The sequence below is a fragment of the Phalangium opilio genome, unplaced genomic scaffold (assembly GCF_054372755.1).
Source record: "Phalangium opilio isolate 3A_F unplaced genomic scaffold, DU_Popi_V2 ptg000070l_1, whole genome shotgun sequence".
In the NCBI taxonomy this organism is placed as follows: Eukaryota; Metazoa; Arthropoda; class Arachnida; order Opiliones; family Phalangiidae; genus Phalangium; species Phalangium opilio.
In genome coordinates this window covers 1,073,558-1,190,752 of record NW_028324182.1, presented here as the reverse complement: position 1 = coordinate 1,190,752, position 117,195 = coordinate 1,073,558, and the positions used below count along the sequence as shown (strand labels likewise).

The window sequence follows — 117,195 nt, the reverse complement described above, 5'->3', positions numbered from 1 at the left end:
GGCAGCAGAATACATCTTGTTATTTTTCGGGTTTCCCATACTTTTAATTCAACCGAAACCCAGCATCTTGGGCCGTTTACGAAAATGCGGGCTTCATCAGTACTGACCGATAATTTAACATTACATGATTGATTGCATTGATAAATTGATTTAAAAAAATAGAACCCGAGTGGAAATGGTGGAGTCATACAATCAAAATTATTTATTATTATATAATTTTATGGGTAATGTAAAATAAACTGTACTTCGAATCAGTTCATTAGATATTAAGCTTTAATGATAATTGAAACGAATTTTTGTAAAATAATTCCCATCTACGAAAATCATTGAAGAAAAACGTTGATCTATTCCTCAATTTGCATTCAAAATCTAAATTATTATAACAATTAAGGGAATCACTTCTAATTCTAGAGGGCCGGTAGGCCCTTCTAGATAAGAACCCACACCCTCCCGTAATGTTAAAGAAATAATTCACAGATTTTAGGCTTAGCGTCCCATAGAAAGAGCATGGGATTTTTGGTGTTCCACTCCATCGAATAACTCAGAAACTACTGCGAAGTTAAGGTTAGGAACACTTTTGAAATATCAAGCAACTATGGAATGTTGAACTTCTGAAGTTTGATTAAGAACAATTGAGTCTAAGTATTTTATTTTAATTAATTTATAAATCATGGTAAAACCGTTACATATATTACACTGTTTGCATAGTATTATGTTCTGCCTCCAACGGGTTTGTGGCGAATAGGATAACGCTTCTGCCTACGGAGCAGAAGATTGCAGGTTCGAGTCCTGGCAAGCTCGGTGTTTATTTTTACAGATCTTTTAGACATCATAAAAGAAATAATCCTATAAATACAATGTTTGGATAATTTTTTTTGTTGTTACAAATACGGGCATGTGGCGTTATGGATAACGCGTTTGCATTCGAGGCAAAACATTGCAGGTTCGAGTCTTGGAATGCTCGTTGTCAATGTTTGATGAAGATTCTTAGTATATAGAAGGGAAAATTCTTAAATAACAAACTTTCAATGAAATGTGAGCGTGCTGGCGCATGATTTTGAAATAACGTTTTTTGAAACCTATACAAAATGGTTAACTAAACTTTACACTGAGAGATGTGCCTTTGCTAATCTATTGCTGTAAAGTTTTGTTGTGAAAAAAGTGCACACCCTTGGTTGCGAAACCTTGGGTCTAACTCTGAAAATTCTTTTCACGTGGTTATGTTAAGCTCCGTAGAAATTAACATTAAGTGTTAGGATTGAGTGTAAATAGAAAATCCCTGACGCGATTTTCTAAATTATGGGTCAGTTAAACATTTTATTGGACAAAGTTTAGTGTGCTGTTTTTATTTCCGGCCCAGGTCAGGATACGTGAAACTATCTCGGGCCGTAAATAAGCACAGGACACTGGACATTGTCCAATAAATATTGAAAATGTTCCATAATTTTATTTAAAATTAATGGGGTCACCGGACGGTTGACCAGTAAATTTTTCCGAAGTTGTGATGGCTTGACCATTGATAAAGGATGCGCGTGAAAAACATTCGTCGCTCTATAGGATTGTCAACTCCCTATACTAAAAAGTAGACAAGTAGATACTAGCGCCACCTGGCAACCAGTGCTGGAAAGCATCGCGTGAAAAATAAAATTTAATTAATACAAATTAAGGCTGAAGGAACAGATATTATATAAAAAGGCTTCGTTTGCCCAAGCCTTAAAAACAAAACGATAAGAGTTTTTCCAGTTGACTGAAGCGTGGATATTATTTCTTTTCTATTGAGTTTTAAAGACCATGTCTATTTTATATTTGATAAAGGGGTCCGTTTCTTTAAGCACAGTGACAATTATTGAACTGTGTATATCAGTACTTGTGGGGAAGATTTTAGAAGTGTTGGTTGAGTTGCTGTTTAGTTGACAACATTATGAAAACTTTATGTGTTTAAAACCCTTTGAAATTAAAATTCCCGGTAATTAAAAAAGAGTGTCAATTTGATTAAATTTGCACGTTTTCCCTCAAAATAATAGCTGCACGATAAAATGTTTCCGGAAAATGGAATTGATGTTGAAAAATCTGAGATAAGTAATTTTTTATTTCAATTAATTTATAGGAAACTAATCCATTAGCAGTAAAATCAGGTGATTGAATTAAATTCTTAAGAGTAGTAAAATAGAGATGGTCTTTAAAACTCAATAGAAAAGAAATAATATCCACGCTTCAGTCAACTGGAAAAACTCTTATCGTTTTGTTTTTAAGGCTTGGGCAAACGAAGCCTTTTTATATAATCTATCAAGCAATGTCAATACCGATTACATTGTATTTTTATGTTGATTCTCTAAATATAGTACAGACGAACACAACCCAGGCGTCAAATTATATAAGCAACAATATTGGGGAAAAAAGCGTCAAATTATTGGTGAACTAATTGTAAGCAACAATATTTAGGAAAAGGCATCAAATTATTTTGAACGTAACTAATCTACGTGAACCCTACGGGACTTTTCTCAACCTAACCTTAAATAGCCTAGATTAACACAAGAGAAAATAATAAAATTATCCTAGTGTGATATTAAATGCCGATAATGAATATCAATGTCACTACTTATTTGAAATTCCAATACAAAAGTTGCTTTGCATTTGTGAATAACTTCATTTTTTTCGCTAAATATAGATTATTTAAATTGAAGTTGTACATAAATCCAAGAGGCTCGGAAACCCGCCGTTCCGCTAATTTCGTACTGTACCTAATTTGGCGCATTTCGATTCAATGGGTAGATTGGGGGATCTGCTAAACGCCTTAAAGTAGCCAAGGAAATTGGAAAGAATTAGGCTAGGAAAATTTCGTATGAACCCAGCAATCACTCCATGTTTTCATAAATTGGTCGAGGTTTTAAAGTATGATCAGTGTTTAAAAACGTTTCTGTCTATATAATCAGCTTGCTTTGTTTCGAGTATCATATTTTAATAGACATTGTAAGCAAAATCAAGGCCCTTGGCTACTTACGTTTCGCTAATAGTATCTTTATACTTGAAAGACTTTGAGTAAGCCGCGGCCATGTTCATTGAAAGTAGTGGCTCTTTTGGGAAATGTATGTTTTTAAGCGACATCTCTTCACCATTTGCATACATTTGGTTGTACAAATAATCCGGTATCGTTAAGTAAGCGTAATTCGTCTTGTGAATCGCTTCCGAAGCTTCCTTTTCGGAATATCCACTCTTATTTCCATTTATTTTCAAAATGTGGGCCAAATACCGTAGGTCAGCTCTAGTCGAGCTCTTCAATGAAAAATTTTGAATGATCTATATTTCGCATATACACATTTTTACGTTAATTTAGAACACTATTATACTCTTCGTAAATATGGGCGTATATTATCGAACTTGTCCTTGCCAGACTAGATTAAACAGACTCCAGCGCCATCTTCATTTAAAAGTGATTTTCCTTTCATCATCGAGTCGGATTATACGGGCGGGGATCTCGATGAAGGTCACAGTAGACAATTGCTTTGGTTTTCAGCAAATCAGCCACCAGAAGACGCACCCATACTGTTGCGCATTGGGGCATATGTGCATTTAGCCCATACATATGAAGAGTATTATAGTATTATGCTTAAAGTTTCTACCTCCAAAGTTTTAATTATTATACTCAGAAAGGGCTTGTAAATTCCAATAGTTAGATTTCGATACTGAATTCCTTCAATTAACTCTTTAGCTGTGTTTATGGGTTTATTTGATTCCTGCGTGTTAACACTGGCCGATAATGTGGATCCGTAAATTTTAAGTGTACATCCAATAAAAAGAATGAAGACTATAATAGTAGAGCCGATAAATTCCTTCTTCAGTTTATCTGTAAAAGTAGAAGTACACGTGTATTAGACTCGTGTATTTATGTCTGAATGACTTCATTAGAAGACACTTCTAAGCGCCTGCAGCCTATTATCTGTCTCATCTAAACCTGGTATAAAATTACACGTGATCAATGAGACGCAACCGCCGTGGAAGTCTTTATTTTAATGTACTCTTAGTATGACCATATTCACATAAATATTCCATAAGTTTGTCACTGGTTACTGAGGTCAATTCTCGCTTGTCGTTCTCGAACTAGCTCTCAGTAAGTCTCTAGCATTACGAAGTTTAGGTAGTGTCATACTTATGTAACATATCTTATAAACTTATGGTATGAAATACAACAATTGAAAATGATCATCTCCTCGATTGCCGGAGCGAGGTTCGTTCTGTATTTTTCCCCGAAATCGCGAATTCAAGAGCTCGTTTTTAATTTGATCACCCTTGACACGTGATATGATGTCACAGTTACTGGATGTTCGCTTACAACCCCATGGTTAAAAACCTGTTCATCGTACGCCTTGTTTTTCTTTCGAAACGTGACAACATCAGTAATGTAATGAGTGGAAAACTTTAGCGTGATCCAATTATACAGGTCGGAGCTAGCGGGAGATATACCCCACGAAGCCACGATTAAATGATTGACACTAAACAAATATTTTCAAATTAAAGAAACAAGCCATGTCCAAGTATGCTTAAACCAAGAGCGGAGCCACCAGGGGAATAAATATATCTCGTGAAAATTTGGCGCCCGATATCTTGAAAGTGCTGACGTTAAAAAGGAGAAAGAGACCTTCCACAAATAGATCACAAATGGTTACTTAGAAAGGATGATAAAAATAAAAGCTCTGCTAAAGGGTTGTCAAATACTGGTGTTTCCATCTTATCAGTACGTAACTTTTGTTCTGTAGTGGTCTGTACAAAACATAGTTCCTATCTTTCGTAGAAGAAGAGCTACGTATTACTAGATTGAACTCGGTAGTGGTGACACCTAATTAAACTGACTTTGGTCACTAAGTTCTACAAAATATGTTTAAATACGTCACATTTTTGCCAGAATATCTGGTACTTTCCAAAAATTCAGGGTTGTGAGAAATTTCTTTGATATTCATTTTTAGTGCCCTCATAGCCCTATAATTCCTTCCATAAACATGAGTATGCCTTAGGGGTCTATTATCCATGAGATACAAAGAGAGTGCAGCGATATGTTCGTTTAAATATTTCTACTCTAAACTGGAAAACATATCAGGCACGGCAAACTACGAGAGTCCTTGGTCGATTCGGGTTATGAAAAAAGTCACAATAGAGATGGTTTCTCGTTCTGACAAGTCCACTATCGAATTTATATCACGGATTCATATTTATGTTGAGTGTTATAAGGTTATGCTGTTCGCTAATTACCGATTTGAATAAAGCACATTACAAACGCCATGAAGTTCCAATACGAAAGATCAAGGCTACCCAATTTACGTTTCATTAGACGTACAATTATTGGGAAAGTCAAGATGTATAATCCCAAAAATATGTACAACTGGAAGAATTGTAAAATATATTATTGAAATTGTTGAGTGAACTACGAATAATTAAGGACGCTAAGAAAAGTTACATCGTAACAACGGCAGCTTACTAAAAATTTTCATAACGTCCTCATTATTGTAAAAATAAACAAACCGATTTTTGAAAAAGATCGTATAAAAAGCAGCCAACTTTCTCTGTGGTCGGACACTTTTCTTGTAAGGTACGTTAGTTCTATTTGTTGGCAAACAGGTGAAAATTGAAGTAATTCGAATAGAATGTATTGCACTCCAATAAAACATACAGAGAAGTCTGCTTCCTGTAATTGGTAGTAAAAATATTAAAGGGTTAGTAGGTAATAGAAAGACCGTATAAAATAAAGATTACATTCTATTGAATTATGTTTCTTATTACAAATTTAATTTTTTAATGAAGATACGAGAAATTAAGTTTCCGTAATGGCCCTTACTTGTAAGACCAGTGAAATATTCGCCAGGCCAGTCCGCAAGGAGGTACTAGTCGTCTAATTGTGTAGTCTACAGTGCTTGACGGAGAAGTTAACGCTTAAGGTCTATTAAGGAAACCAAAAGTGGATGAGAGGAAAAGTATGAAAATGGTCAAAAGTCGCGAGTCATCAGAGTTTCGCCGTAGTTGACCGTTTTATTGGCGTAGCTATACTGGGCCTGTCCACTCCCTTAAAATAGGTCTTGTGTTAATTCGCGGTTACGCGGTTACCGTAGTCTACTATTGTGTATGCTAGAACTTACTCGATTTGTGTTTGTAGTCAGGGCAGAGTAGCTGGTTATGTTATAAAAGGTATTTGAAGGTATAATATTGATTTAAGTAAGGTTATCGAAGCAATAGAAAAGCACATAAAACTAGATACGTTTAAAACAAATCTCGGAAATTTAGCTATAGCGCGAGCAGCTTGCGTCGTGATGCGCATGATCGAGTGGGCTATGGCTAAACCAAGGAGCATAAATGTCTGAACTACTTTCAGTTGCGAGTTTGCAAGTCCATCAGTCACTAGTAAACTATATAGTTCTTGGCGAAACTTTGATGTCCGCATTTTTTAACACAGACTCTATGGCCATTGTCATACTTTCCCTCTCATCCACATTTGAGGAAACTTAATTGCTTGTGTCTTCTTTATTAATGCAGACAAGTGGTTGCTACCCGGAATTCCCGGTATTTTAAGCAGTGAAAACCGGGAAGAGTTACCTATCTATGTTGACACTAAAAATCAATAGTCTTTGGACCCTTTCATATCAAATATCTGCTTCTTAAATAAACTTATAAACAACCATTTTTTCAAGTGCACAAGAAATTTTTTTTAAAAAAACTCGACAAGATTCGGTCCTTCATCCCAAGTGTAACCCGTTACGCAAGAAGCTCGACTTCATAACCTCGTTATCTCAGGTGTACATTTAAAAAAAACCTAGAACAGTAGTTTTAAACAATTATTGAGTTTATCAATTCCCGGGCCAAGATTGCGATTAAGACATTTGTTGTTTTCCATAGCTATTTTAATATAATATGATTCAGATAAATCGAAGTCGTTTCTATTAACACATTGTTTTTTAAGTTTCACAGAACCAAAGTTAATGGTATGTTTAGTTTTAATTACGTGCGTGGCTAAAGCGGATTTTTCAAGTCGATTGTTTTATATGTCAGCTTAGTGTTCTTTTAATCGAACTTTTAAATTACGTTGTTTGACCTATATATTCCATGTTGCACTCGCATGGGATCGAGTAAATTCCAGATTTTTGTTACAATTTTATAGTCTTTTAAAGATTTAAACTGATTGGCTATTTTTTAATTAGTTTGAACGCAATATTACAATTGAGGTTACATTTAAATTTGTTAGCTAACGTAGATGATATAATAGGGTAAAACGGGAGGCAGACTATCGGGAGGTCTTTGTCAAAGGGTTTTAGGGTGGAACGTTGAGTTACGTAGTTGGACGATTTAAATTTTTTTTAGGCTTTATCAATTACTTCGGTGTTGTCTATGTCAATTACCTTTAAGAAATCTAGTTCTGATTGTAGATTAGTTTCGTTAGAGCGAATATTAAGCGCTCTATATATTAAAGTATAAAACGAACATGTTGGATGGGCTGATCTACTATGGGGAATTGTGGTAACTGAAAAAGGTTTCCTATACACTAGGGTTTCGATGTGAGTATCCTTCTCTTTGACACGTATGTCAAGATATGGTAATTCGTTACCTGTCATTAGTTCTAAAGTAAATTTGATATTTCGATGAATAGTGTTCAGATGATCATGAAAGTCTTTGAGGGTTTCGAGGCTGTGTGGCCAAATAAGGAAAATGTCGTCGACGTACCGGACCCAAGTTCGCGGTTGCAGTTTGTAGTTACTTAGTAAATTGGTTTCCAATGCATTTAGAAACAGGTCTGCCAGTAGTGGGCTTAAGGGAGGAGAACCAATCGGTAAGCCTTCTGGTCGTTGATAGTATTGACCATCAAAGATGAAAAAAGGGTTTTCTACACATAGTTCTGTTAAAATTATTATGTCAATAATCTCTACTGGCAAAAGTTTTTCTTGCATTAGTCTTTCTTCGAAGCATGACCGGAACTTTTGTGAAAAGCGATACAACGTCATTTTTAAAAAATGTATAACTGAGATAACGAGGTTATAAAGTCGAGCTTCTTGTGTAACGGGTCACACTCCTAATGAAGGTCCAAAAGCGTTAACGGATCTAGTCGAGTTTTTTAAAATAAATTTCCTTGTGCACTTGAAAAAATCGTTGTTTTTAAATTTATTTAAGTTATCTTGCGCAAGGAGCTTCTCATTTTTTCACTCTAAAATATCTGCTTGAAGTTGTTTTATAGAAACTATTTTTTAAAAATTTTCAAATTCAATAATGCGATGCTTTTAAAGTTACAGCCACAAAGCTAAAGTGTTACGGGTCTATAATACCTTAGACCACCTAACCCATGGATAGGCAACTGAAAAGGGAGCTAGGTGTGCTTAAAGCAACGACTGACACTAGCTCTGTGGCGGCAGATGTTGGAAGTTTGTCACCAAACCCTCGTAAAATTCGCGGCATTTTTTGAGGAATAATAGAGGTCTACAGTAAATGATATGGGGAGAAAATCTGACTGTAAAAGTGAGTTGAATTTCATTATTTATTTATTTTAGCCTCTCTCATTAAAGATTCATAACCGATCTATCAAGTTAGTTTTTTTAAATATCACTCTGGTATTGTATATAAAGTCTGTTCAACATTAAACCTTGGTTATAAAATATCCCGAAACATTAGAGACTAATTTTACGGTTTGGCGATAAATTGGGGTCGGTAGACGCGCGAGGACGCGTGCTACGCATTGCCATTTGTTAACGCGGGTTTAAAGCATAGCGCGGCTCCAGTGGATCCTCTACAAATTCACTTTCCTTACAAACTCCAGTTTTGGCTTGGCAAAGGCAAGTGGCATTTGTGGGCGAGATTTATACGTGCATGTATACGGGACAAAAATACCAACATTAATATTCACTTTTATATATAGATAGAAGTATGACTCAAAATGGCATATTTATAATTTATACACTTTTACGAATCCATATGAGAAAAAAAAATTTGCTTGGAGTTGTCCTTCAACAAAATCATTGAAACATAATTTACAAAATAGTAATTCACCATATGTTTCCATAAAAAATAAAGCAATGGATGGCCTATTGCAAAGATCAAGTCAAGGTTTATGGTAGTCGGAGACAGTACCAAAATTACTACAGTACTCTCCCACTTCGCGAATATTACCAATGTAATTAGCAATGTGAGAAGGTTTTGGAAATTCATATCAGAGTAATAGAAATGGAATTACTTCGTTCGTAAGTAGTCCAGTCCGACCATTCCAAGTTTGGTTGGCATCGGGTGAACCAGGAATATTTTTTTCTGGCATTATTAGACGATATCTAAATAAGTTAACCACAGTCGATAGCTGTCAGATTCTTACTATACATAACTGTTGTTATATGCAATAACCCTTACAAATTAATCTTTTTCACTTATATTACTAACGACTATGCTTATTGAATTTTGCGATGCGTCCAAATAAAATATTCAGTTTCATTTAAAAAACATTTTTAACTTTTCTGATTTTTTTTAATTATTTTTTCTTAAAAATTTTAAGTTTTGCTTTATAATATTTAGTTTTCTTTAAATATATATTTTTTTAATATTTAGTTTTCTTCATAAATATATAAAATATTTAAATTTGTTTAAAAAAATCAGTTTTGTTTAAAATGTTGATTTTTATTTTAAAATATTCAGACTCGTTTAAAAATAATGAGTTTTTCTTACTTAAAACCAAGAACGGACGCTAATATTTTAAGAATAACTGTTTGTTGACCCGAACGTTCAACCAAAGTTCCATCATCTAGTCTATCCACAGTGAAATAAGAATTCTGTAAAATGAGTTTTTTATTGTTATTACAAATTGTAGTTTGTCTAAAATTCAAACCACATCGAAATTAATACGAACGTTTTGAATTGCCACTTTGAAGGTAAAATTTTCCAGAGAACCCATTTTCTCTGAACTTAAAATCCTCAAAATTTCTTATAGATTTCACGTAAGCATGCAAACGGGGGCTATTATTTCCCAAGAGAATGGACAATATATTCGATAGAATTCAATTAAAATTAGTTTGACAAATAATATTTTAAGAGCTCTACTTGACGCAGCGGCTTCTAGTTAGAGCAAGAAATAATATCTAGTTCACTAGGGAGAAGGTATAAGATGCCCAAGTATTCGCGCGCCAAAGTCCCAGTCCCCCTTTCAAAATACAAGGGAGGCCCGGCTATTTCGCCTCTCCTCAGTCGGAAAATATGAAATTTTCATCATTCCCGTCGCGGTGACGTGAGTTTTCAAGACTAAATGAGAAGCTGGTTGTAATTTAGAGGCGAGGATTCACTCCACACCTACCTTTGGACTTAAGATAAAGCTAGAAATGTGGCGAATTTATACCTTCTCCCTAGCAAATTTGAGATCGCTTCTTAGATAGAGCTCGGCATTATCTATCCCTTATCAAAGTCATTTTATCTTTATCCGTACTCATAAATTATCCACAGAACTTGCATGTGAAATCGTATTAAATCCACAACTTAGTTTATAAATATTCGGTTATTTACCAGTTTGTGGATAATGGATAGAAAATACCGAGCTCTACCTTTGGTAATATCCCTACAAAGATCCATTTCAAAAGGAAGGGACTCACCTGCTCGACATGCTCAATCTCTCTAAGAAATATTAATAATAACCTAAGACCCTATCTTCATTTAAAGTATAATATTTATATTGTATTGTTGATGTTTTATAAAATTATACACAAAATCCTGAAAAAAATTATGAATCGGTTGCAAATCATGCCAAGTTAACAAAACATCACCAACTAAACGTCAACTGGTGAAATTCCACGAATCCATTAGGAAAATAGACGCTAATTTTCATACAGCATAGCAGAAAATCATTATATTTGCGTAACCTACTTAGTGTGCAAACAAAATGCAAAGCAAATAGAAACCACTTCGTTTCTCGAAACACATCCAATAGAATGAGAGAATCAATTAAACTAGGAATATATGGATAGTCCCAGTAACACTTAGGAGTACACTTCTTTTCATAGATCCTGGCTTATGAATGGCTACCATATTTAAGAGAAAATGGGTTGCACATGCGAATGGACCCTTTGGGTTATGATGATACAATTTAATCATTCCTGATTCAACCCCGATATAAATTGCTTAAGACTCATAATAATGCATAGTTAAATTTCACGCGGGGAAATTGTTATTTGACTTCAATTAAATTTACTTGTGTTGAAAAACTATCTTTGCTACAACTTTATTTACTTCCGCGTGAAGAACAACTATGATATTTTGGTCTGAAAAAACTTGTTGAATTCGGTGTGCCACCAAGAGATGTCAATTGATTAATTCTATGAGAGCAGTTGCTCTCTTAGATAAGACTTCATACTGACTTTAATGTATAAGGAAGGTTTTTTGTTTGGATGTAACTTTTTCGTATTATGTTTACTGTTTTGAAAACATTCCACGGATCTACAATCCAGGCCCTAATATGTGGTTAAAATTTCAAAGAGATCCATTAATTAGTTTATTTTATAAAAAATAAATTTGCTACGGGTGGTTTTCATTTCCATAAAATGATTCAGTCATTTTGGCAAAAAAAAAGGGAAATTTTCCCATAGGAATAACATGGGAAATGTTTGTTGTGATAGCCAAAGTGACTCGACCATTTTTTGAAGACTATCTATTCGATAGGTCTGAAAACGGTTTTAAATGAAAGGTCGAACATTAAACTGATGCCTTTTGAAGTTTCATTAAAAATAATTAAGTTGAAGTATTGTTTTTCTTTATTTTAATTACATACTCTAAATTGCGTTGTTTACCCTGTAACTGTAGACTTTTTAGTGGTATGGGTTAGGTAGTCGTTTCACCCCAATTATAGCGCCTTTATACTAGGTTAGCGATCGAGGGTGATTAATCTAGGTTAGCGATCAAGGGTGATTGAACTAGGTTAGCGATCAAGGTTAATTGGACTAGGTTTGCGATCAAGGTTAATTGAACTAGGTTTGCCATCAAGGTTAATTGAACTAGGTTAGCGATCAAGGGTGATTGAACTAGGTTAGCGATCAAGGGTGATTGAACTAGGTTAGCGATCAAGGTTAATTGAACTAGGTTAGCGATCAAGGTTAAATGAACTAGGTTAGCGATCATGGGTAATTGAACTAGGTTAGCGATCAAGGTTAATTGAACTAGGTTAGCGATCAAGGGTGATTGAACTAGGTTAGCGATCAAGGGTGATTGAACTAGGTTAGCGATCAAGGGTGATTGAACTAGGTCAGCGATCAAGGTTAATTGAACTAGGTTAGCGATCAAGGGTGATTGAACTAGGTTAGCGATCAAGGGTGATTGAACTAGGTTAGCGATCAAGGGTGATTGAACTAGGTTAGCGATCAAGGGTGATTGAACTAGGTTAGCGATCAAGGGTGATTGAACTAGGTTAGCGATCAAGATTAATTGAACTAGGTTAGCGATCAAGGTTAAATGAACTAGGTTAGCGATCAAGGGTAATTGAACTAGGTTTGCCATCAAGGTTAATTGAACTAGGTTAGCGATCAAGGGTGATTGAACTAGGTTAGCGATCAAGGGTGATTGAACTAGGTTAGCGATCAAGGTTAATTGAACTAGGTTAGCGATCAAGGTTAAATGAACTAGGTTAGCGATCATGGGTAATTGAACTAGGTTAGCGATCAAGGTTAATTGAACTAGGTTAGCGATCAAGGGTGATTGAACTAGGTTAGCGATCAAGGGTGATTGAACTAGGTTAGCGATCAAGGGTGATTGAACTAGGTCAGCGATCAAGGTTAATTGAACTAGGTTAGCGATCAAGGGTGATTGAACTAGGTTAGCGATCAAGGGTGATTGAACTAGGTTAGCGATCAAGGGTGATTGAACTAGGTTAGCGATCAAGGGTGATTGAACTAGGTTAGCGATCAAGGGTGATTGAACTAGGTTAGCGATCAAGATTAATTGAACTAGGTTAGCGATCAAGGTTAAATGAACTAGGTTAGCGATCAAGGGTAATTGAACTAGGTTAGCGATCAAGGTTAAATGAACTAGGTTAGCGATCAAGGGTAATTTTCCACTGTGGAAACGAAGGGAAAGCTATTTGAGTTGTACTGGGCGTTGATTGTCATGTCAACCAGTCAGGATGAAATTTTAAACAATGGACACGCAAAACCCTTAAAAGGAGCGCCTGCTTTTCTCTAAGGTTTAAAACGTTAGTTTCTAAACAACTTTATTTGATATTAAGACTGAAGTTCCAGATATTAATAAAAACTGTCTTTGCAGACAAAGACTTGAAAAAGTAAGAGATAAGTTTATAAATTAATTGCCTGAAGTACAGATATTAAAATTTTGACTTTTGAAGACATGATTATTAAACATTTAATATTTTAAAAAAATTCTTATCTTAGTTTTTTTCACCAAAATATTATTTGCCGAAAATATTTTTCAACATTATTTATACAAGTATTTTGCTCTTAATAATAGTTCTAGAAAAAATGGCATTTCCAAGAACATTTTAAGGGATTATGGATGCTAGCTTTATACCAGTGTTTTATTTATTTATTAATAACTGCTTTTAAGAAGTTCAAATACTCGGATTTAACTTGATGAATTTAATTTTTGATATTTTAATACTGAAAATAATGCGAAGCGGAATATAACATAGGCCGTTTGACTGTGATATATATAGTTATTAAATTCGAAAATATCTGTACTTTGATCGTGATCTTTTGAGAGCTATGCAACACGTTCATGTTTGGTACATCGAAATCTTAAAATTAACGAACACGTTTTGTTAGGTCTTAATACTAAATTTATTTTATCAGCTATCAACGATTTTTAGTGCATTTTATTCTCCTTTTAGAGAAGTAAAATGTACATGTGTTTTTAAAACGAGCAGATATTTCATAATGAAATATTTTTAGTAAAGGTATTTTGGCGAAAAAAACTAAGATAAGAATTTTTTCAAATATTAAATGATTGATAATCATGTCTTCAAAAGTCAAAATTTTAATATCTGTACTTCAGGCAATTATTTTATAAACTTATCTCTTAGTATTTCAAGTCTTTTTCTGCAAAGACAGTTTTTATTAATTCATATGGGATATGATACCACAAATTCGTTTAAATCAACTAAAGGATGATATAATGCGGGCCCCAGTTCTCGCGTTTTATGATCCGACTAAACCAAATGTCGTTTCTGTTGATGCCAGCCAATACGGAATTGGCGCCGTCCTATTGCAAGATAGACAACATATACAATACGCTTCTACCTCTTTGACTGAAGCCCAACAACGATATGCGCAAATCGAAAAAGAACTCTTAGCAGTAGTTTACGTGGTGGAACACTTTCATTACTATCTCGTTGGAACCAAGTCAATAGTTGAAACTGATCATAAACCATCGATCGCCATCGTTGACATACCGCTTAATCTACTCCGCGTCTACAGAGGCATGTTTTGCGTCGCTAGATACGATTTAACTTCAACATATGTCTCAGGGCCCCAGATATATATAGCGGATGCACTGTCGCGCTCACCATCCTCAACCAATGACGTACACATGGAAGGTCCGACCGCCACCCTCCACTCACTGACGGAGCTGAACGAGTTTAAACTCGCCACAATCACGGATGAAGAGACGAAAGACATTTTGCAATATGTCAAGGAAGGATGGCCAAAGCACCAAGCAACTCTTAGACCGGAACTACGGCAATTTTGGCCGATAAAAGACGAAATTCACTTGTAAGGAGACCTACTCTACAGGGGTGATAAATTTCCAATACCAAGAATCTTAGGAAAGAGATCATGACGCAACTCCACGGAGCACATCAGGGCATCAACTCGTGTCTTAGAAAAGCCAGAATTCCCGTTTACTGGCCCGGAATGACCTCTGATCTAAAAAAGTACGTCCAATCACGTCAAGTTTGTCGCACCCAGGATAGAGCGAACATTAAGACTACCAGTACACCACATCCAGTACCAAGAAGACCATGGGAATGGATCTCTTTCAGCAAGATCAAAAATCAATGTTGTTATGCGTGATGTATAATTCGAAGTAAATCGAGGTCGATTAATTGCGCACAACAGACACCAAATCCGTGATAAAAGCATTGAAACCACATTTTGCACGATATGGAACGCCTCAAAGAGTTATTTCGGACAATGGTCCACCATTCAATTCTTTCGAGTTTGCCCAATTTCTTATGCAGTGTGTAACGCTTTTTCTACTACCATTGCTGCCAAGCGTTAACAAATATACTACTACTATTGTTCGGTAAATGCTTCAGGGTATGAATAAGAATTAAACGAAAGTTTGCCATACGTAGAGTCAGTTTTATTCATTCAATTGTATAGAAATATGTTTGTTTCAGGATAAAAATATAGCCATAATAATATTAACATTATAATTAAACATATAGCACTCTATCGGCTATTTTAACTATGCTGGCTTTTGCCCTTATTACGACATAATCCCCTACAATATTATTTAATAATGGTTATCCCCCAAAATAGTTGTTTAACATGATAAAGCTATATCTTAACTCATGCAGCATGCATTTTTGACCGATGCCAGGTCAAATTACTATGACGTCTCATATTAATATATTAATACCGATGGCATTTAATTGCCTTTAGTTTAACCCAAAAGTACTCATCACTTTGCAACGGTGCGGTGAACGACGAACGTTGACGAACGTCTATTAGATGAAGTAGAGCGACGTACGATGATTACGCGGGAACTAGTGGTGACGATCTGATGGGCCGTGGCCCGGAACTATGTTTAAACTTGCCATTAAAAATTGGCGGCCAGAGCTAGGACTTTCAATGAATTGTCCATAGTCTCGGTTCGGGACGGACGAGCTAGTGGAATCCTCTGAAATCCCTCAGTCGACTTGAGTTGGCTCCAAATTCCCGATCTCCATCAGCATTGAAAAAGATAATCGTAATGATCCCTTTGTACCAGTGTTCCCGGCTTTTATATGTTTGAGAGTGCTTGAAATTGCATCCAATCATGTACGGTATTTTTCGAGGTCCATCGTCTATTGGTTATTGGTTATTTATTTTGGCGCGAAAATATCGCGCACTGTACCGTGGTGTATCCCATGGGTCTTAACCCTACCTTAACTTAACTTATCAGATACTGGCATCGGTTATTGAGAGAGCATGCAAAGATTTTTTATTTACGGCTTCTATAGCCTTTTGACACTTTGACGACCAAGCGGCGCCCGAAAGGGGCTTTACCATTTACAAACAAACCGACTTTGTTCATAGAAAATACTTGGCGACTAAGTGGCGCCCAGAAGGGGCTAAGACTTCCAGGTATGGCATTTTATACGAAAGAAAGTGAAGGTATACTTTTAAGCTACTGCATGGGGGACAATAACGAGTGGCAGCTCGCAAGGACAACGGTGGAGATTCCATCGATAAACAATCATAGGTCCTCAATATAATTCATCCCCAAGAGTAGGCCTACAGGCCACTGGAAACATTGAGAGGGGTGATTCTAGTTCTATTATGAATAAGGAAAATTTGGCTACTCACGAATCTAAAACTTAAAGCAGCAAATATTCCTACTGTAGGGGATCTAGTAAAATCTATCCGCTACACTCCCCACCCCTTAGAGCCGAACGACCTCGGAGGCAAAGTAACTAAAAGTTGATAAAAAAATGGAAGAAAAATAAAAATACTTACAAAAACAACTAACTGAGCTATTTACACAAATTTCACAAATTTACAAAAAAAATCTACAGGAAGGCTTAGGGTCAGTGCAACTGGAGAGGTACCAAGGTCCAGTTTTACACTAAACTAAACCTCAAACTACTTGCGCTTACGCAATACCATGTGAAAGCTATTGTCTACTGGAGGGCGAACAATATTAGGCTTTTTTCTGGATTTTGTTTCTACTGGACGTTGTTCCTCCTTTTCTTGGTCGCGCTCATGAAAGAGCTTAAGCTCCCGAAGGTGGAACGTCCCTTTCAACTGACGGTTATTGCTATCCCTCGTCCTTAACTTGTAAGTATAAGGGGACAATTTTTCGTCGACTACAAATGGACCCTCCCAAGTATTAGCCAACTTAGCGGAGAATCTTTTACCAGCGTCTGACTGGTGATGGGTTTTCTTTAAAACTAAATCATCTTTCTCGAATTCAAACTCCCGCTTCTTAACGTTATAAACGGCTGCGTTTCTGTCTTGGGCTTTAACTAAATTGTCTTGAGCCTTTTTAATTGCGTCACGAATAATATCGGCTCTGCGCAAGGGATCAATGGCTTCGCAGGCCTTGGAAAGTTGGTTGTCTACGTTCATAATGGGTACCTCTCTAATTTCACGACCAAAATTAAGAAATGATGGCGAGTAGCCGGTTGATTCGTTCTTTGCTGAACGGAGGGCCATTGCGAACTGCTGCAAACCAACGTCCCAATACAGGTGACTTTCAGTGACGTAACACTTTATCATGTTACCTAGGTTTTTATTTGCCCTTTCTGTCTGATTACTTTGCGGTGAATAGAAGGATGTAAAGCGTTGCTTAATTTCAAATAAATTACAGACTTCCTTCATCAGGTTCGAAACGAATTGAGGTCCTGAATCGGAAACTATTCTCTTTGGGACACCGAAACGTGTAAAAACGTGGTCTATGAGAATGGTAGCTATTGTTTTTGTGGTAGCCTTCTTCAAGGCGTGGGCCTCGACCCATTTTGTGGAGTAATCTAATACTGTTAATATTTGAGTGTTACCCCTTTTACTTCGTGGAAATTCCCCTTTAAGGTCTATTCCTATAACCTCCCACGGTTGCGAAGGCTCTGCTGACTTCATAAGACCCGCTTGTTTAATTGGCGGAGACTAATGCTCTTGGCAGACTATACATGACTTGACATAACTAGTGATGTCCTTAGTCATTCCTTCCCAGGTATAGTACTTCCTAGTTCTTTCTAAAGTTTTGGCTTTGCCTTGGTGACCCGATGATGGTATATCGTGGCATGCCGTTATAACTACTTTAATTAAGGCTTTGCGTATAACTATTTTATAAGAGTCTAATGACGAACTATTATCGCTACAATGGGTGATACTATTATCACCACGTGGGGTTCTACTATTTCCCTCGTGAACAATGCCATTGTTACCCCCTGCTTGATCTAGTGGTACGTTCCTATAAATGATACAGTCAATTAATTTGCAAGAAGGTGCTACTCTTTCTACCCATTTCGCTATTCTATCACTATCGCCAATTTTACCTTCCTCCAGAAAGGTTAAAAGTCGGCCTACTTGTGGATCTAGACGCTGTTCGGCTAGGATTATCTCCCTATCTAGAGTTATAGCTTTGGATTCGCCTAATTCCTGGTCTATAAGGGCTATTAAGGCTTATTCTGTTTCGCTTGCCTCGGGGATGCGTGAAAGCGCATCAGCTACTACATTATTTTTTCCTGGGATATATACTATTTTAAAATCGAAGGATTGTAGTTTGGTGCTCCACCTGGTAAATTTTCCCGTTGGATCTTTAACGTTTTTCAACCATTCTAATGATTTATGGTCTGTGATGACAGTGAAGAAGTTTCCTTCAAGATAAACTCGAAACCTTTCTGATATGGCCCAAACTATTGCCATACATTCCCTTTCCGTAACTGAAAGCTTCCTTTCTGTTGCGCTAAGGGTTCTACTGGCGTACTGGACGACTTTAATTTTTCCCTCTATTGTTTGTGTGAGCACCGCACCTAATCCCACATTCGAAGCGTCAGTATATAGCGTGAATGGTAACTTAAAGTTAGGAGAAACTATGATAGGGGCGGTGGTCAAGCTAGTTTTAAGAGAATCAAAAGCATTTTGTTGTTCCCTTCCCCAATTCCACGTAACGTTATCGTGAGTGAGATGATGGAGTGGGGTAGCTACATCCGCGAATTTCGGAATAAAACGTCGGTAAAACCCGGCCATTCCTAAAAATCTGCGAAGTTGTCTAACTGTGCGCGGTTCTGGGTACTCTTTTATGACACTAACCTTGTCCGGATCTACTTCTATACCATGTTTTGAAACAAGATGGCCTAAAATATGAGCTTTCTTCCGGCAGAACTGGGCCTTTGAAGACTTAACTGTCAAACCATCGTTTTTAAGAATGGTTAATACCTTTTCTAAACTATTTAAATGTTCCTCGAAGGTATCAGAAACGATGTATAAGTCATCGAAGTAATCAGAAACGATGTATAAGTCATCGAAGTAATCAGAAACGATGTATAAGTCATCGAAGTAATCAGAAACGATGTATAAGTCATCGAAGTAATCAGAAACGATGTATAAGTCATCGAAGTAATCAAATACTCCTTCTTTAGCTAAATGACCAAACAAATTGTTGACAAGTCTTTGAAAGGTGGCCGGAGCGTTCGTGAGGCCAAACATCATAACCTTTGGGCGATATATACCACTGTGGGTTACGAATGCACAGGTGTCACGACTACTCTCATTCAGCGGCACTTGCCAGTAACCAGATCTCATATCTAGTACCGTAATATAATCGGGGGTTCTAACTGATTCTAATATATCCTCGATTCTTGGTAAGGGGTACTAGTCCTTTCTAGTCACACTATTTACTTTCCTATAGTCTATAACTAGGCGGAATTTTCCATCGGGTTTGCCAACTAGTAGGGTCGGAGCGTTCCATGGGCTATGACATGGTTCAATGAGATTTAAATCTAGCATCTCTTTGACTATTTCGTCTATTATCTCCTTTTTGCGAGGAGAGTTACGATATGGTGGACACGCTATCGGTTTACTATCACCCGTGTCGACATAATGCTCCGCCGATATGGTCAATCCAGCAGTGGTGGAAAACACACACTTAAATCCTGTGACTAGTGCTCGTAACTTATTTCTTTTTTCTTCATCTATGGGAGCTTCTGCTAACGCCTTCTCTATAGCCTCTACGTCGAAATCCTCATCTTCAAATAAATTGCATTCCTCTAAATTAAAATTTATTCCACTATTATAGAAGTCATACGCGACCGAAGGATTCGACTCCCAACTCCAGCTTAAATTACCATAGTTAATCATCATACCGCTATGTTTAAGGCAATCTATTCCTATAATACAAGGGTAAGCTAAATTATCCATGACGACTGCATCATGTTCAATTTTTTTCCAGGGAACTCAAACGGTACTGTTATTAATTGATCAGCCATAATAAATCTTTGATCAACCACCTTAAGCTTATAATTAATTGAAGAAGTCTTAAATTAAAATTTTTCGAAATTTTGGGAAAATTCTCTATCTATAAGGGTAACTGAGCTACCAGAATCCAATAATGCAAGAGTAGGAACACTCGCTATGCTAATTTCTATAAGACATTTACTTTTGGTAGTATCGTTTGAAACCTGAAAGCAGTCAGCTGCTAGGGGGCTATTTTGTAAGGTTTTTATTACTTTTGTTTCGGGGCAGGGCCGTCCCCTTTCGGTCCTCCCCGACTCCCGTTTCCCAAATTTTTTGTCGGGCAGTACCTCTGAATGTGACCTTTTTCGTTACAAATGGTACACGTGACAGTAGGACAGTTTGGAGTTTTGTGTCCTTCCACTCCACATACATTACATATGATTATTCTCTCCCCACTACGGCTACTCAATTTCGACTTAGACTTTTTAGAAGACTTATGCTGGGGTCTACTTTCGGGCGTCCCATTCTTAACGTAGCTAGTTTCAGGAGGAACCGCTCTAGCTTGATCTCCCCCCTGGGGTGCCACTCCCTGCGCCATTTCGAGGCGGGTAGCATGGGCTAGAAGTTCACTAACGGAAGTATATGTAAACAGTGATAACAGAGGTTTCATGGTCTTATTAAGGTTTCGGAAAATATATTGCACCTGGTGTTGACCAGCTAACGGGGTTTCTAATTGCAAAAAAATTTCGCGCATACTATTAATATAATCGCGAACTGGTTCCCCATTCTTTTGTTTTCGATTTAATAATCTATCCAGTAATACCGTGTCGTTTACTTGAAAATCAAACTCCTTTTTTACTAGAAGCTGGAATTCATCAAAAGTTATGGGTTTTATTGCCAACGATTGCCATCAGTCTAATGCGGGTCCAATAAACATTTGAGGAATCCCTGCCTGTATAAAATTAATATCCGGCATCCCCAAAGTTTCCCTTATTTGACGTACTTTTACCAAGAAATCCTTTGTCCCTAGATCGAACGGTCTACCCGTAAAAACGGGGGTGCTTATTTTGGGCATTCTATACTGCTGTTGATAAGGCGGAACCGTGACTAAAGGATTTAGCGGGCTACTAACACTTTGCGCCGAGCTAATGTTAGTGTTGTGTGTGGCTGTACTTTGAACAACACTGCTATTATTGGGACTATTTCCAGGCTGTACTGTTAACATTGAAGGACTAACCCCTACTAATGGCGGGCTAATTACCCCCGAGGTCTGTTGATTGCTACTATTTAATTGTACAGAACTCGAGCTAGCCTGAGTTAGCTAAAGAATTTAAGCTTGTAAAGCTGCTATTTGTTGCTGCATTAAAGCTAAAGCAGGTGTAGATATTAAAGTCATGCCTGTGGGTGCGGTACTAATTGCTTGCGTGGTCAAGGTAGACGTACTACTATTGCTACTAGATTGAGTCACTATGGAAGGAGGGTTTAATATCAGGTTGCTATTACTAACTGTGGAAGGGACTACTTGTTGCGGTTGAGTGTTTCCTATCGCACTCCCGACGTTTTCAGCTACCTGTGAACCTTGATTGTTGGGACTATTTGCCGTAACCCCCACGTTACTTCCCGTACTACCATTAGAAGCTCCCCCTAGTTGTCCAGTTATTGGATTCATATTGTTACTATGTCTGTTCCTCGCCCTCTTCGCTCTATCTATAGCTTGGGACTCTTTGTAAGCGATAATACAATCGGAACAGCTCGAATATACGCCAAAAACTGGTTTGCAACTAGAATGATCAATCCGTGACTGCATACGACCTCAATTACCACATGAATATTTTAGTTCTCTCCACACCTATCATTCCTACTAAGTATGACTAATAATAAGTTCGGACTGCCTCCGGTACTAGTTTACTAGCATAGAGAAACAATCCCGGCTGGGCCCCCAAATTGTAACGCTTTTTCTACTACCATGGCTGCCAAGCATTAACAAATCTACTACTACTATTGTTCGGTTAATGCTTCAGGGTATGAATAAGAATTAAACGAAGGTTTGCCATACGTAGAGTCAGTTTCATTCATTCAATTGTATAGAAATATGTTTGTTTCAGGATAAAAATATAGCCATAATAATATTAACATTATAATTAAACATAGAGCACTCTATCGGCTATTTTAACTATGCTGGCTTTTGCCTAGAGCTCGGAATCGGATATCCATTATAGTTTGTTATTCACGTTTATGTCTACAAATTATTCGCGGTTAATTTACCCAGATATAAAAAATAGTAGCTTCTATTTTGTAACTTGGCCTATGCGGTTGTAGGTTGAAAAATGTACGGTTTGCAAGCCCATATCAATCAACTGTATCCATTCAGATTAACGTTGAGTAAGTTACATTACCCATAGATAAGCTTACATATTACGTAATGTGGTAATTTTTCTTAACTGAACATCAAAACTAGTTAATGTATAGCGTTCGTTTAAACTAAAACACTGCCAAGCATTAATATAATTGAGATAAGTCTGTTTGCCTATTAAACAATTATGAACCTGGTTTCAACATCTTATGTTAAAATAAGCATACAGTACAGTCATAACTTTATGATATTTGAACTTTGTGTCCTTCTTCATCGTTGTTCATGGTTAGAATCTGAAGTTATAAAGGACGAGTAAAGTACTATTCTCAATTACAGACGTACTTAAAAGTCATTTAAAGATACATGAACATGTCCCTCGAAGTCACTGTTGTGCAGACAATGCCTCGTTAGTTCCTTTTCTGGTTGCTCTTCATTGCTAATTAACAATGTAATTGCGCAAACATCCAGTGAATTAATACATATTTATTTCGAAAAAACATTGTTGGTTGTTCACATTAGTAATGAATTAAAAAAATACTCGTTTCCACCACTATTATACACAAGTGAAATATAAAATTCTATCTGGTGTCATAGTAAAACGCTTCATTGGAATTCGATAAGTGTCACCAGAAAAATGTCCCTCAAAAGCAACTGACGACCCTTTAGTGAAAAAATTCGCTTGCCATTTTGCTAACCGTTTGGTAAACTTCTTTATTGACCTGTAATGGTACAGCTTGTTATGATATTATTCCACGACAATACTACCCTTAACCAGGTCTATTCGTTCCACCATTCGAGTAAGTCGGTGTGAGGAGGAAGCTGTTCATGCTTGTAGTACTTGAGAAGCACTGAGCCTTTGATTATCCTTCGACTTTCGGATGGACGCTGTACAAGTCGTCAATGCCAGCGAAACTCCGTGAATATCCATTGTCGACTCTTCTTTGCAATCATAGTATTCGTTAAAATCGTTCAGAGTATGAAATTTTGAATTTCTTAACTTAAAGACAGGTGGCCAGCCTAATATCCCATTTGCTGATCACAATAAGGTTTCTAGCCCGAGACCCACAGGGACCATTAGCGAACTGTTTCGTCTGTCTCTGGCCCCCCATATTATGCCAGAGCTGATTATTAATGACGGTCAACCTGTCATGCAGACTCCGTCTAGCGTACCCGTACGGGATGTGGACGAACTGCACCTGTCCCAAGAACTTGGCCTCCGCCCCCCTTTTAGCAAACCTATCGGCTTGCTCATGGCCATGATAACCGTTGTGACCGGCACCAAGTAAAGCTGAACCCTGTTGCGGGCTGCCAGTCGCGCAAGCAGATCAAGGCAACTGCACACCAGTTGAGAAGTGATCTGACACTGGTTCAGCGCTTCCAAGGCGGCCTGACTGTCAGAATAAATTCTTACAGTCCGTCCGGTATAACCTTTATTGACGAAATAGTCCGCGCAATAACGGATCATGGCAATCTCCGCCGAAACTCACTTGCATAGGTGCCCAGACTTTCAGAAAAACCGACCTTTGTGGTTTGGCAGTAGTAACTGGCACCAGCGCCGGAATCAGTCTTAGAACCCCGGTACCACAAGGCAGCAGGTAAGTCCACTCGGCCCGACTGGGAAAGTGGGTGCTGAATGGCTTTGTAAAATCAAAACTGGTAACGGTTTTGTCTGAGCGCATCGTCAGCGACGGCTCTAGAGCTTGGTATAGCTGTGATCCCTAAGTCTGGGTACCCAACAGCCATTATTGTAGAGCCTGTAGGACCCCATGACGGCCTCCTCCTCAACGAAGAGATGAAGAGGAAGCTTATCAAGGAGTATCTCCAGGGTCGATCTCATGGCCCCGTGCCCCAATGCAGGCCAGCCGGCACCGTTTAAGACGTGTATAACAAATATATTAAAAAGAGACTGAGTAGATTATACCTCTATATGTAATCTTTAAATATTTTAATCCCAGCACTAGCTCAACTTTTTTAACTAAAGACGACAACCTAGAATAACTTGAATAACCGAACTTTAAGAGGTTGTGTCCTTCTACAATCGATTCGCGGAGATAAAGGTTAGTCTCTTAATATGCTAGGTAGATGGGGTACAGCAACCGACAGAGAATATGATATGCTACATTGGTAAATCAAAGATACAAAGGAACTTAAAGCTCAACTCATGTGCACGTCACTATAGTCAAATGTCAAAAAACCAGTTCTATTGGTACAGAGTGGACACCCAGAAGATTATAGTTGCATTTTACTTTAGCTACAGTATTGCCAATGCTTGACTCCAAGTTTGAAATCACAATGTCTTCAGGACCACACTCTTCTTCACTATTGCAAGAAGGCTGGGATTTAGGGTGGTCATGTGAGCAAGGCAACTAGTTCGATTTCCAGTTCGGAATCTAAGTCCTAAGTGTGGCCTTCTCTGGTCAAGCTTCTTCTTAAACCTTTTGTTATCAGAGGCATTGTCCACTGTAATTGCTAACACTTGTAAAACATACTATTACTGTAGTGTGAACTAAGAGTGTTGAATAGTCTAGTTTCTAATGAATGGGACCTATACATGTTGTTTCTGATTAGTCTGCTATAAAAAGGACATTTTTCTGGATAAAACTAAGTGGAATTGTTAAAACATTTTTGCTCCCAAACAATGACCCTTAAAATAAGGAAATAGTCCCACACGTGAAGCAAGACATCATCCTGGCCTTCTGATTTAGAACAAATACAGCACTTCGATATTATCTTTTGCGCTACAGCGGGCCACTGCAAACTAGTCTTTGTTACAACCGCGCCTTTGCTAGTAATTATAAAGACCAGCGTCACGTTTTTCCCCTCTCGCTACAATGTTATTGAACCTTTATCTTGTAGAAATAAATGGATTACAGTGTGCTTAAGTAGGTAAAATGAAGCTAAATGAAAGTGTTGCAGTGTTTTAACATCTTCCAAAGACTTCCATCTCTTCTAAACAAGATGGGCTGGCTAGTACGTATTACTGCAAGTTTGAAACTTTTTCCTTGTTTTAGGGGCCTATGTCTGGATGCCCGTATATTTGTAATTATATATTGTAGGCGCCAGATTCTAGGACATTTTGCTCTCAGTTTGACCGAACCCAGTAGAAAACTAGTCGGGCCGACACCAAACCTGATCAATCGGCCCGAAAGAATTATCGGACTGTCAGTCTACAATACTTCATGTCCGAGCCATTTAGTAGGCAAGGTGCATTCCACATCGTGTTTTGAGTCGTGTATCCGACTTAAGGTGGTTTGAAGACATTTACCGACAATTAACCGATTCGGACAACTAACCGCCTGTACCGACAATAAACCGACTACAAAACGGATTGAAAATGCTACTAGGGAAAGAACACACCTTAAAATTAGCTCAAGAAGCATGATCAAGAGATATGAGATCCTGATAAACAGCGACATTGAAGGCGCTTTTGCAGAAACGCGGTTGGGTACAAACAAAACAACCCTCAAAATGGATACCACCGAAACCGAAAAACAGGTGATGATAATATGCGAGCTGTTGAAAAACTTGCCATATTTGAAGTCTGACGTCTTTTTTTAAACCTGTTATGCACATGGACATGGACTTCTCCTGTATATAAAAGTATGATTTCTATACATCTATAGGTATTAGCTACTGCAAATCACTATTGATAATCGCGATCAGTACTATATTTAGGATGTCTCTTCTCAACGTGGTATTTTAAGTTCCCTGTGCTTAAGTTGGTCTTGGATCCTTGTGTATACGACGCATTTTCGTAAGAAATAGTAACTATTTTGGAAAATAATATATAACAAATAAGATGTTGGTACTTACTTATTACAGTACAGTCATTTTGCAAATTGTTTTCCCATGGTAAGACTCACGATATGAGATGTTAAAATGCCGCCAACAGTCACTTCACATTGTACAACGTCAGGTTGCGACGATTCGGGTTCTGAAGAACAACCTGTAGCCATTAACCAAGGTCTACATGCACTAATATTCCGAAACACTTGTACCACCGTCCACGACCACCCGAGTGACCCGCCAGATCATTATAAACTGACAGTTGAAAATCCGAGTTAATGCATCAGCTTGCAGATAACGGATTAAGAAACGGTTAAAAATGGATAACTGCAAAGCATTAACTTAACTCTGAATAAAAAATAGTATTGCACAATCGGATTAGATAAGGTTGTTGGTTTTTTATGGAATTATATACACCTACTTTAATTGCAGATTAAACTATCCGGTAACAATATTATTTGTAAATAAAAAACGTCTTTAATTGACGTTAAAAATTATTATTCAATTATTTTATCTGTTAATTAGTGTTCTTAATCGTACGCACAAGATTATGTCAACTCCTTTACGAATCCAAAATTACGCTTCGCAATCATGAACGGATAAAATTACACATTCATGGTTTTGGTTTCGAATAAGGTTTTTGGAAAGTATAGATAGGCTTAAATTTTTTGAATGGATAGATCCGATTGATATTCAAGAGATCGTACTTAAGCAACAAAAGTTATACAAATTCCGAGCTCTACTTTTGCCCTTATTACGACATAATCCCCTACAATATTATTTAATAATGGTTATCCCCCAAAATAGTTGTTTAACATGATAAAGCTATATCTTAACTCATGCAGCATGCATTTTTGACCGATGCCAGGTCAAATTACTATGACGTCTCATATTAATATATTAATACCGATGGCATTTAATTGCCTTTAGTTTAACCCAAAAGTACTCATCACTTTGCAACGGTGCGGTGAACGACGAACGTTGACGAAAGTCTATTAGATGAAGTAGAGCGACGTACGATGATTACGCGGGAACTAGTGGTGACGATCTGATGGGCCATGGCCCGGAACTATGTTTAAACTTGCCATTAAAAATTGGCGGCCAGCGCTAGGACATTCAATGACTTGTCCATAGTCTCGGTTCGGGACGGACGAGCTAGTGGCATCCTCTGGAATCCCTCAGTCGACTTGATTTGGCTCCAAATTCCCGATCTCCATCAGCATTGAAAAAGATAATCGTAATGATCCCTTTGTACCAGTGTTCCCGGCTTTTATATGTTTGAGAGTGCTTGAAATTGCATCCAATCATGTACGGTATTTTTCGAGGTCCATCGTCTATTGGTTATTTATTTTGGCGCGAAAATATCGCGCACTGTACCGTGGTGTATCCCATGGGTCTTAACCCTACCTTAACTTAACTTATCAGATACTGGCTTCGGTTATTGAGATAGCATGCAAAGATTTTTTATTTACGGCTTCTATAGCCTTTTGACACTTTGACGACCAAGCGGCGCTCGAAAGGGGCTTTACCATTTACAAACAAACCGACTTTGTTCATAGAAAATACTTGGCGACTAAGTGGCGCCCAGAAGGGGCTAAGACTTCCAGGTATGGCATTTTATACGAAAGAAAGTGAAGGTATACTTTTAAACTACTGCATGGGGGACAATAACGAGTGGCAGCTCGCAAGGACAACGGTGGAGATTCCATCGATAACCAATCATAGGTCCTCAATATAATTTTAATATCGGGTTTTCGTTGAGTGCAGTCGCAACATTTTTCTCTCTCTATGATTATCGTTATCTAACTTATCTTATCAATATGACGAAACGCGGTACCGGTCTCTTCGGAGTGTGTATTGCGTTAGTGTTTATTTTACCGTTTTTTTGCCTCAAAGGCTCAGTTAATTCTCTTGCGTGTAAACGTGCTATTCCTGCGTTTCGCATTTCGGCTACGTCGCATTGTTTTGATGTCGTTACTTTCAATGGCCATCAATTTGTTAAGAGTAAACCTTTGACTATTAAGCCTCTATGCAGCCAGTGCAGTAAGTTAACTTTTGTCTCCATTATTCTGATTTTATCGGGCGATATTGAGGTGAATCCGGGACCTACTCTTAAGAGTCGTTGTAAAGTCTGCCTCAAGTCTTTTCGTAAGCCTCAGAAACGTTTTCGCTGCAGTGTGTGTGATCTCGACTTTCACGTCAAGTGTGTTTATTCGAATGTTTTAAAAAAATCTCTTCATCTTGAGGACTCTGGCTTCGTGTGTTTAAATTGTGGTTTACCTAGTTTCAATGACTCTTTTTTCACTGAATTTACCTCTGGCGATAAAGATAAGAGGTCTCTCAATATTAACGCTGACAGAAGTACAAAGAGATCAAGATCGCTGATCTCTTTTCATGTGGCGAATGTAAGAAGTTTAAAAAATAAATTTCTCGACTTATCAGTTTTTGTGGAACGGAACTTACCCGATGTTATTGGACTTACTGAGACATGGCTTAGTGCGGATATTTCTAGTACTGAGTTCTTTACTGAAGACTATGTAGTGTTTCGTAATGATCGTGAAACTAGGGGTGGTGGAGTTCTTTTGGCTATTAGCCAAAATCTCTCGCCTGTCGAGACTGTCATTGATAATGAACTATATAAGACTGCCTCTGGCAAACGTCTTGAAGTCGTTTTTTCGTCCGCTAAATGCGACTCAAGATCAATTCTCTTTGGTTGCGTTTATGTCCCCCCTCCGGTTACCCAAGACTACATATTGAGTTTATGTTCTCTACTCAGTGAGATAACAGATATTATTAACAGTCATAATATCTTTGTCTTGTTCGGTGACTTCAACATGGCATGCCTTGGTGTTAATAGACCTGTCCCAGATAGTCTACCTTCGTTGGACTTATGAATGCGTATCCAATCTCGGTCTAACCCAAGTTGTCTCTGATAGCACTAGACTTGGCAATACTCTTGACTTGGTTTACATTAATGAGCGTCGCTTCATTAAGGAAGTTAAAACAATCGATAATCTTCCTGGTTGCGATCATGATGCGGTGACTGGTCTAATCGCATGTGAACGTGCAACGCCAAGAAGCTCATCCACGGAAGTTCTACAGTTGAGTCACGCTGATGTGAAGGGATTGAATGGCCTGATAGAGCATGCTCCGTGGCATTTAGCGTTTAGCGAGGACATTAATCAAACATGGGACTTTTGGTTACAATTGTTTTGGTCTTGTTTTAAGGACAGTGTTCCTTCAAGGACGGTATACTCAAAGAGATCTCGGCAGCCATGGATTTCTGGTGATATTGTTCACCTTGCTAATGTGAAAAGAACTTTATACAAACTTTTTAAGTCTAAGCCAACTGAGGCTAACAGAGCTAAATACAGACGGTCCTGTAATTTGATAAAAGCTAAAACTCGCTCTAAATTTAATGATTACGTGAATGACTTGTCCTCTAAGATTAAGGACAAACCGGATAAGTTTTGGAAGTTTGTCGCTCGCAAAACTAGAATACCTATACCGAACTTTATGAATATTGATAATACCCCTGTCACTGACGCTTCTTCGATTGCGACAATGTTTAACTCTTTTTTTCAATCTTGCTTCAATAAGTCTGACTCAATCCCTCTTAATGTTGCTTCATTGCCTAATCCGACTAGGAACCCAGATCTCGTTTTTACTCCCGGTTCCGTTGCTGCTGCTATAGCACGCTTAAAGTCCAGTTCTTCGTCTGGGCCTGAAGGGGTTTCTACTAAAATGATTAAACTGTGCGCTACGAGCATATCTAAACCCTTGTCAGAATTTTTTAACTACTCTTATAGATTAGGTAAACTACCTGATGCCTGGAAGAAGGTCAATGTAGTACCCCTTTATAAAGGTGGTTCTTTGAGTCGTTCAGAGCTGGAATCTTATCGACCAATATCACTTTCTTCCGTCTTTTGTAAAGTAATGGAATCTATTATTTGTGAGAATCTCCTCGAGTTTTGCTCAAAAAATAATGTTCTTCCCGAGCGTCAGTTTGGTTTCCGTAAAGGATTTAGCTGTACAACTCAGCTTGTACAAGCTTTCCACTCTTGGGCTCTCACCCTTGACACCATTAATCCTCCTGACGTACACGTAGTAATTTTTGATTGGAAGAAAGCCTTTGACTCTGTACCCCATGATCGTCTCGTCTCTAAGTTACAGGCTCTAGGTATCGGTGGTAATTCCTTGCTCTGGGTCTCGGATTTTTTGAGGGATAGAATGCAGAGGGTTGTCTATCAGGGTCAATCCTCGAGTTTTCTTCCTGTTACTTCTGGGGTACCTCAGGGCTCTATTTTGGGACCACTACTTTTCAACTTATACGCTCATGATATTCCGATGAGCATATCTGCACAAAGCACTCTCTGGCAATATGCAGATGATTCCTTTTTATCTCGTGCTATTAGGACACTGCAGGATTCCGTAACTCTTCAGAGTGACATTGACGCAATCTTTGAATGGGGTTTGCTTAATTTGCTTAATTTAAATATTAAAAAGTGTTCTTTCATAATTTTTACGAGGCGTCGCAATGTACTAAATTATGATTATAAGATTAATGATTTTTCTTTGCCTCGTGTTTTCAAGTGTAAATTGCTTGGTATAATATTCTCAAGTGACCTTAAGTGGTCTAACCATGTTATTTATATAACCGCTAAGGCCCGTCGCATAGCTGGTTTGATTCGTAGAACGTTTGGACGTTCGAAAGCGTCGCTTATATCTTTTAATGCTCTGGTTATTCCATTGCTACAATATGGTGTAGAGGTCTGGTCACCTTATTTAAAGAAAGATATAGATTCTATCGAGAGGGTTTTGCGTTATTTTACATCCTTTTACCTTGGTCAACCTTATATAAATTTTTCCATGAATCGCAATCGTGTAAGATTGGATTATAGTACTCGTTTGAAACAATTGAATTTTTTGCCAATGTATTTGTTAAGTCAAAAAGCTGGTTTAATTTTTTTGTTTAGAATCATTAACGGATGCTATTATTTTCCCCTTTTAGACTATATTAGTATTAACGAGAGGCATGAATGCTTAACTTTTTTACCTCTCCGTGTGACGTAGTCCAGGAGAGGTTCTGTAACGGCCGTGTCTGTGTGTGTGTGTGTCTGTGTGTCTGTCCGTTGTTACACCCACGTGACCGCGTTCGCAGTTTGCGTATCGGAGCAAACGTGTTCCCAATTTCCGGACCGCATTGACAGGTCACAGAAATTTAGAAAATTGTATTTCTCTCCGTTGGCTACTCTAGATTTGAGTTCTCACACCACCATGTTTGGTCTTCGTCCACCCCACATGGACACCAGTCTGTACATACTGGCTTCTAATCACCACCATCTTCTGGTCTTCGTCCATTCCACTTGGACACCAGTCTGTACATATTGGCTTCTAATCACCACCATCTTCTGGTCTTCGTCCATTCCACTTGGACACCAGTCTGTACATACTGGCTTCTAATCACCACCATCTTCTGGTCTTTGTCCATCCCACTTGGACACCAGTCTGTACATACTGGCTCCTAAACACCACAATCCACTGGTCTTCCGTCTACTCCACATAGACACCAATCTGTATCATTAGCTTCCAACACCACCATCCACTGGTCTTCCGTCTATTCCACATTAACACCAATCTGTATCATTGGCTTCTACTCCATTATCATCGTTTGGTTTTAGGATATACGCGGCGATCAGCTAGGGTTACGAGAAACGTCTAGCCTCCCTAAGGTGGGATCGCCACCAAAGGTTTTCGCAATTGCGCTTTTTCCTTACTATTATAATGGAAACGAATCGTATATATACCCCAAAATTTGAAGAAAGTGGGCATGAGGGGTACCCTTCACTTTAAACGTCAATATTAGCAAAGTTGAGATGATAATAGGTATAACTTTATATTAAACGATTTAACTATTATTAATGTTAATTATTGAAGATTAAAATAATTAAAAATAATTATATTTATTTAAATATTAAAGATAAACCTCTCGTGCAAAGAGAGAGATTATCATCGCCTCCTATATCTGCCAAGGCCCGTGCATGCGATATATTTCATTCATTGCCTCCTATCTATCAAGGCCCGTGCATTGCGATATATTTTTCAAAACAACAACCAAAATGGGAAGCTCCTCTCAGAAACATAATAATTTCTTTTCTCTGTATATGAAATGAAAATATGGATAATATTGCGCTCCTTCTTTAATGGTATCAATCCTTGCCTGTCTATTAATATTTTACGTAGTAGTAATACGTTTTTAGCGAAGTCTAGAGAGGATAAACATAAGCGAGATTGTTTCGGAAAAAAAATTCTGCTTCCACTAATGGATTTACACTCCTTGTTACTCTTGTTGTCTGTGTGTGTCCGTCCATTGTTACACTAGTGCGACGCGTTAGCAGTTAGCCTTGTGTTGATGTGTTAAGAAATCATACAGAACCTTAATATTCCCTTTTTCCATAATATAAAGTGAATATGTGGAAGTATTTTTCGTAATTATGATGCATTTAGTACTTTTGTAGCTTTAAAGCTCTGTTTCATTTTGATATTCCAAAGATTTTTTTAATATTGTTATTTGAAATGGCTGTTTATATATTGCTTAAGCTATACTACATCTGTATATAGAATAATCCTTGGTTTAGTGATTTCATGAAGAAAACTAAGACCTAGACTCCGGCGCGTATAACAAGTATTATCCGCAAAAGGCTTAGTGAAACAAAGAGTAAATAATTGAGGCCTGAGGTGAAGTAAACTCTTGGCTTTGATTTTCGTGTCTGGAATGAACAGACATCAACGGTTCAGAGTGAGCCGAAAGTTAAATACACTCTTAAATATTAATTATAAGGTTAGTAAAAGGGCTAATGGTAAACGGGTAGTAACTACAGACTTATTATTCTCTTTATGGTGCGCATTGACTATTAGTGCGTCTAGCTACAATTTAGCTTTGGTGTTATTTAACGTTAACATTCATGTTGGCAAACTAAGAATATTGTTGAGGTGAGACGAGACGATAGTGTTTACACTGCAAACCAGTTGTGAATGTAGCTTTCAGAATATAGGGTAAACAGCTGAAGCGTAGACTTCATTTCCTGTTCTTTTCCCCATTGACTGATTTCCATGTGTCCAAGATTTATCCTTATTGGATGTAAAATGTCGTCTGCTTTACTGTACATTCACTATGTTTGGAATACTGCTTCAATATTTCGTAAATGTTTACTTCAAAAAAGTGAAATAATTCCATATCTAGGTAAATACGTTTGTAGTCGTAGACCTCTTGACACGGAGAGGTAATATTTTGGTTTTCCCAACTTGTATATTTCTAAATGTAGATGTGATGCTTTTTTACACTCTTTTTTTAATCGTGTTATTAGACAATGGAATGCGCTTCCTTTTAACATTAGATGTTCTATGACAATTTATACTTTTAAAAATGACCTTGATTGTTATCTCAAACAAAAGCGATACCATGTTTAAAAATTGTTCTTTTTGTTTTAATTTAATTTATTCTAATTTAATTTTTGTATGTCTGTCTTGGCAACCAGTGCGATAATGGGACTTGTCCTTAATCTGGTTGCCTTCAGTGGAATTTATTTTTTTTACTGAAAAATAAACATTATTATTATTATTATTATTATTATTATTAATTCATCCCCAAAAGTAGGCCTACAGGCCACTGGAAACATTGAGAGGGGTGATTCTAGTTCTATTATGAATAAGGAAAATATGGCTACTCATGAATCTAAAACTTAAAGCAGCAAATATTCCTACTGTAGAGGATCTAGTAAAATTTATCCGCTACAAGTGGGATTTAGAGCACGGCACATCATGTCCTCACTTCCCACAATCAAACGGCATGGCGGAAAGACATCCAAGCACTAAAGAACTTACTGAATAAAGTCAAGCAAGCTGGCGTTGATCCCCATTACGTCCTTCTTGAGTACCGAGCGATGCCTCTTCTGAATCTCCTCGGCCGTCGGAAATGCTCATGGATCGTCTGATCCAAACACCAAATGTTACTACAAATAAACATTTACAACGAAAATATCCAACCAATTTAATTCGCAACAACTTGGAGACCCGACGTCATCACAGTCATCACATGATCAATAACGAGAAACATCGCGAAGAACATGACTACCAAATTGGGACCTCTGTGCGGTATTATGTTGCACCTAGAAGATGGCTACCAGCCAAAATAACAGATCTTGCCGGAGAACCAAATACTTACATAATTACTACACCGACTGGTGCAATCTATCGCAGAAATAAGTTTCGGATTATGCTTCACACATAAAGTACGTAAGTCCCACTTTTCTATAGCTTTGGCCATGGATTTCATGACATTCCCAAAGAAAAAACTAACGAAAAAAACATAAAAGCTTCTAACCAATTATAAGCTCCCATACCGTAAATAACCTCTTTAATGCCAGACCAATCAGCGACGGCTATTACTATTTTCTTGCATCCGACCTCGACTCGACCTCGCCGTCGACCTAACCGGGAAGCTCGGAAGACAAATTTGCGCTATCATTCGGTAGTCGTTATAATATATTCAACGTTTTATAGCTCAAGTTTCGAAAATTTTCGAGTCATTTAATAGATCTTCAACTAAATATTATTAAATCTTTTTAATTTAAACAGAAAAAAGCTCTGCAAATAATAGTAGACTCGAAAACTACACTAAGCCTTGGCTAGGTATCAGCGGTATCCCGATTTTCGAGCCGCGGGCGGCTGGGCTCGCCGTAACCGCGAGAATAGAAAACATTCCTCGTAAAAAAAAAGATACACTTTGTCTCAAATAGTCCTTGCAAAAGCTGCCCTGATAGATAAGATCTTCCTACCTTACTCGCAAATAATCTTTGGTATTGTGAATATTTTTATATAAAGATTATTTTAGACACCCTTCTCAGTTTTTAAAGTAGTTCGCGAATTTATGTACCTGGTAAATCGGTTCCTTAGGTGGAAGGATCGCAAGGATCCGAAGGAGCCGCGTTACTGAACTATTTTCCTCCGCGTAAGGGGAGGTTCTTTCCCAGGAGCTATAAGCCTTTTATTCGCCTTTCTTCATATGTTGTTTATGGGGGTGGGTTGGGTGTTCGACGTCTTACGAGAGGGGTGAAGATGCAAGACAAACACCTACCTCTTTTCACTTATGATTGAACCTCGCTAACGTTAGACAAGATGTTAGAATGCAGTCAGTTGTGGAGAGTTAAGGCCTTTTAACGGGAACGAGGGGCTCATAAAATTTCTGAATCAAAAGTGACCGCGTTTTTGATGGTATGTGCCAATTGAGAGTCAAAATAGATTCTAATCCAAATTTTTAATATTCAACATAATATTCAATCTTATTCATAAATTTCACACACTTTTATAGGGGTCAAAATTAAAAATAAAAAAATTAAACAAAAATCAAAAGGGAGGTTTGCAATTTATAACCTCTATGGAATGTCTCCTTTAAGTTTCAAATTTAAATTTAGTGGTGTTTGGGTTAAAATCGTGCAGCTATGCACTAAAACCAATAATGTTCAAAAATAGAAAGTTAGGATTTAAAAAAAAATGAATCAATCCGTCAACCATAATCTAAGTTCTTTAACCATAGTTTCAAGTCAGTTTTTCAAAATAGTTTCAGGTTTAATTTCTTACGACAAGTTGCTACTCTTCCATATTCTTCTTAAGAGTTAAGGGTTTTTTTTCTTCTTTCTCGAGTTAAGAGATAATTATGAATTTTTCTTTTCTCGCGATTTAAGGGTTAATTATTTTCTTTTTTCTTTTAATATCTCGCGCACTCGCGCTCCTTCTCTTCTTCAACTTAGGGGTTTAAATAAATGTCTCCGATTCTCTTCCGAAAAATTAGGGATTCAAATTGATGAAAAATAAAGGTATCAAAATGAATAAAATAAAACTTTCGATATAAAATAATACTCCGGACTTCTAAGGGTTTCTTAAGGGTGAGCCGACAGGGTTTCGTAAAGCAGTTCAGGAATCGACTGAGGGTGGGACAGGAGGGACTTCGTATATATAACTTCTAGTTTCTCGCAAGAATCTCTGGGACAATGACGTGTGTTGATTGACTTCGGTTTGGCGAATAGTGGACCACATTTATTACGTAGCCGGGCGGATTCATGTTATCAGCGAATAGGCAAAACTTTTAAATCTGGGACCAAATTGAGATTGGTCAGTTTAAAGGTTAAATAAAAAATGTTCTAGAAGTTTCTCGGGCCAGGCACCATGATAGTGACTCAAGGTCTTGTTGCTTGGGGTCTAAATCAGCGTGACATTACTCTGGGTTCTTGGAAAAAGTTTTCGTTGCTAGGTATTTCATTTTGCACTGTGGACACAGGGGTATAGGATAGTTCTAGAAAGTTTTGTGTCAACATTGAGGGGCTAGTTCCTCATCTATTGTACGAAAGAATTTCTTTTCAGTTTATTTTAAAGGGAGAGGTTTAAGTTTAAAGGGTTAGTAATATCTTTATAATGTTAATTTAAGGTATTTCGTTATTATTTACTGATTAATAGTAAATTTCATTCGATTTTTGAGTTAAGATGGTTACAAAGTACTTGAGGCATCGTGGTTTGCAAGTAGAAGCTGTTATCTTCAGTCAAACTCAAATGACGTTCGTGGCAAGGAGCTAAACTTTACTTTAGCTCGCGCATTTTAAATACAGTTTTTTTCAATAAATATCTTTTCTGGTAGGTTAGTTATATGATAATTAATTAAATTTAAGGTGCGGAAACTAACTTACATCAATATTTTCCATGTTTTTTGTAATTTATTCCCTCTTATTCCCTTATCCATGAGCGGCTAAATGTGCGCCGGTTTTTGTTATTATCAAGTTTTGTCAACTGAATAAATTTCCCTTTTTCCAAAATTTTACTAAATAGAATATGTTTTACCCCTTATTAATGATAACTTTCCAAATTATGGCTAATTAGCTTGTTTATTGCCACCTTTTCCAAAAAATTATTATTTTTAGTTCCTCTCTACCCTAAAAAGAGGCGCACTTTTAGCCATTCGTTTTTTTGTTATTGTCAAGGCTTATCAACTGCATAAATATCCTCTTTTCCAAAATATTACTAAATATTGTATGCTTTTTTACCTCAAAATATTGGTCCTTCTCCAAATCATTAGACCCAAACATAACTTTTTTTAAAATGGCTGGGGAACTTCATAATCCTTCCGATAAACTGTTGATATGGATGATGAAAGCCATGATTAAAATAGTTTCCGCACCTCAAATGTATTTAATTATCATATGATTAACCTCCAAGAAATGATATTTGTTGAAAAAACTGTATTTAAAATGCGCGAGCTAAAGTAAAGTTTTTCCGCTGTACAGCTTTCTCCGCTGAAAGAAAACTTTGTGTGGGCTCAAACAGTTTGAAGAAACTCAAGAAACACTTTGCTTGATGCCTGGTAAGTACCTCTTTAATTAATTATGGTGTCCAATTATTATAGCATTAAAATGAAAAGAACTCTTAAGGTACAGGCTCCAAATGGTTTACGTCAGGCTTTGGTTTTATGGCTCGTAACTCTTGTTCTACAAAGGATACGGGGATGTCCTTTGAGTATGTTATAGTTCTATTTGTCCCCTTTCCAACGATACTTAAAACTTAAGGTTCCACCAATCAGGGGCCGAAGAATTAAGCAAAATGTTCATAAACATTCGCTCCATTGAATTAAGACGTACTTATTTTACAAAACACCTATTAACTCTGTTTCTGCTAGAGATACGGGAATGTCCTTTGATTATGTTATAGTCCTAATTGCCCCCCATCCAACCATACTAAGAACTTAGGGTTAGGACAAACAGGGGCTTAGGCGACAGTAGGTCCTTCTTAGAAACTTATATAGGAAATTATTAACCTATGCTAAAGTGGGAGTAAAAGTGTAATATTGGCGTGTTGAGGAAACTAAAAAGATAAGGTATAAATTGCCTTCGTTATGGAGCTTGGTTTCCTCTCAAAGAAAAGTAAGAAAAAAGATGGGCGTACTATTTTATCTTGTATCCTTGGCCCCCCAACCTTTTTCCTTTTCCTTCTGATTATAAACAGACTTCCTGAAAACCAGGGGAAAATATATCCCAGTAATATAAATTATACTTTATGGAATTCGTGGATTTTCTTTGCCTTATGTATTTGGCTCGTGTTTGTGTCTTTACTTTGTTTGTCCGCATCGAACATGTCGTTCGTTTATGACTGTGGTCAGTTCTTTTTCCCTGATTGGGTCAAAACTTCTCCTCCTCTGGTAAGTATGCTAATTATTAATTAAAAAGTTTAAATTTATTTGATTACTTAAATTACTAAGAGTGAATTAAGAGCGAAAATATTTCTCTGATATATTCTATTTTATTTTACTTTTTTGTGAAAATTCACTTAGTTTAAAATTAAGTCCCGTGACAATATTATTATTATTAAAGGGGATTGTTTTCCCCATTAATGATTTTATTTACTTATTTTATTTATTGACTAATTTATTCATTTATTTACTTATTTACTTATTTATTTATTTATTTACTTGTTAATTTATTTATTTACATACTTATTTATTTATTTACTTATTTATTTACTTATTTATTTATTTACTTATTCACTTACTTACTTATTTATTTACTTATTTATTTATTTATATATTAACTTACTCATTAACTTATTCATTAACTTATTTATTAACTTATGTATTAACTTATTTATTAACTTATTTATTTATTTCTTTATTTATTTCTTTATTTATTTATTTCTTTATTTTATTTATTAACTTATTTATTTACTTATTTATCTATTTATTTATTTATTTATTTACTTATCTATTTATTTATTCATTCATTTATATATATATTTACTTTAGACTCCGGACTCTGGGCACGGACACATAGTTTGCAAAAAAGATTCTTGGTGGCCTGGGATGTTAATCAACAGGCCGGACACTGGTCACCCTGAATCAAAACCAAACGGTGTGTGGATCCACCGGTTTGGTGATAACACCGTCAGTCAGGTAAAATTATATGATCTTTGAACTGTTTTTCACTGAAATAAGCATGCGCCACTTCTAAAATCGCATCTATCCCCGATTGAGCTATGAAAGTCTATAAAATACCTCGTTTGGGTAAAAACAAGATGATCTAGCCCATAATTAAGCAACATTCAATAGAGCTTCACTCTGTTGCCAATTAATTTAGAATAAATTATAAAAACATAGTCTTAAAAATGGCGAAATTGCAGGTACTGTCTTGGTGACCAAAAACCCTTGCATGCATCCTGGTGATCTAAGAAAATTTGAAGCTGTAGATGTCAAGGAACTTCACCATATCAAAGATTGACTCGTTTTCCCAGCGCAAGGTCCTAGACCACATCCTGACGAAATGGCTGGTAAATATTAATTTTTGGGATCCCTTAATGGAAACTAAACGAAAGAGGTAAAATTTTAGACTTCTGATGAAAGTTTTGCATTTTACTTTTTAAGTAGTCTGACCCAAGCTTTGTGCCTATTCGTTTAGTGAAAGATATGTCTACAACTTGTTGAGGCTGAGAGTAAGCGTGGTACGACTTACCGTAGTTGTCTGTACTCATCAAAATGTTGTTTCATTAACCTGTTGTGGGACATGGTTGGGAATAAAATAAAAAATAAAAAACGGAAACGAGTAGGGCTCAGTCAGAGCATCCACATGAGGAAAATGTGTAAATGTTTGATATATTTTCCATGGTTGACATTTGGTCCGACATGCGATTTTGAATGAAGGCTTGAATAACCTGTTATTTGCATATTGTTAAGTTAATGGTCTTTTTCAGGTTCTGATTTGGATGGTGATGAATATGTGGTAATTTGGTATGAAAATATGTTCTTTGAGAGGATCAATGCAGAACCCATGGATTATTCCAGTGACGTTAAGCCTATTGTGAATAATAATATCAAGGTAAGATTATTGTGGTAAACTCCATTCGAGATTAAGTTCGGACCGGTCACTGTGTTCTAATTTGATAGCCCCAAACTATTAACAGGTAGAAGATATGACCAAATTCATGCGCCAGTACATTCTATACGATTGCGTTGGTCTGATTGCTAGCGCTCACTTAGCTCTCGCTGACTCTGAGAGCATATTTGGTGATAGATTAATCCGAATTGCTAAGAAATACTCCGTCACCCTTGACTTTGCAAAAAGTGTTAAACCAGAAGAGCTGGCCTTTAATGAAAGACCCCTGATGTACAGGGCCGGATTAAGGGGGGGGCAGAGGGGGCACCTGCCCCCGGGCGCCAGCCAAATAGGGGCGCCCAAGAAGTCTGGTGATACACAAATCTGAGCGATTGTTTTATTAAATTTTCGAAAAACTCAAAAACATGACGTTAGTTTTGAATGATTACGGGACTGTTTTCCGTTTTTAAATAGCGTGAGCGTATGAAAAGTTTTGAATTTCAATGGTTGTCTATCGTGATTCGTATTACGTGTATAGGCTACATTCTTGCTTAGAGAAAGAAAGAGTTTAGAAGTAGTTTTTGACTTTTATTCCCACGCTTTTAACCCATTTGCTTAGGATCCACTTTTAGTCTATTTTCGCCTACTTTCCCACAGTTTCCATTTCCCAACTTTCCATGCTGTTCCCACGCGACCCATTCGGGGGTTTTTTCAGGTCTGAGACTGACGGTTAGCAGTACATTCTACGAAATCTCGTATTTTTTAAATTATACTAATATTTTAAGCTAATGTTTTTAAAGGTACATGTGATTTTTTATATTTTAGATGTTCTAATTTTTTATGTTATTTTTTATTTAGATTTAGTTCTATTATTGGTTAATTACTCAGAATTTATCAACTCAATAGACCAAGCCATACAATTCACATTAGAACTAGAAAAAAATAGATCAATTCCATTCTTAGACATTCTAAACAAAAAAGAACTGAATAACACGTTGAGCACCCAAGTATACAGAAAACCTTATTCAGTAGCCATGCCACCACATGCAAACTCTCAGCACCCCCTTAGCCAAAAACTAACCTCCTTCTATTTTTTTATTGACCGGGCAACAAAAATTTGCTCCAAACAAGCAAATTTTAACCAAGAAATTAATTTTATCAAAGAAATAGCAAAAAATGGGGGTTTTGACAATTCTATATTAAATAGAGGCATCGACCGAATAACCCACAGGAACTTATTTGATAAAACACCACTTTTAAAAACGAATTTAAAACCTCTGAATACATTATACTCCCTTACTTGGACAACATCTCAAAATCGGCAATGAGTTCAGTAAAATGAAGTTAAAACCCATTTTTAAACCCATTAATAAATTAAATAACAATCTCGTACCACTTAAAGAAAAAGTCAACCCTTTAGACAATTACGGTATTTATAAAATTAATTGTAGCTGCGATAGATTTAATATTGGCCAGACAAAACGTTAACTAATTAAAATATAGACTCAATGAACATAAGGCCGATGTCCGAAACAGAAGGACAACCACATCTGCCTTAGCTGAACACATTGCCGACACCAACCATAAACCCGGTTTTGAAACTACAAAAATTATCAGCAAAACAGACAATTACCTAAAATTAAACATGAGGGAATCCATTGAAATATTAAAAAGTAAAAAACTAAACACAAACTGTATACTTAATACAGACGACGGCCCAGGTAGCATTATAGCACAAATATGGCTTGACAGCCCGATATTCTGAGTAATTAACCAATAATAGAACTAAATCTAAATAAAAAAATAACATAAAAAATCAGAACCACTAAAATCTAAAATATAAAAAATCACATGTACCTTTAGAAACATTAGCTTAAAATATTAATATAATTTAAAAAATTCGAGATTTCGTAGAATGTACTGCTAACCGTCAGTCTCAGACCTGAAGAAGCCCCCGAATTGGTCGGCGAAACTAGTCGTCATTTTAAAATAAAGTGAATTTTATTATACATTTAGTGGAATTTCAATCCTTTACCTAGTTTGCTTACCTTGTTCAAACTGTTCTAGAGAGAGGTCTTTTTCGACTCTTAAAAGAGTTTAAAACTACCTACGCTCGACAATTTCTCAGGAAACACTCAATTCCTTAGGTATATTAGCTATCGAGACCGATTTATTAAACCAAAACCATAGGGATACTCTTCTCTTTTACAAAATTACAATATTTTTAATAAAAATAAAATTGTTTAACTTTCTGGCTGATTTTTATAAATTATGGGGCTAAGAAAGGGGGCGCCCATCGAGCCACTGCCCCCGGGCGAAAATCTTCTTAATCCGGCCCTGCTGATGTACCCGGATTTCATGGAAAAATACCAATCTAAGAAAATTTATCTCTCAAAGAAGTGCCTGGGAAAACTTTACCGTAATTGCAGAAGAATCGAAAGGTTTTCGGAAATTTTAGACGATGAAGTTGAAGTTACCCTGGATGAAGATCTGATATACGAAGGATGGGATGAATACAAAGCGAACGCTGAAATATTATTACAGGAATATATTCATTTACTCTTGGCTCCTGCTAAAATGTTCAATATAACTAAAGAAGGGGAAATTATGTCAGGCGCCGTTAAAAAAATCGAGAAAACCTTTCAGGGTAAAAACGCAAAGGAAAATATGGATATGGCTATAGGTTGTATCATTCCGAATGTCTTTAAAAATTATAAAAAAAACGTCTTGGTTTGGACCAAGGCCGAAAAAACAAACGATATGTGTGAGGTTTATCAATTGGCTGAAGTTTCAGATATTGCAATTTTTTTAGTTATTTTTATCCATTTAATCCTTAATCAATATTAAATTCAATCAACTGATTTTTCTGTTAATCGATCTATTCCCTCTAAATTAATTGAAAAAATTACATATCTACGCTTTTTCAAGAACAATTACATTTTCCGAAAACATTTTATCATGAAATTAATTATTTTGAAGGGAGTACGTGTTGAGGGATTTAATATTGAATATTTGAAATACTGTGTCTAAAAAGACCAAGCGAACTTTGACATAATTCGAAAGGAAGATGTAAATTTTAATAGTGGATGCCTAACCAGGGTGTTGCACGAATTCATACATTTAATTTCGTATATCGAAATGCTACATTTCTAATGTCGCGACTGTGAAAGAAAGGTTGCACTGCAATTTCCCTCTTCGTACTTTATACTTTCTTGGGGGGGGGGTTAAATTAATGGCGTTTTCCTTTGGACAGAGTTTTTACTGCCGGAGGTGCTCGAAAAACCTATGCGTATTCCAATGGTTTAAGTTCAGTAGTGATGAGACGCGGTGCATGCTCCATTGGTAAAATTAGCCTTGAACTCCCAGCGCCATGCCAGCACTACTGACTTGCCAACACGGCAATAATAATTCGAAACATGGCGCTTATAAAGTCCATTAGAATCCGATTTCATGGGCTATCGTTTCATAATTATCGTCTGCTCGAACGTCGGCCTGCTAAGTAGTGATGTAAAGAAGGCGGAGCGATCGTGTAATTATCAGACATATTCATGTCCCTAGAAAAAATGTAGATGGCGTTGGTAAAGCCAAGGCCCAGTTGGATATCCGCAAAGATCCCAAAGGTCGAAAAGCAAAGTGGGTGTGGTAAAGTGCATCAAAAATGATCAAAGAATGACACTGCGCAAGCTCTAAGAACTGAACTGAACTACTTTTCGGAAGGGAGATTCGGCTTTCACGCTTTTGTTCCGGCAATAAGGGCGATGGGAATGTGACATTTTTCCAATGGAATATGCATACTACAACATTTATGGTGTCGTCACGATCACGTGATCGTAACACCAATGGATTTACATGGCAAACTTGGATTTATCGGTTTTTAAGGGGCATTTTCCACCCTACCAATGGAATACGCACTTTTTACTAGTATAAGAACTGACTTCTTCCGAACATAGCAATTTCGTACCAAAGTCGAACAAATAGTGTGTTCCATTGAAACAAGATTAAATATGTTACTCTCATGGGTATATTCCATTGACATTTGAAGTTGTCGATAATTTGTTTGATCCTGTAACAGCATTACGCGAAATTCGGTTTTTTTGCCGCCATTGCCGGCAACACAAAATTGGCCCAAAGGAAAACGGTATAAGTGTGACCTTCGTTTAACTGGTAATGAATGGAAATGAATAAAAAATCCATTGGAACTGAAACGTATTTCTTTTTATGTAATCTTTACCTATACCTTTGGTTATATTTATACCGATATCATATTTTTCCAGTGCTACAGATAGCATTAACAAAAACCACACAGGATAAACGATGTTGCTTTGTCTTAAGTATACGGCATTCGTTTGTTAACTAGTCTGAACAAAATAAATTTAAATTATCATATTTTTTTTAAAATCAGTCTTCTTAGCAACTTACCGATTTAAATTTTTTTTATTGATGCAAACTTGAAAATTTGTCAAGCCAGCTGCTGCCAGCAACAATTAAAACTATGTCCGTCAAGGTGCATATACGAAATCCCTTCAAAATAATTAATTTCATGATAAAATGTTTTCGGAAAATGTAATTGTTCTTGAAAAAGCGTAGATATGTAATTTTTTCAATTAATTTAGAGGGAATAGATCGATTTACAGTAAAATCAGTTGATTGAATTCAATATTGATTAAGGATTTAATGGATAAAAATAACTAAAAAAATTGCAATATCTGAAACTTCAGCCAATTGATAAACCTCACACATATCGTTTGTTTTTTCGGCCTTGGTCCAAACCAAGACGTTTTTTTTATTCTGAGAGAGCGGTAGCTCTCTTAGATAAGACTTCATACTGCTCTTAATGTATAAGGAAGGTTTTTTGTTTGGATGTAGTTTTTTTGTATTGCATTAATTGTTCTGAATAAATTCCACAGAACTACAATTCGGGCCCTCAATATGTGGTTAAAATGTCGAAGAGATCCATTAATTAGTCTATTTTATAAAAAATAAAGTTGGTAAGGGTGGTTTTCATTTCCATAAAATTAATCACACCTTTTGATGAAAAACAGGAATTTTTCCCATAGAAATAACATGGGAAATTTTTGGAAAAAAACAAATCGGTTCCTCGTGATTTAGAAAAACTATACGTTGGTTAGTTTTGGGAACGATCTAAATTTTTGAAATTGATTACCAGTAAAATAATTTATTTCAACGGAAAACGGTAATGGAACGTTGTTTTTTCTTAAGCATGCCTTTAAGTTTCAATTAAAAAGAAAAATTAATATCTGCTCCTTCAGTCACGTGATAACAACAGTCTTATCGAAACTTTTTAGGTCTTGATTCTAATCAAGACATTTTTGATTAATATCAGTTCCTTCAGTCTTCATTTTAATTAAGGATGTTAAGAAACTGTTTTACATTTTCAAAATCTGCACTAAGCAGAAATATATATAATTATAAAGGGGACCATAACTTTAGCTCAATCAGACATTTATAATGATACTTCAAAAAAAAAAACGTAAATCATTAAAAGTTTGGGTAAGTACCCAAAAGTACCTACAAACAACCACAAGTACCTACAAGCACCCACAAGTACCTACAAGCACCCACAAGTACCTACAAGCACCCACAAGTACCTACAAACACCCACCAGTACCTACAAACACCCACAAGTACCTACAAACACCCACAAGTACCTACAAACACCCACAAGTACCTACAAACACCCACAAGTACCTACAAACACCCACAAGTACCTACAAACACCCACAAGTACCTACAAACACCCACAAGTACCTACAAGCACCCACAAGTACCTACAAACACCCACAAGTACCTACAAGCACCCACAAGTACCTACAAGCACCCACAAGTACCTACAAGCACCCACAAGTACCTACAAGCACCCACAAGTACCTACAAGCACCCACAAGTACCTACAAGCACCCACAAGTACCTACAAGCCCCCACAAGTACCTACAAGCACCCACAAGTACCTACAAGCACCCACAAGTACCTACAAGCACCCACAAGTACCTACAAGCACCCACAAGTACCTACAAACACCCACAAGTACCTACAAACACCCACAAGTACCTACAAACACCCACAAGTACCTACAAACACCCACATGCCGGTAATCTGGCTAATGACCAGTCGTCGGTAATCTACCTTAATTACCAGTCGTTGCAGCGGCCGCATCAACGTCACGGCGGCAATATTAAAACCGTCTTATCACACTATCGATAGGCCATTCCAACCAAAAGGCAATAAGAAGAAACAATCGGATTATTATGAGGCAACTATACGTTAAAAAAGGCCAATATTGGTCACGCTGATATTTCCCAATAAAACAGTGTATAAATGCTAAAATATCGCAGATTGGGGCAATTTTTAAAATCTAAATTAAACATACTTAAAACTAATTGTTCTTAATAACAAGAAAAATGGTCCTAGATTATAGTGTAAAGTTTCATTTAAGATCGTTCCCAAAACTAACCAACGTATAGTTTTTCTAAATCACGAGGAACCGATTTGTTTTTTTCCAAAAATTTCCCATGTTATTTCTATGGGAAAAATTCCTGTTTTTCATCAAAAGGTGTGATTAATTTTATGGAAATGAAAACCACCCTTACCAACTTTATTTTTTATAAAATAGACTAATTAATGGATCTCTTCGAAATTTTAACCACATATTGAGGGCCCGAATTGTAGTTCTGTCGAATTTATTCAGAACAATTAATGCAATACAAAAAAAACTACATCCAAACAAAAAACCTTCCTTATACATTAAGAGCAGTATGAAGTCTTATCTAAGAGAGCTACCGCTCTCTCAGAATTATACAGGGTGTAAATAAATGTTTAGAATTCATGTTTTATTGTATAAAAGTGACAACGAGTGACAAGGTACAAAAAGAATACTGGAGAATGCAACAAAATATTTTAAAGCACTGTCCTACGATTAGTCTTGGAACGTGGGCCTCAAATTACAACCTCTTAACTGTTTGGTAAACACCTTAACGTAAATATTCGACGTTTCTACCATTGTGGTTTAGGCACTCTTCCAGACGACTGTCCATGTCTTGCAATACATTTGCAAGCAGTAAACTCATGACGCATGGTAAGACTAATGGTATTGCCGTCTTACGAAATCCTCGTCCTTTAAGGCTTGATGTAGGGGGGTATGATAATGCCGGTAGTGATGCCCTTGTAAACTGGCACAAACAGTAGAATGGCTTAGTGCAACTTCTTGTTCCACCGCTCTACTATTAGCATGAACTGGCTTCAAAACGTGCAACGATGGCAAAATCTATATCCTCATTACAGACTATACAGTCTCTTCTACGTTCACGATCTTGCACTACCGAAATCACAAAGGTGCTCGCCAATGTCGGAAAAGGTGCTTCGCACCGGATGTTGTCGGTGTGGAAACCGTTCGGCATAAAGCACTGCCTTTAGTTGAACGTTACTGCGACCTTCACCCAAAATAAACATCCTGTCCAATTTGTCCTGGTTGGAATAGGTTGGCATTTTGCTAGGAAACGAGACTAACTACTGTAATTTTACTACTTAGCTCCTACACTGAAGACCCTGTATATGAAAGGGACCGGAAGTACCTCAAAGTTGAGTTTTCAAAGATTGCCAGATTGAGCAGGTCATGGGATTTAAAGTGATGAAAGTCGCTTTAACGTTCAACAAGTGACACCGCGGTATGTTTTTGGTGCTCCAATGTCCTCACCCGATAGGTCCAAACAATTACCATCCTGGTTTTTCGGCTCAGCGTTGCGGTATTGCCGGTTCCTTTAGAAATACAAGGTCTGTAGTGTTACAATTGTAACAATACTTCTGTTAAATAGGCACACAAACTGTACCCCCGCCCCCTCCCCCCCAAAAAATCATTTAAATTTCGCGCCTTTTCAATGGCTCTCTTTTCAATATGGGAAAAATTATTTTAAATGACAATTTTTTAAGTGTAAGAAATAAACAGGAAAATGGAGGCTGAGTGAAAGATAAGTGTAGTTTTAATTATAATTTGTTAGTTTAATTATAAGGTATCCATGAATTTACCAAAAACATTCGTGTTTTGGGTTAATTTCACATTAATTATACTTGATTAAGTTTAATTTAACGGTTTATCTAGTGTGGATTTAGTTTATAATAATAAGTGAAATAGGAAACATCTGTGGCTGTGCGAAAAACTTGTGTTCTTATAATCTTAATTTGAGCGCAGTTCGGGAGAGTCGATTAAGCTTAAAAGTATAATTTATTGGAATTTTTTACCCTAATTTAGTGGTCGGCGTTTGGACAAGATAATCCACAGAATTTTGATTAATCAGTTATCCATGGATAATAATCAGATAATTATTCGTGATTACATTGCATTAATCATAGACTTCCCGTGGATAATTTCAAATTATGGATAAAGATAAAACAAACAGATATTATCCTATCCAAATGCCGACCACTAACCTAATTAGAACGTTTTGTGCAGTTTAACATTTTTGCCACAGTCATTATTTTACCCTAAACTTTTGAATTTCGCGCCAATTAATGTACTTTAAACATAGTTGAAATTAACTGAAGTGTGAAATAGAAAACATTGGGATTTAACAACGGCTTGGGTAGTTTTAATCTTAATTAAACCGTTTATTTAAAAGTTATTTGAGCTTTTAATCCAAAAAATTAATATTTTTGGTTTAATTTCACGTTAATTATATTTAATTGATTTAAAATTAACGTAGGATTGTGTTTCGGCAGTGTACATTTAGGTTATAAATGAATTTCAATATATACTTAACCTTAATTGCAATTTTTAGTGGGTTTTGAATCTTATTTTACCTTGAACTTTCGAATTTCGCGCCTATTAATGTACTTTAAAGATAATTTAAATTAACTAAGTATGAGATAGAAAACATGGGGCTATACTAACAGCTTGTGCAGTTTTAATCTTAATTTATTTATTTCAAAGTTACTCGAGTTCTCATCCAAATATGTATATTTCATGTTTAAATTCACGTTAATTATACTTAATTGAGTTGAAATTAATGAAGGATTGAGGTTTGGCAGTGTTGATTTAGCTTATAAAATGAGTTTCAAATCACCTTAATTGTAAAGTTTAGAAGAGTTTTTCATTCTTGCCAACACAATGTGTTAAATTTTTATCATACCACGTGCTAAATTTGCGGTAACATAAAGATCATCTATAACATATGTTAATGAATGATGTGATTCTATAGTTTAGCAACTTTGTCTTCAATAACAGTAATTAAATTAAATACCTAAACAATTCATAGCAATTTAGACAAATAAACAAACGGCAATGTGAACTGTGGAGATAGCCAACAACGTAACCCTCCGTTGCTGACGTGGTTACGTTGGAAAAATCTGCGCTGATGTAAACATGGAAATTATTTGACTAGTTAAATTACATAACGACACTGTCCTCCTGGGTTAATCAGCACCACTGTTACTTATATTTATGAATTAACAAAATCCACTGTTGGTAACAAATAGTTAAACTGCGCTAACGTACACCACGACTCTTTTAACTGCCGTAGGGAAAACATATTAAACTTTTTGTCATCTTACCAGTAGTATTTTGAAGTTTTCGATCTTTTCACAGGGTGAAAAGCACTATCTTTATTTCAACACGTTAATAATTTGAATGTATGCCATTTTTTACATCAAATTGGAAGCGAACACGGTAAATACAGCATAAAAAACCTAGGGTTAACCCGGTTAGGCCATGTTTCTAGCATAAAATTGAGCAGACTATACGTATACAGGATTCCAAAACAAATGAGAGCCGGAAATAAGCCTTTTTAATAATCTTCAAAGAAAGAGGAAAGACACTTTATGAGACTATAAATACATAAGAGTAACTAAAATAGGGTAATGGCAGCCCTCTGCCTTCGACTGTATTAAGCTCTATGGGGAAATAACATGGGGTGCCATTAGTCTATACAACTTAAGCCTTGGCCGTAAAGAACGTCGAAAAGCTTACTTTAAATGATATAAAAACTTCTATTAACTGTAATTATTTACCTGAATTACTTTTCTAGAAGAAAATTCGACCTGATAACGACGTATTTCTTATTAAGGGTGCTACAGTTAATTAGAAAATACATATAAAGGTGATCAAGCTCGGATGAAATACCAAAGTAATTTGTTAGCGTCCACTGCTAAGAAATTAGGAAAATCAGCAAGAAAGCCAACATTTGCAATATGTCAACGTAACTTGTTAGCACCCACAAACCTAGGCCCTTCTTATTGTCAACGAGAACGAAATGTAGAATAAGGTTTAAGCGTGCTATAAGGTTAGGCTGACTTCTGACCCAAAAGTAATTTTTTGACGTACTATCTTAATTAGTTAAATTACAAAAATTAGAATTCATTAATTAAAAATCGAAACAGGTAAGTTTCCCATTTAATAAATGCTTGTTAATTTAGAAGTATTCCGAAAACTAACTTCGCTATACTTTTTCCGTATGGCCTATGACAATTTCCTCAAAAAAACGAAAATTTTTTAATGCTTTTTCTATGGGACGCTAACCCTAAAAACTGTGAATTTTCCTTTAACATTACGGAAGGGTGTCATGTCATATCTACAAGGGCCTACCGGCCCTGTAGAATAATTCCTTCAGTTCTAACGGCTTGTTCGTACGTGCCTCGCACCATTGCTCTTGGAGAGTCCTAGTATATTTGGTCAATAATTTCGTCACTTTAATTTACAACGAGGCAAAGTTACCTTAAAAAGCTTCGAGGCCAGCAACCAATGGTTTTGAAAAATCCGTAATTTGGGTTGAGAGAGAAAGTCCTCCAGGTCATCAATGTACTTGGGATGGTCAGCCGATGAGAGGAAAGAGAACATGTTGCAGGTTGCCATAAAAATAATCGTTGTTGAAGCGAAGATGCATGTACTTAGTAGAATGCGATGGGATACAACCGAAGGCGTCCATTCCGTTCCTGCGCTTATAAAAGGTAATCGATCCTAAACGCAGCCTGTTCTAATTGGATCTTACCCTGGTTAGCGACAAGACCGAATACGATTAAGGAGGAATTGAGTATTTCATTTTTCACGGAGGTCCGTACTGATAGCGAACGGTAGATTTATCGTGATAGACCCATCATGAACGATGCCCCGATGACGTAGCCCATAATGCTCAACCACACCTGGAATACAGGAAGAGTTAAAGGGATAGAATCAATGTTTTCCGACTAGTACAAGATGAGGGCAGTTTAAGGTAAAAAAATGTGCCTAAAATTATGTGTGCCAAAAAAATTCCAATTTAAACGTTTAAAATTCAGAAAAGTACGTTAGATATTTTGAAATTCAAACTAACCGCGAAATACCGCCCAACTTGTTTTTCACACAATGTCGTTGCAAATGTCTCTTGATTCATTGGTTGTTTGGAAATAGGAGAATGAAGGGAGCTCTAGACCACTGTATAGCAGCTTTTCACCGTCACTATCACTGGGGAAGCGGCGCATATTTGAGAAGACCTTAGTAAACATAATTCTGATTTTTCATGTTTATTATCCTTTGTTCTCTTAACTCTCGGTTACGTTGTAGAGTAAGGATGATAGAGATTTGTCAAAATTGTTACAGGTAATGTCCAAAACACCACATTTTTGCGCTATTTTGGCAAAGGCTTAGCTTCCATGTATAATAATGGTATGGCCATATTTTAGCCTAATGGCCCTAATCTAAGCTTTAACAAATTTTTAATTGTAATTAAACATAGTAAAACTATTACTTTGAACACCAAAATTACAGTGAAACTATTTACCTTCCTTTATAACTTTCAAAGCATCCCCGTATCGAAATGAGTTATATTAATTTGGCGAAAATGCAGAATAGTATGAAAACTACTTTTAGGAGTAAATCTACTGTACCTCCGAGTGAGAGGAAAGTCGCGGGAGTAATTTAGTTTTTTCGCTCGTGTTTTTGCAACCGCCTGTAGAGGGGGCAGTGATCGGAGCGGGGCCGAAAACTAATACTTTTAAAAATTAATTAAAAATAGTTAAGTTATTAAAACTATCAATATCTATATATTTTTGAAAATGTAATTTTAGGCTCAATCTGATTTAAAAAAATGAAAGCTTTTCATTAGTAGTCAAAAGATTGATTCTATCCCTTTAAAATCCACGGAGGTATAGTATCATTACGTCTTTACGTTAGTTTCAAATATCTTCAAAATAAGGAAAGGTCCGTAGCTGGCCCCGGTTGGACCCCCAGACATAATATGGACATCATCGAAAAATGTCGCTCCGCCCCATTCCACCAGAGGATACTTCTCGAGTTGTTGCGGAATAAACGAGATTGTGAAATCAGTTTTCTAAAAAAACAAATCAGTTATAGTCTTTTGAGGAAGAATCGTCGCCCCCTTTCTTTTACTGACGTTGTTTTCCATATCCGAGAAATGTTCGGAAAAGGCGTCCGCTCCTATCGTCAGTGTTAGGTTGAGGCCCTTGAAGATCAAGCGAACCTTAAGAGACTTACAAATCGTCCAAATTTACAGGGATACTTTCAAATTTCTCATTCGAAGTAAGACAGAGCCAAACATTGGGCCCCAAAAGCCCGTAAATTTTAAGCGCTCAGCATCTTCAAGATCAAAAAATAATGAATCCGACCTGATAGAGAAGCGCAGGACGTTCTCAGTCGTGTTTGTCATTGTCATTTCACTTCCGTTTTTCTGAACTTAAGAGACTCTGTAATCAAGAGTGTTGAAATATACATATATACAAATAAATTTTTATTCTAAAAAACAATAAACCGAAAGGTTTAATCGTTCTTATTATAAGGCAAATTTCTTAAATGTTAACCCGAATATTTCGAACCAATTTTCACCGCAGTTTACCCTTTTGACCATTTCGTATCTAGAGCACTCTTATAACTGAAACTCAAATCGAATAAGGTACAGCGGTATTTCCGAGTCGGCGTCCTTTCGGCGCCTTTAACTGGCCAAAAATTTAAATTCTTAAAACGGTTTCGTAAAAATCAATGGTTCCATGTGTAATGAAGGTTTTAGCGACATAAACAAAAAGTATAAGCTTTCCTTTTCTTCACGGTGTGTGGTTTTTCTAGGAGAAACAATGCAATGCAATTATGTATCCATTTTCATAATAAGTTTGTAATAAACAACGTCAAATCTTCGGGCTAAACTCAAGATTCACCGCTCGGTAATACCGAACAATAATGACAAAACTTTGGTTCTAAATATACAGCTCTTACTTCAGTAATGTTTATTTGCTTTCACGCTTGCTGCACAATTTAATTATTTTTTAGCGTGGTCGTAATAAAAACCGAGAAGTATAAGTCAATGTTCGAAACAAATACAAAATTTTGATTCTAAATATGGATATAATATTTTATTAATTTCGAAAAGTGATAGTAATGTTTATTTATTTATTAATTGAACAAACATCAAGCCTAGAATTAAACAGTTCCGTAACAAAAGTGCTTATTGTTATTGCGTCATGGTGTTGTTCTCAAAAAGGAGAAATCTTGTTTAAGGGTTAAAATTGCCGCTTTTGCACCATTTGGGCCACCGCCATTGCGTTAGTGATAGTAGAATCCCAATCGCTAGTATAACCAGTGGTTGAAACACGTTGTCTATCGTCGTGCCTTGTTTGCGAGCTATGTTCATTTCGTGACCGGCTTGCAACAGAAAATGCGTATAATCGTCTTTAATGGTGTATTCGCGATAGAACGTTCCTCCTTCGGTGTATCGCAGTGTTGGAAATCAATTTTTTCCCGTAACTGGTTTATGAAAGTTTTGATTCTTTTTCTCAGTCACCTATGGTAGGACTGTTCTTTGATGGGTTTAGACAAACCTTTCCGGCAGACGAGACCCTACTGCTCCGTCATCATTGGTTCCTCAGAAATGTGGACGAACGTTTTACTCATTACATCTTCTTCTAACAAGTCGAACATTAAAGGAAGGTAGTTTAGAATCATAGACATCCTATTCTATATAACCGCGTTTCCTCCTAGAGTCTAGTTCAATACCCTTTCGATCAATCCATCGAAATTGTCAATAATTCCTCCGCCTCTAACGGCTTGTTCAACTCGACTCGCTCCGTTGCTCTCGGAGAGTTCTAGTAAATTTCGTCAATCATTTTCTTTACTCGCTGAATTTTGTCAGTTTAAGGCACTGAAAAGCGCGAGTTAACGACGAGGCAAGATTGCCAAATTATCGCCTACCATTTGATACTTACGTTAAAGAGCTGCGAGACTAGCAACCACCGTTGTTGGTAAATGCGTATTTCGGGTCTAGAGGTCAAGTCTTCCAGGTTATCGATGTAGTTGGGACGATCAGCCGATGAGAGGAAAGAGAAAACGTTGCAGGTTGCTATAAAAATCAACATTGTTGATGAGAATATGCAGGTACTTAGTAGAATGCGCTGGGATACAATCGAAGGCGTCCATTCTGTTCCTGCGCTTATGAAATGTAATCAATCTTAAACACAGCCTGTTGTAATCGGATCTTACCCTGGTTAACAACAAGACCGAATACAACTAAAGAGGAATTGAGTATTTCATTGGTCACTGAAGTTCGTACTGATAGCTAACGGTAGATGTACCGCGAGAGACCGATCAAGAACGACGCCACGATTAAGTAGCCCATAATGCTCAACCACATCTGCAATACATGAAGAATTAAAATCCACGGTGATTGGATTCGTTAATTACGTCTTTACCTTAGTTTGAAATGTCTTCAGAATTAGGAATGGTCCGTAACTGGCCGAAATTGGGCCCCCGGACATAATATGTACGTCATCGAAAAATGTTGTTCCGCCCCATTCCACCAGTGGCAACTTCTCAAGTTGTTGCGGAAAAAATCTGAAAGATGAATCATTTAGTCTTTGACGATGAATGGTCGCCACTTTAACTGACGTTGTTTTCCATATTTAAGATATGGTCAGGGTAGTCTTCTGGTCCATCCTTGACTGTTAGATTGAAGCCGCTGAATATCGGGCGAACCATAAGAGACTAACGTCATTTCGTCCAAATTTACAGCGATACTTACGAATTTCTCATTTGAATCAAGACGGAGCAAAACATAGAGCCCCAATACCCTACAAACTTTAATTGTACCCCATCTTCAAGATCAAGAAACATTGGTTCCCCCCTGAGAGAAACGCGCAGGACGTTCTCAGTCGTGTTTGTCATTGTCATTTTTTTCCTTAATGAACTTAAAAGGGTGTTAACATTATAATCTTACTTAAAACAACAAGTTAGGCCGAAAGGTTTAAGTATTCTTTAATTCGCGCCCATTCTATAATTTCACTTAAAGGTGAAATTCTTTAAAATTAGTTTTTTTAGAGTGGTCGTAATAAAAACGAGAAGTTTTAATACAGCTACCCTTTAACCCTTAAAAACGTCAATATTCAAAACAAATAATTTCGATTCTCAGTATGGATGTGTTTTTATTGATTTGGAAAAGTGATAGCAATATTTATTTATTGGACAAACGTCAAGCATGGAAATAAATAGCTCTGCGTTACAATAGTTCTCAAATAGCAGATTATTTTAAGGGTCGTTTTTTGCGCCATTTGGGCCACCGCCATTGCGTTAGTGATAGTAGAATCCCAGTCGCCAGAATAACCAGTGGTAGAAACACGTTGTCTATCGCCATGCCTTGTTTGCGAGCCCATGTTCATTTCGTGATCGGCTTGCAACAAGTAATACGTATAGTCGTATTTAATGGTAGAGTCGCGATAGAACGTTCCTCCGTCCGTGTATCGAAAAATGCAAAAAATTTAATTACGTTTAATTCGAAACTGCCGGGTTGGTTTGGTGAAGATTTTGAGGGTTTTTTTCTGAGTTACCTTTGGTTAAACTGTTCTTTGACGGGTTTAGATAAACCATTCCGGCAAACTAGACCCAACCATTCGGTCATCATTGGTTCCTCAGAAATGTGATAGAAATATTTACTCATTACATCTTCACCTATCAGGTCGAAGAATATAGAAATGTTGTTAAGAATCATCGACATCCTATTGGTTATAACCGCTTTTCCTCCTAGAGTTTCGCCCAATATCTTTTCAATCATTCCATCAAGAGTTTCAATAAGTCCTCCGCCTCTAACGGTTTGTTCGAACTCGGCTCGCTCCGTTGCTCTTGGAGAGTTCTAGTAAAATTCGTGAATAATTTTCGTTTACTCGCTGAATTTCGTCACGTGGTAGTATTACAACTCCAAGGGATCACCCTTCCCTCCCCGACTCCATTTCGTTATCGACCATAGTACTTTATTTTTGTGACGTACAGCTTTAATAGATCCGAAAAGTTCAACAACGACCGAGAAGCATCTTTTTTAATAACGCTCTCCAGCGGTGAAACATTTAACTATAATAAACGCTGGCTCTCCTTGACAGAAGCTATGGCGGTAAGAAAAGATAGGCGCATCGAGAAAGGGACATCTCTATTGAGCAAGTCTTTCTCGATATGTTTGGCTTCACTTCGGGATATGCGGTTTTTATAAACACTTAATTGGTAGAAGCTGACACCCAATACCCTGATGCAGCCGTACCAAACAAGTAAGTTTCATTGATTGTATTATTACCTTGCGAAAAAAATCCTCGAAGTTGTCGCCTACCATTTGATACTTACATTAAAGAGCTGCGAGACAAGCAACCCCCGTTGTTGATAAATCCTTAATTTGGGTCGAGAGATAAAGTCGTCCAGGTTATCAATGTAGTTGGGATGATCAACCGATGAGAGGAAAGACAACATGTTACAGGTTGCCATAAAACTAATCGTTGTTGATGCGAAGATGCAAGTACTTAGTAGAATGCGTTGAGACATTTCCGACGGCCTCCATTCTGTTCCTGCGGTTACAAAGAAGAGAATTGGTCCTAAACGCCGAATCAGCCCTGTTCTTTTTTTCTAAGCTTTGTCTACGAAGGGATTTCCACACTAAGCCTGTGGCTTGTTTACAGGTGGGTCCCTTTACAATGCATAGAGGGGTGGTGGCTAGCCCCTATGCCACAGCTAACCTACAGCGCCCTATACTAACTATTACCGTTAACCTCAGCAAGTTTTGATGGAAAGGAGAAACCGAGTTAGACCGCGGAGGAAAACTCCTTTAAACAAGCGGGGAGAGAACTTGCAAACTCTACGCAGAAGGATTTGTTCCCAGATTTTCACCCGGTGCCACAGTCCGTGATCGAACCCGGGATCCTCTTGCTGCGAGGCGAAAGCGCTAACCGCTACGCCACCTAATTAATGGGACCTTACCCTGGTTAACGACAAGCCCGAATACGATTAAAGAGGAATTGAGTATTTCATTGGTTATTGAAGTTCGTGATAGCGAACGGTAGATGTAACGTGAGAGACCCATCAAGAACGATGCCACGATGACGTATCCCATAATGCTAAACCACAACTGGAATCCATGAAGAGTTAAAATCCACGGAGATATAGTATCATTACGTCTTTACGTGAGTCTCAAATGTCTGAACAATGAGGCCTTAATTGGACCCCCGGACATAATATGTACGTTATCAAGAAATGTCGTTCCACCAAATTCCACCAGAGGTGACTTTTCGAATTGTTGCGGGAAAAAACGGGATTCCAAAGTCAGTTTTCTGAAAGATAAATCATTTAGGCTTTGACGATTAATGGTCGCCTCTTTTATGCTGACGTTGTTTTCCATATCCAAGATGAGATATAAGAATAATTTTTACCGGTTTTGACCGCAGTTGAACCTAGGCGTTTGACTCTTTTGTACCTAGAGCACGCATACAACTGAAACCCTTATCGAATAAAGTACATTAGTTTCATCATAATTTCTGAGTCGGCGTCCTTTCAATTTTTAAATCTTTAATGTTTTCGCATAACGTCCATGGTTTCATTGCGATTATTTTTGATTTTCTCAAGATTTCACGTGATTTCCAGTGGTAATCGGAGATTTCTGATTACCTTCGATTACCCACAAAAATGATTGTGATTACTGATGATTTTCTAAGAATTCTAGAAAACAAGTAATCAATTTCTGCGGTTTTGTACACCTGATTATTAAAGTGACTAACCCCTCGGTTGTAATTAATATGCAGGCAGTCAGAACGAATAAGAAACGTTACATGGTGTCAGACTGACGAATCTACGCTTACATGTGAGTGGGGTGACGTAGCGGTTAGCGCTTTCGCCTCGATCCCGGACTGTGGAACCGGGTGAAAATCAGGGAACAAATCCTTCTGCGTAGAGTTTGCAAGTTCTCTCCCCACTTGTTTAAAGGAGTTTTCCTCCGCGGTCTAACCCTGTTTCTCCTTTCCATCAAAACTTGCAGAGGTTAATGGTAATAGTTAGTATAAGGCGCTGTAGGATAGCTGTGGCATAGGGGCTAGCCACCACCCCTCTCTGCAATGTAAAGGGACCAACCTGTAAATAAGCCACAGGGTTAGTGTGGAAATCCCTTCATAGACAAAGCCTAGATTATTATATTTTGTCGCTTCCGGAAGGATGGGAGGATTAGATCCGCCTTAGCGGAAATGTGGGTCAAAATTAGAGATCGTTCATACCAAGGTTTCTCTTTAGCCCAGGACTTTTAGGGTTTGACCTAGAACATTTGAACATAAAGATGAAAATTGGTACATGTGTTCGACCCAACAAAAAATATACTAAACTAGCTGTTACCCGCGGCGCCGCTCGCGTGTAATAAGAACTTCCATCAAAATGATACAAAGAATGGGTAGATTTTACTGACGACTAAAGTTTTTGTAGCACCCTAGGAACGAATTCACTCGGTGTTGCCCGTCAGCCCGTCGGGACATTTTTTTATTACTTTTCACGCGGACTTTATTCCATAAAGAAGGGTTTTTTAGTTTTTGGCCACCATTTAAAAAGATGGCAACAAATCGAATCCAAAAGATCATTCAGCCCGTCTATAGGTTAAAGGAAACCCGTGTACTTAATATCTGTGAAATCAGTTGAAACGCGCGGACTTTGTTGCATAGAGAAGAGTTTTTACATTTCTGGGCGCCATTTTCTAAGATGGTGGCGGATTGGAAAAATCTTTCTTAGTACGCGCCTACTACTTATGAGTAACCTTCCTTCAAATTTTCAGACTTCTAGGGCAAGCGGTTTGGGCTGGGAGTTGATTATCAGTCAGTCAGTCTGTCAGTCAGTCAGTCAGTCAGGACTTTGATTTATATAGATATAGAAGTCCCCTGCTGTAGAGCGCAAGCTTTCGCCGCCATCTTGGAAAATGGCCACCGGGAATGCCAGCTACAATGTATTCCACATTCTTCTTCAAAAATTATGGAAATTGGTACACATTATGACCAGGGTGGGAAATAAGGATTTTTTTAAACTGGACATTGGGCCTAGAGTGGGATATAGACCGAGTGGGGAAAGGTGAAGCCCCGCCCATTGACATGCGCGGTAACCACTGGATGTTTTACTTCCAACAGTAACAGGTAGATGGCGGGAAAATTTGGTCTTTGGCGCGAAAATTTGGTCTTTGGCGCGAAATTAAAAATACTTCGTTTTTAGAACATTGGTGTTACAAAAGACATTGTTGGTTGAAATTGTAATAAAGAACTGAAAATTGGTGTTATTTGATAGATTGTGAAAAATATTGCCTCCATTTTTTAAACACAACTTACACATTGTTTATTACTAAAGAATAAAGTTGAATATATTCAAGTTCATGAGTTTTTCTTTATTCAATTTAAAGTCAAGGGAGTAGGTTGAATTTAATTTTCAATTTAAAATTTACTATGACTTGTAAATGCGCATTCCCGCCTTGCACAAACACAGAAAAGGATGTTTATTTATTTTATTTTCCAAATAATCGTGAAGTTAGACAACAATGGTTTAAATTTATCGGTAGAAATAGCAATGATGCCTTAAGTGGAAAATATCGGCACTTGCGTCTTTGTAAGGTAATGTCTTGTTTTATTAATGAATGATTAATAGTTATCTAATAACCACTTTGTTTGAAGGATCATTTTTCTCCGAACTGCTTTGGCACAAATGGTACAAAACTCCCAAATGCAGTTCCTACAATTGGAGCACCAAACCCAATTCAAAAAGAAGTATCCATGTCTGAGAGGAATAAAAGAAAAAACACCGGAAATGATATAGTAAGTTTAGATTTAATAACATCGCGATATTGTTTGGTATCAGGGATGTTTTAGTTATTTATTGCAATTAATCCCAGGACGAGATGGAAAGACTTTCTAAAGTGCGGCGTTTGGAATCAATTGATGTGGCCAAAAATGTAAATAATCACGATTATGAAACAGATTGAATGTATGTTAAACCTTTTGGCGTTGGTCTAAACTTTGCATTAATATGTTAAAGGCGTCTGTTGACAATTCACGAAAGTGCCACATCGAAACACAGACAGAAACGTTTTCTGATGAGTCAAAGAATGCCTCTGACAACCTGAAAATAATTATAAAAGAGTTGAAGACTTCAATAGCGGAATTGTCAAAGAAGAATACAGACCTTGAAAAACAGCACGCTAAACTGTTTTCGGAACACGAAAGATCGAGGTACCAATTAGAGAAAGTAATGACGGCCTTTGGCAAACTCTTCACTGCGGATCAAATAAGTCATGTTGTAGAACAGCGCAAACGATGCAAACAGTGGTCTCCTCAAGCCATACAATCGTCGCTACAACTTCTATACAATATTGGTACAAAAGGGTACAATTTCTTACGTGAGCAAGGCCATCCACTTCCAACAACAAGGTGCCTAAATCAACATCTAGAGACGCTTCAATTTCCACCAGGTATTCAAAGTGCCACGCTGCGCCTGCTGCAAAAACCATCACCCAAAATGACAAAGATAGAAGAAAGTGTTATACTCTTGGTTGACGAAATGCAAATTAAGCGGTCATACGATTATGATGCTGGATTAAAAACTGTATTGGGACATTCAACATTGTCCAAAAATGCAGTCGCTACCCAGGGATTAGTGGTAATGGTTCGTTCTGCTTGCTCCAAATGGAAATACATTCTTGGTTGGCATTTGTTTGGCAACAGTATAGACAGCGGTGATCTGAAGAATTTCATGACGGACTGTATAAAATGCCTGCATGACATTGGATTTAACGTTGTGTCGATAGTAAGTGACATGGGCCCTAAAAATATGGCTATGTATCGTGACCTAGGAATTAAGGTGTCATGTTATGAAAAGAAACACCACTTTACACACCCGTGCAATCCAGAGAACAAGATTTTTGTAGTACCAGATCCACCTCATGTTTTGAAAAGTGTTCGAAATTCTATTCTGGTCAATGTCTTGGAGCTGCCACAGCAATGTGTTGCGAAATATAATCTTCCTTGCAAAAATGTTGACATTAAGTACTTGTAGCACCTCATGTTGGGGTAAGTTTAGGCGCTAGTTTCAGTTCTGAAGTTGCCTGGAAAAATAAAATAAATAAACATCCTTTTCTGTGTTTGTGCAAGGCGGGAATGCGCATTTACAAGTCATAGTAAATTTTAAATTGAAAATTAAATTCAACCTACTCCCTTGACTTTAAATTGAATAAAGAAAAACTCATGAATTTGAATATATTCAACTTTATTCTTTAGTAATAAACAATGTGTAAGTTGTGTTTAAAAAATGGAGGCAATATTTTTCACAATCTATCAAATAACACCAATTTTCAGTTCTTTATTACAATTTCAACCCACAATGTCTTTTGTAACACCAATGTTCTAAAAACGAAGTATTTTTAATTTCGCGCCAAAGACCAAATTTTCGCGCCAAAGACCAAATTTTCCCGCCATCTACCTGTTACTGTTGGAAGTAAAACATCCAGTGGTTACCGCGCATGTCAATGGGCGGGGCTTCACCTTTCCCCACTCGGTCTATATCCCACTCTAATTGGGCCCACCTGGCTTGGAATAAATAAACTGGTCCATGACCATTGACCAGGGTCTGCTAAACTACAGAAATGGATAATTAAAATATTTGAGTTAGTTTCTGAACTCTGTTCATTAGCTTACTAGTTTACTACACATATTTTAATAAAAATGCTTTATTGTTCTGTTATACCAATTGGTAATCTTCTTTGGTTTTACATAGTTACAAAAATTACAATAATTTACAGAATAGGATTCATACAATTGATATGAATACCCCTAGTCTGTAAAGCATTGACTAGTTTACAGTTATGAAATGTATTGTTTAATGGAGATCTGTCAACAAAGCTGCAAGCACGTAATTTGTCACTTTATGAAGCATACGATGAAGTCTTCAACACTGCAGATTCTGTGCGTAAATTAGGAGTTGACGGAGGAGAAAAGGTAAACACCTTTACGCAAGAGCTGCTCAAGGATAAAATTGCATTTAAGGGCAAGAAAATTTTGTTCGATTTGGATATATCGTCTTTTCTGGCAGAAACTGCAACCGTATCAAACGAAATTCATGAACATCTAATTGAGCTAGTTAAAGGAAGCGCCATATAGAAAAATACTTCAGTTTTTGATGTTAGGCTTTTGCCAAAAAACGTGGAAGAGCTGGACGCATTCGGAGAGGACCAAATTGGTGATATTTGGAACCATTTTCAGACTTTATACAAAAATCAAGATAGCATAAATTTGAATTGCTTTTGCAAAGAATTTAAAAGTCTCAAACGGCATGTAGCAAGTTAGTTTCCGAAGGAAACAAAATCTAGCATGTTAGAAGTTTTTCAGCTAGTTTGTGACTCCTTTAAAGATAGATTTCCAATTTTCAGTAGGCTTTTCAATGTATTATTAATAACCAATCCAACATCTGCTGAAGCAGAACGTGGCTTTAGTTTGTGTAATATTATCAAAAATTCACATAGAGGTCACTTAACTCAAAATAACCTAGAGAATTCCATTGGAATTAAAATGGAAAAACTAATTGTCAACGATTTTGACTGTCAGCCTGCCCTCAACCTTTGGTTTGAGGCTGCAAACAGAAGATTCAAAACCAGAAATAAAACACCCCTCGCTAAGACAAATTCTGTATCTAAAGACGTCAATGATGATCATGAACTTGATGATGTACGCGATGAGTTAATAGACGAGTTTTGTGATATTGTTAATTGTGATGATCAACTGTTTACTTATAGTCAAAAATTTTGTTATATAACTAATTGTGATGATTAACTGTTTACTTATAGTCAAAAGTTTTGATACTGGTAATTAACAGTTCCTAATGTTATTGCAAGCCTTAGAGCCAAATTCATAGAAACGAAATATTTGCGTCTGACGCAATAGTGATAAAATTTAGTACCTGGCTAAATGGTATCATAAGAATGCTAATCTGGCTAAGAAAGAAGATTTTATAACTTCGAACAGCCTTTTTAGGATCGCCAACCTCGATTTTCAAGTGTTCAACCATCTGAGCCCAGTTCTTTTCTACTGCTGATATGAACCTAAAGTGAAACATTAACCATCTTGTCTTGGGCAGAGATCCAAATTTGGAAATCATTACATCCAGTTCTTTGGCTATTTCTCTTATTTCCGTTTGTTTCTTCGGAGACTTGTGGTAGTATTTGTAAATTTGTTGAATAACGCCACAGAAATGATCCAATTCTCCTTTTTTTCTTGAATACTTCTTTACAAGAAAGTTCAAGCTTATGAGACATACAATGGTTTGTCATAAGGAAACCTCCCCTCCTTTTTCTAATAAGCTCAAACAACCCTTTATGCTGGCCATGGTACACAGCTGCACCATCTGTAGTCATGCTACAAAGTTTCTCAGTCCAGTTGGGAAATGATGCAGATATGAACATAGCATCCAAGGCCGACAATAGACCCTCCGCTTAACCATTCTTTGGTTCGCAATGTCCCAATAATTTAGTTTTGAATTTTGCTTCTAGTCTAAATGAAACATAGACAATTTCAAGAGACAAAGTTGAGCGATCTGTTGAGTCATCCATAATAATTGAAAATGCTTCAACAGAGAGGAGCTGCTTGACAACATCATCGTTAAAGGCTTTTGAAATGTAGCATGCTAAATCTGGTACAACTTTGTGGTTGGAAATATAAGAATTTCCGAGTGCAACACCATTTTTCTTTTGCAGTGAACATAGCTATGGAAAGCTTCTATATGAAGAATTCGTGTTGACTACATAAAAAACACAGTTGAAAATGTACTCCAGTTTTTTTCTATGTGCTTCGTTCAATTTTAGTAAGCTTTTACCCATAGGGGTTTCTGATATAGGCTGCTTCTCTGATTCTTGCTTTTGTTTGGACTCTTGATGGTTTTTACTTTTCTGATGACTTAAAATAGATGAGTTCTAAAATTGTTAGTTCCACGAACTAAAGAAACTGAACTTTTTTATAGTCAATGTCATTTTCCCTACAAGATATGCAAAACATAACCTCTTCCTTAGTGTCAAAGTCAATAAAGTCGTATGTTGTCTTCCATTGTGGGTTAAATTTTCTTTGCCTTGGCTGTGATTATTTTGAATGTTATCGATTTTCTTCCGTATGTGTAGAATCTTTAGCTGACCCTGTAGATCCTACTTCATTAACCTGTTGAGAAACTTCAGATCTTTGACAGTCCGTGGCATTTGATTTTGAACTATCATGCTTCCATAATGTGCTTAGAGTTGTTTTTTGGAGTACTGGTTTACCCTTTCTCGGTCTTCCAGCTCCAGGCATATTTCAAAAATCTCTAATTATTAAAACACTTGAAAATTAGTATGAAAAGTTCCATCAAATATAACAAGTCTCACCAAGGCTTACTGTTGTTGTTTGACGCAAGAACGACTCTGGGACTAACTGGTTACGAACTCTTTATTAATTTAATTAAAACAGTAGTATTAATTTCCGGGAACATTTCTGACTGAACATTGCTAACTGATATCTGAGAACAGATAACTGGGAACTGACAAACGCTATCGGAATGTTATCCGGTTATATAGTTAAGGCATCGCGATAAAAAATAAAGATTACAAGAATGACCGCGATGCATAAAAAACACAAGTATAGAAAATAGAATCTGATATAGAAAAAACAACCGGTATTATCGCTAATTTACAACAGTCCCTCTTAATATCGGTGGTTTCAATCTTCTATCCAGGGGGTGGTCATTTAATTATTTCCAGTTCAAGGGCTTTGACGCAGAAGAGGTGCTTCGGACGGAACAGGCTCTTTGTACAGATGTCAGCTGGCATTTCCTCTGTTGGTAGATACCGCAAGGCTATATGTCCCTGGTCGAAGGTGTCTCGAATGAAGTGGTGCCGGATATCATTGTGCTTCGTTCTGGCATGGAAAACATGATTCTGAACGAGTTTCTGGGCACCCTGGTTGTCGTTGTACAGCTCGATCGCCTGAACTGATACTCCAAGTTCGTTGAGAAGTCCCTTGAGATAAATGGCTTCTTTGGTTGCGTCGGACATTGCCATATATTCTGCTTCTGTACTGGACAAGGCAACAGTTCGCTGTTTCCGGGCTTCCCAGGATACTGCAGCGCCGGCTAGTTTGAAGACATATCCAGTATATGACTTCCTATCTTTCGGACAGCCTCCATAGTCTGCATCAAAGAAACCCTGGATTGGCAATCCGGTCTTCCGATAAAGCAACCCATGATGAAGAGTTCCCTTCCCGGCAATCCAATGAGTTTCGTCATAACTTGTATTGAACTGGCTCAATGCGCTGACTGAATACGCCATATCCGGTCGTGATGACACTACCAGGTACATGAGAGAGCCGACCAGAGATTGATACGGAATTCGACTGATGTCTTCTGCTGCTGGGTGTTCTGGATTTTGCAACTTGTTGTTGGCATCCATTGGAGTCGCTATTGCTTTGGAGTCTTGCATGTTGAAACGTTTCAAAATCGTTTCTGCATATTTCGCTTGGGAAATCCGGATGGTATTTTGTTTTAGATCTTGGTGAAATTCCATTCCGAGACAGTGATGGATTGGCCCCAGGTCCTTCATATCGAATTTTCTTCCAAGTTCAAGCTTTACATCAGTCATCCAATCCGGGTTGTTGCTTGCAAGGATCAGATCGTCAACGTAGACTCCAATGATAATAACATCTTCCCCGACTCTTAAAACGTATAAGCAGGGGTCGCTCTTCAATGGTGTCATTCCAATCTCCGAAAGTCTTTGATGTAACTTCTTGTACCATTGGCGGTCCGATTGTTTTAGGCCGTAGAGGGATTTCTTGATGCGACAGACTTTATGTCCCTCTTCTTCCAGGTCCAAGGTTCATTTCTTTGCTCTAGCAATGATTGACTTGTCGAACCGGGTTGACTTGACGATTTCTTCGAGAGATTCTGTGAATCCTTCCGGGACGACCATATATATTTCCTCCTCGAGTTCGCCATTAAGATAGGCCGTGACGACATCCATTTGGTGGACTTCCAAACCGATTTCCGCAGCAAGGGCCATAAGCAGTCTTATTGAGCTGGATCTAATGACGGGTGCGAACGTCTCTTGGTAGTCGATCCCTGGTCTCTGGGCAAAACCTTTTGCTACGAGCCTGGCTTTCCTTTTCTCTACTTCTCCGCTGGGTAAGTACTTCGTTCGGAAGACTAGTCGATTTCCAAGGATCTTCTGGTTTTCCGGACAATCAACGATGTCCCTTGTTTCGCACTTGATAAGCGAAACGAACTCTTCCGTTACTGCTTTCCTCCAATCGTTTGCGTACGGAGAAGCCAGGGCTTGCTTCATGGACAAAGGTTCTGATAAGATAGCTAGGTTTGCTGACTCATCGGACAGGGTTTCTTGCTCGTCAGTAGCCTCTTCAGTAGACTCTTCTGAGACGCTAGGAATCATGTTGAACGATTTCTTCGGTCGTCCGGGTACTCCAGTGCTTATTTTCTTCGGTCTTCCAGGACCTTTCTTCAGAACGAGGGTTTCTGAGGGTTCTTCGAAGACGTCCTCGTTTTCCTGGGCATTAGATTCTTCCGAGGTTTCACTTTTGAACTCCTTTTTGACTTCTTTAAATTCTTCTCTGCCTGACGGTTTAGCAGCGTGTGTAGTGGCCGGGACTTCGATTTCGCCTTTAGCTTTGCTTCCGTATTTCAGGTTGACTTCTGGAGTGACGAAATCATCATATCCGCCTTGTTTATTAAATTCTCCCAGGAACTTGACATTTCGACTTCGGTAAATTTGCTTCTCGGACGGAACCCAGAGTCGATAGGCTTTCGAGACTTGAGAATAGCCGATGAAAACGCATTCTTTACTCCTGGCTGCAAACTTCCCTTTCCTTTTATTTTCGTCCAACAGCAAAGCTTTGTCGCCGAAAATCTTCAAATGTTGCAGGGGTGGCTTCTTTCCGGTCCATCTGGTAAATGGTACTTCTCCATTTATGCACCGGGAAGGACAACGGTTTCGAATGTAATTGGCCGTGGCCATCGCTCCTGCCCAGAATGATGGTGGAAGTTGCGCTTGTATCATCATACATCGGGCCATATCCAGGAGTGTTCTGTTCTTTCTTTCAGCAATGCCATTCTGTTCCGGGGTGTATGGAACGGTGAGTCTTCTTTTTATCCCAGAGTCTTTCAGGAATCTGTCGAAATCATTGTTGCAGTATTCGGTTCCGTTGTCGGACTGCAATATCTTGATTTTTCTCCCGGTTTCCACTTCAGCTCGATGCTTGAATTCTTTGAAGGCTTTCAACACTTCGCTCTTGTGTATTAAAAAACTGACTTCACTCCACCGGGAATAATCATCAGTGAAAACGACGATGTACTTGGCTCCGCTCATCGACGTTACTCTCATCGGCCCGCATACGTCAGAGTGTACTATTTCCAGGACATGCGAGGTGCGGCTATCTTCAGGTTTCGGGAACGGCTCCTTCGATTGCTTTCCTTTCATACAGATTTGGCAGATTCCCAGGCTCGCATCTTTTTCAATGTTGAGTCCCGTAGCCAAATTCTTCCGGGCCATTTCCTTTAAACTTCTCTCGTTCAAGTGACCAAGTAGGAAATGCCAGTTCTCCAGGTAGCTTCTAGGCTTTATTTTCGCTTGCACTGCATGGACTGTTTCTTCAGCCTTTCTCAGCAAATAAAGGTCTCCAACTCTGTCAGCAACTGCAATCACTTCCCCGGTTGCTGTCTTAATCCAGGCCTGCGACTTCTTGAATGTGACCTCACGTCCTTTGTCTGTCATCTTGGCAATGGATAGGAGATTTGTTCTTAAATCCGGGACATGAAGGGCTCGTTCCAGGCGAAGAATTCGATTGTTGCTGCCATTCGCTGAGGTTATTTTTACTTCGCCAACTCCTCGTATCTTCGTTGACTCTGCAGTGGCCAGGTTTAAAGATTTCGTTGTCTCTTCGTAAACATTGAAACAGTCTCTGCTGGAAGTCATATGTGAGGTGGCTCCGCTGTCCAGGCACCAGGAATCGTGATCAGCCTTCAGGTGCAATGCGAATTTTTCCTCGGCCAAATTTTCTGCCAGTACATGATGGGCGTTTTCTTTATTTCTGGATCTTATGCCTGAACCATTGTTTCTGTCGGGCAATCGGCTACCTTATGGCCGGGTTTCCTGCATCCATGACACTTGTACTTGAAGGTCGTGCTTCCTCGTCCACGTAAACCTCTTCCTCAACCCCTTTCTGCAGTTGTCCGGGAAAAGTGTTTACTGCCCATCATCGCATTCTGCACGGGTTCGTCTTCCCTGGAGTTCATGGCGTCCGATTCCTCCAGGATCTTTATTTTTAAGGCTTCCGGATCAGGTAACGTATCCCTGGACTCTATTGCGCACCGGAAGTTCTCGTACGATTCCGGTAGACTGTATAACAACATAATGGCCAGTAGGTCGTCGTTTACAGCTACTCCCATGTCAGCCAACTTGTCTACTGCGTCGAAGAATTCTCGGACGTGATCCCGGACATCTTCTCCCTCCTTCATTTTCTTGAGGGTCAGTTTCTTCAGCAGGGTGGCTTTCCGCGCAGGTTCACTGGACTGGTAGATGGATTCGAGCTTCTGCCATAGTTCCCGTGAGGTCGTGCAATTCTTTACTTGCTTCAACTCCGACGGACTGATCGACAAGATTAGGTCCGCTCTTGCTTTTCGATCATTACTGTCCCAGGTAGCGACCGCCTGGGCGTTGCCTTCCGTTCCCCGCACCGGAGTTGGCCTCGTTGAAGTTCCATCCACGTACTCCCAGAGGTCGTTCTTTTGAAGCAGGGCTTCCACTTGCATTTTCCAGGTATCATAATTATCTTTAGTTAACGTCTCGATTCGTCCCAGGTGATTTCCGGCCATTCTTCTTCCGACTCCGCACCTTAAAGGATAATCTTCCCGGCGTTAAACTTCGTATGACTTCTAAACCTTTGCGCAGTGGAAGCGTGCTGGGCCCATAACCTGTTGTTGTTTGACGCAAGAACGACTCTGGGACTAACTGGTTACGAACTCTTTATTAATTTAATTAAAACATTTAAGTTAATTTCCGGGAACGCTACTGACTGAACACTGACAACTGATATCTGAGAACAGATAACTGGGAACTGACAAACGTTATCGGAATGTTATCCGGTTATATAGTTAAGGCATCGCGATAAAAAGTAAAGATTACAAGAGTGACCGCGATGCATAAAAACCACAAGTATAGAAAATTGAATCTGGATATAGATAAAAAACAACCGGTATTATCGCTAATTTACAACACTTACTTTCTTGCGTCTCTCACTGTTGTATATTCGGAACTGAACTGATTTGAACTGTATAGATTAACATGTGAACTTTGCCCTAACTAGAACTGTATATAAGGCAACCCGACTATGATTACGGCACTCGGATGAACGCTTTTAACTATGTAATAACGACTCGTAACTTAACGAATAAAGTAACTCTTAAGTCAGAACTAGATTGTGCAGATTAATCTACGAAACACAACATGGTGTCAGAAGTTAAATAGTTATACGGATACTGGTTTGCTGTTCTCTACGCCGAGGCTTAGAACATTTTTGTTGCAATTGGGACGCCATGGCTGCGCCGCACAACTTACCTACGACAACCTCGTTTCAAGTCACTCCGCCGGAGTCTTTTTCATTTGGATGTCCCAACGAATGGCCTTCTTGGAAGAGGCGGTTTGAACGCTTTCGTAAAGCCTCTGGCCTAAGCTCTAAAGATGAAGACGAGCAAGTCAATGCACTTATCTATATTATGGGTGATAAAGCTGATGATATTTTTCATTCCTTTGGACTTTCGGCTGCCGACGAGAAGAACTATGGTACAGTCTTAGCCAAATTCGAGAACCATTTCATCATACGTCGTAACGTAATTTATGAACGAGCCAAGTTTAATACACGTACCCAGAAGGAAGGCGAACAAGCCGATGAATTCATCACTGCAGTATACGCAGCCGCTGAACACTGTCAATACGGCGCTCTCAGGGAGGAACTCATCCGCGACCGCATAGTGGTCGGCATTCGAAACAAGTCTTTATCCGAGCGTCTACAAGACGACGAGAAACTTACACTCGAACAAGCCATTCAGAGAGTACGCAGTGCCGAAGACCGCCAACGGGAGCAAATGGAACTAGGAGACACTGCCCCGCAAACACATCAATTAGACTACGTGGCCAATCAGTCCCGGAAACCAGCCCAGTACCGTAGCCGAGGTCGTCAAAGGAGATCAGACTTCACCAAGCATGGGGTTTTTAGCGCTTTTCATCCCAGTCCGAATAGATGTCATTCTTGTGGTAGTAGACGCCCCCATCAGCGAGAAAAATGCCCGGCCATGAACGCCACATGTTTTAAATGCGAAAAATCTGGACATTTCGCTTCAGTTTGCCGGAGCTCCCCTACTTACCAGGAAGGCGAAATCGAAGCCGGAGATACACTGTTTTTGGGATCTATCACGAGCTCGCTGGCAGATTCAGGACACGATGCTTATCTGAATTCGACCACGTCACACCTAGCACCAACGGTCTCTCCTCGCAAATGGATGCTAGAACTTCGTGTCAACCGGTTACCAGTTGTCTTTAAAATCGACACCGGTGCGGATGTCAGCGCCATTTCCCTGCAATCGTATGAAGCTAACATGACGCACCTACCTCTGCTTCCGTCCGACCGACGTCTCTTCGGCCCAGGAAGAATCCAGTTAAAGGTACCCGGCAGACTGAAGGTCACGCTTGCCTACAAGCACACAAAAGTCGAAACCTATCTGTACGTCATCGAAAATCTACAGACGCCCCTATTGGGTCTAACGGATAGTCAGGCTCTATCCGTGATCAAGGTACTTGAAGCCGTCTCGTCAGAATTACCTACGGATAGCTCACCCGTCAATCCACTTAAAGAATTTCCTGCACTCTTTTTTCCATTGTTTGGGTAAAATGAAAACCGAATATACCATCAGCTTGACCCAAGATGCTGTTCCATATGCGTTAACGACCCCACGACGGATTCCAATTCCTCTTATGAGACAAGTAAAGACAGAGTTGGATCACATGATCAAGCGTGGCGTTATATCAAAGGTGGAAGGACCAACAGATTGGTGTGCGCCTATGGTCATTGTAAGGAAAAAGACGCCACCTGGAGCCGATGGATCGAAAGCAACTGCCGACAACGACTCCTCCGTTAAAGAACCCGCTATCCGCATTTGCGTGGACTTCACCAACCTGAATAAATTCATCCGCCGCGAACGTTTTCAACTGCCCGCCGTGGATCACATACTTGGCCAAATCGCAGGTGCTACGGTATTTTCTAAACTGGATGCGAACTGCGGATACTGGCAAGTACCCTTGGATCGCCAATCTGCAATTCTAACGACATTCATCACACCATTCGGGAGATACTACTTTAATCGTCTTCCGTTTGGACTGAGTTCCGCGTCGGAACATTTTCAACGTCAGATCTACGCCATCCTCGAAGGAATACCGGGTACCGTCAACCTGCAGGACGATGTCCTGGCGTTTGGAAAAACCCACGAGGACCACAACCGCTCCTTACGGCAGACGCTGCGCCTTCTACAGGAGGCAGGGGTCACATTGAACATTAACAAATGCGAATTTGCCGTGACACGGATTAAGTTCGTGGGCCACATGATCGACAAAACTGGAATTAGTCCTGATCCGGATAAAGTCAGGGCCATCACGAATTTCAAACAACCTCAAAACGTACCGGAACTCCGAAGATTCCTTGGAATGACGAACTACCTGGGGAAGTTCATTCCCCGTATGTCAGATGTCATACGCCCATTGAACGCACTGCTGAGTAACAAGAATCAATGGATATGGTCTTCCTCTCATCAGACAGCCTTTTCGGAGATAAAAACCATCCTATCCACGATGCCAATTCTTGCCCCGTACGATCCCATGAAAAAGACCATCTTATCTGCAGATGCCTCATCTTTTGGAATTGGTGCCGTCCTACAACAACAACAGCAGGATGGCAGTCTAAGAGTCGTTGCATATGGATCTAGAACACTAAGCGCTGCAGAACAGAAATACGCCCAGATTGAAAAGGAAGCACTGGCTATGACATGGGCATGTCAACGTTTCGAAGATTACGTAGTAGGGATTAAAATCTCCATCGAGACCGACCATAAACCATTGGTCACGATAATGCAAACCAAACCTCTCGATGAGTTGTCTCCTCGTCTACAGCGCTTTCGCATTCGCCTAATGCGCTACGATTACATTGTTCAGTACGTTCCAGGTAAACAACTCATCGTGGCCGATACACTATCTCGAGGACCTCTACCTGAATTCGACACAAACGAGTTGGAAATGGATGCCGCAGCCCATGTACAGCTGATAACGTCAAACATGCCAATATCCGATATCCGCTTGGCAGAGCTATGGGAGGCTCAAGCAAACGACAACACTTGCCAGCAACTTCGTTCTCTAGTCGAAAAAGGGTGGCCAAAATCGGCGACTAACATGGACCGTGGCCTCCTTAAATACTATCCACATCGCGATGACATCACTAGTCAACATGGCATTCTCATGAAAGGACCGAGAATCATCATCCCAGAAATCCTACGGCCGGACACGTTAGAAAGGATACATCATGGCCATCAAGGGATTGCCAAGTGTAGAGCTCGGGCCCGGTCAGCAGTATGGTGGCCTGGAATATCTAGGGACATCGAGGAAAAACTCCAGAACTGCACTACGTGCATCAAAGAAGCTAGTAACATGCATGAGCCGCTGATTCCATGCGAGTTCCCTGATCGGCCATGGAAAAACCTCGCTTCGGATTTATTTTTCCACCAAGGCAAATGGTATCTCCTCGTGACTGATGCATACTCAAGATTTTTCGAGATACGCGTGCTGAGAGACCTGACGGCCAAAACTACCATTGCCAATATGAAAAATATCTTTGCCACTCATGGGATACCGGAGATAGTCAGAAGCGATAATGGTCCTCAGTTTCGGTCCGAATTCCAGCAGTTTGCCAAGTCCTATGGCTTTAGTCACGTTACGTCAAGTCCCAGATTCGCCCAGAGCAACGGAGGCGCGGAGGCGGCCGTTAAAATTGCAAAGCGACTACTAAAGAAGAACAAAGATCCTGCATTAGCGCTATTGTCCTATCGTTCTACTCCACTGTTAAACGGATATTCGCCCGCAGAACTACTTATGGGACGGAAATTCAGGACCACTGTACTCATTCCAGAAGCCCAATTACGACCGTGCATTCCTCCAAAAGCTTTGGTTAAACAACGCGAAGATCATTATCGACAGAAGCAAAAGGAAAATTACGATCGACGTCATCGCGCCAGAACATTGCCGACATTTCAAGATCGAGACAAGGTCTGGATAACCGACTTGAGAACCGAAGGGGTTATTAAGAGTACGTCAGGGGAACCTAGATCCTACTGGGTCGCTACCCCTTTAGGGGTGGTACGGAGAAATCGCTATCATTTAATTTCGATGCCTTCAAACGCCGATAAAACGTATGCGACTACTGTTCCAGCCGTACCATCGCCGCCGACTACTGTTCCAGCCGTACCATCGCCGTCGACTACTGTTCCAGCCATACCATCGCCGCCGACTACTGTTCCAGCCATACCATCGCCGCCGACTACTGTTCCAGCCATACCATCGCCGCCGACCAATGTTCCAGCCATACCATCGCCGCCGACCAATGTTCCAGCCATACCATCGCCGCCGACCAATGTTCCAGCCCTACCTTCGACGCCGATCAATGTTCCAGCCCTACCATCGACGCCGACCACTGTTCCAGCATCAGGCCCATTGTCATCTATTGTTCCGGTATCTATTGCGCTGCCACCCGCCTTCCCTCCAGCTGCAACCAAACACAAAAGCAGTCCAGACAAGCGAAGTAGATTCCAGTCCTCCAATCTCAATCAGGGCCAAGCCGTCAGAACTCGATTTGGACGTCAAGTCAAAACGATTCAGAAACTTAATTTGTGAAACTAGATTCTTGTGTGTATATATAAAAAAAAAAATGCTGGGAGAAAGATGTTGTATATTCGGAACTGAACTGATTTGAACTGTATAGATTAACATGTGAACTTTGCCCTAACAAGAACTGTATATAAGGCAACCCGACTATGATTACGGCACTCGGATGAACGCTTTTAACTATGTAATAACGACTCGTAACTTAACGAATAAAGTAACTCTTAAGTCAGAACTAGATTGTGCAGATTAATCTACGAAACACAACACTCACGAAGTGACGAAAGCACGAGCTAACGAATATAACGAAAACGAACGTTCCCAACAATAAGCCTCGGCACAATCGGCTGCCGGCGGCGGCCTGCCTCTTCCTCGGAGTCGGAGTCGGAGAGCCAGAGAGCGGCGCGCGCCTGCCTGTCTGCCTGACCGTTTTTTCTCTAAGGCCACAGACCACAGAGTCAAAAAGACAAATAAATTGGCTCTCAACGACTCAGACCTACAGGGTACAGGCTACAAAATTTGTAGTTCAAAATTTCAAAACGCCATTTCCAAAAAGAATTTTTTTAAAAATCCTCGAATTTTTTTAGTGGACCACTGACCCCCCTCCGATTTAGTTTTTAAACTGGTCATTTGCTCTGTGCCTCCGCCTTATTTCCCACGCTGATTACGACGCATCCGTTCTCGGCGAGCCTCACATAATATCAGTATTTACTGCAAAAACTATCTCGAGATAAAGCGTATTGACATTGAGTAAGGCGGTGGTCTGGAATTTGGGATGGACCCGCACTGTCCATCTCTCCAAGTTATGTCCTTGGCCAATATGTGTATAACGTTGAGAGGACCGGAATTAACGGGCGCTCACTATTAAAAAATAAAATCGCAAAATTTTACAATTAATGAAATTTAACATATTGATATACAATTTTCATAACATCTTTCAAATCACTTTGTCAAATTGATTTCAAATTAGTAAAATAATGCAAAAATATTATCTAAATGCAACATTTCTCGTCCTTACGTGTAGAGTCAATAGCAGGAATTCTTGGAAACCCCCTCTTTTCAGATGTCTTACTCCCCCCTCAACTCTTCAAACACACCTTTGTCCGAATTTAGAGACATCATGCTCGAACGGGGGCTTCTTAAGCCCATCATGGCTTGCTATAACGCTGTTTTGTGGTATTGAACAACACTGCTTTCTCTTAGTATGTTGAATTCGGTTGTGAAATTTGCGATTTGGCGCTTTTTTTGTCAGTTGATTTTTGGATTCAAAGCGCGTCGAACCCGAGAGAAGGTCGTGTCATTTCGGATTTTCTGAATTACTTATTATCTAAAAGGTCGACAAGAAAAGCGAAGAATTCTCTTCATTTTCTCGTCAAATGGTTTGATGAAGAAAAATATGATAATTACGAAATTGGAAGAATTGTGGACAAAAAACTTGTAATTGAAATTGCGGCCCAGATTATTAAGTACATAAACACAGTTACCCACATTAAATGGGACAATAACGAAGAGTGTGCTCCTGGAAAATTATTGGCATTTAGTAAGTTATATCTTTTGATAATAAGCACGTAATTAAAACCCTAGCTAGGTTAGAATATCGAATTTCATTTAGTCGAATTGTACGGTGTATATATAGTGTAATAGCGTTGTCATAAAGAAGTGTGGGAAATAGGCTCAAAATTGCTAGAACCGAAATGTGTTGGGGGTCGTTCATAAATTACGTCACGCGTCGAATTGTGACGATTTGGGACTCAGATGAAGGAGTTTTATTCAGAAACGTGACTCAAAAAAGCTAAAAAATCACTTAAATATTTGATCCAAACAAAAGGGAACTGTTTCATTTTATAACCCCTAAAGTGTGAATATCGAGTGCTTGTCCGCTTTGGAAAAATTTCACATTTTCTTATAGTTTTTGGCTAGTTTTATTTGAGGGAAATAAGATTTATGTTACCTTATTATAGGGAGATTGAATAAATTCATGTGATTATGTGTGTCAAAGGGGGAGGGAGGTCAAAAACCCGATTTTTTAGGTGTGAACAGTCCCTTTACAACCAAAGCAATATTCACTCTAAGAAAAAAACGTTCAATGGGTATTCAAATTTGAACGCAATTGTTCATTCTTGAACACCTTGGAAATATTAGGTGTTCAACCGTGAAAGGTGTGCTGGATTATCGAAGATGACATTGAAGGTGTTTAAATCCTGTCAGTTTTCCTAATACGTTGTGAGATTTATTTACGAAACTTTCATTAAAAATCCAATAATACCCGATAATATCACAACAATTTACTGTAGCATGCTCATTTACCCTTAATTAAATACAAATTGCTCTTTACAAAAATCATTTTACAATAATATCAAAGCAAATGACACGGATTATTGCATATTTCACCTTTCCCTTATATTTACATAAAACTTCAAATCGTTTGAAAATTTAATTCTTTGCAACTCCATTACTATCGGATAAAAATGACAATTATCACATTCGTCAAGTGCAGTCCTCGGAGGTTCGATCTAATGGAATCTCCCCATTTTGATCGGAGAAAGGAATCAGCACAAATATCGAAGGCTGGCATTATAAGAGATATAATGGTACACTAAACTAATCAAAACTGCCACCTTGCTACGCTTCTGGTGAAACAATTATAAGTTAGAAATTATTTAACGTGTACATTTTTAGTACCAATTCGATTCTCGAATTAGATTTGTGTTCCAAGCTTAATATTTCTCACACTGAATTTAAGGTACAGACGCCCAGATTGAAAAAAAAGTCCTGAAACTGAAAGAAAAGAACAAACGCCTGAGAGAAGAATTAGATTATCAAATGAAATTGAATGGTGACAGGGCCGTCGAAAGACTTTGCGGGCCCCGGGAATGAATATGAGTCGGGCCCCTAGAAAAATTCATCAACTCATTGGGAGGGAAAATATCTGGGTGCACAGCTGCGGGTCCACCAAATTAGGCACTCTAAACACTCTTTTCTCTTAGCAACTTACACTGTAAAAGTTAACCGTACTGTCTTGTACCTTTAAAGGTATTTTTCGATCCATCCCCAGACGTACCTATAAAGGTACTCTAAAATACCTCTAAAAGAAGGTATTTTTGAGGACTACAAAGTATTTTGTGATACCGTAATGGGTATCATTTAAACCTCAACAAATTTCAGAATAAAACTTTTAAAGGTACTCCTTATTACCGAAAAGGGGACCCTGTTAACACTCAAAAAGGTTCTAAAATATACTTTTAAAGGTATTCTGTGCTACTATGAGTGAATAATATGTTAGCTACCTATAAGTTACTCAGGCTCCATAGGCTTAATGTGTCGAGCGATTTCTTCTCATTTCGCCCGCGCGGGAAAAAAATCCGAATGTTGCGCTCTCTTGTCGAAAAAAAAATCCCGCTCGTACGGCTCCTTGACCTCGAGTCGTCGGCTGCTTTTTCACCTAGGGAGTGTTTAGTCGTGAATGTTTATGTTTTAACAATTTAGCATTAAATCATGGCGTTTGTGTCAGTACTGAGACAAAAAAATGCAGGAACTCAATGCAATTTACCGATATTGATCAAGAATACTAAAGATAAGAGTTGTTATTGTGACTTGAAACCAGAAAATTATACAACTGAGCTAAATCCAATCCACTGATCTCTTAACTGTTTTCTTAACCGAGGCTACTGAGCGAAATATTCGGCTGCTTAAATAGCTCCGATATCATTGGCTAGCTTCCACTACACGCGCTTCCGGGGAAAAACCGGAAAGAAGAGTAAATAATATTTTCGTTCACGTGGCGGCCGCAGAGCGCCGCATATAATTGGGAAGCCGGCGGCGCGGGAGAAAACGCTGGAGTATAAAAATGAATTGCCTGAGTAACTTATAGGGAGCTAACATATTATTAACTCATGGTGCTACCGAATTAGGTGTCAAATAAAACCCACAAACTAGCAAGGAAGCTTGAAATTGAAATTTGAATCTAGGGAAGAAAACCAATACCATAAAAAAACTCCTTCTAAAGGGATCTGTTAAGTCCCTTTCTACTTCCAGGGTACGATTACATGCCACCGGAAGCGCTGAAAATCTAAAAGGTTTCATTATATATCTTATATGGTCATTATTTACCATATATTTCCATAATACCTTTTTCGAAATCATTTAATATCCGCGCTGTGAGACAACTAATAGAATACGTTCATGGGTACTAAAAAGGTCGCGGAGATATTTTGTTGTAGCTTCAAAATACTTTTTTTTAAGAGTGTGGGCACTTTTAAGTCCTGGTATCTTTTTTCTGCTTAAAGGTAAAATTTTGGAATTTCACAGACTAAGAGAACTTATTGGGCCTGCATCTATCGCAAATTACAAGTTTGCACCTAATATTGTTGACGAATTAACTTAAGTCAATTATTCATTGATTCACCTAGAGATGTGAAATTACCGTAATTTTTAAAAACGGTAATTTACCGATAAATTACAGGTAAATTACCGATTGAAGTTTTGGGAAAACAAAAATTACCGTTCAGTCGGTAATTTTTGGTAATTTATATTTTCCTGTGCTTACAATGCATTACTTAAAACAAAGTTTAATTGTGAGCACTATCTGACTCCTTTACACGTATTTGCGGCCTTTGCTACCAAGACGGCAGCCTTGGCCTTTCTAGTCTGATTTCTAATTAAATATTTATTAAAAGACTAATTTCTGGCGCAGCTTTGCAAGTACTGACTAGCGAATAGCGCCTGGTGAGTCATTTTGGAAGTAAACAAAGAAATGATTGATCATTTAAGTGTAAAATGAACATTTAATGCGTACTAAAAATGTTTGGTAATTTACCACGGTAATTTACCGCCGTAATTTACCGGTAAATTACCATTGTAAAATTACGGTAAGATATAAAACGGTAATTTACGCGGTATTTGGTAAATTACCGGTAATTTACCGTCCGTATATTACCGACTCACATGTCTAGATCATTCACCCAAGAGGTAGAAACCTAAAATTTGAGATTTATTTTGTATTTAATATATAAAGTAAGAAAAAATTTAAAAATAGTCATTTTTTCCTTTAATATTTTTCTATTTCTCACTATAAAAACTATACCTATGAAAAGAAGTGAGATCCTAACAAAAACACTAACGTTCGAAAATTTGCAAAGCGTTGCTTTAGAACTGCTACACAAAAGTTCTTGAATCCCATGTATGACCAAGTTTCATATAAATATGTTTGAATTTTATATACATTATATACAAAATATTGTCACTTGGCTATAACACAAAAAATCGGGATAATAATAACAATATTGCCAATATTATAACCAAGTGCATTATATGAAGGAACTGTAGACAATTTTATTTAAACTTGGCCGAATATTATACGTGTAGCTGGTCCAAAGCGATGCTTGTCATATTTTTACAAGTTATATATTTTTTTAATGATAATTAGTTTAGAAGTTCATGTATGAATAGTTACTAATTTTTAATTATTAAATAATGGTCATTGAACATTTAATAAAATTGATAAAACATTAAATTCAGTGATTTTAAATTTATTCGAATGCCAAAGATAATTTTGTATCTGGGCGCTTGACTTATTTGGGATTTGTCATTTCTGTGGGCGCCGCCAGGAGCAGTCGGAGTGGAGCGCCTTGTTCAGTTGGACATTAGTAACAACTTCCTTTCCTATAGGAATAGTTTTAGAATTTCTTTAGGAATAGTTTTAGAATTTCTTTTGGAATAGTTTTAGAATTTCTTTAGGAATAGTTTTAGAATTTCTTTAGGAATAGTTTTAGAATTTCTTTAGGAATAGTTTTAGAATTTCTTTAGGAATAGTTTTAGAATTTATTTAGGAATAGTTTTAGAATTTCTTTAGGAATAGTTTTAGAATTTCTTAAGGAATAGTTTTAGAATTTCTTTAGGAATACTTTTGGAATTTCATAAGGAATACTTATGGAATTTCTTTAGGAATGCTTTTGGAATTTCTTTAGGAATGCTTTTGGAATTTCTTTAGGAATGCTTTTGGAATTTCTTTAGGAATATTTTTGGATTTTCTTTTGGGATATTTTTGGAATTTCTCTAGGAATACTTTTGGAATTTCTTTAGTAATACTTTTGGAATTTCTTTAGTAATACTTTTGGAATTTCTTTAGGAATACTCTTGGAATTTCTTTAGGAATACTCTTGGAATTTCTTTAGGAATACTCTTGGAATTTCTTTAGGAATACTCTTGGAATTTCTTTAGGAATACTCTTGGAATTTCTTTAGGAATACTCTTGGAATTTCTTTAGGAATACTCTTGGAATTTCTTTAGGAATACTCTTGGAATTTCTTGGGAATCATAAAAGGAATTTCTATGTATTTCTAATGAAAATGGGGACAATTTTCCGCAATTTTCCTTACGATTTCTTAAGACGTTTCTTAAGGTTTTCCTAAGACATTTTCTTACGGAATTCCATAGAAAACTTTGTAAGGGCATGTCGTTTCGCTAGGCGATCTGCGTATTCAGTTATAAAGGGACTAGGAATTAGATTCCTTAGGTTTTCCAATTCTACAGGGATGGTAGGCCCTTGTAGATATGACTTGACACCCTATTGTAACGTTAAAGCAAAATTCACATGCTTTAACTAAATTTCCTATGGAGATTAACATGGCGTTTTTCGTGATTTACCCCCACCGCGAACAGAAAAACTACAGCGAAGTTACTTTTCGGAATACTGTTGAATTAACAATTCAAGGTGTGCTATCGGCTAGTTTAATTTAAATCAATTAACTCTAAGTATGTTAATTTTAGTTAATTCTGAAAGTACGTCAAAAATTACTTTTGGGTCAGACTATCTAGCAGTAGACGCTGACAAATTACTTTGGTATTTCATCCGAGCTTGAGCACCTTTATATGTATTTTCTAATTAACTGTAGCACCCTTAATAATAAATACGTCGTTATCAGGTCGAATTTTCGTCTAGAAAAGTAATTCAGGTAAATTATTACAGTTAACAGAGGTTTTTATATCATTAAAAGTAAGTTTTTGAACGTTCTTTACGGCCAAGGCTTAAGTTGTATTTTAGTTTGTCTATGTAATATAGTCGTTATAGTGTCTTTCCCCTTTAAAGATAAAAAAGCTCATTTCCAGCTCTGTATTACAAAAATACGCAGTCTGCTTCGTTTTCTGCTACCAACAAATATAGGAGGTATACAGGGTTTCATTATTTGTTAATCTCACTAAAATTCTACTAATTGTGAAGATGTGTGATATATTTCCTTAAACTAGGCCAATGTAGAGGAATTTCCATGTTTACATCAGCACAGATTCTCTCAACGTAATCACGTTGGAAACGATTCGTTAAAACAATTTTTTTCCTGGTGAAACAGTCCGTATATGATATTACGTTTTATAAATTATTTGTTACCAAGAGTGGATTGTTTAATTTAGAAATATAAGTAACAGTGGTGCTGTTTCAAATATTCAATACTGATTTCTCAACACGTACTCCCTTCAAAATAATTAATTTCATGATAAAATGTTTTCGGAAAATGTAATTGCTCTTGAAAAAGCGGTAGGATTGCACTTTATCTAACTAACTCAACTAACAGCAGTTACTGACTAATTAGACCACAGGGAGTTCGGAAAAAATAGTAAAAAAATTCTAAACCCGCCGCAAGTTGGTCAAAAAATTTTTGGAAAATTTTAAAATTGCATGTACTTACCGCTATAGACTAAACGCATTATGCACTCAATCTTTCATAATATGCCGTATTCATAATATTGCGTAAAGAAAAATTAGAAATGCCAAAACTAAGGAAAAGGATAATATAAGCGAGAAATGGCGAAAATTACATTAGCGATATTTTAGTTTCTAAAAATAGCATTAAACTTTTGGGAAGTATTTAAAAGTTAACTAGGCCTAATCGCAAACAGAAATTTTGGAAAAGGTGGTAAATTAGCTAATAAGTAAGCTAACCTAACCTAACCTTACCTATAATACCTTTGAATTATATGGTATTCCTTCCCCGCTAAAACTGTCACTGAATCCGCTGGCCGCCCCTTAACGCCTCCCCTCGATTCGCGCCTCTTCCCGCCTCGCGGGTTGCCATGGAAACGAGAACTTACTGAGCAGAGACTCGTTGATTTTCAACGTGATTAGACGGGTTTTTTTGAAGAGGCTTTCTTGAGAGATAATTATTACTGCTGTCAAATTATATTTTCTGGGGGTTTATTAGGTTTAATTTCTAAATGGCTCATGCTAATTTGGAAAACGAGGCGTATGAAAACCCAAATTTTGGGTAATGAGGAACATTTTTTTAAAATGGTTTCCTTGAAGAATTGGGGAGGGTTTTTTCCCGGGATGGATGATGGCCTAAAGGCGCGGTCAGAGAGGGATGCCATTGCCCTAGTACTTTCTTTGGAGCTTGTCCCGCGTCTGGAATCCTTCAATGAAGGAAAGACACCTTGCGGATGTGGGAATAAAAACGATGATGGGGAATTAAATGGATATCTTGTTGGGGTTGGCAATGCCCAAAGCCGATTTGGCTATTCGATAAGATGTTCCGCAGCCCAGTCTCGCGCAAGGCCTTAAAAACATCCAAAAAGAAGGTACCAGAGTATTTGGCGGTCGAGTGCACGAAGGCTTTCGTCCCCTCGAAAAACACCTGGTTTTACAATCAAAACCTGTCGGTTACCGACAATCTCTTCCTCGTGTTCCTGTGGGTTTCCAAAATGAGCGTATCTGACGCTATAATCCACAGTGAATGTGCCAGCCATACCGTCGTGGATTACTTTTCCATGTGTCGCGAGGTGGCTGAGATTGTCATTTCGAACAGGGCCGACAAGGTGCAGATTGGAGGACCAGGATTGTTCGTAGAGGTGGACGAAACATACTTGCACTCTAGAAAGTACCACCGCGGGGCTCAATTGGCCGGAGAGACCATTTGTATCTTTGGTATCTATTGCAGAGATACGAAAGATGGTCTTTTTTGAAGGTCAGGAATAAGTCCAGGGCCGTTTTGTGGACCCAAATGGCGAAATACATAGCTCCGGGGTCAGTGATAGTGTCAGATGGCACCCCGATGTACATGAATTGCACTTTGATGGGATTTCGGGAGCATCTGACTGTTTTGCATAAGTATGGGTTCGTGAATTCGGAAGATTCACGTGCTCATACGAATAACATCGAAAACAGAAACCGACATTTGAAGGCGAGCATTAAGTCCTACAGAACTGACCGGGCGTTGAATAGTTATATGGCCACATATTGGTACAGGTGTCTTTTTTTCAAGGACCAAGATGGCAATTGGCTTCCTCCTGGAACCAACTTCCGTCGGTTCCTGGAAGACGTCAAGGCATGCTATCCTGGTCCAGGGAAAAAAGGCCTTGAACTAATTGAAATTGGCGTGTCGGAGGAAGAGTTGAACGCTCTGAATCCAGAGACACAGCCGGCATTCCTTATTGATGGTCAAACCGAAGAAAACACGGTTGAACTCAGCGATGAGTGAGGTCGGTTTTCTTCGTTTAAGGCTGTAGGCAAGGGGATTCAATATCCTGGGGAGTTTTCATTTGGCAGGCCCCCCTACCTATATACTGTCGACCTCAATGTACTGAGGAGTTTTGATTTTTTCAGGGCAATGAGGTCGACATTATATAGGTAGGGGGGCCTGACAAATGAAAACTCCCCAGGATATTGAAGCCGGCAGTCGGCAAGGGGACCTGCCATAAAAAACTCTCCATGAGAAACGAAGTGTGGCCACCTCCAAGTGGTGTTTCTCGGGTAACGTTAAGTGCCACACATTACTGCATAACCATAAATATATTTGGAATTTCTAATTGTATTTAGTTCTTCCCAGGTAATTTGAAACCCTTTCCAAAATATCGCTGTTTGTGTTTAGATATTTCAAAAAGAATAAGACGCCTTTTTCAAAATATTGCTGTAAAATTTGACGCCTTTTCCAAAATATTGCGTTAAAATATGACGCCTTTTTCAAAATATTGCTGTAAAATTTGACACTTTGTCCAAAATATTGCTGTAAAATTTGACGCCTTTTCCAAAATATTGCGGTAAAATTTGACGCCTTTTCCAAAATATTGCCGTAAAATATGACGCCTTTTCCAAAATATTACCGTAAAATATGACGCCTTTTCCAAAATATTGCCGTAAAATATGACGCCTTTTCCAAAATATTGCCGTAAAATATGACGCCTTTTCCAAAATATTGCCGTAAAATATGACGCCTTTTCCAAAATATTGCCGTAAAATATGACGCCTTTTCCAAAATATTGCCGTAAAATATGACGCCTTTTCCAAATATTGCCGTAAAATATAACGCCTTTTCCAAATATTCCCGTAAAATATGACGCCTTTTCCAAAATATTGCCGTAAAATATGACGCCTTTTCCAAAATATTGCCGTAAAATATGACGCCTTTTCCAAAATATTGCCGTAAAATATGACGCCTTTTCCAAAATATTGCCGTAAAATATGACGCCTTTTCCAAAATATTGCCGTAAAATATGACGCCTTTTCCAAAATATTGCCGTAAAATATGACGCCTTTTCCAAAATATTGCTGTAAAACATGACGCCTTTTCCAAAATATTGCTGTAATATATGACGCCTTTTCCAAAATATTGCTGTAAAATATGACGCCTTTTCCAAATATTACCATTAATTTCCAAATAATTCGCGTAATTTTCCATAATTTTGTCTTTACGTTCATTTGCTTCCCAAATTATTTGAAGCCTCTTGCAAAAACTAGATGATTACTTCATTTACAACCCAAATAGAATGCAACCTTTTCTGAAATATTTCTCAACTAAAATCCGCCTTTTCCAAAATTTTGATGCTTACTTCTTTTACAACTCAAATAAAATGAGACCTTTTCCCAATTTTTTTCTCAATTAAAATAATTAAAATCCACCTTTTCAAATATTATTAGCATAAATCTCATAGTTTTTGTAGATTTACCTTTTCTTAGTAAGATCTAGAATAAGCTATAACACTATTTTCGTCGCGGGTCCATTTGGCAAGATCGAGCTCGGCTGCAGACGACGGAGTTTGGTTTTTCTGGAATTCTCGGGGCCCGGGGTTATGGTAAATACATGCAATTTTAAAATTTTCAAAAATATTTTTGACCAACTGCGGCGGGTTTAGAATTTTTTTACTATTTTTTCCGAACTCCACGTGGTCTAATTAGTCAGTAACTGCTGTTAGTTGAGTTAGTTGGATAAAGTGCAATCCTACCGAAAAAGCGTAGATATGTAATTTTTTCGATTAATTTAGAGGGACTAGATCGATTAACAGTAAAATCAGTTGATTGAAATAAATATTGATTAAGGATTGAGTGGATAAAAATAACTAGAAAAAAATTTCAATATCTGAAACTTCAGTCAATGGATAAACCTCAAACATATCGTTTGTTTTTTCGGCCTTGGTCCAAACCAAGACGGTTTTTTATAATTCTTCTAAGGTATTACAGTCCTCTGGTCCTCTAGCAACTGTTTTCATATACTCGAGTAAGTCGAGGCAAGCTTGAATAGCATTTAAGTCACCCTGCACTACGAGTTGTGGTAGAGTCTGAGGTCCGTACAACGGATCTATTCGCAGGAAGAAATAAAACTCATACATTAAACGTAACGGCCAGGGTCTATTTATAGTCAGTTCATTCAACGTTCTACGTAGAGTTTCAGGATCCATGTTTATCTCTCGGTGTTTGAAGATCGACTGGGTATTCTGATCCTTTCCTTAGTCGGTTTTATACTAAATTTCTTAATAGACACGCCCACATTCCTAAATCATTTAACAAATTACGTATATTTTTTATATTATTATTTGAAATAGTTGTTTATATATTACTTAAGCTATACAACATATTTATATAAAAGTTGGAAAACTACATGCGGGTAAAACATTAACCTTTTCAATCTAAACACGTTTCAAACCTAAACGTTTTCAATCTAATTGCGTTTGAAACAGAAACGTTTTCAATCTAAACGCGTTTGAAACATAATCGTTTTTAATCTAAACGCGTTTCAAACCTAAATGTTTTCAATCTAAACGCGTTTGAAACATAAACGTTTTCAATCTAAACGCGTTTCAAACCTAAATGTTTTCAATCTAAACGCGTTTGAAACATAAAGGTTTTCAATCTAAACGCGTTTCAAACATAAACGTTTTCAATCTAAACGCGTTTCAAACATAAACGTTTTCAATCTAAACGCGTTTCAAACATAATCGTTTTAAATTTAAACGCGTTTCAAACATAAACGTTTTCAATCTAAACGCGTTTCAAACATAAACGTTTTCAATCTAAACGCGTTTCAAACATAATCGTTTTCAATCTAAACGCGTTTCAAACATAGAAGTTTTCAATCTAAAAGCGTTTCAAACATAAACGTTTTCAATCTAAACGCGTTTCAAACATAAACGTTTTCAATCTAAACGCGTTTCAAACAGATACTTTTTCAATCTATGCGCGTTTGAAAAATAAAAATTTCAGAACTAAATGCGTATAGGCAGGGTTCGTGTTTAAAAAGGCGTTGCATTTTCCCGTTTAGGAAAGCGTTTAGATTCTAAACATCGTTTTTTCTGTGTACGATTGGATTCCACCTCAGATCATCTAACCGATGGACAGGCAAGTACGGAGCTAGGTTTGCTTAGAGCAGCGCCTGACACTAGCGCTGTGGCGGCGGATGTTGGAAGTTTTCCACTAAACCCTAGTAAAATTCGCACCATTTTGTTTTTTAAGGAGTAGAGGTCTCCAGTCACCGATATGGGGAGAAAATCTTACTAAATTATAAAAGTGAGTTAAAGTTCATTATTTATTTATTTTAGCCTCTCTCATTAAAGATTCATAAACGATCTATCAAGTTAGTTTTTGTAAATATCACTCTGATATTGTTTAACATTAAGCTTTGGTTAAAAAATATTCCGAAATATTACAGACCAATTTTTATTTACGGGACATTTGGCGATAAATTGCGGTCGGTAGACGCGTGAGGGCGCGTGCTACGCATTGCCATTTTTTAACGAGGGTTTAACATGGCTTTGCCTGCCCATGGGTTAGGTGGTCTGAGATTCCACTACAAACAGGCTCTCATAGTCTCATTACATACCTTAAAAAAAAAACATAACGTTTGGTCGGTTATATTTACTTTTCGACCCGATTTTTAGATTAATCTTATCATGGAAAATCAAAGTAGCTTCAATAAATTGAGATGGCTTCACGATTTTTGGCGGGATATTTTATTATCGAAGTCAAGTGGTGTGGCACTTTCTCCCAGAAGATTCTTTTAGCCCTTTGTCAATCCTGGCTCCTCGCCAAAGTCCGTCATCCTTTATTCCGGGAATTATTTTCGTTTCATTCTTTCGTAAGAATGAATATTTTGTAAATTGAGAGTTAATTAAACAACAAGCTTTATCGTTGCAACCCTTGTCAGTATTAGGGTTTCCAATCCAGGGGGAAGATAAGAAGTCGTGGATCTTATAAACGCTACAGGGGATTGGAAAGCTGAGTACATTGGCCATACAAAAAGCAAGACACGGAAAAGAGGGAGAATGTGAAGATATAAAGAATGCTAGTAAACTTCACACTCAAGTGCAACTTTTTAATCTCAGTGACAATAGAAGTACAGTACATAATAAATGTCCCCTGCTTTTTGAATTTAAGGAAAATTTTATTAAGCAAAGCGGTTGAAGATAATTTCGGTGATGACGGCTGCTACTGTTCCTGACAACAGCATGTAAAGCAAGAAGAAAGGAACGAAGACACTACTTAGGTCCAAATTAGTTGCGCTTTTCAACGGTCTCTTCCACGTGACTTTTTCAATTAAGTGATGCTTTTGAAATTCGAGATATTTGAAAACTTGCGTTTCGAACAAAGGTTCCAGGCTATAATAAAACAGGCGTGAGGCCCTTGAATCATTCTACGATAAAAATAGTAAGGACCTCAGTTGGAGGTTTTCGTGCACTTGCGGTGAGCTTCTCATCCAGGTGGTGTTGAAAATCAGGTGTAGGTACTCGAAGCCAACGTCTTGCTGCGAAAAGTAAAGACTTCCATTGTCCTCCAAGAGCTCGACTTTGCCCTCGGAATCGGACGTCAACAATTCTGCCATCATCCAAGTCAGATACATGTCTGTTATGATTAAAGCTTTTTCCCCGGATAGAATTGGACGGTATCCGTCAAACGACATATAATCGATAAGACTGGTGAAAATTTTCTCCTGATCTTGCGCTCCTAGCCATTCCTTAACTACCATGTCCTGGGCTGCCTACAAGTACGCAAAAAATGACGTCAGAAGAAGAGAACTTAATTAATACGGTAACGCCTATTTACCAAATATTTCAAATTCTCGAGAGTTCCGGCTTCTTCAATCATTGTTGGTGGAATTCCCGATTTGATCAAGTCCGAGAGGGTGTCAATGCAGTTGTAGCTTTCCGTCGAGAACTCTGTCCGCAAGTAACAACTCAAGAAAAACAGAATGAAAGTCACTCCTATCAGCCATGACGAAGCCAGCAGACGACTAGTAATGTGGGGTAAAATGGAGGGAATCGCTACAAAATATTAATACGTCTTATTAAAGTGCTAGCCGTCCTTCGTTATATGGAAACGCAATCTCTGCTAATGGGATTCCCAATATGAAACTGACGGATAAGTATTTTGTAAGCGAGTGCTTTAATGCCTTACGTTCTGCGCACAAGAGCGACGCGTTGTTCCAGAGATTTTCCAGTGTTTCCTTGGTCATTTTCTTGGCAACTTTCTTGTTGGACACCGACTTGTACTTGTTGGTTACGATGGAGTGAACGACAAGCAAAAGTGACAGAAGCACCAAGGTTAATCCCGTCAAAATAACCACCTACTTGAAACAAGAATATAATACAATGTATTGGGCAGTTAAGCAAAGTTTACTTGAGTTTCCATATTTAAGAAGGACAAGGAAGTTGACGTGACTTTCTTCGGGGCGGTAGACACGATTATAGTCTTGGTCATGCGGAAAACCGGAGATGGAGTGAAATGCTCCTGTCGGCCATGGTCGAAAAATGAGCGTGGCATGGGTATCATGATAATATTTCCTTTCTAAAACCATAGTTATGATAAATTTGTACTTCCATACATCTCTCTTTCACCTACGTTGAAAACATCCGGTGCTGTTAACAGTTTATCAGCATCAAAAAAGCTAATTTTATGCCCTTCGTAATATACTCTACAACAAAAGTCCAGAAAATTCAATTTTAGCTCAGACCACCTAACCCATAGGGAGCTTACATATGCTTAGAGCAAAGAGGATACAAAGAGGCGGAGTAGAAGGCTTGGCTGGAGTTTTCTCGCTTTGAAAGTTTACCTCGAAGATTCCGGTGTGCGCGCGTATCTTTCTCTGCCCTCTTATTGATTGAAATACGGTTAACCGGATATTTGAAGGGAAATATAACAAATAAATAAAAAAGAAAAGCGAGAACACCCAAAATGCCTTTCCAAAGCCGCTAGCTTCAACTCCCCCTCTTTCTACCATCTTTGGTGGCGGCAAATGTTGGAAGCTTTTCTCCAAACCCTAGTAAAATTCGCGCCTTTTAAGTTTTCGTGTTTTAAGGAGTAGAGGTCTCCAGTCACCGATATGGGGTGAAAATCTGACTAAATTTTAAAAGTGAGTTGAATTTTATTATTTATTTATTTTAGCCTCTCTCTCATTAAAGATTCATAAACGATCTATCAAGTTAGTCTTTTGTAAACGTCACTCTGGTATTGTTCAGAAATTCTTTTTAACCAGGGATAGATTTTGTTTTAGAAGTAGGAATTGAGAACGGTTAGTATTTGCTTCAGTCCGTCTCATAGCCTAGTATAGAGCCCCTTTCTCCAACACGCAACGAAAGTTTTCTGATAGGCTCAGTTAAACTACATTTTGATGACGTTACTGACGAGACGGCGAAAAATGACGTAATTCACGCTAGCGTAACTACGTAATTTTAGGGACAGAATTAAAGGTCACGTGAATGGGTGGCTTTCTATGGCGGCATACGCGAAATAGAGAAGCGGTTTATGTAATTACCGATTATCAGTTTATTTATTTATTTATTGAAATGAATAATAGCCCACGGTATGGAAACACATGGTGCTTATTCTTAACAATTTTACCCAAATAACGACCAAATTCCAATAATTTCAAGAAGAATAAACCGGTCATAACGGGTTTTACTCCATTAGACTTCAAACGTTCAAATATTATGCTTTATTTACTCATCCACAGATGGCGTTAGCAAAACCGGAAATAACTACTTAAATTTTCCCCCCAATTTTTTTTTCTCTCAAAATTTTATCCCCTCCGTCTAACTTTCCATCCCCTTGTTGTTACAACTTGTGAATGTACGGCTGTTAAGTCCTGGATTGTTCACTATTTCGTTCATGATTGTACGTTAGCGCAATTCTTTCTCGTTTCTAGCGATTGCTCGAATTGAATTCTTATTACTTTATGTTGAGGGATCGCCTTAAATAATCGCCAATAATTTTGTAACATGGCACGGTGTTCTCCATCTCCCACGTTTCCTGACAAAAAAGCTAAAAGTTTATTTGCAATCTAGGAAAATAATTCTGTCTGAAACCCAATGTTGATAAACTCACCTCGAGTGTCGTTACGTTTATTGGGGTCTCTTGTGCGTATCTAAAATTTAAAAAAAAATCATTTTGAAATCGAAATTTTCGTTTGAGATATGAAAATTCTAATTCTAGATACTTGTATTTAAAATATCGATCATTTCCCATAAATTCAAATTCTGTCGGCGACATTTCGTCCTTTCACGTAAATTCTAGCATGTATCAAAGCTTCAGAAGAGAAAAGTAACAAGTGCCGTCTGTAAGCGATTAAAATTTAATAGAATTATATGACAAGTTGGGATACCAAAATAAACCTCTCCGAGTCGAGACGCAATTAAGAGGTTTTCTTTAAATAATTAAATAAATATATATAATTAATAATTATTTTAATCATCATTAATTTACCTTAATTCTGGTTAAATAGTTTTAAGAAACTTTATTCCTAAAATCATTTTAAACATAGCAAATGTTGACCTTTGAACTCAAGCGTATGCCTCTTTAACAATTATTGGAGATTTGGGGTATATGAAGCGATTGATTCACCATCAATGAAAAGAAAACTCGCAATTGCGTGAACCATTGGTTAAAGCCCTGCATTGGGAGGCTAGACGTTTCTCGTAACCGTAGCCGATCACCACGAAAGTCTTAACCTTAAAGATGATGATGGAGATAGAAGCCAGAATGTATAGACTGGTGTGGGATGGACGAAAGACCAGATGATGGTGGTGTTTAGAAACACCACCATCATCCTCCTTTCCCAACCCTGTTAGAAGTCTCGAGCTCCTCTCTTGGAAGTCTTTCTTCACGTGAGCGGGGTGTGACTTCTTCTCATGAACGCTGGATCTCTAAAGGGACCGGGAACGGTTTTGGTTTATAACAAGATGGCCCCGGCCAGATTCGGGAAGCCCTCACAGGAGCAGTTCCCGTATGAACGGATTTCATAATAGCGGTAATCATAAAAGCAGTTCCCGAAATGGCAGTTTACCCGTCATAGCAATTACTGATACAGCGGTTCTCTAAAGAGCGGAAAAACAGATTTGCGAAAAACGATAGTTGTTTATTATGGTGTAAGCTAGCCCAGCTGGGTTATATGAACTCAAAAAGAACTAGGTCAGATATGGATAATTTGGTTAGGTTAAAGTTGATTATTTCATCTAAATAGTATTAGGTCAGGTCAGGTTAGGTTTTGTTTCGTGTGGTTAGACTTAGGTTAGTAATATTTTAGAAATAGTGTAACAATGTTACGCATTTCTTAAATTTTGTTGCTTATCTTCATTGACTTCCCAAATAATAATATTGTTTTTACAAAAAAATTACTGTTTATAATTATCTACTTCCGAAATAAAATAACCCTTCTCGAATTATAATATACCTTTTCCAAAAAGTTACTGTTCACAATTATCTACTTCCGAAATGAAATAACCTTTCTCGAAATATAATATCCCTTTTCCAAAAAATTACTGTTTACAATTATCTACTTCCGAAATAAAATAACCTTTCTCGAATTATAATATGCCTTTTCCAAAAAATTACTGTTTAGAATTGTGTACTTCCGAAATAAAATAACCTTTCTCGAATTATAATATACATTTTCCAAAAAGTTACTGTTTACAATTATCTACTTCTGACATAAAATAACCTTTCTCGAATTATTTTTCTATCTTGGTATGAGAATTGTAAACTGATACAGCCTGAAGAATAGTACAAATAGAACCTACAGAAATAGGTAGTTTTTGAAACCAATGAACACAACTGTATTGTTAAGAAATGCGCAAAATTCAATACAAAAACCTTGCTATTTCCCAAAATAGAAGCAGCTATTTCTAAAACAGCAGTTTTGAAAAACACCGCTGTTTTTCTGGAATCGCGGTTGCTAATTCGAGAACTTCTCATACGAGGTACACCCGCCAGATTCGAGCCCCATCGTTTGTAAGGCTCCATCTATCGAGAACAATCTATCTTTGGAATAGGTATTAGTTAACCTTAATAACCATCCATTTTCAATCACCAATAAATCCCTATCACTTTTAAAATGCATCAATAAAAGTCCCGAATGAAATAAAAATCGATTAGAGAATAGCCCCTCGACTCGCTGCTTTTAACAGTGCTAAAATGATTACCCTGAACCACTAAATAACACTTTTTCCCAATCCCTTTAAAATCGGCAATGACTTTGTAGTGAGTTGGATCATCTGAATGAGCCTTAAGTATACCTTAATTCCAATTCCGATTAACATCTACGAGTTTCTAGTGAGTAGCTCCTCGATAATTAACTGTAATCCAGACATAACCTAGAATCCTCGTCCAATTTACATCACAAATGAATCCCTATCCCTTTCAAAGCATCGATTAAAACCACCAATAAATCCCTAACCCCTTTAAAATATCAATGGAAATCACCAATGAACGAAAATTTTAATTAGTCCATAGCCCCTCGACTCCTATAACAGTGTTTAAATTATTACCCGTAACATCTAAGTGAACCTTAATAGAAAAACAAAGTTTTACTGATTATCCTCTCGATGAGTTACCTTCAACAGTTTAAAATTATTACACACGTAACGCTAAATTAATACACACATAGGAAGTTTCATGCTTACTTAATTTTTTAGCATTGGCTTATGTCTAGGAGCCTTTGAAAGAGAAAGAATTCGGTAAAACACCGAACTTGAGTTCTTTCTTTATGTAAATTCAGAAGTTTTTATTTTATAGAAAGTTGTTCGGGTTCTTAGAATATTTATGGCTTGAAAGGTAGGACTGTTCACGAGCCGAGCTGAGCGAGCTTTTTAAAAGCTCGGCTCGGCTCGAGTCAAAAAACGGCGGCTCGGCACGACTCGAGCCGAGCTGGGTCTTGGCTCGGCTCGGCTCGAAAATGATCGAGCCCAGCCGAGCTGGCTCGATTAACATATACATGTTTAAAAAAAAAACTGCTACTACCAACGTCAAACTTGAGAATGACTATAAATGCCATCCCATGTTTAGGAATGTAGTGGTTCAGTAAAACCCGCTCTTTAAAATGTGCTCAAGGTTAGAGACGAGAGATTTTTCCCACGCTTTATTTCATGTAAAAATACAACGAAACGCTATTGGTGGAGAGAATAAAGACTAAAAGGAAAGCACTATATCGCGAGTCGGCTCGGCTCGATGCCTATCGGCTCGGCTCGACCATAAAAAAGCTCGCTCGTTAATTAACCGAGCTGCAAAAGCGGCGGCTCGGCTCGGCTCGCTCGTCATGAGCCCGAGCTGGCTCGAGCTCGTGAACAGTCCTATTGAAAGGTGAGAAATTTTAGAGGGAGTATGAAATTTTCCAGTTTATATTACAAATTTGTGTGTTCACAAAAGACAAACAGATACTAGTGTTTGTTCATTAATATACTCATAGAACATCCGCATTGTACTGTGATAGATGAATCAGAATCTTTTCTCTTTTAAAGTCACTAATGAATGAAAAATATCACCTTAAAACAATTTATCCCCTTTTCACTCTAAGTGTGTTAATTTATATGTGGAGAGTACATTCCCAATGCATTGTTATAGACAAATCATAATCCTCTCCCTTTTAAAATGACCTATCCCTCTTTTCTTTCTCCCTTTAAAATGACGAACGATACTTCTTCTTCTTCTTCTCCTTCTACATCTACATCTTTAGAACAAGTCAAACTAATACCCCCATCGTTAGATGTACATCAAACGATGTGACTAAAAAAATTAAAAAAAGGAACGGTCACGGTCGTTAAATTGTTTTTTTTCCCACTAGGTTTATGAAGAATCATAAAAGACCGAATGGCCTTGACTGTTCCCAAATTCACATTCCCCATCCCTTACCCTGATATTGTACTAGAGAGGGCTCGGTTTTACAGTGGAAAGGGGCGTTTTCTGGTCCCTTTAGATATCCAGCGTTCATTTTCAACCAATAGCTGTTTCTCTCCCAATAGGACATTTTTGGGGTACGAGTCGCACCTAAACCGGAGATCTGAAAAAGTTATAGCGAGGTGGCGAATGTGTCGCCCTTCTTCAGTATTGCTAGACAAGAGAGGGGAGTCCCAAACCCCGTTTTATATATATATATATAATCTGATATATATAGTGCCAATTTTAGGAAAATATACAGACCTTGGAGTAGAATCATACATCGGAGTTCTGATGTTAACGCCGTGCACTTTATCTGCTGTTGTTGACCACTTGCCGCCGCTTATGAAACTGTTGCTAGGGCCGAACTTCAAATACTTAAGGAGTTCAGTTCCTTAGCTGCATTTATTTGGCTTTGTTTGTTTTACTGTTTTATGGAAAATAAGAATAGCTACACGAGAAAAAACTTAACATGAAGTAACTAACCACACAAAGTGAAAACAAGATGGGCTAGCCCATAATATAGCCACATCGTTGACAACGTGAATCACGCGTTGCCAACGCCCTACTTATTTCGCTTACTGTCTACTTGTTTTTGTTAGTACTTACTACTGTTACTATTTAAAATCCATTCAATGTAACAAAAATGATGCCATTAGACTTATGGACATAATCTTCAATGCACGCATTTGTTGATTCGTGGTAGAACTAGAGATTAGAAGGCCGAATGCATATCGGAATAGCTATGAGAAATGTAGCAGGGTCACGTGGGAATACTCTGAGTGAAAAGCCGGACGCAAATTTGGCCTGCGCACTAATACCGCGCAACAAGCTTATTTTAAAAGGGTACTAATTGTTACTCAGTACAACTACTGAAACCTGAGATACCTTCAAAAACGCTTTAACTATAATTAAGCTAAATTAGAGACGATTAAATTATATCAATTGTATTTATTTAATTATTTAAGAAAAACTTCTTAATTGCGTTACGACTCGGAGAGGTTTATTTTGGCTTCGCAACGTGTTTTACATCAAAAAGGTCTATCGTTTCTGTATGTCGCACGCACCTACCTGGGACTAAACGTCACGTGATCCGTTATAAAGTAAATACGCAAGGGTAAATTAAAAATGACGGTTAGAGTTGTACTATTTAAAAATAAGGAACGAAAACATTCATCATCTTCAACACACTAGGCCAAACTAATAACCCGTCGTTAACGATGCGGCTAAAAACCAGATTTATTCAGTTATATAAAGAAAACGACATTAAGGTTGGTATGTTTTCCAACAATATTTGCTTAAGCCACTATTTACGACAAGTGCTTCGTGGCAGATAATATATGTCAGGCTTTATTCTTTGGCAGTGTTCTTACGTTCTTAAAAGAAGGGGGATTTCAGGGATTTCAATCTGTAAGTCTAATATGATCTGCTTTTTAAGCCTTTGATACAATTATATCCTAAAACTTTGAGAAGAAAATTCAATGTCAGACACAAAAGCGGGTTATTAGATTTGTTCGTCATTTTCAAGACGACCGCCGATTGGGGAAAATTGATCTTAGTGATTAACTACCATTTAAAAGTCACATCGCTGCAGTGTAGGTGTAGTGCTTTGCGCTGACGTTGGCGAATCAGTCAATTCGAAATTTTACATATGTGCAGGGAAATATTTCCATAGGTTTTCCCTGGTTAAGATAAAGACTGTGGTGTTCCTAACCTAATTCCGAGGGGTCAACTTCCAGCAATAATTGTTTTATTTAATGCGTTTTAGCATTTGGTACAGTTTTAATACATATTTGTACTTAAATCAATTAATTAAATAACTGAAAACTTCACTCGAATATATTTGCCAGTTTTTACCTCTCCGAGTGACGTAAGTCACGGAGAGGTTCTGTAACGATCGTGTGTGTCCGTCTGTGTGTTTGTGTGTGTGTCTGTTGTTACACCCACGTGACCGCGTTCGCAGTTTCCAAATCGGAGCAAACGTGTTCGCCATTTCCGAACTGCTTTCACAGTCACGGAAATGACTCCTCTACTTGAGTTCTCACACCACCATCTTCTGGTCTTTGTCCATCCCACACGGACACCAGTCTGTACATACTGGCTTCTAATCACCACCATCTTCTGGTCTTTGTCCATCCCACTAGGACACCAGTCTGTACATTCTGGCTTCTAACACCACCATCTACTGGTCTTCCGTCTATTCCACATAGACACCAATCTGCCTCATTGGCTTCTACTCCATTATCATCGTTTGGTTTTAGGATATACGCGGCGATCAGCTAGGGTTACGAGAAACGTCTAGCCTCCCTAAGGTGGGATCGCCACCAAAGGTTTTCGCAATTGCGCTTTTTCCTTACTATTATAATGGAAACGAATCGTATATATACCCCAAAATTTGACGAAAGCGGGCAAGAGGGGTAACCTTCACTTTAAACGTCAATATTAGCAAAGTTTGAGATGATAATAGGTATAACTTTATTTTAAACGATTTAACTATTATTAATGTTAATTATTGAAGATTAAAATAATTAAAACTAATTATATTTATTTAAATATTAAAGATAATCTTGTTTCTCAACTCAAAATTAATACGGAAAGAGTTAAAAAGCAGTCTATGTTTTTGTCTGTGTGTGTCCGTCCATTGTTACACTAGTGCGTCGCGTTAGCAGTTAGCCTTGTGTTGATGTGTTAAGAAATCATACAGAACCTTAATATTCCCTTTTTCCATAATATAAAGTGAATATGTGGAAGTATTTTTCGTAATTATGATGCATTTAGTACTTTTGTAGCTTTAAAGCTCTGTTTCATTTTAATATTCCAAAGATTTTTTTTAATATTGTTATTTGAAATGGCTGTTTATATATTACTTAAGCTATACTACATCTGTATATAGAATAATCCTTGGTTTAGTGATTTCATGAAGAAAACTAAGACGTAGACTCCGGCGGGTATATGAAGTATCATCCGCAATAGGCTTAGTGAAACAAAGAGTAAATAATTGAGGCCTGAGGTGAAGTAAACTATGGGCTTTGATTTTCGTGTCTGAAATGAAGAGACATCAACGGTTCAGAGTGAGCCGAAAGTTAAATATACTATTAAATAATCAGGTTAAGATTTTATAATAGAAGAAAAGATCATGGTGGCAATTAGATTAGTAAAAGGGCCAATGGTAAACGGGTAATAGTTACAGACTTATTATTCTCTTTATGGTGCGCATTGACTATTAGTGCGTCTAGCTACAATCTAGCTCTGGTGTTATTTAACGTTAACATTCATGTTGGCAAACTAAGAATATTGTTGAGGTGAGACGAGACGATAGTGTTTACACTGCAAACCAGTTGTGAATGTAGCTATCAGAATTTTGGATAAACAGCTGAAACGTAGACTTCATTTCCTGTTTTTTTTCCCCATTGACTGATTTCCATGTGTCCAAGATTTATCCTTATTGGATGTAAAATGTCGTCTGCTTTACTGTACATTCGCTATGCTTGGAATACTGCTTCAATATTTCGTAAATTTTTACTTCAAAAAGTGAAATAATTCCATATCTAGGTAAATAAGTTTGTAGTAGTAGACCTCTTGACTCGGAGAGGTAATATTTTGGTTTTCCCAACTTGTAATTAATGCGAGACTGAATTCTTTTGTTAATTTAGTTCATAATTGGGTGCGAGTTGGCTTTTATCTTGGGTGTACCTCGTATGAGCAGTTCACGGTAGAGCAGTTCTCGAAATAGCAACCGCGATTCCAAAAAACAGCGGTGTTTTTCTAAACTGCTGTTTTAGAAATAGCGGCTGCTATTTTGGGGAATAGCGGTGTTTGCGTTAAAATTTGCGCATTTCTTGAAAATACAGTTGTATTCGTTGGTTTAAAAACTCCCCTTTTCTGTGATCATTTAAACAGTAATGTGACCTACTAACGGATCGTGTTTATGAATATTTATTAAAGTACACTTAAATATTGTACTATTCTTCAGGCTGTATCTGTTTACAATTCTCATACCAAGATAGAAAATAATTCTAGAAAGGTTATTTTATTTCGGAAGTAGATTATTGTAAACAGAATTTTTTTGGAAAAGGCATATTATAATTCGAGAAAGGCTATTTTATTTCGGAAGTAGATAATTGTAAACAGTAATTTTTTGGAAAAGGCATATTATAATTCGAGAAAGGTTATTTTATTTCGGAAGTAGATAATTGTAAACAGTAATTTTTGGAAAAGGCATATTATAATTCGAGAAAGGTTATTTTATTTCGGAAGGCGAGAATTGTAAACAGTATTTTTTTGGAAAAGGCGTAAGATTGTAACACTTTTTCCAAAATATTACCATAATGAGATTATCTCCTTATGATATTACTAACATAAGTCTAACAAAGCGAAACAAAACCTAACCTGACCTATTACTATTTAGTTGAAAGAATCAACTTTCTTTTTGAGTTCACATAACCCAGCTGGGCCAGCTTACACCATATTAAACAACTATCGTTTTTCGCATATGTTTTTCCTCTCTTTAGAGAACTGCTGTAACGGTACGCCGTGTTTACGAGAACCGCTGTATCGGTAATTGATGTAACGGGTAAACTGCCATTTCGGGAACCGCTATTTAGGGAACTGCTGTTATTAGGACCGCTATTATAAAATTCGCTCATACGGGAACTGCTCATGTGAAGGCTTACCTTTATCTTATTGATAGCTTAACTACATTTTTACCACTTACAAGTTATAGTGAATTTTTAATCGCGTAAGGGATGACGTTTCAAAGCGGAGAAACCTTTAGATTTTTTGAGTGATTCGATTAAGCAAAGAGGTTGAAGATGATTTCGGTGATGACGGCGGCCACTGTTACTGACAAGTCCATGAAATTCGTACTGTAGAGGTCAAAAATACGTTACTAATACTTTACAGCAATTGAGTATGTTGGCAGTGGAGAGTGGACCCAACTAATTATCAATGGGAAGATAGTATCAGTTTCATTTTGTTCATGTCAAACGCGCTCGCCAAGCCCATTAACGAAGCTCTGACTGACATTAATAGGGTCTTATACATGATAGTATAGACGAATTCGGAAATAGGAACAATAAAGAGGAAATTACAGGGGTAGTGGCCATTCGCGTTCAGCTCAGTCACGTGTTCCGTTGTTAAGAGAAGGCGCTCTCGTAGCCCAAATTCTGATTGGCTAACATTTCCCGCTGGGTGAAAAAAACATGGCTCCGTCCACCGAGAGTTTTTGCGCGCAACTTTGTCAAGCGATTAGCGTTTTTAGTCATTATTAGAAAGAAAATCGGGTTATATCATTAAGTTATTGTTCCAGAAGTGTGGATTCAGCAAAGTCGGGTGTGTGATATATTTTAATTATATAAATATTATGGAAATAGATGAAAATTGTTTGATTTCTAATGTAGAATTACTAAGCCTTGGTCAAACATGGGCCCTTCAAGAAAGATATGTAGTGTTTGGATTGTAAGCAGAGAGGATCCTCGAAAAATGTAATTGAGTTTAAAAGCAACTTTAATATTCCGAACCTAATTAATTATACTGGTTGTTCAGGTTTCATATCATCACTGCTTCGGTTGTCAGTAGGCGCAATCCTAGGTCTCTATGTGAGGTAGGTTTTTGGGTACTGCCAACAGAAGAAAGCAATACTGATATTTAGGATTTTAAAACGCGATATTCTGTATAGATAGTTTTCACACATGGAGGATTCATACCATTTACACAAGGAAGACGGACTATCTGGAGGACAAAAGCAGACGGGGTTTTTTCCGCCAGATAGCCCGGTCTCCTGGTGTAAATGGTATGAATTCTCCATGTGTAAAAACTATCTATACTGAAAAAAATACTTGTTCGTCGTTACATAGAGACCTAGTTTGGCTTGTGCTGATAACCAATGCTGGAACAGAGTATATATCGAATAATCATAATAAGTTGCTTTCGAACGGTTTAAAAATTTATTTACTAGCCTCCTTCCTCGCCATTCAAATCAATAAAACCACAAGAAAAAAATGAATCTAATCTATCAAACAACAAAATAAATCCTCCTCTCGCAACGACTAAATAACTCATACTCTTACACAGAAAACTTCTTCTGTTATCAACAAATGTTTAGCCATTAAAACCAAAAAATAAAAATATTAAGAATGGTGAAAATGGAGCTTAAAGTGAATGTTAGGCATTGACTTAAGGCGAACCTCAACTTAAACTCCATAAATTAAAATTTAAAAATTATATACAACCCAAGGTTTACTCGTTCAGCACACGCAAAGTGAATTCGTTTACATTAGGGTTCGGTGCTAATAAGTCGTGGGAATCTCAGAGCAGGATTCTACCTATGTCAATATCAGGTTAATGTCAATATACATTATGCATGACGTCACTAGTGACGACTTCTACACCTGCCCCCATTAATTGACGCAGAAAGACCCAGAACACGGCTGTTAAAGATTCCAAGCAGATGAAATCTATGAATTCCTCCCCATATATTTGAGGAGAATTCTTAACAAACACTTAGATTTTGAATTTGTGTCAAACCCTATACGATTGTTTTAGGTATTTCAACAGACAAGTGGGGTCTATTAAACACACTTTTTCTAATTTCATGGATATTATAATTTCATAATTAAAATATTGATTATTGTAATGAAATTTTGGTATTAGCCTATTTCTAGCTAATACCAAAAATAGGTTTTGAGCTAATTTCAGGTTTACAAGTGGGGACCTATACCGTCTTCCTACCTTATATCTAGGGACATTTGTGTATAAATTATTAGATTTAGAATAATTGTCAAAGGCTTTATGTTTCCATCAAGTATATAAAAGTACTTTTTAACACTCGAAAAATTTACAAGTGGGGACCTTCGCTGTCATTTCAACAGACAAGTGGGGTCTTTTATACACACATTTTCTAATTACATGCATATTATTCTTTTGTAATTAAAATATTGATTGTTATGATGAAATTTACTAAATAGGATCTTTATGGATCCTTCAAGTATTTCAAGATATTTTTTAAAATTTGAAAGTTTTACAAGTGGGGACCTTCGCTGTCATTTTAACGGACAAGTGGGGTCGTTAAAATACATGTTTTCAAAATTCATTTTAATTCACTTTTTTTAATTAAAATATTGATAATTATGATGAAATTTACATTATAAGTAACGTTTCCCATTTTAATATGTGGGGAACTTGGCCGTCTTTTTAATATACATCTGGGGACATTCAGATACTTTAATCGAGTTAATTAATGTTTTAAATGAAGTTAAGTTAATGACGCATAAAGAATTAGGAAAAGTAGTTTTCGTACGTCAAGTGTAATTAAGTTTTGATAAATTCACCGTTCGGTCTGTGAGATACAAGATTTTAATATTGTTATCGCTGAATTATATATATTTTTTATTTCTAAAGAAGCGACATCTATCTGTGCTTATTGTAATGAAAACCCATTTTTGAGCCCCCACATATACGCCGAAGAGACCATATGGTCCTCATTTCGTACAACTGGGTACCCGGGTGTGTGAAAACCTCTGGCGACATCTCTCGGATATGTGTTAATTTCCAAGGTCCCCACTTGTAATGTGAAAAACCCAAGTACCTTACTAGTGGGGACTTTTTTAAAACAATTAATTTGGGCTCTAATTAGTCTAATTATATCATTTATCTAATTACTTACATGTGACGACTTTAAAATGTCCCCACATGTAAGTCGGGTCCCCACTATGTGGGTGAAAAGATTGTCAGAATCCCCACTTGTCAATCGTATGCAGACGCACAGACACACACACACGTCCAGTGCAATACCTCCCCGTGACGTCATCGTCACTCGGAGAGGAAAAAACGTATCAGGGATAGATTTAGTTTTAGAAGTAGGAATGGAGAACAGAGTAATCAGGACGCGCGTCAAAGTCCCGAACTCCCTTCCACGGGACGGAGGGGTATGAAAGAAGAAGCGGGGTCATAGCGACAGAGGTAAAAAGGAATTACGTATTTTTCGCCGTCCCCTGCATCAACGTCATCAAAACGTAGTTAAAGTGCCTTTAGCTAAAGTGGAGGCTTTTATAGTAAAAGTTTAAAGAGTATGTACAACAACAGATGTGTAAAGGCTATGCTGTTTCATATACCTAATTGAAGACAGACCTTATATAGTTTGTTATACGCGTTTACGCTGAAAAACGAGGCTTTGCTGGCAAAAGGAACAAACATTTATTACGGATCTCTCTCGCATGTAAGCTTGAAAAGCAAACTTTGATTTCATAATTTTAAAAAGTTAGATGAGGCTATTAGTTTGACCATTGGGAACGATGTGACTTAAATATGGGTCTAGACAAAAGTTGATAAGATATCAATCTATCTATATCTATATAAATCAAAGTCCTGACTGATTGACTTACTGACAGACTGACTGATTATCAACGGGACCAGCCCAAACTGCTTGCCCCAGAAGGCTGAAAATTTGCAGGAACGTTGCTCATAAGTAGTAGACGCGTAATAAGAAAGATTTATCCAATCCGCGGCCATCTTAATAAATGGCGCCCAGAAATGCAAAAAATCTTCTCTATGCAACAAAGTCCGCGCCGATTTCACAAAAATTTAGTACACTGGTTTCCTTTAACCTATAGACGGGCTGAATGGTCTTTTGGGTTTGATTTGTTGCCATCTTTTTAAATCGGGGCCAGAAATTTATAAACCCTTCTTTATGGAATAATGACCGTGTGAAAAGTAATAAAAAAGTCCCGACGGGCTGACGGGCACCACCGAGTGCCTTCCCTTCTAGGGTGCTACAAAAATATAAGTCATCAGTAAAATCTACCCATTCTTTATTATTTTGATGGAACTTCTAATTACACGCGAGCGTCGCCGCGGGTAACAGCTAGTGTTCCATAAGTTTGTCACTGTTTACTGAGAGCTTGTCATGAAGTGGTGTAGGTGATACGTATTAGATTCTAGTTTGTGATGCCTGGTAAGGCGCTCTTGAAGGCTTAGTACAGACTCACCAAACAGGAAGTTGGACTGCAAAACCGAGTGTAGTCAAATCTAACGTCGTTCTAGATGTAGAACCAGTTCAAATTCAAATTCAAATTCAAAATGTTTATTTTTTCCTTTTCATTACATATACTGTTTGCTACGGGGCTAAGTCACATTGTGACTTGTAAGCCCCGTGCCTATCTGCTTAATTTAATACAACAATATAATTTAATCAAATAAAAAATAGATTTAACAATGGTGTATTATAATAATTAGTGTTAAAGATTCATGAAAAAAGAATTAATGAATATATGTTATATCCACTTAAAATTGAACAGTGGCATGGTATAATATAAAAAATTTAACAATTGGTTATGCCAAAGGTGGCTTTATAAAAACAAATTAAATAAAAATGTGAAGGTTTTATTATTTTTTTCTAATATTAGTGATTTTATAGTCTTTTTAAATCTAGTTAATGTCGGTTTTGCTTGAATTTCAGGTGATATTGTGTTATATAATTTTATTCCCGTATAAAATATAGACGTGAATTTTTTGAAGTGTTACATTTAGGTAAATCTAATAGCTCTAGTGATCTAGTATGTCTATTTTTCTGCTTCATTTTTAGTAGGCTATTTTCCCGCCTAATGTTTGTGTATATGAAACATAAGCTATTATACTGTATACTCTCTTGTATGTTTAAAATTTTTGCCCTAGTAAAGTACTCTTGGGAATGGTCTCTAAATGATAAATTATATATTGATCTAATTGCCCTTTTTTGTAGGATATGTATCCTATTTTTATTAGCTTTTGTTGTGTTGCCCCAGAATTGTATTCCATAGGAGAGCACCGAATTAAATAATGCTCGCGAGATGTAAGTCTCCAGGAAGTGTCATAGTTATGGCACATATCTTATAAACTTAGACCATATATTGTTTATTTCTGACCAACATTTGATGAGAGAGAATCCGGAATCCTGAGAGAGCTAGAGAGAGAGCGACGGAGAAAGAGCGAGAGAGAGGATATTCCGCCGCTGCGAAAAGCGTGTGCGCACGGAAAACACACGACGCTCTATCTCGTTTTTTAGCCACATCGTATATATACGATCATAGAGACTATAAACCCCAAGGAGTGGCAGGTCCACCCTGGTCTACAAGCGCAAATAATGATGTTGCTCCTAAATTGGTACATGAGAGCTTCCGGCCCGTTTAATTTTGCTTAGCGGAAGTCGCCTTGTACCAGGAAAAACCGGTTTAAGGGGCAACAAGATGAGGCATTCCTTCCACTCCTTGGGGTTTGGTCTCTATGATATGATGAGGCTATTAGTTTGTCCCGCGAGCCTGTGGTGGTGGTGGTCGTGGTAGTAGTTTTTCGCGATTTGGAATGTGGTCAGAGTTACCCAAAGAAATGGTTATGTCAGAGCTAACCGAAAAAATGGTTATTTTATGCCTTTGGCAGTATCTTAAATTTTTCCCAATTTCAATGCCCTAAAATTTTTCGTTCGACATTGGAGGGAGAGTGAATGTGGGAGAATTGTGGTGAGGTGATATTTTTCGTTCGTGTATTTCAAAAGGATGGGGATTATAACAGTATGTTTAAGCATTGCATTCAATTGTACAGGTAAGGTTAAGCTTTGTGAATTGTGGCTTACGTTTCCTCGCTATATTTAAAGCTAGAGAGAGAGGATTTTAATATTGCCTTAATTTAAATGGAAGGTTTAATACTTCCTTTAAAATTCCGGTCACCCGTGGACAATAAGGGTTTCACGCCATCAATCATCCCACTCCCCAATTTCAAAATTCAAAGAAATCGAGGGGGATTTTTAAGAAGCAAAAGCAAGTAAATACCGACGATATATATAGAATGGTGTTTATTATTAGAATTTACGTGTATTTCTCCTCAAATCGAGAAGAATATTAAAAGAAAGTCCGAGCGGGCGAGAATTCTAGAAGCGCGCTTTGGAAATGTTTTAGTTTCTTCTTAGCTACAAGGTATCGATGGGACTAATAGTTTTACCTGAGTAGTAGTGGTAGTAGTGGTAGTAGTGGAAGTAGTGGTAGTAGTAGTAGTTGTAGTATTAATAATTTAGTAAAGGGCGTTGGCGATATTTGATTCTCTTTGCCAAGCAGCCATTGAAAAATTATTCCCTCTGACCGGTATTTTAGGGGATATTTCACTAGAAGTATATTTATTGTAGTAGGGATAGCGAGAGTACCTAAACGATGTGGCTTAATTATGGGCTAGACCATCTTGTTCTTTCTCCCTTACTTATTTCCGCACTTTTCAATTCGTGCTTCTCTCTCAGCTGATGCGACTATCCTTTAGAAAGAGTATTTTGAACAATATCAGAAAAACCAAAAACCATAGTCATAGAATCACGCTTAATAAAGAAAACTTTACTTCATAATAAATTTAGCAGTGTGCTAATACGCCTTGTCTTTCCTTATAATTGAAATTTTACACTTAATTTAGGTAAACATGTGGAAAAGAACTTCAGTACTGATTTGCCTAATTATAGCGAGTACATCATTTCAATGGTCCGAACATTTAGAAGATGGTATAAATAACGTCAACGATGTTTTAAGTAAAACTGTCCATGATGTAAACCTAAGGAACAAGATGATTGCCTCGCTCTTGGGACGGTTAAGGAATCTATCTTCACTTCAAGCTCTCAGACCTAAGTTAACAAATGCGAAAGAGATTGATAGGCCGATACCGCCGACAGTCTTGAACTGCACGAAATCGCTTAAATATATGTCCGATAACGTAATGAGTATGTGGGTACTACAAAGTAAGTGAAAGCATGAATATTGACACGAAATCATGGGTAAAGATAGAAGAAGGGGGTAATAGAAGAAGGATAACACACTGTATCATCAGAATACTTTAATTATGTAACGTCATTCTTCCCAGGCTCACTCCCCCTTTTTGTTTGCTCTCCCGCACAACGAACTTCAGATGGTTATCGCACCGTGCTAGGGTGAATTCTATTACTGTTTGGCACTAAATTCCCAGCAATCAACCCACAAACCTTGATTGTCTTGACGTAGGACGAAAATCCACAAGCGCATGCATGCGCCTTGGCAAATAGTTAAGCGCTAATAGAGTAATCATGAGGCAACTATTTATCGCGTATGTGATTCGGCTTCGTAACCATGCTCCAAATGTAAAATGAAGTTGGGAAGAATGACGTTACACTTACACCGCTTTGTGGTACACTTCTCTTGAATAGAAGTATTATATTCTTCTGAGACTACTAGCTCTCACGTTGAGTTTACTTGGCATGGTTACGTCGTAAGCTGTTGAACGCGTTTTTGTTCAGTTTCGATTAAAATGATGACCAAGATCGATGATACGTGTTCGATCGGCTATGATATCCCGGGTTTATAATTGGTGCCGGCTTGAAGAGTTTTTTCACCTGAAAAATCTATAGGCCTAATCTTCTGTACGCCACTTATGAGCTTAAAGGGGCTAACCGGCGCTGTTGGGGTGAAGTCCGCCCTTAGTTCAGGGGGAAAACACCCAGCTCTTTGGCCATAAGGTGGGCGGGTAAGCAATATGCTAACCAACAGCTCCGGCCAGCCCCTTTAAAGGAAAACGCGTGGGTCCAGTGGATCCCCTACTCCTGGGCTGCGTTCAGTAACGCTCAACGGAGGCTACGTTGAATGCGCATTCTCCATTGAACGATTTTCGAAACTTCCGGTTTGACGTCACGATTGTAAGCGAAGAGGCATCGAAGTCATCGGCTGTAAGAGCCGATTACTTCGTTGAGCAACGCATTTGTGACGTAGCAGCAATGGCGGAAACTTATCTCCCTGAAGGATTTCGAGAAGTTAATTTGACGGATAATTTTGGAACTATTTATAAAATCGGTGTAGAAGCGACTGAATGCGAGTGAATAATGTCTGTTAATTATTTTATGAAATTTTATCGAGAAGCTTAAAAAGTTATTGGGTTTTAAAGCTTAAGCCTTGGCTAAGTTACTGGTCAGAGTTTTCTCTTATTCCGATTAGCAGGCCCTCGCATATCCATTTCCATGAACAGTAAGCAGACGACACAACGTAAAGTTTGCAAAAAATCGTTCAGTAGCCTAATACGTCACATGACATCACGTTGATCAACGGAGCTCAACGCGTTTGGTCTCCGTTGAGCGTTACTGAACGGGTTAAACTTGGCAAAGGCTAGTGGGCGCGATTTATAAGTGCACTTATAGTGCTATAGTCACGTGCCAGCATCTATTCCCAATATGGCTGTTGTTATACAGTATTGGTGGATTCAATAAATTTTCAAGAAAAAATTATATTTACAGTGCTGGATTCATTTGCTAAACCACCCAGTGGGATTTTATTAGGAAACATCTATTGGCCTGGAAGTTTTGATGAATGTTTACGAGTAAAGGCGCCAAAATCCAAAGAATTTCCATAGGGATTAAAAGGGAGATACTGCAAGATTGTGCCTAAAGTAATTAATTATATTATGATTCTAAGCTCTCCTAATCACCCATTTAGCCCTAAAACAAAGCAAGCTACGAAGTCAATAACGGCCTTTCTTTAAATATAAATGGAAAAACATTTAAAAAAGTACATCATCTCTTATTACAGAATAATTCTAACTTAATTAGTCTTAAAATCGAGGAATACTGCACCCCCATTGGTTTGGTAGCGTCTGCTATACCAAAACTCTTACCCCTACGGGATTGGTTGAATTCTCAGTTCTCACAAGCTGGGACAAGTTAGGGGTAAGAGGTTCGGTTTAGCAGACACAACTAAACCAATGCGCGGCACAGTATTCCTCGTTTTTAAGACTAATTAAATGCTTGTTATTATGTAATAAAAGACCAACCTAGTTAATTGTAGTCCATTATGGATCAAATGAAAATTGAAAAAAAAAATGAAAAATTAATTCGTACTTAGTTGTTCATAGGACAAAAGTGGTTATCTTTTTTCTATAAGAAACAGTGAAAGTAAATAAATGTGTATTTCCAGGCATTTGCCGGTTTAAAATATGGTCTCTGTGTTCCAAATCTTTGTGGCGGTGAAGAACTAAAGCATAGTTATACGAGAAAAGCTGTTCGACAAATCGTAAGCGAATACAGGAAAATTAAAAGTACTTAATTATTTGAAAGTCATAGTGAGTGAGTGAGCGAGCGAGCATGGGTGATATAGTTCTGTTTTCGGCATCACAATTACTTTTGGAGCCAAAAAAAAATTGACGAATTTCAATCAAAAGATAAGCTACTCTACTAACAGTATAGAATAACCCTGAATATAAAATATTTCTTGGTTTGAATTGCATTTACGATGTCAAAATGACGTATTTCAGAAAACAGGGATATATTTAATTTTAGAAGCAGGAATGGAGAACGGTTAGTATTTACTTCAGTCTGATCAATAGCCCAGTATAGATTCCCTCCCTCCAACACTTGAAGAAAATTTTAAATAATCTTTTTGGCTCACTTAAACCACGTTTTGATGATGTTGCTGAAGGGTAAGGCGAAAAATACGTAATTCCTTTTTACCTCTGTCGCTATGACCCCGCTTCTTCATTCATACCCCACCGTCCCGGGGAAGGGTGTCCGGGACTTTGACTCTGTTCTCCATTCCTGCTTCTAAATTACATTTATCCCCGAGAAAAAAGATTACGTTCCTTTCTCATACTACCTAGTAAAAAATTCGCGTCTATCACTAGTAACCTCGCTTACTCCTTGGAAAAGCCTCATGGTATTAGGAACCATAATTAATGTTGAGAAAAAATTTTAGGTAAAAATCCAATTGAATCATTGAGCAAGTTTCTTCCAGTTTCATCTCTGGATAGCGCTTTATCTATGCATGATATAATATGTGTCCCGCTTGATGAACCTTTACCTATCCAGACAATCGTATGCGTGTAAGTAGATCGTAAATAAATACAATATTCCGCGACTGAATTTTTGATTCGACATATTCTAAATAATCTAATCTTGAATTGAACGTTCGTAAACAAATTCGATCAAGTCTGCAAATATCCAGGGAGATTCTCTAGGTGTAATCTGATCGTTCTTAAAAACGGTACTTAAGCGTCCCCCGTTTGTGGCTATCTCTTTACCCTCATGGACCCGCGTCGTTCGGTCCATGAGGGTTCTCTGCCAGTGAGCACAAATAGCAGAAGTCTTGGACAGACCATAATCTCCATCATCCTCCCCCTCCCTTTCAAATCCGGTACCGAGTACTGGAACGGTCCTTCAGTTCCGCACATGCGCAACAGAGAGAAATTTCTCCTCCTTAAAGGATCACGTGACGTACCGCTCCTCCGCTTTGCGTCGAGATGAATTCCCCTGAGGCCCTGAGAGATTGAAACTAATGGGTCATTCAAGTTACCTTTCCTCCCCTTTTAAACTCTCCTTTCTCTACTTCCTCCATTTAGCATCTAAGCAAAGTAATCGGTTAAAAGGGGGTTACAAACCAATTTTCATGTGATATAATTATCACTATTTTTCTGGATTGAGTTTGAACTCGGTTTATGCAGTTCGTGGTATTTCGTTTTTCCTCGCATACAGAATGTACTGGACACTATTTGGGAACATTCTTGTTTAGAAATGGAACGGTAACAAACGTACAAATTATAGTTAGTTCTTTTGCGCGCATACTTCGACGCAATCTGTCAGAAGACTAAGAAATGGTGTCGTGTCACGTGATCCGTTAAGACAAGACTTCCTCAATCGCAGAACGATGCACGAATTGCTATTCGAGAGCAGATAGCTGTATTTGTCACCAGGCAATAACACAGAGTACAACGAGACCTAGTATTAATTCATCCTTATTTTAAATAAATAAATCACCATAATATAGTACGAAAGATGTCGTTCAATAATTTTACTTAAACTAAACCCCTGTCATTTTGCAGAACATTTCTACTCTTCCTGTTTACAATACTGATAATGGCTACAGTTGTAGACTACAAATTAAGTCAATCTAACAAACTCGAATTCAACGCGCTCCCATACATTTCAACTCCCGATCACGTGAAGTTTATTTCTTCGAAAGTGCACGAAGATGCATTTGAAGAACCAAGTGCTGTCAGGCATTTCAGTGAAAAAATTAGCTCTACAGGTTAGACAAGTTCATTCTAAATATTGTAGTCATTGAGCTAACTAAAGCAATTAAAGAATGCTTTGAGGTAATTTCGATAATTTCAATCTTGAAGCATTTTTGAATAAATTGACTTTCAATAGAACTTTATAATAAATAATTGATTTTGAATATTTATCACAGTGAAAGAGGTAGTACAGTGCTTCTCCATAATAAAGAATACAAATTTTATCTTCGACACATCAAATAAGGCTGGCGACCTCAGCTGCATACACGGAATTCGGACAAATACTATGGGCTGGGTTATATTGGGTCATTCTGTCAATATGGGTATAACTCAAATGGGTATGTTTAAACTGTTTATGTTAAGTATGTGTTAAGTAGCTTAAGTAACATAACAAATAGAACACATATAAAAGGTATAACTGCATGAAACAACAAGCAAAGCAAAGATGCGAACGGTTATTTTCTTTTTGCAAAATTTCCTTGTAGCGTTAAGCGCCATTGTTTCGTGTGATAAAAGTTATTTACAAGGCCAAAAATACCAAAAAAACTTCATTTGTTTTCAGACAACGCTTTTGACATTTTATTTGAGACATTAAAGATGAAATTCAGTTTCATTTCGTCCGCGACCTTTTCTGTTGACTCTTTCTTCGTAATGAGGTAAATAGTTTCATTATCTTAATTTCTAATTATATTTGCGTCTGATATTAATTCGTGGTTTCACCTTCACCAGCGGATTTTTATTTTCATACATTTTCTTAAAAGAACAATCCTTGAAAGTTACAAAATGGAATATTTGCAAACTATACGTTCTTAGATATATAAGGTGAGAACGAGAAAAATTTTTTTATCAGCATAGCCGCTTTCATAAGTATAATAATTTTACGTTTCTAAATATCTTATACTTTTCACTATTAGGTTGACACCGGCGTACATGATGGTTATAATTTGCTTTATCACTTTGCCGCCTTTTTCAGACAACGCTTTTGACATTTTATTTGAGACATTAAAGATGAAATTCAGTTTCATTTCGTCCGCGACCTTTTCTGTTGACTCTTTCTTCGTAATGAGGTAAATAGTTTCATTATCTTAATTTCTAATTATATTTGCGTCTGATATTAATTCGTGGTTTCACCTTCACCAGCGGATTTTTATTTTCATACATTTTCTTAAAAGAACAATCCTTGAAAGTTACAAAATGGAATATTTGCAAACTATACGTTCTTAGATATATAAGGTGAGAACGAGAAAATTTTTTTTATCAGCATAGCCGCTTTCATAAGTATAATAATTTTACGTTTCTAAATATCTTATACTTTTCACTATTAGGTTGACACCGGCGTACATGATGGTTATAATTTGCTTTATCACTTTGCCGCCTTTTTTTTGGACCTTCTTTAAACTGGGATTTGTTCGAGCATCAGAAGGAACTTTGCTACGATAAGTGGTGGCTAAATTTGCTTTACATCTCCAATTACCATAAAATCGGCCAGGAGGTAATTAATAACAAAATTATTATCAATATAAGTCCTGACTAACTGACTGAAAATCCACGTCCAGCCCATACCACTTTACCTGGAAGGCTAAAACCTTGCGGGGACGTTACTCTTAAGTAGTAGGCACGAACTAAGAATGGTTTTTAAAAATCCGCATCCAACTTGATGGATAATGGTAGCTTACTTGGGGTTTAAATTGGGACGTATCATAAAATTCTTCAATTAAAAATCCTTGACAATTTGTTTTTCCAATATCCCTAATAATGTTTAGTTGCTAAATAGAGTTCACTTGATGACCTTCACACTATATTTTTAATTGCTCGAAGCGTGGTTTGATAAAGCTAATGAAATCCCTAATTTATCACTGACCTATCATCCATTTTACAAATTCCTGACTTATCCACGCTCTACAATCTATACTACATTTATCACAGTCTCACGTCATTAATAACCAAATAACGCAAAAAGCACAGGTACGTAATAAAGCGAGCGCAACACTTTATAATAAAACTGGTACTACATTTTAACGACGATCGAATCCAAACATGGTGAAAAATGTCACACACAAAAATTGCGCACAAATATGATGCTAACCTATCACGCGAAAATTTCACAAAGCTAAACTTTTAAAAACTAACCCCGAGACGCGACTGAATGCGTCTATGTTTTTAACAGTTTGGGAAACTGATTGACGCATTTTTATGTTCAAAAGTAGCTTCACGGTAGACAGTTTGTAGGTTTCCCACAGGTCAAGGCTCGTTCACATTACCCAGCTTTAGTCAGCTGACAAATCATAGACTTGTCAGGCCGACTTGTCACCTAGTTTGGTCAAATCAGGTCACACGTTTACACCACCCAACCAGTCGGGCCGACTACCTTTGAAACACAAGAGGGTGTACAAAGCGGTACATAATAATAGGAGTGATTTGTTTTGGATGACAAATGTTCAAACTCATATTCTCGAAAATATTCGACTATTTTACGATCATCAAAAGCTATTCCCACTAAATTTCTGCAGTTCAGAACATAATAAAGGTCAATAATATCAGAAGTAATATAGGAAACTTCCCTACTATATTACTTCTGATAAGATTCAATGAGGAACAACAATCAAAACTTAATAATTAACCCATGTTAAAAAATGGCCAAGGCCCGAAATCACTTTAATTATAAAATTAAATAATGGCCGATACTCTCGGTTCTTTCTCTCGAGCTGAAAGAAAAACAGCACGTGTCCCATGACGTAATAGCCAAGGCTTATTGTGATTTGTTTGCTCCCTCTCTGACTTTAGTCGGCCCGACTCCAATCGCCTACCTACCCGTTTAAAATCCGAGCTTGAACCTGACAATAGTACTGTTGGGTGAAACGTTCATATTGCCTGACAATCTGGCCTGACCGGTCAGATCAGTCTTGTCAGCTGACTAAAGTTGGGTAATGTGAACGGGCCTTAAGACAGTAATAAACCTGATCGGCCTCCATTTACTCACATTAAAATGTTTCAAGGTGACAAGATCAGGAGACTTCCAGATGTGCACGTTACAGGGAAAGGGTCTATGGGACGCTGCGCTTTGACCTGAAAGTTTGTCAATGTGCGCGCATACGTTTGGTACTGCTCGCTTGTTACAATAAGTCTTGCGGATTAGGGTCAGGGTCTATGGGACCTGACAGCTGGGACGCGGAGCTCTGACCTTAAAGGTTGCTTACTCGAGTGCCAAAGTAAGTACTCACCCACTGTTTTAGGCATCCCGAGGAACTCGTAGATAATCGTAGTTCGCGTGAAGTTCAAATGTAACCGCGTCACAAAAGTCAAAGTTCACACAAACTTTAAGCAACCCGATATAAAAATGCCGCCCAAAACTACCATAATGCTGTCATTTTAGATGTTTAGAATATTTTAGTTCCCGCGATCCTCCGTGCAGCTCGGTCGTACACTAGACCAGTGGCGTAACTACAGGGGTGCAGAGCCCGCAACTGCGGGCGGGCCCAAGGCTTTTGGGGGCCCTTTCCAAATTTTGCTTATAGACTGATTGTCCCATTTTTTTAAAGTGTCCTATACTTCCCCAAATCGTCCAATAAAGTCCTATATTTTTGAGATTTCAAAGTAATTTTTATAATCACAGCTGCATGACGTTTTAAACGCAGAATTAGTGATATCTCAATTGGTCAGATCAAAAAATCGCGTCGCTCGCTCAGGAATTTTTTATTTTCAATTCTCACAAAATTGAATTTCTACGATTTTTTAAGGTAATTATATGAAATGGTAACAATTTCTTTACATTCTGAGCTGCACTCCAAATAACACAACATAATTTTTCCTCAGACCTTGCATTTAAATATATAATCCCACTGATTAAACTGAATTATTGCTCATATGTTTAATTGTAAAAAATAGTTTTGAAAATCTGTTTTCTCTGAAAACCTCTCTTCCTACCTGACCTTTTTAAATAGCTTGATTTGGTCATTTGGTCTTTTTACAGTTTAATTGTCACTTTTTCAAGTAAATCAAAATGTATGTCTGTGTGAGCCATTTAGCATTTGTTTAGATCTAGGTGCGAGGTATACGTTCATTTGAAGAATCTTACGTTCTCAATAAAATAAAATTATCTACACTCTAAATCATGTCACTTATGAGTCATGTTTAATACTACAATTTGATTAACCTGGTCCAATATAATGCTATAATTTTGCGAAGAGTATCCTTTTTCTAGGCACATCGTATATACGATGGCCTATTAGTTTGACATAGTGTGTAGAAGAAGAATATGATGATGTTTCGTTCGTTATTTTTAAATAGTACTTCGTAGAACTACTTCTAGGTGGCGCTGGCTCCATAATTTATTTTGAACGATTTTTAGATTCGAACCCAGGACCTACGGCATGCCAGCCTGATACTTCCTCTACAGCCGCTTGTTGAAAGAGGGTTGCAGAGATAGTAGGAGTGAGAAAGAATGTATGTAGGAGCTGTGCTTAGTGACTCATGAGTTACAAGAGAGAGAGGAATGGGAGGGATTTAGAACAGGTCCGAGCGGCCGAGAATTCTAGCAGCGCAACTTTTTTGTTTCTTCTTAGCCACAAGGTATCGATGGTACTAATAGTTTTACCCGAAGCGTAGTGGTAGTAGTAGTATTAGTAAGCCATTGAAAAATTATTCCCCTGACCGGTATATTAGGGGATATTTCACTAGAAGTATATTTATTGTAGTAGGGATAGGAAGAGTACGTAAACGATGTGGCTTAAACATGGGCTAGACCATCTTGTTTGTCTTAAAAATGCTCCCAAGTAGTTAAAGGAATAGTGACGTGGTTTAAAAATTATCTCAAATCTAAAGAAAACCTTACTTTTTTGAGAGTTTCAACTCTTCTGATTTCAAAGATATGCTTGATAAATATCTAAATATGAGGGAAAACACAGAAAAAACACTTCGAAAACTTGAAATTTTGGGGGGCAAAAGCAAATTTGCGGAGAAGATTTTTGGCGGATTTTTCTCCTTGATACGTCACTCACGGCTTCTCGCGGGAAAGCCAAGCGCGAGCGCCCGAGACTGCCGAGTCTACTAATGCCACGCGAATCTGAATAGAATAGGCGGCGCTGAGACACTAACAAGCGACATCTAGAGTGAAAATTGCTCCTTACTACGTTATGAAACGAAACTAAATTTTATCTAGGCCTTTTGCTTTGATTGCAGTTTTTTAAATTGCTACGAAACCAAATAAAGAAGTAAATATAATATAATAAACTAGAATTTAAGTTTTTTTTTCGCAATTTAAGTTTGTGGATGACGAAAATTATGTCACTAACACTTTAAGGCCCTGCATTGCAGTTTAGCGGAGTGAGCCATGTATGTGCCAGAAATTTTAGTCGAGAGCCGCAATCAGACGCATTGTTATAAATTATGAAAGGGAAAAGTTGTAACGTTCGTGATGCTTTCATACTTTTTGAAAGCTCGACACTCAAGAAGGGGCCCTAATTGTCGAACTGCGGGCGGGCCCAACAAACGTCGTTACGCCACTGCACTAGACCACCCAAATCTGGATCCCTTGCCGATGGTCAAACGTGATCTTTCAAAGAAATGTCCATCGTGATGTCATTCAGTAAAGAAAACCTGAAATTAAAATTAATTTCTTGATTTTAGCTAAATATTAGAATAATAATAATTGCATTAAACGAAAAGTAAATACGCTATTAGCGAATACATATTCAGGGTTCAAACAACTTTTGAAAACCAATTTCCCCGGAGTTTCCACGTTTTGGAGCAATAACCACGGTCCACGGGAGGTCTTTTTTATAGTCGAAGCAACCACTAGAGAGCAAATTTACTGAAATCACCCTGATTTCCCTAAATTTCACAAAAAAATCGAAAACTTCCCTAGTTTTAGCTGTGTTTTTGTAGGGCCTGTGCAAATCCCGTTTTTCGGGGTTCGAGCCGAGTCTCGAGTCCAAAACAAGATATGCCCCAAGGCATATTAACGCTTTTTGCAGTGTGATATTGTCTTTAACAAAACCCGAAATAAGGGATATTCACACCGGCAACGTCAGTTCCATTCACGCTACCAATAAGCTTTTTTATAGTCGAAGCAACCACCTGAGAGCAAATTTACTGAAATCTCCCTGATTTCCCTAAATTTAAAAAAACTCCCCGAAAAGTACCCTAATTTTCTCTGTGTTTTTGTAAGGCCTGTGCAAATCTGTTTTTTGGGGTTCGAGCCGAATCTCAAGTCCTAAAAAAGCTCTTATAGAATCTCGAGAAGAGTCTTTTAATTGGTATCGAGTCTTTAAGTCAGCTTCAGAACTAGGTTTCAAGTCCCAGCGGTGTCGAGTCCCGTTAAATTGTGTTAAGTCCCAGCGGTGTCGAGTCCCGTTAAATTGTGTCAAGTCCAAGCGGTGTCGAGTCCCGATAAATT

At 37.7% G+C, this 117,195-nt stretch overlaps 4 protein-coding genes, 3 long non-coding RNA genes and 1 pseudogene across 7 annotated transcripts; 5 read left to right on the top strand and 3 right to left on the bottom strand.

Moving 5' to 3' along the window:
* Positions 1 to 5,479: 5,479 nt before the first annotated feature.
* LOC149660988 (glutamate receptor ionotropic, kainate 4-like) lies at positions 5,480 to 9,904 on the bottom strand. Its single transcript, XM_089843641.1, has 4 exons — positions 9,839 to 9,904; positions 9,679 to 9,782; positions 9,200 to 9,290; positions 5,480 to 5,677 (listed from the first exon to the last, which is right to left on the bottom strand). Exons 1-4 carry the CDS (start codon positions 9,902 to 9,904, stop codon positions 5,480 to 5,482), a joined length of 459 nt encoding a protein of 152 aa, XP_089699767.1.
* Positions 9,905 to 28,055: 18,151 nt separating this feature from the next.
* Positions 28,056 to 30,833, top strand: LOC149660987 (uncharacterized). The gene is made up of 4 exons (XM_089843640.1): positions 28,056 to 29,010; positions 29,093 to 29,484; positions 29,683 to 30,706; positions 30,829 to 30,833. The coding sequence occupies exons 1-4, from the start codon at positions 28,056 to 28,058 to the stop codon at positions 30,831 to 30,833; spliced, it is 2,376 nt and encodes a 791-aa protein (XP_089699766.1).
* An 8,628-nt stretch (positions 30,834 to 39,461) lies between these two features.
* Positions 39,462 to 43,613, top strand: LOC149660986 (uncharacterized; annotated as a pseudogene).
* A 5,935-nt stretch (positions 43,614 to 49,548) lies between these two features.
* LOC149660985 (uncharacterized) lies at positions 49,549 to 51,369 on the top strand. The gene is made up of 3 exons (XR_016368752.1): positions 49,549 to 49,815; positions 49,898 to 50,144; positions 50,213 to 51,369. It is a non-coding gene; the product is annotated as an uncharacterized LOC149660985 (long non-coding RNA).
* An 8,709-nt stretch (positions 51,370 to 60,078) lies between these two features.
* Positions 60,079 to 60,872, bottom strand: LOC149660984 (uncharacterized). Its single transcript, XR_016369051.1, has 4 exons — positions 60,785 to 60,872; positions 60,571 to 60,661; positions 60,384 to 60,507; positions 60,079 to 60,165 (listed from the first exon to the last, which is right to left on the bottom strand). It is a non-coding gene; the product is annotated as an uncharacterized LOC149660984 (long non-coding RNA).
* Positions 60,873 to 69,707: 8,835 nt separating this feature from the next.
* On the top strand, positions 69,708 to 71,346 carry LOC149660983 (uncharacterized). The gene has a single exon (XM_089843638.1). The coding sequence runs from the start codon at positions 69,997 to 69,999 to the stop codon at positions 71,344 to 71,346; it is 1,350 nt and encodes a 449-aa protein (XP_089699764.1). The 5' UTR covers positions 69,708 to 69,996.
* Positions 71,347 to 81,088: 9,742 nt separating this feature from the next.
* On the top strand, positions 81,089 to 81,783 carry LOC149660982 (uncharacterized). The gene is made up of 3 exons (XR_016369050.1): positions 81,089 to 81,330; positions 81,465 to 81,542; positions 81,633 to 81,783. It is a non-coding gene; the product is annotated as an uncharacterized LOC149660982 (long non-coding RNA).
* Positions 81,784 to 87,987: 6,204 nt separating this feature from the next.
* Positions 87,988 to 91,173, bottom strand: LOC149660981 (uncharacterized). The gene is made up of 9 exons (XM_089843841.1): positions 91,066 to 91,173; positions 90,954 to 90,993; positions 90,802 to 90,878; positions 89,472 to 89,544; positions 89,250 to 89,417; positions 89,028 to 89,196; positions 88,677 to 88,894; positions 88,289 to 88,611; positions 87,988 to 88,231 (listed from the first exon to the last, which is right to left on the bottom strand). The coding sequence occupies exons 1-9, from the start codon at positions 91,116 to 91,118 to the stop codon at positions 88,021 to 88,023; spliced, it is 1,332 nt and encodes a 443-aa protein (XP_089699967.1). The 5' UTR covers positions 91,119 to 91,173; the 3' UTR covers positions 87,988 to 88,020.
* Between the last annotated feature and the right edge of the window lie 26,022 nt (positions 91,174 to 117,195).

What these genes read in the sequence shown, in the direction of transcription:
- LOC149660981 (XM_089843841.1), bottom strand. Translation starts at nt 91,118, where the DNA reads ATGTCGCCGACAGAATTTGAATTTATGGGAAATGATCGATATTTTAAA. An exon ending in TAAACGTAACGACACTCGAG is followed by an intron (nt 90,879 to 90,953) that starts GTGAGTTTATCA and finishes CTTTTTTGTCAG; the next exon opens with GAAACGTGGGAGATGGAGAA. An exon ending in CAGCACCGGATGTTTTCAAC is followed by an intron (nt 89,418 to 89,471) that starts GTAGGTGAAAGA and finishes CTATGGTTTTAG; the next exon opens with AAAGGAAATATTATCATGAT.
- LOC149660983 (XM_089843638.1), top strand. Translation starts at nt 69,997, where the DNA reads ATGGCTGCGCCGCACAACTTACCTACGACAACCTCGTTTCAAGTCACT.
- LOC149660988 (XM_089843641.1), bottom strand. Translation starts at nt 9,904, where the DNA reads ATGGGTTCTCTGGAAAATTTTACCTTCAAAGTGGCAATTCAAAACGTT. An exon ending in TTCGTATTAATTTCGATGTG is followed by an intron (nt 9,783 to 9,838) that starts GTTTGAATTTTA and finishes CTCATTTTACAG; the next exon opens with AATTCTTATTTCACTGTGGA. An exon ending in CTGGACTACTTACGAACGAA is followed by an intron (nt 5,678 to 9,199) that starts GTAATTCCATTT and finishes TACCAATTACAG; the next exon opens with GAAGCAGACTTCTCTGTATG.
- LOC149660987 (XM_089843640.1), top strand. Translation starts at nt 28,056, where the DNA reads ATGACGAAACGCGGTACCGGTCTCTTCGGAGTGTGTATTGCGTTAGTG. An exon ending in GAGTTTATGTTCTCTACTCA is followed by an intron (nt 29,011 to 29,092) that starts GTGAGATAACAG and finishes TGGTGTTAATAG; the next exon opens with ACCTGTCCCAGATAGTCTAC. An exon ending in ACAGTGTTCCTTCAAGGACG is followed by an intron (nt 29,485 to 29,682) that starts GTATACTCAAAG and finishes TTGTCCTCTAAG; the next exon opens with ATTAAGGACAAACCGGATAA.